Source organism: Arvicola amphibius, chromosome 8, assembly GCF_903992535.2.
Source record: "Arvicola amphibius chromosome 8, mArvAmp1.2, whole genome shotgun sequence".
Taxonomy (NCBI): Eukaryota; Metazoa; Chordata; class Mammalia; order Rodentia; family Cricetidae; genus Arvicola; species Arvicola amphibius.
The window spans coordinates 73,078,736-73,215,804 of record NC_052054.1 but is presented as its reverse complement, the minus strand read 5'-3'; the positions used below and the strand labels follow the sequence as shown (position 1 = coordinate 73,215,804).

The 137,069-nt window shown below is 52.2% G+C and overlaps 8 protein-coding genes and 1 pseudogene across 13 annotated transcripts in view; 4 read left to right on the top strand and 5 right to left on the bottom strand.

Moving 5' to 3' along the window:
- The window catches only part of Nkpd1 (NTPase KAP family P-loop domain containing 1), a 5,969-nt gene extending 5,747 nt beyond the window's left edge, over window positions 1-222 (bottom strand). Inside the window, exon 1 of the mRNA XM_038338418.1 lies at window positions 132-222. Within this exon, the coding sequence (XP_038194346.1) occupies window positions 132-222 (91 nt within the window). The remainder of the gene's footprint in view (window positions 1-131) is intronic.
- A 2,570-nt stretch (window positions 223-2,792) lies between these two features.
- Trappc6a (trafficking protein particle complex subunit 6A) lies at window positions 2,793-10,944 on the bottom strand. The gene is made up of 6 exons (XM_038339427.2): window positions 10,829-10,944; window positions 4,641-4,708; window positions 4,395-4,512; window positions 3,818-3,901; window positions 3,618-3,711; window positions 2,793-3,059 (listed from the first exon to the last, which is right to left on the bottom strand). The coding sequence occupies exons 1-6, from the start codon at window positions 10,910-10,912 to the stop codon at window positions 3,028-3,030; spliced, it is 480 nt and encodes a 159-aa protein (XP_038195355.1). The 5' UTR covers window positions 10,913-10,944; the 3' UTR covers window positions 2,793-3,027.
- Window positions 10,945-11,184: 240 nt separating this feature from the next.
- On the top strand, window positions 11,185-13,179 carry Bloc1s3 (biogenesis of lysosomal organelles complex 1 subunit 3). Of its 2 annotated transcripts, none has more exons than XM_038340021.1 (2): window positions 11,185-11,443; window positions 12,338-13,179. In XM_038340021.1, the coding sequence occupies exon 2, from the start codon at window positions 12,347-12,349 to the stop codon at window positions 12,935-12,937; it is 591 nt and encodes a 196-aa protein (XP_038195949.1). In that variant the 5' UTR covers window positions 11,185-11,443; window positions 12,338-12,346; the 3' UTR covers window positions 12,938-13,179. The 2 variants fall into 2 exon arrangements, with proteins under 2 accessions (XP_038195949.1, XP_038195948.1); XM_038340020.1 differs by having other exon boundaries at window positions 11,190-11,392.
- A 13,378-nt stretch (window positions 13,180-26,557) lies between these two features.
- On the bottom strand, window positions 26,558-57,935 carry Exoc3l2 (exocyst complex component 3 like 2). The gene is made up of 12 exons (XM_038340540.1): window positions 57,741-57,935; window positions 51,310-51,845; window positions 46,881-47,472; window positions 42,761-42,872; window positions 40,450-40,551; window positions 40,245-40,345; window positions 39,534-39,644; window positions 36,517-36,652; window positions 32,507-32,629; window positions 31,944-32,099; window positions 29,705-29,826; window positions 26,558-28,107 (listed from the first exon to the last, which is right to left on the bottom strand). Exons 2-12 carry the CDS (start codon window positions 51,827-51,829, stop codon window positions 27,816-27,818), a joined length of 2,367 nt encoding a protein of 788 aa, XP_038196468.1. The 5' UTR covers window positions 51,830-51,845; window positions 57,741-57,935; the 3' UTR covers window positions 26,558-27,815.
- Window positions 57,936-60,554: 2,619 nt separating this feature from the next.
- LOC119822101 lies at window positions 60,555-60,707 on the top strand (annotated as a pseudogene).
- Window positions 60,708-62,842: 2,135 nt separating this feature from the next.
- Mark4 (microtubule affinity regulating kinase 4) lies at window positions 62,843-93,555 on the top strand. 2 transcript variants are annotated; one of them, XM_038340043.1, is made up of 18 exons: window positions 62,843-63,153; window positions 69,653-69,853; window positions 72,431-72,484; window positions 72,634-72,682; window positions 73,192-73,257; window positions 73,445-73,515; window positions 74,838-74,894; window positions 76,393-76,629; window positions 81,146-81,265; window positions 81,634-81,733; window positions 83,582-83,691; window positions 83,788-83,947; window positions 85,524-85,741; window positions 87,677-87,780; window positions 89,449-89,727; window positions 89,869-89,948; window positions 90,901-90,945; window positions 92,269-92,469. In XM_038340043.1, exons 1-18 carry the CDS (start codon window positions 63,103-63,105, stop codon window positions 92,331-92,333), a joined length of 2,067 nt encoding a protein of 688 aa, XP_038195971.1. In that variant the 5' UTR covers window positions 62,843-63,102; the 3' UTR covers window positions 92,334-92,469. The 2 variants fall into 2 exon arrangements, with proteins under 2 accessions (XP_038195971.1, XP_038195970.1); XM_038340042.1 differs by lacking the exon at window positions 89,869-89,948 and having other exon boundaries at window positions 92,269-93,555.
- Window positions 93,556-96,395: 2,840 nt separating this feature from the next.
- Ckm (creatine kinase, M-type) lies at window positions 96,396-103,090 on the bottom strand. The gene is made up of 7 exons (XM_038340078.1): window positions 102,898-103,090; window positions 102,271-102,425; window positions 101,712-101,844; window positions 100,196-100,367; window positions 98,735-98,858; window positions 97,385-97,574; window positions 96,396-96,574 (listed from the first exon to the last, which is right to left on the bottom strand). Exons 1-7 carry the CDS (start codon window positions 103,088-103,090, stop codon window positions 96,396-96,398), a joined length of 1,146 nt encoding a protein of 381 aa, XP_038196006.1.
- A 12,778-nt stretch (window positions 103,091-115,868) lies between these two features.
- Window positions 115,869-120,562, top strand: Klc3 (kinesin light chain 3). Of its 2 annotated transcripts, none has more exons than XM_038339417.1 (12): window positions 115,869-116,126; window positions 116,928-117,158; window positions 117,652-117,721; window positions 118,050-118,269; window positions 118,557-118,644; window positions 118,725-118,826; window positions 119,134-119,307; window positions 119,620-119,710; window positions 119,790-119,830; window positions 119,914-120,020; window positions 120,145-120,208; window positions 120,375-120,562. In XM_038339417.1, the coding sequence occupies exons 1-12, from the start codon at window positions 115,869-115,871 to the stop codon at window positions 120,444-120,446; spliced, it is 1,518 nt and encodes a 505-aa protein (XP_038195345.1). In that variant the 3' UTR covers window positions 120,447-120,562. The 2 variants fall into 2 exon arrangements, with proteins under 2 accessions (XP_038195345.1, XP_038195344.1); XM_038339416.1 differs by having other exon boundaries at window positions 120,145-120,213; window positions 120,371-120,562.
- Ercc2 (ERCC excision repair 2, TFIIH core complex helicase subunit) lies at window positions 119,402-133,993 on the bottom strand. 3 transcript variants are annotated; one of them, XM_038339413.1, is made up of 24 exons: window positions 133,968-133,993; window positions 133,645-133,744; window positions 129,857-129,934; window positions 129,718-129,780; window positions 129,483-129,596; window positions 128,394-128,510; window positions 128,190-128,306; window positions 127,729-127,852; window positions 127,539-127,635; window positions 127,314-127,447; window positions 127,074-127,242; window positions 126,473-126,591; window positions 124,794-124,863; window positions 124,651-124,720; window positions 124,468-124,569; window positions 123,360-123,423; window positions 122,860-122,981; window positions 121,830-121,922; window positions 121,674-121,746; window positions 121,455-121,525; window positions 121,219-121,362; window positions 120,958-121,101; window positions 120,598-120,727; window positions 119,402-120,275 (listed from the first exon to the last, which is right to left on the bottom strand). In XM_038339413.1, exons 1-23 carry the CDS (start codon window positions 133,970-133,972, stop codon window positions 120,635-120,637), a joined length of 2,283 nt encoding a protein of 760 aa, XP_038195341.1. In that variant the 5' UTR covers window positions 133,973-133,993; the 3' UTR covers window positions 119,402-120,275; window positions 120,598-120,634. The 3 variants fall into 3 exon arrangements, with proteins under 3 accessions (XP_038195341.1, XP_038195342.1, XP_038195340.1); XM_038339414.1 differs by having other exon boundaries at window positions 119,402-120,138; XM_038339412.1 differs by having other exon boundaries at window positions 119,402-120,727.
- Between the last annotated feature and the right edge of the window lie 3,076 nt (window positions 133,994-137,069).

Here is a 137,069-nt window from a genome sequence, read left to right as displayed (position 1 = left end):
GTGCCACAACCATTGGCTCTTGTGGCTTTTCTCCCTGGAGCCTGTTTCTGCGGGTGCACATAAATTTAGCACCCACCCACCCCACCCACCTCTCTTGCCGCAGCTCCACCCCCTCAAGACTGAACTCGTACCTTTTTGGTGCCCCGAGTCAGGATCCAAAAAGTATTGCTCATTGGGGGTCCGGCCACTTTTGGTGAAGTGGACATTGCAGTTCTTCTGCATGGCGGGCCGTGACGTCAGTGGCCGGGTCCTAGATGGAAGGGTCAGTGATCAGCTTGGTGGGGTCCCTGGCCTAGTCTAAGATGACTCCTTGCGACCTTGGACAGGCAAGAGGCACAGTTCAGGTTTGGGGTAGGGGGGCTTCTCTGGGTCACTGGAGTGGGCACTGAAGGGAGAAGCTGGCATGGCCCCATGAAGGAAAGCCAATGGCCAGATGATGAGGGGTTACTGTGGAGCCAGGTAGGGAGTACAGAGCTTGGGGCGTGGAAGGGGGGGGCACTATAGGAGGCTGATGCAGCCTGGTCTGGGGAGCCACCAAGCAGAGCCAGAAAATTTCTAAAATCTAAGAGTAGGGAACTGCCCGGCATGGTAGCACACACCTCACCTTTAATCCCAGCACTCAGGAAACAGAGGCAGGGGATCTCTGAGTTTGAGGTCAGGAAGAGCTACATAGCGAGACCTTCTCTCACAAAACAAAAGCAAGCATAATAAATGTGGGAACTAAACACAGGGATGGAGAGAAGGGACGTCTGTGGCAAAGAGAAACTGGTTCCTTCTGAGGAGACTCAGGCAGTGGGGTGGGGGCGAGCAGCGTGTTAAGAGGTTCAGAGGAGTCAGAGATGAGCTGGGGAGATACTGTCTGGCCCAGGGCAATGGGAACCTGGGTAATTAGGGTTGGGGATCAGACCAGCGGTTCAGCCCACCACCTCATGCTCCCCCATCCCAGTCAGGGCTCCCAGTACCTACCTGGTGGTGGCCCCGCGGCCCCAGCTCCCTGCCGTGGCCACACGCAGGCCTAGCTGGAGCCCAGTGGCGCCCGCTCGGCCGGTTCTCCGGCGTGTGTCCCCGCCCTTTGGGCAGGCGCCTGACCTGCTGCTCTCTAGTACTGGGTACCTTGGACTGGATGAACCCAGGAAGGGGTGGAGAGCAATCCTCCCACCAGGTTTCTGCGCACCTCTGCTGGGAGGGAGGAGGCAGAAAGAATTCCACGTCTGTGGCACAGCTGTGTGACCACCGTGGGTCAGTGACTTCATCTCTCTGGGCCTCGGCTTCCTCATTGATGAATAGGCCAGACTGGCACCTGTTTCTTGAGGTTGTCAAAGGGATGAGTCCATCCAGCCCGGGGCTGGCCCTTAGGGCTAGCACCAGCTGACCCATTTACCAGGCGCGGCTCTGGATGCTTCGCATAGAACCCTGGCAACAGCACACACAGGGAGCGGCTCCCGAACCTGGTCACTCGGTAGCCCCTTTATCATCACAGCCCACAGAAGTCGTGTCCACTTCACAGATGAGAAACCTGAGGCCCAGAGATACAAAGCCTCTTCCTTGCCCCGGACCACACAGAGTGGGGAACTGAAAGGAAGTGCCGACTTCCAGGGTTCTGCCCTGTGCTTGGTCGGGCCAGGGTGGTGCTGGGAAAAGGGCGCTCCATACTGTGGCATTCTTTCCCTGCATCACCGGGGGCCTGGGTGGCCACGCTGCCTCCTGCTGTCGAGGCCAGGCTACTTTCTTCCCACTGTGAAGTTCCTTCAAGCCCCTTCTTTGGGGAATGTCCTCTGGCCCACCTGGGAGGCAGAGATGTATCTAGAGGGGAACCGTGGAGTGCCAGTCCTGCCCACTAGGCTGCGTAGCAAGGAAAGGGCAGAAATTCAAGGCTGCTGGACCTAGGGAGGGGACTAGGGTGGGGCCGACCAGGCAGGGGGTCATGTATGCAACCTGTGATACTAACACTTTAGTTGTAGGGAACTGGAGAGAGGGGCAGGCCGGGGAACATAGGGGACATCTGGACCTCTCTAGAGGTGGATGCCCCAACCACAGGGACCCAGCTGAGCCTGGTGACACTTATCAGACGTTGCTTGGGAGGCTGAGGCAGGAGGACCATCCATGAGTTCAAGGTCAACCTGAGTTGCTAGCTAGACCTTGTCTTGTTATCTTATTGTATGACTGTTTTGTTTGTGTGGGTACCTGGTGCCCACAGTTGTCAGAACAGTGCATTTCACATCCTGTGGAAGTAGAGTTATAGATGGTTGTGAGTCACTGTGTGGGTGCTAGGAATCAAAGCCCAAGCTCTCCGCAAAAGCAACAAGCACTTTTAGCCTCTGAACCTTCTGTCCTGTCCAGCCCAGAGAGACCTTGTCTGGGGGTTGGGGATTGGAGCGATCAAAAGCTCAGTAATTAATGCATACTGCCCTTGCAGCGGACTGGATTTGGCAGACATACACATAATTAATGCATACTGCCCTTGCAGCGGACTAGATTCGGCAGACATACACATAATTAAAAACTAATAAAGACCCATTGGCCCTTGTTCCTTCCCCTGCAGGTTGCAGTCCCTGAGCCTGGGTACCTACCCACACAGCAGTGGGCAGCAGAGCCCAGGCTCAAGTCCAAGTGCAGCCTCAGATGCTACAAATACAACCAGAAGAAGGTGGCAGGGTGCGGCTGCATGCACCGTGTCCTGCTGGGCCGGGGGCAGTCCCCGATGTGTTCATTGGCAGAGCTGGTGAGCTGGGCCAGGTGTTCAGGGTGGGGGTGGGAGCAGAGGGACTTGTGACAGCCACTGCACAGGTCTGTTTCCGTGTAAAGAACCTTTATTGAACACTTGTCATGTGGGTGATGCCCCAGTGTCCTCCATGTCCATTCTGAAGTCATGGGACCGTCCTGCCCCTCGGGGCCCTCCGGCTCCTTCCATTCCCTCGTCTGAAGCACATGATGAGCTTAGAGCCTGTGAGCTCCAGCTACAAGACCACCTGCAGAGGTGACCGCTGAGACAGGGCCACGGTGCCACCATCTTGTGGGCTGGGGTCCTCAGGACTTCTGAATCACCACCTGGAACTTACCTGGAAGGGAAGAGCCAATTTTAACTGGGGCTGGGACAGGAAGCCTGTCAGCAGGCTGGCTGCTCACCTGCACCAGCAGCCTGGGGAGCCCTGGAGTAAGTGGGTTATTGGGGACTGCCCCCACCCAACTGGCCCAAATCCTAGACCAAGAGGGAGCCTAGGGACAGGTGACTGAACATGTAGGAGGTAGGAGGGCTGGCCTGAGCTCATGACATGTCTGCTCATTCATCCCAGGTCCCCACAATGGTGAGGAGCGGGACTCAGGCCCAGCAGTGCTCTATGGGTTAAGATAAGAGCAGGTGGGCAGTAGGTTTCCACACTTCACGGTCATCAGGGGACCTGGCCAGGTTTCCTAAGATGCCCCACTGCTACATCTCCTTAGAGGCACCCCAGGGTGGCAGGCTGGGTACATGGGTATGTTCACGTTAGCTGTCTCTGGGCCTCAAATTCCCTGTCAGGTGTGATTTGGTACTCTGGTTCCCCTTCCCAACACTGAGGGACCAGGGATGGGGAAGCCCCAAAGCCTACACCACATTTGAGGGCTCCCGAGTGACTTACAGGCAGGCAGGGCAGCCACAGAGGCGGTGACTAGGCTCTGGAAGCCCAGCGTATGGAGGGCGCCACACAGGAGGCCGCAGGTGAAGGCCAGGAACTAGGATGGGGGACACAGACCACTGTGGGAGGAGGGGACACCAGGCCCCGCGCCCAGAGGCCTAGCAGGGGTGGGCAGATGGGCATTTCCTGTATTCCCCTAGTACCTTGGGAGCTTCCTCTAGATACTGTGACCCCGAGCCCATGGTGATGAGGAGGGGGAAGCTGTTGTCCTGCAGCACGTAGGTCCCCTGGCGACAGAAAAGAGACAGAAGGGAGAGAAGACCCAAGGAACGGACCCAAGGACCCCAGCACCCAATCCTTCAGCGCTGCTGGGGGCCTGGGCACCCTGCTGGACACGTGGTTTCGTAGGAAGCAGTCGCTGTCTGGCAGGAGTGCTGGAAGCTGAAGCCCTGGCCCATGAAACAGTGGCAGGGAATGGGCACAGTGTGGGCGTTCGATGGGGACTACCACAAGCCTGGGACAAGAATCATCATGTTGAGGCCACTAGCTAGCTCACTCCTGACAGGCAGGTTGAAGTTGCAGAAATAGCCCTGCCACCTGACTGCAGCCCTGGCTTCCCTTTGGGGCTCCAAGGTGAAGGTGTAGATGATTATGGAGAATCTATGGTTCTTGCTTCCCAAGTCCCCAGTGGGCCCACTGGGAGGTTTCCTTGTGGGTTTCCACTGCCCCCAACCTGGAGGCCAGGTGCTGGCACTGAGCCAGGCCAGTTCACACACCCACCTGGTGGTTGGTTCGGAGTCCATCCATGTGCTTTTGGAACATGGCTGCCCACAGGTCTTTGCATAGGAACTTGAGGGCATCCAGCTCCTCTTTAAAGGCCAGTGACTCCCGGGGCAGCCTGGGGAAGGATGTTGAATGGAGCCAGGCCATCTGGTTCCCCACCCTAGGTCTTCCAGCTGAAACCCCAACATCAGGTCTGCCCACCATCCCAGGCAGAAAAGGAAGGCAGGCGGAGCTGGCTCTCACCTCTCACCCAGAGCCTGGCCCACGCGGAAGCCCAGGCCCTCCAGGACCGACAGGCTCTTCTTCTTTCCCTAGAAGGTCAAGAAAGGGAGGTTCAGGAAGACACTGTGCTGGTTTCTTCCCCAGCTTTCTCTCCCCTCGGCCTGGAAAGCTCAGCTTCTAGAGCCTTCTACCTGATTCCTGAAAGCTGTCCTGGTCTTCCGCCCAGGTGGAGTCTCTGAATCCAGCCCTCATCTGTCCCCAGCCCCATGTCATCCCTGAGGTTGGGGCCTAGCTGTCGAGTTCACCTAGGTTGTCAGTTGCTGGCACAAATACCCAACCAAAGAAGGGAAGAGAAGGGCTGAGCGGGCATGCTGTTCCAGGTGCTCATGGGAACGCTACTTGCATTCAACTTTGGGGAGCTAAGGCCGACTGCACTTCATAGGTGGAAACAGGCTCCAAAGAGTTAAGAGGCTGCCCTAGGCCCTCTGCAGACCAGACATCCGGGCTACTTGGAAGGCTGAGGGAGGAAGGTCACATGGTGCCTGAGCTAGAGAGTATTCAGGGTCAGAGTGGGCAACTTGGCCAAACCCTATATCGAGAAAAAATTTCAAGGCACCTGTGGTGAGGTACTCCTATAGTCCCCAAACTTGGGTAACAGAGGTGGGAAGACCAGAAGCATGAGGGTCATTCTCAACCACAGCAAGCTGAAACCAGCCTGGGCTACATGAGGTCCTGTCTCACACAGTTACAGGAAAAGGTTGGAGGTGTGGCTCAGCAGTAAGGTATGCCTGAGACCTTGTATTCGATTATACCTCAACACGCCACAATCAAGGGGCTAGCTCAATGCAGGGGGGCCTGGGTGAAAGCACCTACATTTCAAATCAAGGTGTTAGCCAGGCATGGCAGTACGATCTCTGACCCTAGCACTTGGGAGGCTGAGGCAAAAGAATCACAAACTCGAGGCTAGCTGTGGCTACATACTGAGAGACCCTGTCTCAAACGCTACCCCCTTGGATGTGATAGTACACACCTTTAATCCCAGAACTCCAGAGACAGAGGCAGGTGGATCTTTGTGAATTCAGGGCCAGCCTGCTCCACATAGTGAGTTCCGGGACAGCCAGAGCTACATAATAGATCTTATCTCAACACCAAGATATAAAGATAAAAACAAATGAAACATCAAAGCCAGCAAGACAGCTCAGTGGTAAAGTGCCAGCCAAGCCTCAAGACCCCAGTTACATTCTGGGGTCTCACATGGAAGGGCAGAACTGACCACCCAGAGTTGTCCAGGTGTGGTAGCACACACCTTTAGTCCCAGTACTCCGGAGGCAGAGGCAGGAGGATCTCTGAGTTCGAGGCCAGCCTGGTCTACAAGAACTAGTTCCAGGACAGCTAGACAGCTAGCGCTGTTATAAAGAAAAACCCCGTCTCAAAAAAACAAAAACAAACAAACAAACAAATATATGAAGTTTGTATTTCCAGAACAAAAGGACCAGACACCAATAAACAAGTAGCCCAGGTGACCCAGCCTCTCAGCGCCTCTGTTGCAGTTTCCTCAGAACTCTACATCCAGAACAGCTTCAGAGCTGCTGGCTGAGAGGGTCCAGCCTCACAGACTGTCCACCCAAACTTCAGAGAAGCCTGCACCTTCCCATCACTCCAAGACTGGACAACAGCTAGCTCTCCCAGGACTTGACCATTATCCCAATTTTCTCAGGGTCCCCTAAAGACGCCGTCACCCCAGACAACAGGAAACAGTGTAGAGAGCATGATGCCCATATTCCCAAGAAGTGGGGTGGGTGGGTTTTGATTATTTGGTGGGTTATGGATGTTTGTCATTGTTTAGGGGGTTGGTTACAAGTTATTATTGGTCAGGAAAAAAGCTGAACAAAGGAGATTAGATTCAGGGATCCAGATCTGAAAAGGGAGGAGGGATATAGAAATGATAGGATAAGAGAGTAGATTATCGAACTGAATCTGCTTTCTTTTCTTTTTTTTCCTTTTGGTTTCTTTGAGACAAAAATGGTCCTGATTGTCCTAGAACTCACTCTGTAGACCAGGCTGGCCTTGAACTCACAGAGATCTGCCTGCCTCTGCCTCCCAAGTGCTGGGATTACAGGTGTGAGCCACCACCGCCCAGCTGAATCTACTTTCAAACTAAAAAACCAACTACTAGTCTCAAATATTTTACATTGGTATGGAGTTTTGTACACTGATACAAATTTAAGGTTATTATTGTTATACTGTACATGTTTCTATTCCTTAAGATATTTTTGTTTAATGATACAAATTTTAGGTCATTTTTGTTATACTGTTTATATGCTCTAACTTTTGTTTAAGATGTTTTTGTATATTGATATGTATTTAAGGTTATTTTTGTTATATGTATATGTGCTGCTACTCTTGTTTAACATATTGTACCTATGGAGCTCATTTAAAAATGCAATGTAAAGTTCTAGTCCTTAAAAACTGGTATTATAATGCCAGGCAGTGGTGGCATATGCTATTAATCCCAGCATTTGGGAGGCAGAGGCAGGTGGATCTGTGAGTTCAAGGCCAGCCTGGTCTATAAAATGAGTTCCAGCACAGCCAGGGCAAGAGAAACCCTGTCTCAAAAAAGCAAAAAACAAAAAATGAAAACAACAACAAAAAGCTATTATTAGAAGCCATTTAGGGTAATTAAAAACACAGGTTAGTAGTTAATCATCTGTAACAATTAAACTTGTAGTTATGTTAGGTATGTTAAGATCACAGAGAGATATATTTTAGATAGACAGTCTTCAAACATTTCAAAGACCTACAAAATATGGCATTTAAAATATTTTAATGACATAGGCTTTTCATGACAATGAGACACATCTCCTGACAACACCAACTTACTTCAAAAAAGGATGACGGGCATTGAAGAACCTCCATATGGAGTTTGATTTCATTTGTGGGAAAGTTAGTCACTGGGCAAGAAACTGCCCTTGCCTTAACTGTTGACAGTATGCTGTCCAAACTGGAAAAGCAGAATACAAAAGACAGCAGCTGCCAAACTTTGCCAGACAGTGTAGGGCAGTCCTTCCTTCAAAAATTCCTGCTTCACAGAAATCTAGGCCTGTAGGCAAAAGATGAATACCCCGGTGTTCCAGAGGAACTTTCAGTGACTGTCTAGGCAGTCAGATTCTCTGTCATTTCTTTTTTTTTTTTTTTAAAGATTTATTATGTATACAATATACCTCTGTGCCAGAAGAGGGCACCAGACCTCATTACAGATGGTTATGAGCCATTATGTGGTTGCTGGGAATTGAACTCAGGACCTCTGGAAGAACAGCCAGTGTTCTTAACCTCTGAGCCATCTCTCCAGCCCTCTCTGTCATTTCTATAGTTTTGAAAATTGCTTGCTCTGCACTTCTTGTTTACTTGGGTAATAGTATATCCTTCCCAGGTCTCTAATGGGTATTAAAGACTAGATTGGAAACGCAGAAAACTTACATAAGAGGTATAAAGTGTTTAAGGTTGAGAAACATATAAGTTTAAATTGTTTACCTAAAAAATATTTTGAAATCTAAAAAGATTGTTTCATGATGGAAAAGTTTTGATAGAAATGTTTAGGTATAAACTTTAAATTAATCAAGGTAAGATAAAGTATTTTCTCAAATATGCCAGATACAAATGGACTGAACTTTGTGAATGTAATTCTTACCTGATAATTATTCTTATTGTGTATAATTTTACAATTTTATGTTGGAGTTAAAACCGTTCCTTTTTATTTAGACAAAAGGGGGTAAATGGTATGGGATATGTGTACACTGTGTGATGATGCATTGCTGTGATGGGCTTAATAGAGAGCTAGAATATAGACTATAGGAGGTACAGGCAGGACTTCCAGACAGAGACAGGAAGTAGGAGATAACTGAGGTACAGAGGAGACATGAAGGGAAGGAAGAAAGCAGAACAGGCTATACACAACATATCGTAGATTAATAGAAATGGGTTAATTTAAGTGATAAGAGCTAGTTAAAAACAAGCCTAAGCTAAGGCAGGCTTTCATAATTAGCAAGTCTCCATGTCATATTTGTGAGAGGAGCTGACAGCCCAAAGAAAACTCTGAGTACAGTGAGACAACAGAAAGCAGGGGAAGGCCAGGGAGGTGTGCAGAGAAGCCCCCACCACAGCAGCGCTTCCAAAGGCTCTTTGTCTCTTATTATCCTGGGGGAGATAAAGCAGGGACTCTATTGCCTATGAACAGACCAGAGCCCAGCCAGTCAGTGTGTTTTTAGGGCTGTCCCCCCTGACCACATGATCATGGGTAGAAGGAATAGGGGGTGTAATACACAGAGAGGATGCTGGGAGAGATGTCACCAGTATTGGGATAAATGACACACAGTACAAAGCAAAGAGCAGCTGGGTCAGGCAGATTATCTATCCACAGATAAATTCTGGAGCTGAGGGATTGAGTTTTTGGTTTTGGCTGTTCACAGAGCCTGTGCAGCTTCCAAAACATGGTCCTTCTTTCAAAGTCCCAATCATGAAAATAAAAACAAGTTGTCTGCCTCAGGTGCTGTTCTAGGACCTGAATATTTAACATCCACAGATAAACTGCAAAAGTCCTTCTGATAAAATGGAGTGTTTGCAATAACCCACATACTCCTCCACAGACCTTGCTTTATTTTGTTGTGCTGAGGATAAAACCTAGACTCTCACTGGGGATTTCTAGGCAGGAGCTCTACCACTGAGCCATACCCCAGCCCCTCACTGGGGGATTCTAGGCAGGGGCTCTACCACTGACCCACACCCCAGCCCCTCACTGGGGGATTCTAGGCAGGGGCTCTACCACTGAGCCATACCCTTAGCCCCTCACTGGAGGATTCTAGGCAGAGGCTCTACCACTAAGCCATAACCCCAGCCTTCTTATAGACTGCAAATTTCTTCTATATGATTATAATACTAAATGATTATAATGCTAATACACTGTCACTGCCATCTAGTTACATCATACTGTTTAGGGAATTAGAAAAAAATTTCAGACAATCATTACAGACATAATTAAGAATAATCTATGCCTCACATCCTAGTACTTGGGAAGTGTAGGCAGGAGGATCATGTGTTTGAGACTAGAATAGATTCCAGGTGCAGCCCCCTGGGAAGCAGAGGCCAGGAGAATCACACGGGGAGCACAGCGCGCAAACCAGACACAGAAGGGCCCGCATTTGATCCAGAGGTGCTTTTCCCAAGTCAGAGAAGGAAAAGAGTTGTTTGGAGCCTGCACACCTGCACACCTATAATCCCAGCACTTTCCAGCCAGAGTGGCTTCATCAGAAGCCAGCCTGGATTAGACAGTGAAAACCTGCCTCACGACCACATACTCAGGAGATGGGGGGGGGGGGGGGAGCGTCAGGGAAGAAAAGAGAGAAAATAATAATGCAGGGGCAGAGCAGTCTCTACTGCAGGCCTTGACCTCCAATACCGAAGGATCCAGAGGAGGCCATGACAGCTGCCATGTAGCTTAAAGTCAGGGAAGTTCCTGAGCCCTGCTGCTCAGGCCTCACTCCCACCAACTCTATTATCCCAGCTGTGGAACCCCAGCGGCAGTAGTAGGAGCCTCTAGAAGAGGGCCCGGCAAGCTCACATTTCTGCGGACTCGGGAAAAGCTATTTGTAAACCTTTTATTTGAGAGTCAAGGTGACACAGAGCAGTCTTTTCATGGCCCAGATGGAAGGGTCAGGCTGACCTGCCTGATGGGGTGGAAGACCCAGGAAAATGGGAGTGTGACACCCAGGACAGCTCAAAGGAACACGTAAGTGATAGGAACTATTATGGGTTACAATACTTCAGTGACCCCAGCAACACCCTCCACATCACTGGGTGGGGTCTTTACTCACTACTGGAGCCAATCCCTACTAAAAGACCCACTGTGTGCTGTGGGTCACCCGGGGCACACAGGCAGCAGGGTCAGATAAGACGGGGTACGGCTAGGGTGCATCTTCTAAGGAGAAAACGGAAGGATAGGGAGATTAAGATGTTGAGTTGCACACTGGGTGGCGAGGCGAGTCCTCATCCGTCCCTAGTCTACAGCCAATTACCCTAAATACCAACGGCTCTCCAGGACCAGGCCCCGAACTGAGCCCCTGTCCCGAGTCATCTCACGCCACCTCAGCAATGACCGGCCAGGAGGGCTCGATCGCACCGAGAAGTCACCCCCGAGGCCACGGTGTGCCGCTCACCCCTGAGCCAGGGTCTGGGTCCCGGGCCCACAGCTCCGCCACCATCTCGGTGTGCAGAAACTCGAACAGCACCGCGTCCGCCATGCACCGCCTCGCGCCCCACGCTCCCAGACAACGCTTCCGGCTCCCATTGGGCAGCTCAGGAGGTAGAGCCGCTCTGATTGGTGCACTGATATAGCCACGCCTCCTCCGCAGGCGCAGAGCCCGCTGAAGACGCGGAAGCGAGGGGGCGGGTGCATCGAGCCCCTTCTTGGGCCTCCCACGTTAACCTCTTCCGCCCTTACTTCGCTTCTCTCGTTGTTTCCGGGTCTTCGGACATTCCCATTGGCTGAGTTTCTGACTCAAGTGACTTTCCCAGTTTAAAAACAAAAAACAAACAAACAACAACAAAAAAAATTCAAGTGTCCTACAGAATTTTCCAAAATATTAAAAAATACGACACGAAAACGACTTGTCTAACCGCTTTCCTATTGGCCGGAGCTTGACTCATGTGACTCCACACGGAAAAACCGCCTCACTTCCGCCCGGCGGCGAATCCCTCGGGTTCGGAGCTTCGGAGACCTGGTATGGCCGTCTGGGACCGTGGTGTCGGTGTCTCCCGTTAGTGTCCCCCGCGTGAGTGTCCCCGCGTGAGTGTCCCCCGTGTGAGTGTCCTCGCGTGACTCCCGTGAGTGTTCCCGCGTTAGTGTCCCTGCGTGAATGTCCCTCTCCACGTTAGTGTCCCCCGTGAGTGTCCTCCGCGTGAGTGTCCCCCGTGAGTGTCTCCCCGTTAGCGTCCCCCGTTAGTGTCCCCGCGTTAGTGTTCCCCGTGTTAGCGTCCCCCCGTTAGTGTCATCCGTGTTAGCGTGTCCCCCTTCCCCCCCGTTAGTGTCCCCTCGAGCGGTCGTGCTTTCCGCGTCCGCCTTGGCGTCTGTGTTGGCTGCGAGCTGGCCAGGAGGACAGTGGAGGATGTGGTCTGTGCTGGAGGACTCTGGGAATTCTTGGTTACAAAGCTTTTTGTGAAAATTATTTTGTATTACACTGAGACAGGGTCTCTCTGTGTAGTTCTGGATGGCCTGGGACTATTGTAGACCAGGCTGGCCTCGAACACACAGAGACCTGCCTCTGCCTCCCGAGCGCTGGGATTACAGGCGTTATTATTATTTTATAGTTACTTTGTGTGTGTGTGTGTGTGTGTGTGTGTGTGTGTGTGTGCGCGCACGCGCGCGCAGTGGTCGCTGGACTACTTGAGAGGTCTCAGTTCTTGAGCCTTCCACCATGTCCATCCTGGGGGCGGGGAGGAGGGAGTCAAACTCACAAGCGTTTTACCCCTCGCTGACCCATTTAGTTCCAAAGCTTTGCTTGGCCGGTCCTCGGTTTCCCCAGTGTACATACGAATGATACTGAGATGCAGAATTCCAACCCATGTGTACACCAGAGGAACCTGAGGCTGAGCCTGAACTGGCTGGGGGGTGACGGTGGAGGGGCTGGTACTTCGGACCTCACGTCCCCGCGCTCCTCTTCTCCAAGCTCCGCGCCATGGCATCGTCCCAGGGTCGGCGGCGGAGGCCAGGGACGGTGGTACCTGGGGAAGCGGTGGAGACCGACTCGGAGCTGTCTGCGTCCTCGTCGGAGGAGGAGGAGCTATACCTGGGTCCCTCGGGCCCGACTCGCGGACGCCCCACGGGACTCCGCGTGGTCGGAGAGGCAGCGGAGACCGACTCGGAACCGGAGCCCGAGCCCACGGAGGCGCCGGGAGACCTACCCCCACTCGTGGTGCAGCGCGAGGCAGAGGAGACCTGGGGCACCGAGGAGACCCCGGCCGTGGCGCCTGCGCGCTCGCTCCTGCAGCTCCGGCTGGCGGATAGCCAGGCGCGCCTGGACCACGACGTGGCGGCCGCGGTGAGCGGCGTGTACCGCCGTGCGGGCCGCGATGTGGCCGCCCTGGCCGGGAGGCTGGCGGCTGCTCAGGCCACGGGGTTGGCGGCCGCCCACAGCGTGCGCCTGGCTCGCGGGGACCTCTGTGCGCTTGCCGAGCGCCTGGACATCGTGGCTGGCTGTCGCCTGCTGCCGGACATACGAGGGGTACCAGGCATCGAGCCCGAGCAGGACCCAGGACCGAGAGCTTAGGCAGACTCGCTGTCATCCCCCTCACGCGCACACACACCTGACTCTGCCCTTGATCCCGGATCACCACGGTCCCCAATGCCTCGGAGCCGTTGGTTTATGCCAAAAGAAGCCAAGTCCTGCATCATTGATTTGTCCCGATTTTATTTATTCTTAGCACAATTCTGGGATCCCCACCCCCAAAACTGGGTTCAGGTTTTGTGGACATCAACTCTGGTCTATTTCCTAAATCAAGCTTTACTCGTGGGCTTTGATTTCTTTTGTGATACCTCCCTGGGTCTAGGCTTGTGTGGAAGGGGCTCCCTCTAGTTTGCATGCCTAAATGGTGGCCACTCCTGACCCAAGGAGACCTTTCTACACACCCCACATACCCCTGCAGGACCCAAGCTGGGCCTATGTAGGTAGGTAGTAACCCTTAATCCTCTTCTGACACCCATCAGGCCCTTTGGTCTGGGGCAGCGCCCCCTGGTGTTTTGACAGCTATATGACATGACTCCACACGGTAAAAACCTACCGCTCACTGTGTTGGTTTCTGGATGCTAAAGGGACATGGGTTGCTGACCTCGCTGGGCACTGAGGACAACAGTTTCGTTTTTGCTTCTTTGGGTCTTGACTTTACTCTCTTGGCTCTATTCACATTCTCTCCCTTTGTCTTATTGCCTGGTCCTCCTTGTCCCAGTCCCAAGCTGACTCCTAAGATGGGGAGGTGGGAGAGAAATTCTCTGACTGACAAGGCATTTCCCCATGAAGTCACTTCCGCTGTCTCCCTTCTGACCAAGGGTGAGTGGGATGTGATTTCTCCAGAGAAGGGTCTCAGAGGCACCTGCCTGGCCTGTTTAAGGTGAAGCCGGGGCCTGGAGAGCTCGTGGAGCAGACCTCGATGGCAGCTCACAGCCAGCTGCCGCTTCAGCTCCAGTTTATCCAAGCCACCTGCACTCGGTGCACGTGCACACGCGCGCGCGCGCGCGCGCGCACGCACACACACACACACACACACACCCCTCATGGTAAAGCATTCAGAAGATCAGAGCCAGGAATGGAGAGATGGCTCAGTGGTTGAGAACACTGACTTCTCTTTCAGAGGATTGGGCTTCAATTCTCAGCACCCACATGGCAGCTCACAATCGTCTATAACTCCAGTTCCAGGGGATCCGGCACCCTCCTAGAGGCAAACATGCAGGCAAAACACCAATGTACTTAATATTTTAAAAAACAAGATAGAAAAGAAAATTGGGGCCCTTCATTTTTGTCTTGATAATATATTTAGTACATTAAATTAATTCACTTATTTTTAGGGTTGCCTGTGTTAGAGTACAATATAGCAGTCCCTGTCCGGTAGGAGAAACATTAATATAATTGTCTATAAATAGGTTTCAGGGATTGGTTTATTTTTTTTTTATTTTTTTGGCACTGTGAGCAGAATCATAAAGAATGGCATGCACTTTGGGGAAGTGTGAGCTCCAGGTGGCCTGGTCTTGGAAGAGGGTGATCACATGGCCTCCCCAGGGAAGTGAGGTGATGATCCCAGAGGTAGGTAAAATGGGGTGGCCCCAGAACAGCACATGCAAAGGTCCTGGACCGCAAGACAGCATGATCTCCTTAGCTTTGTATTGCTCTGACAAACTTTCCCTAAAAACCAACTTCTGAAGAGGACAGGTTATGGGCTGGGGAGATGGCACATAGGGTAAGGTGATTACCACGGGCCGATGATGAGACTGAACCTAAGAACCCATAGTGGGAGGGAGCCAGCCTCTGAAACGTGCCCTCTGCCTCCACACACATGCTGTGTGTAGCACATATGTGTCTAAACCCATGCATTGCACATACACAAATACGTTTTTCAAAGGAAAATTTACTTATTAAAAAAATTGTTTGTTTTTTACTTTTTCAAGACAGGGTTTCTCTGTGTAGCCCTGGCTGTCCTGAAACTCACTCTATAGACCAGCTTTTGGAGCCTGTCCTGGAACTAGCTCTTGTAGACCAGGCTGGCCTCGAACTCAGAGATCCGCCTGCCTCTGTCTCCTGAGTGCTGGGATTAAAGGTGTGCACTTCCACCACACAGCTGTATTTATCTTTAGGTGTGTGTGTGTGTGTGTGTGTGTGTGTGTGTGTGTGTGTGTGTGTATCCGGGTGAAGGGTAACGGTGCCGTGGAAACCAGAAGAGGCATCGGGTTCCCTAAAACTGGAGTCACAGGGGTTGTGAGTTGCCGTGTGGGTGCCGAGTCCTCTGCTGCAGCAGCTGGTGCTCCTAGCCCCTGAGCCATCTTGCTAGCCTCGGCTGTCCACTCCTACCATCCTCTTAATACAACTTGAAGTTATTTGCTGTGGCAGTAAGACAAGAGAAAGAAATACTCGGAGCAATCAGTGTACAGGTTTGGGGTAGTAGGTCAGTTCTACCTTCACCACCACCATCCCTCACATTCACTCCCTCCACCATGACACTGTCTGCTCAGAGCCCCCCCTCCCACGACCTCACTCGGTAAATGTGATCTCTCTGTGCCATTTCTACCCCCTTTTCCCCCAGCAAGCAGTGCTCCTGACCTCAGGCCCCAACTCAGTCTTACCCTGGAGATCTCTGTTCTCAATTACCTGTGGGACTTTGTTCCTCACCTCTGGTCTTTTCTCCATCTTTGCTTGCTTGTTTGTTTTTGTTTCTCAAGACAGAGTTTCTCTGTGTAGCCACGGCTGTCCTGGAACTCACTCTTAACCAGGTTGGTCTTGAACTCAGAGATCAGCCTGCCTCTTAAGTGTGAGTGCTGGGATTAAAGGCGTGTGCCACCAGGCAGTAACACCCTGTGTCTTAACGAGGAGTCTCTGACCTTATATGAAAGGAAACTTGGGGGATGGGATGAGACTGTAGTTCAGTGGTATTGTGTTTGCTTAGAGTCTGGACAGCCTTGGGTTCAACTCCTAGTACCACTACACTCTGCTCCATAGGCAGCATTTTTTTTTCTTTTTTTTTTTTTTTTTTCGAGACAGGGTTTCCCTGTAGTTTCTAGAGCCTGTCCTGGAACTAGCTCTTGTAGACCAGGCTGGCCTCGAACTCAGAGATCCGCCTGCCTCTGCCTCCCGAGTGCTGGGATTAAAGGCGTGTGCCACCACCGCCCAGCCCCACTCTGCTCCAAAAGAAAGAAAGAAGCATCCATTTAGTGGCGCACGCCGCCTTTAATCCCAGCACTCAGGAGGCAGAGGCAGGGGAATCTCTGTGAGTTAGAGGCCAACCTGGTCTACAGAGTGAGTTCCAGGAAATCCAGAGAAACAGAGAAACCCTGTCTCGAAACCCACCCCCAAAAAAAAGAAAGAGGAAGAAAGGGAGGGAGGAAGACCGCCACAGCTGGGCTTCTTAACCTTTGGCTTCCTCCACAGAAGGAGGGGCGGGAAGGGCATGAGACCCTCTCCTGAGTGTCCAGCCACTCCTCCCAAGCAGCTGTTTGCAGTTCTGCCCTAACTGCACCTGTGTCAGGGAGGGCACAAACCTGCAGGCTGGGAAGGACTAGGGAGGGGCTCCATCCTCATAGCCACCGGGAAGCCATTATCCCCCTGTGTGCAGACCTTCCTGTGGGGCGGCTCCTGCACATAACCCCTCACCCTTGCTCTGTAACTAAGCCTAAAAAACTCTCTGGCTCCTATAAGTGGAGACTTTTTCATTTCCCGGCCACCCAGACCCAAATAATCACGCAAAAACTGTATCAATTATAACACTGTTTGATCAACAGCTCAGGTGTATTCCTAGCTACCTCTTATATCTTAAATTAACCCATTTCTATAAATCTGTGTATCACCACGAGGCTGTGGTTTACCAGTAAGATTCTGGAGTCTTTCTCCTTTAGTAGCTACATGGTGTCTCCCTGGCTCCACCTTCTTTCCTCTTCTATCTCTGCTTGGATTTCCTGCCAGGCTATATTCTGCCCTGCCATAACCCAAAGTAGCTTCTTTATTAATTGATAATAATAAAACATTCACAGCATACAGAGGGGAATCCCATATCATCTTCCCCTTTCTGTCTAAATAAAAAGGAAGGTTTTAGCTTTAACATAGTAAAATTACATATAACAAAGCAGGTATCAAGCAAGAATTACAGTTATAATATTTCTTTGTAAATCTAAAGTTTCATACCTGATTTATCTTTTATCATAACTAAAGAAACTATAACTATCTTTAACTCCACCAAAGACCTTAGAAGGATATAATATTACCTAAGTAAACAGGAAGAGCATTGTAAGCAACTTCCAAAACTCAAGAATTGACAGAGACGTCTCACTGCCTGAACAGTCACCCAAAGTTCTTCTGTAACATTGGGCATCCATCTTCGGCCTTCAGGCCCATAGTATCCAGCAAACTTTTCCATGAAACAAGAAATTTGAAAGACTCTTTCGCCTATATTGGCAGTTTGTCAGTCACTTTCTTCTTATCCTGCAGAAGGTCTGGCAGTTTCTTCCGTGAACCAGGAATCCTAAAGGACCATCTAGTCTTTTGGAAAGTTCAGCAGTAATTTTTCTGCAGGTTCTGCATGTCCAGTTTATACAGCATACCATCAAGCAGTCCAGGCAAGAGCAGTTTCTTGCCCAAATGGCTGTCCTTGTCACATTGAAGACAAATTCCATAACAGGTTTCTTTGATGCCCATCAACCTCTCTGAAATAACCGATGCTGCCAGAAGCAGACATGTCTCACTGTTGAGAAAAGTCTAAATTCTTAAAACTTTTTAAATGCCATATTCTGTAGGTCTTTGAAGATTAACTAACTGAATTATATCTTTGCATATCTAGAAAACCTAACTAACGTGACTATAAGTTTGACTGTTATAAATGACTATCTATTAATCTGAATTTTAAATTATATGTTACGTTTTTAAATGAACTGTATAAGCATAATACCTTAAACAAGGGTAGAAATATACATATGACAAAATTGATCTTAAATTTGTATCAATAAACCAAAGTCCATACCAATGTAGAAGGTTCCCTAAGGTAAACTTTGGTGGAATGGTGTCCCTTGGACTCTGGGGGCGGGGTGGACATTGTGTAGTCTCCCCAGGGAAGGAATCTGAGCAGGGGGTTGACACAGGCATGCCCTCCTCAGTCTGCGGATTAGTGGTGTTATTATCAGTTGTTACTACTATTCTTGAGACAGTCTCTCAACAAGCCTGGAGTCCAGGGTTTTAGCTGGACTGGGTAGACTGGGAGCCCTGGGGATCCCCTCTCCCTAAACCTGGACAAGGCTGGAGGGCAGTCAGCCCCTTGGTCCCCTGGCTCTGTGCCCCACAGAGCTTTGACTATCAGAGCATGCAGCCATGCCTAGCCATCTTTGTTTTTGAGACGGTCTCTCACTGAACCTGGAGCTTGTTGTTTTGGTTAGACCAACTGGTCATCCAGTCCCTGGGGTTTTTCTGTTTCTGTCCCCAGCACCAGGGTTACAGGCATGCATTGCTACACCCAGACTTAGCTGGGTGCTGGGGACCTGAACTCAGGTACTCAGGTCTACATGCTGAGGCATCTTTCCGGTCCACTTACTAAAGGAATCTTTTTCCTTTTTTTTTTTTTCCCTCGAGACAGGGTTTCTCTGTGTGTAACAGCCCTGGATATCCTGGAACTCGCTCTGTAGACCAGGCTGGCCTTGAACTCACAGACATTTGCCTGCCTCTGCCTTCCAAATGCTAGGATTAAAGACATGCGCTATCACCGCCCGGTTTGTTAAAAGAAATTTAACATAGACTTTAACATGAAGGTGAGAGGAAAAGCCAAGCAGGACATGCACGTGGGTCCTCCTGAAACCTGTGGCTGATTGTCACCTTGACAGAGCCTGGGGTCACCCAGGAGACTCCTGCGCCTGTGGGGATTATCTTAATTTCCCCACCTGAAGCAGGAAGCCCTGCCCACTATGGGTGGCACGATCCCAGGGACAGAAAGGGGCCTGAGTGACAGCTTGGCTCCTTTTCTGCCTCCTGTTGTGGATGCAGCTTGACCAATGACCTCCAACCCTCACCACCTCGATTTCCCTCCATGATGAACTGCACCCCCAAACCACGGCCAGGATAAACCCTTTATCTTTCTATCACAGCCACAGGAAGAGGGACTAGACAGCTGCCCCATACTGTGTGTCTTATTTATTATGTTTATGTTGTCTCCCTTCACTAGCACAAATAAGCTCCATGGAGAGGGGTGGTGGGGATTTGTTTTGCTTTGAGACCGGGTCCTGTATGCCACTATGTAGCCTAAGGTGACTTTGAATGCCCTGTGGCGCCCAACCAGCCATCAACTCTCAGCAGTCCTTTTCCCTCCACCTCCCAAGTTCTGGAATATAGGCCTGAGCCACGCTCCAGGAGGCGGGGAAAAACTAGGGTGCTCATTTGGTCAAGAGCAGAGGCGAGGGGGGTTGAGAAAATGGTTCAGTGGCTAAGAGCACCGGCCTTGGAAGCATGCAAACATGGGTTTCAATCCCCAGCCCACGTGTAAAAAGCCAGGCATAGCTGCACGTGCTTGTAACCCCAGCGCTGGGCGTGGGAAAGACAGTGGATCCAGAGAGCTTGCTAGCCAGTTGAGCAGAAAAGGCAAGCTTCGGGTTCCATGGGACCCTGTCTCAGCACAGTAAGGCAAAGGGCGGTGACGGGGTGTGTGTGTGTGGGGGGGTTGAGGGGTGGGGTGGGAGTGACAGAAGAGGACACCCAGTTACCTACTCTGGCATCCACATGTGCACATATGGGTACACACACACACACACACACACACACACACACACAGAGGCTGGGGGTTAGACAGTGTCTCCAACCAGGATCTGGCTGGGTCCAAGTTGGAAGAGAACCAACCAACAGGCAGAATCTGTAATTGGTGGAGGCAGGGCTGTAGCTGCTGCTAGGGGATTGGCAGGGATGGGGGCAGGGGTGGGGCTGAGGGCCTGACACCCGCCCCCTTCTATCTCTTCTCCAGAGCAAGAGCACAAAGTACATGCCAACTTCACCTGATACATGGAGATGTATGTACCTATCAGAGGCCCTGGGATGTCCTCACGGCAGCCCCATGCCAGTCTCCCGCGTGAGCACAGTGTCTCTGAGCCAGTCTTTGCTGGATGTCTGGAGAGACCCAGCACAATGAACACTGTATACATGGCCTGCAGATTCTAAGGGTGATTAAGCCAGTGCCCATTTACACTATCCTTAAAGTGGGAGTCTGTTCCCTGCCATCTGGTCGTCTCTCTGGCTCTCTGCCGCCCTCTGTTGGAAATCCTAAGAAGATGAGATGTTGTTGGCTGTGGGAATTCCCTGAAACAGTAACAAACTACTGCCCTGAGTGACACGTTCCACACAATATGCCACCCAACACCTGTCTACCTTGAGCGTGGTTCTGACTCTTCATATTCTCTGGTTCCAATTTTTCAAAGACTACTTTTCTGGGCTGGCGAGAGCGGGCAGTACTGCCACCTAGAGCTTATGGATGATTCACATTTTTATTTGATGTTTTGTGGGGAGGGGCAGGGGCTCATGTATCCTAGGCTACCCAGAAAACTCCCTGGGGATAACTTTGAGCTCCCGTTTTCTGTGACTATAGACCTGTACCAATGCTTCAAACTGTTTTTTACATTTTTGTTACATCATATATTTGGTCTTTCTTTCTTTCTTTCTTTCTTTCTTTCTTTCTTTCTTTCTTTCTTTCTTTCTTTTTCCTATTTTCTTTTTGGTATTCAAAACAGAGTTACTTTGTGTAACAGCCCTGTCCTAGAACTCACTATGTAGACCAGGCTGGCCTTGAACTCACTATGTAGACCAGGCTGGCCTCAAACTCAGATCACCTTCTGTCCCTACCTCTGAATCTCTGAATGCTGAGATTAGAGGTGTTCACAACCACAACGTTTTTTTTTTTTTTTTTTTTTTTGGTTTTTCGAGACAGGGTTTCTCTGCAGCTTTTTTAGAGCCTGGCCTGGAGCTAGCTCTTGTAGACCAGGCTGGTCTCGAACTCACAGAGATCCGCCTGCCTCTGCCTCCCGAGTGCTGGGATTAAAGGCGTGCGCCACCACCGCCCGGCTAACCACAACGTTTTATTTAGCTTTTTTTTAAAAAATATTTTCTAGCCGGGCGGTGGTGGCGCACGCCTTTAATCCCAGCACTCGGGAGGCAGAGGCAGGTGGATCTCTGAGTTTGAGGCCAGCCTGGTCTACAAGAGCTAGTTCCAGGACAGGCTCTAGAAACTACAGGGAAACCCTGTCTCGAAAAACAAAACAAAAAAAAATATTTTCTGTGTGGGTGTTTTGCCTGTGTGTATGTATGTATTTATTCAGTGTGCGTGCCTGGTGCCTAAGGAGGCCAGAAGAGGACATCAGATTTCTTGAGACCGGAGTTACAGATGGTTGTGAGCCACTATGTTGGTGCTGAGAACCAAACCTGGGTCTGGAAAAGCTGCCAGGGTTCTTAACTGCTGAGCCACCTCTCCAGCTGCAGGGGCGAATCTATTCTAAACATAGTTCGCTGAGCACACCTGCCTGTTTTTAAAAAGATTTAGCGTGTGTGTATATGTATGTGTATGCGTGTGTATGTAAGTGTATGCATGCATGTGCGTGTGTATGTATGTGTTTGTATGTATGTATGTGTGTGTATGCATGTATGTGTGTATATGTATGTATGTGTATGAATGTATGTGTGTGCGTGTGTGTGTAGCCTCAGAGGCAAGAAGAGGGTGTCAGACATGGTGGTGCTGGTGTTACATGTGACTTTGCTGGTGTGATGACTGATGTGGGTCTTGGAAACTGAACTCTGATCCTCCGGAAGAGTAACAAGCAGGCTTACCCTGGAACCAGCTCTGCAGTCCCCACTTGCACGCCTGTAGTTTTAAATTACATACATCTTTTTTCTTGTATGTGTGTGGGCACATGTGCTGCGACCTGCACAGAGTGGTCAGAGGACTACCAGTGGCAGTCAGCTCTCTCATTCCGTCACATGGGTCCCCAGACTGAAGTCAGGTCACCTGGCTTGGTTTGGCAGCAAGCTCCTGTACCTGCTGAGCCCTCACACTGGTCCTCACGTAGGCTTTGTGATGATTCCGCTGTATTTTCACCTGGCTCATACCTGTGGCTCTTTTTAAAAACAAGCTGTGTGGCTGGGTAGTGGTGACACACACCTTTAATCCAAGCACTCGGGAGACAGAGGCAGGAAGATCTCTGTGAGTTCGAGGCCAGCCTGGTCTACAGAGGGCGTTCTAGGACAGCCAGAGCTACACAGAGAAACCCTGTCTCAAACAACAAGCAAACAAAGGAATCGGTGTGTGTGCTTGTGTGAGTGTGTGCATTCATATATGTGTGTGTGTGTGTGCAGGCACACATGTGCCACAGTGCCTGTGTAGAAGTCAGAGGACAGCCTTGGGTCCTTGCCTTCTACCTTGTTTGAGACAGTCTCTGGTTCACTGTTGCCTACACCAGGCTAGTTACCCAAACCCAGTCTTACAGCTGTCCTCCAGTGCCCGGCTTTATGGGTGATTCACCCACTGGGGCCTTAGTTCTGACATTCTAGAAGCTCTTCTCCATCTATGACTCCTCAGAGACGACCCGCAGTGGACACAGCACTGATTCACACAGGGCATAGGGACCTCAGGAAATTGAGGCCACAGTCTGCATGCTCAGGATCTGTCCCTCTCTAGTGTGCACCTCCCGCTTTCCCCTGCCTCAGCCCAGCCACGAGTGCTGGGGAGATGGTCCAGCATCGCCATTCCCCTGCCTCTGCCCCGAGTGCTGGGGAGATGGTCCAGCACCACCATACCAGGTGCGCGTTTCTTGGTGAATAGTTAATGTCATGCGAGAGAAACTTAATTCCAAGACTGAAGACTGGCTTATGTTTCTCCCTGTGGAAATCCACATTCCCAGCTAGTAGCTCTTCCTCTGGCCCCAGGCCTTCCTGCGACATTCCATCAGCTGTCACTGCAGATATGTTCCTGAACTTTGGTATGTCTGAATATCCTATTTTGTCTCCTGCTTCAAAAAAAAATTTTTTTAATTGGGTCATCCAGATGGTTCAGTCAGAAAAGCCTCCTGCCAGATCTGAGCTGGCCCTCTGGATCCCACAAGGTGGATTAGAGAACCAGACTCTTGTCCTCTGACCTCCACATGTGCTGTGGCACAGACATGTTTGTGTGAGTGTGTGCACACACACAGACACACACAAATAAATAAGCAAATAACTAACACAAATATTTAAAGGGTAGGGTTGGAAGGCTGGGTCAAAAGGCAAGTTGTGGCTATTGTTTATAAGATTGAAATATCACAAAGTATTTTCTCGGACCACAGCGGAAATCAAAATCAAGTGGATATCTCAAAACACCACAAGTATTTGGAAAGTAAATAGCCCAGAGGTCAAAAAGGAAGCTAAAAAAATAGAAATTATATAAAACCAAAATGAGAAAGAAAATAGGAATGGGGCGGTAGTGAGAGGGGCTGGGTGGATAAAAGCATTTGCAGCCAAACCTGATGCTCAGAGTTAGCTTCCAGGAACCCATGTGCCGAAAGGAGACACATAATAAATAAATAAATGTAAAAAGAAAGAGAGAAAAGAACCAGGCTTTGAGGTGCATGGTTATAATCCCCGTGGAAAGCTGAGGCAGGGGGTGAGAAGTTCAAGACCAGCCTCAGCTGAGTACGGAACACCAATGGACGAGTCTATGTGCAGCGTATAGCTAAGCTTACAGACCTGGAGGGTGGAGCATCTCCTCCTTCCGTGTGAGCTCTGGGGCACCGTGAGCAAACATCAGGGACTGTCTTTAGGGTTCTGCTGGTAGGGACGATGACATACCCACCTCCTCACAAACAGGGAGTTCAGGGAATATTCTAGATCAGAACAGAAAGGTCGCTTCCAATTTTTTTAAATATGTATTTGTTTGTTTACTTATCTAGTGCATGCATACACATGCAAGTGTTTCTAAAATCTCTTCCGTTGGGGAGCTGGAAACAACGTCCACTTCCTCCCAAGGTCCCCATGACAAACTGAGGCTTATTCACCAAGGAATATTTGTTAGATTTCCTCATAGAGCAGGGATGAGGGGCCACAGGCAGCAGCCACACCGGAAGGTCTGCACCCAGCAGGGATGACGAACCCCGCCCCCCACCATGTCCCCACTCCATTCCAGCCAGATGCCACATGCATTTAGGGTAGAATTATAGTCAGATGGCTGGGAGAGGTTGCTAGACACTCAGGGCAGGGCCCCGTTAACCTGTCTTCTGCAAGAAGGCAAATAGTCAGCAGATCCAGCTGTGGGATGTTTTGTGTCTGCCCAGCTCAGCTCCTGAATATGGCAGTAGTTTGGTTTGTTAGATGCTCCAACAGATGGAACAACTGGTAAGGGCTCTCTCCTGTCGTGTGATTTCCGAGGATCAAACTCAGGTCGTAAAAACTTGGTGCTAGTGCCATACTCTAATTCCATACACAAAATTCCTTGGGGGCTACAGCAAACCCCACTGTACCCTTTGCCCATTGGTGTGTTGTGATTCCTCCAAAAATCTTGATGTTATGCAAGTGCTCTACCACCGAGCCACACCCCATCCCCTCACTGGGGGATTCTAGGCAGGGGCCCTACCACTGGGCCACACCCCAGCCCCTCACTGGGGAATTTGAGGTATAGCTACTAAAATACACCCTTGACTTGCTTCTTTGAGATGAGAAGCCACGTACCCCAAGCTGGCCTTCAACTCCAGCCTCTCATCTCAGCTTCTGGCATCTTGCCTTTGGACCCTGGCACCAGTTTGTGGTGACCCCAAATCCCGTCACAAAGTCTTCCCTCTTCTATCCCTGCTCCTGGCAGTGGTTGGCTCATCTGAGTGAAAACCCACTCTGTACCCAGCTTCATCGGGTCCCATCTCTGCCTGTGCCATCTTCAAGGCTGATCTGAATTGCATCTGACACCAAGGCTTGGTCTCTCTTTATTTGCTTTATGTATTTGGCCAGTATGCATGTACGTGTACCGCATGCGTGCCTGCTGTCTGGAGGTTAGAAGGTGGCATCAGGTCCCCTGGAACTGGAGTTACACACAGTTTGAGCCACCATGTGGGTGCTGGGAACTGAACCCAGGTCTTCTGGAAGTGCAACAATTTCTCTTGACTGCCAAGCCATCTTTCCAGCCACGTTTGATTCATTCATTCATTTATAATTACATATCTGTTTGTGGGTAAGTGTGTAAGTGAGTGTATAAGTCAGTCTGGGTGTCTGAGGATGCCAGAGGCACCGAATCTCCCTGAGCTGGGATTACAGGTAGAGAGCTGCCCAATGTACGGGAACTAAGCTCCCATCTGGAAGTGTCGCAAAGGCCTTTAACCCCCAGCCTTCTCCCCAGCCCCCACCCTTTTACTGATTTGAGACAAGGTCTAGCTTTGTAGCCCAGGCTGACTTGGAATTCATGTAGATCAGGTTGGCCTCCAATCATGATCCTCCTGCAGCAACATCCCAAACTGAGTATTAAGCACATGTCACTGTGCCCACTGCTGGGTTGTCATGCCTCTTATTGACAAATGGCTCTGCACGGCCCATCTATGCACCCCAGTGTCAGCCACTGGACATTTAGGTGGTTTAAACTGAGTGCTGTGTCCCAGGTGTCATACAAAGCTGGGCTTACCAGACGGTGGCTGCTGAGTTTCAGGCCAGCCACGGGTACATAGAGAGCTGTCTCAAAACAACAACAACAACAAGAACATAATAATAAACCACTGGGCGGTATGGCACACGCCTTTAGTCCCAGCACTCAGGGAGGCAGAGGCAGGTGGATCTCTGTGAGTTCGAGGCCAGCCTGGTCTACAGAGTGAGTTCCAGGACAGCCAGATATACACAGAGAAACCCTATATGAACAGCAACAACAAAACAAAAATAAAAACAAAACAACAACAACAACAAAACCCCAGGGCAGTTCATGTCCATAATCCCAGCACTCGGAAGCCTGAGACAGGAGAACTGAGAGTTAGGCTAGTTTAGACTATAGGCGGGATCTTGTCTCAAAGTAGCCAGGCATGGTGGCATACACTTTTTTGTTTTGTTTTGTTTTTTTTTTTTCGAGACAGGGTTTCTCTGTAGCTTTGGAGCCTGTCCTGGAACTAGCTCTTGTAGACCAGGCTGGTCTCGAACTTACAGAGATCCACCTGCCTCTGCCTCCCGAGTGCTGGGATTAAAGGCGTGCGCCACCGCCGCCCGGCGGTGGCATACACTTTTAAACCACTTGGGAGGCACAGGCAGGTGGATCTCTGTGAGTTTAAGGCCAGCCAGGGTTACATAGTAAGACCTTAACCTAAAAGAGCAGTAGGAGTCTACATTCTGTTTGTTATATTTGTGCATGTGTGCATGCATGTGCGTGTGTGTGTGTGTGTATGTTTTCTCTACCATGTGTGTCCAGGGGCTCAAACTCAGTCTGTTAAGCTTGGTGGCAGGCACCTAGACCCACTAAGCCATCACACTAAACCCACCCCATGCTGTGGGATGTGATCTTGAGATGCAGCCCAGTCTGGGCTTGTTGTTGTTGTTGTTTTGTTTTTATTTTTGTTTTGTTGTTTTTTTTTTCCTCAGAACCCAGTCTGCTAGGATCACCGTCCTGCTGTCAGCGAGCATGAAGACAAGGAAGGCTGCGTTTGAACGATGGGCTAGCAAGTCAGAAAATGACGAAATACCACACACAGATCAAATAGATGTGTAATTGTGCAAGCGGTCACCAACGCAAGACTGCCCCAGTCAGTTCCCCTCTCCTGAACGTCAATGACATTGAGGTGTCACTTTCAGAAGGTCAAGGAAGGAGGAGGGACATCCTCTGGGCCTCTTACGGAGGCCTGGGCAGAAAGAAGTTAAGCAATTTCCCAGGAGAGACAGGAAGTACAGCCCAGAGACTAACAGCTTCCCTTCTGAAGCACACAGCCGGGAGGCTCTCAAAGTCTAGAGCCCCCATGTTGTTGCCAATGTCCAGACGTGCGTGAGGTTCCAACCCCGGCCCCTGTGCTGACCCCTGGCTGCCTCCTCTTTCTGACTTCTCAGGGAAAAAAAAATAAAATAAAACCCAAGCCAGGAAGCATCCATCACAAGCTGTCCAGCTGAGGCCGGAGGGGCAGAGGTCAGCAGGGAGATGACCTCAAGGATTCTGTGGGGAACGGGATCCGGCTGGGCTCCAGCCTGAGAGGCTGGAAACTTCCCACCCTGAGACTTTTCCTGCATCAACCCAGGAGGGCGCCCTGGATGCCGCCGGCCCAACCCCCCAGCTCCTTCCTCTCTGGACCAGGTTCCCCCACTAAGCATGGACAGGGAGGGCCGTGCCAAGGTGGCAACCGCAAAACCAGAACGACGGCAGACACTGTGATAAATAAACTAGCGGTGTCTGGTTCAGAGCGGTCAAGCGGCTGCCTCAGAGCCACACGGAGCAAGGACTCAGTATCAACCGGCAACTGGGCAGTGTCTGGCCTTCTACGGCTTCTGTCCATGTTCACTGTCCTCCCTAGGAGTTGGACCCCAGCCCTGGTGGCCTTGGGTGTGCGCAAAGAGTGCTTGGCCCTGGGCCCTGTCTTCCCTCCCCTGCACTTGGGACTCAGCCCTTCCTAGTGTTAAATAGAAACCTCTTTATTCTAAGTATCTACCGTTCCTTAGTACGTTGGATTGGGGCCAGACCTTGAGGTGAGGGGAAAGGAGGTGGGGCGGGGATATTTGTGTAGAGCCTTCTAGAAGGCTCTCCGCCATGCTGGGCTATGGGGGAGGAGGGTGCTGGGAATGACCTCGGCAGCCTTGGGGAACTCTTCACTCATCCTGGCCTCTGTTTTCCTTCTAGAGGGGACACTCCGGGCTGGGTGGGAGATCTAAGGCACCTGCCATCTCGGAGGTCTGCGTCTCAGGCAAGGAGTCACGTGGAAGGGAGGAGGGTATCTCCGCAGCAACGTGGGCACCAGAAGCCTCAGCGTTGGGCTCTGGCTCTAACTGACGATGGAGGACGAGGCCGCAGGGGCAGACAAGCCAGACTGGGCCTGGCCATCCGGGAGAGAGGGAGGCGCCCCAAGAAGAGAGGGAGGCCGAGGCAGAAGGATGAGCGGGGCACCGGAATGTCAGCAAAGAAGGCGCGGTCCCGAGATGGTGATAGGGTACCACCTTCAGATAGTTCCAGGTCCCGGGCCACCGCCAGAATCTCCTGGCGGGCAGCTGTGTTCCGAAGTCCTCTGATGTCCAGGAGGGCTGCCACATGCTTCCGCCTGGCGAGAGGAACACAGAGATACTTACTGGAGTGTCCTGGGATCCTGACAGGTACCCAGCCCATCGGTGCACCCTCATTTCCTTGTGCCATCTCTTGTTCCAATCTCCTGCAGCCACTTCCAAATTTTCCATGTAGAATCTTCCAGAACTCTCACCTCCAAGCTCAGTAGTAAAGTCTTTTTGCCCAACGTCTGTAATCCCATTAATTTAGCTTTCATTCTTCACTCTAATTTACCTCAGAAGTCTCCTCTTTAAAAGACTTTTTACAGGAATGGAAACTGAAGCAAGAATCTCACACCTGGAGGGGTTTAAGCAGGGGCTCTATCACTGAGTCACACCCCAGTCTCTCACTGGGGGATTCTAGGTAGGGGCTCTACCTCTGAACCGCATCTCTAGCCTACTTTTTAAGTTTTATTTTTAGATAGCATTTCATCAAATTGTCCAGGTTTGCCTTCACCTTCTGATGCTCTCCTCCCAGTCTCCTGAGTAGCTCGGTTTACACAGCTGTGCTGCGATGTTCTGACTGGCTCAGGTGGACTCACTTTGTGGACACCGCAGTTACCCTAGTTCCTTCATCTCACTCAGTCTAGGAGGTTCACTCTGTTACATCCCCACCCTCTTTCTGTAGGTTTGGAAACTTCCCCACCACGGACAGCCAAACCTCAAGTCACTGTCTCTTCATGTAGATCATTCCAGAACTTTCATCTCCCAGAATGCTCACTTCACTAACATATTCCCCAAGTGGGGCACCTCCGAAAACTCCGTAGCAGGGCTACAATTCATGCTCAAGTCATCTTTGAGTTCAAAACTCTCTTCTGTAAGCCCCCATCCTAAATCTGAGCTGTCGTCTCAACTCCACCTCACTGAGCCAAAACAAACCTCCTAAACTGGTAGGATAGATAGCACCTGTGAACCCAGCCGTGAGGCAGGAGGATTGCCACACATTGGAAAAACCAACCCCAGGCTGCCTCAAAACAAGCCCTAATTAGGTCTGGCAAGGTGTCTCAAGGCACCTGCTGCCAAGCCTGAAGGCTGGAGTTCCATTCTCACTCTGCAGACCAGGCTGGTCTCGAAAACAAGAGATCCCCCTAATCTCTGCCTTCAGAGCGCTGGGACTAAAAGCGTGAGCCACCACACCCGGCTGGACTGTCCTAGATAACGATGACGATGACGGGGTAATTCCTGCAACCAGTCCACAAATAGGGTTTTACCATTCCTGGGCAGCAGACAAGGAGAATGAGACTCAAGGAAGGTCCCATCAAAAGGAAGTTGGCCCACCTAGATTCGGACGTGCCCGTTGCTGTCCCCTGAGTGTGCACCCGCATGCCCGTGTGTGTCCCCCGTGTCCCCGGCGGTTCCCTGCATAGCCAGCCCTTCCTGCCGCCGGGCGGCCTGCGCCCCCCTTGCCCTGGGCTTCCTGTGGCCGCTTGTTTGTTTGCGAGCACTGGTGGCGGCCGAAGGAGGGAAATCGTATTAAGAATGCCCTGGTTCCAGCAGGAAACGGCCGTCAGACACGCTCGCCGCCACCCTGCCTTGGCGCGGGCCAGGAAACGCTGGGACGGATGCCAAGGAGACCCGGGCCTGGCGGCATCTCACCTGATGTCTGGGTAGTCGCGCACCAGCACCCCGACCTCCACCTGGATGCTCGGAGTGTCCTCCAACTGCAGGATCTCTGCCAAATGCGGCACCACCTGGTCGAGCCAGGAAGCCTGGGATTCCTGCGGGGACAAGGGCTCCAGGGTCACCCAATGCAAACACCTAGTACCCTGTTCGTGCTGAGCCCTGCCTAGGCTCTTCCCCACGTGTAAAAGGGCTCGGAAGGCAGACTCTGGCCAGCGGTTAGCTAGAACCTTTGCTTATATGAATCTGGGGTTGGGTAACATGATTTAAAACCTGCCAGTTGGCCGGGCAGTGGTGGCGCATGCCTTTAAATCCAGCACTTAGGAGGCAGCGGCAGGCGGATCTCTGTGAGTTCGAGTCCAACCTGGTTTACAGAGCAAGTTTCAGGACAGCCAGTGCTACACAAAGAAACCTTGTCTTGAAAAACCAAACCAAACAAACAAATGAACAAATAAACAAACAAAATAAAATAAAAACCCTGCCAGCCAGAGTGGCACAGTCCTTTAATCCCAGCACTTGAGAGGCAGAGGCATGAATATCTTTGTGAGTTCAAGTCCAGCTTGATCTACACTCCCAGACAGTCAGGGTTACATAGAGAAATCTGCCTCAAAACAAAAAGACCTAACCTATTCCATCCAGGTTTGGTGGCAAATGCCTATAATTCCAGCATGTGGGATGCAGAGGCAGGAGGGTCTGGAGTTCAAAGTCATCTTCAGCCATAAGGAGTTTGAGGCCAGTCTCAGTTGCAGGAGACCTTATCTCCAAAAACAACCAACCAACAATAACAACAAGGAAACACCAGCACTAGGTGGAGGGTGTGTGGTGTGTGTGGGGTGGGTGGTGTGTGTGGTGTGTATGGTGTGTGTGGTATGTGTGGTGTGTGTGGTGTGGGTGGTGTGTGTGGTGTGTGTGGTGTGTGTGGTGTGTGTGGTGTGGGTGGTGTGTGTGGTGTGTGTGGTGTGTGTGGTGGGGTGGTGTGTGTGGTGGGTGGTGTGGGTGGTGTGTGTGGTGTGTGTGGTGTGGGTGGTGTGTGTGGTATGTGTGGTGTGGGTGGTGTGGGTAGTGTGGGTAGTGTGTGTGGTGTGGGTGGATTGGGGCTGTATAACCAGAGGCCATCTCGAGAGACAGGATCAAGTAGGTACAGATGTGTGTTAAACTGCGGCCCTGTATCAACTCCTTATGGGGGAAGGGAGCACAAACTAGAACTATTCCAAGTGGGGGTTGAGGGCCAGCGTATGCAAGGCTCTGGGTTGCAGCTTAGACACTGTCACCCAAAGGGAAGAGTGCAAAAATGTTACCATATAGAGAACACTGCACAATGTCCCCAGCGAGCACTCCTCTGTCCTCTTTCCTAGGACTGCCTGCAAGCCCACAAAAATTATCTTGAAAATGTTTCAATAAATGAAACTAAACACAAACTCCCAAGGACACAGGCAGTGGCTGTGGAGTTCCTGGGCCCCTCTCCCAGTCCCCCCACTACAACTGCAGACACCTAAGATTTGCGACTTCAAATTCTTGGCTTTGGTGACACTTGAATTCAGAGGTGTTTTGTTTTATTTTTTGAGACAAGGTCTCACTGAATAGCCTTGGCTGACCTGGGTGACCTCTAAATCATGACCCTCCTGGCTCATCCTTCACAGTGTTGTTATGACAGGGTTCATACCCAGTATCTTTTCTTTAAGAACATATCTTAGCCAGGCATAGTAGCTGCACACCTTTAATGCCAGCACTCAGGAGGCAGAGGCAGGAAGAGCTCTGTGAGTTTGAGGCAAATTTGGTTTACATAGCAAATTCCAGGGCATCCAGGAGTGCATAGAGAGACCATCTCAAAAATAAAACAAAACAAAAATTATTTTCTATGGAGAGGTGTTCTTTCTGCACCGTGTGGATGCCTGGAGCCCCAGAAGCCAGAATATAGTGTTGGATGAGCTACAGGCGATTGAGAGCTGCGGTGTGGGTGCTGGGAATAAAGTAACCAGGGCCCTTAACCCTAAACCATCTCTCCAGTCCCCCCCTTTTGGGGTGTTTTTCTGGCCATAAATTTGCAGTCCTCCTGCCTCAGCCTCCCTAATGCTGGGTGGCAGGTGTGCACCATCATGAACCCGGTTTCTGTTGAGGGTCCCTTTCCCAGAGCCTCCCCTCATCCTGCTTTGGGAGCCAAGCAGCCCCACCCCCACTCCGCGCCTCGGTTTCCCCAACGCAGCCTGGCACTCACCAGCCTCCGAAACAGCCGCTGCAGCTGCGCTGCATCCTCACGGAGCCTCCCGGCCACTCGACTGCGGGTCCTCGCAGAGCGACACCGCAGGCGCCCGCGCAGCAGTGGCCGCACGTACTCCACGAGCGCCCGGCGGTGCAGTTCGGCCACCAGCACCTGGGGACAGCGAGAGACCGGGACGCTGTCTTTATGCTCCAACCCAGCAGGTTCATGAGGAACCCCGGTTCCACGCTCTGCGTACCCAGACAGAACACTCATGACATCCGCTGGGAACCCACCCATTCTCACGGAGTGCCCAGCTCCTCTATAGTCAGGCCGTCTCCGGGTCCCCTTATCCTATCAGAGCCTTAATCAGATATGACACACACCATTCTCCCTAAAGCATGCCCCACCCCAGGCTCCCCCACAGTTTCCCTTGCAGAGGACCCCACCGGTCCCTGCTCCTTAGTTTCCAGGGGGCACGTCTCCCATTTGCGGCCCCCAGATATTCGAGGTGCCACCAGAAAACCGACACCCCACTTGGTAGGGTCTCACCCAGAAGGGGAGCATTCGGGTCAACACACCTGGTAAGGCTCATCCTGCATTCTACGCAGGGCCAGGGCCTGGGCGCCGAGTGTGCCCACGATGCCATCCAGAGCCTCAGAGCTGCTCAGCCACTTCCTGCGCATCAGTTTGTTGAAGTGCGGCTGGGTAGGACAGTGTGGAAGGGCGGGTTACAGCCTCCTCCCCCACCCTCCCACACCTCTCCTAGGCAAAACTTCTTATCCTTTTGACCACAGTGCATGGCTAGCCTTGAACTCTTGATCTCCTGGCCTCCACCTCCCAAATACTGGGATTACAGGTGAGTGACGCCACTCCGGGCTAGGAACACTTCACTTCCACTCTCCCCAAGGGAAGAACAAAGGCTGTGTGGTGATTGCGGACATATTAGTGAGGAGCCTTGTTGCCTTGCTGGGACTTAGAGCCAGCCAGCACAGTGTCAAAAATGGCTTCCTGGAGAGGAAAATTCATGCTCAGAGGACGTGAGACAGGCTAGTGAAGAGGGGGACGAAGTGCCCTGAAAGGTGCGGGATTCGGATAGCCACGAGCTTGTGAGAACCCGGATGGAGTTCGACTTGGCTAGAGACTCCATTTGAATTATTTTCAGGGAAGCTTGTGAGACACCAGATGGAGATCAACGTGGCTAGAGACACCATTTGCACCATTTTCAGGGATCAGTGCAAAATGAAAACCAGGAACCCATAGCTGGATGTGGAGGCACACGCCTTTAATCCCAGCACTCTGGAAGGATCTCTGAATTCTAGGCCACCAGCCTGGTCTACACAGGGAGTTCCAGATACAGGAAAACTGTTTCAAAACAACAAAAATTGGGGACCCTCCTTCAAAAAACAGGACTGTCAGAGCTGTGTTTCTTATCGTTATCATCATCACCGTTGTGCTGGGTTTTTGGGGGTTTTTTGGCTTTTTTTTTTTTTTTTTGGTTTTTGAGACAGGGTTTCTCTGTGTTGCTTTGGAGCTTGTCCTGGAACTAGCTCTTGTAGACCAGGCTGGCCTTGAACTCACAGAGATCTGCCTCCCGAGTGCTGGGATTAAAGGCGTGAATCATTACTGCCTGGCATGTGCTGGTTTTTTGAGACAGGGTTTCTCTGTGTAGCTCCAGCTCTCTGGAATTCCCTCTGTAGATCAGGATGGCCTCAATTCAGAGATCCACCTGCCTCCGCCTTTCAAGTGCTGGGATTACAGGTGTGCGCCACCACGTCAGGCTTTATCATCATTATCATCAGTTCAATTGCTCTGTCACTGAATAATAGTCTAATCATTTTCAGACAGTCTCGTGTACCTCAGGCTAGACTCCAACTTTATGTAGCCGAGGATAACCCTGAATTTCTGATCCTCCTGCCTCCATCTCCCGAGGTCACAGGCAGATACTACTATTTCACTTTCTATGTTTAATTTTGGAACAAGGTCTTATTGTGCAGCTCAGGCTAGTCTCCATCTTGGGATGCTCCTATCTCAGCTTCTCAAGTCTCCAGACTGTGAAATTGTGCTGACTGAGACTTTGAAGAAAGCGACCAGAGAGAATTAGGCCTCGCTCGCCTCTAGTGAGTGTATGCTGCGAGCCGTGTGATCCCCTGGTGGCTATTCTCGGTGTGTGATAGAGAGACCCTTAATGGTTGTGTCTGGTCCATTGGGCAGGGCTAGAGCGAACAAGGTCTCTTGGGATGTGAAGAGGGTCAGCTTTCCCTTGGCAGCAACAAGGGTCTCGTGGGAGGTTGTAAGTAGGGAAGGGAGAGGGTCAGGTTCCCCCCTGCTTGGCATACACCAGCATTTGTGTATGCACCCCCCCACATACACACACACATACATATACACACATGTAGATACATACACACAGATGTACACACATGCACATACATACACTCACACAGTCACACATACTTAAACACACATATATACACACATACATATACATGCATGCAGATACATACACTCACACATGCACATACATACACTCACACAGTCACACATACTTAAACACACATATATACATGCATACATAAACATGCATGCAGATACATACACTCACACATCACTTATATATACGCATACAAATTCACACACACATATACACACACACACACACACATGTACATATATATAGGCACACACACACACAGTTACCAGTATTGAGCACAATACTACCAGGGTACAGACTGAATATTCATGGCAGCTCTGACTCTGTGAATCTCCCTTTCAGCTGTCCCTCCTCTATGGCCCCATGACAGTTGTTCCTCCCAAACTCCTTCCCTTCCTTGCTCATCTACCAGCTTTCTCAGACCTTCCTATGCCTCTAACTGTGCATCTCAAAACCACAGGCTTCTCTGGGCATGGAGACTCATGACTGGAAGCCTGGTATTGGGAAGGGTGAACCAGGAGGTCTTGGGAATTTGAGGCCAACCTGGACCACATAGTGAGTACTAGCTAGCCAGAGCTACAGAGACCCTGTCCCAACACTCCCCCCACCACCTTTAATCAGTGATAGAGCCCCTGCCTAGTGTGGGAGGTGCTGGGTTTGGTCCCCAGCTCCTTAAAGGGACAGGAAAGCAAAGCTCTGGCACATCTGGCTGCAGTAAGTGCTTTGGGAGAGGAAGCAACAGGGAATCAGTGCTAGAATTCTCCAGGACCCCTACTCTTCCTCCTCCTGCAACAGATGTGGGTAGCGCTCCCCTGGATATGTTGACTCTGAACTCCTAGGCTCAAGGGATCCTCCTTCCTCAGCGCTCCTGAGCTGGAGTTGCAGGTATGAGCTGGTACACCCAGCAGTCTGGGTCCTGAGCTGGAGTTGCAGGTATGAGCTGGTACACCCAGCAGTCTGGGTCCAGTCATCGTCCTGCTGTATTTTATTTTATTTTTATCGAGACTGGTTCTCACTCTGTAACTCCAGCTGCCCCAGAACTCACTGTGCAGACCTGCCTGGCCTCAGACTGCCTCCAGAATGCTGGGATTAAGGCCATCTGCCACCACAGCTGGCGGGCCAAAGGTACTATGTTTTTAAAATATTTAAATTATTGATTTTTATTTTATGTGCACATTTGGCTGTGTGAGGGTGTCAGATTGCCTGGGATTGGAAAGCCACCATGTGGGTGCTGGAAATTGAACCTGGGTCCTTCTGAAGAGCAGCCAGTGCACTTAACCACTGAGCCATCTCTCCAGTCCTAGGGACTGTATTTTAAGAGGAATAATCAGGGAACAGCTCCCTAAGAATGAAAGAAGCTGGGCAGCGGTGGTGCAAACTAATCTCAGCACTAGGGAAGCAGAGGTAGGTGGATCTCTGTGAGTTCGAGGCCAGCCTGGTCTACAGAGTAAGTTCTAGAACAGTCAGAACTACACAGAGAAACTGTGTCTTGAAAAATCAAAATAAACAAGTAAACAAATAAATAAAAAGATTTGAAAGAAGGGAGGAGGGCAAGCCACGGAGCTACAGGAGGAGGAGCATCTGAGCAGAGAGAACCACAAGGCCCAGGGCCAGAGGCAGGAAAACATTAAGGAGCAGGTGTTACCATGTGAGTGGAAAGGAGACTCGGAGGTGGGAGGATATGAGGTCTTAGAATAGCTGACTAGGGGGCCTGGGGCATAGCGAGGCTTCTGGCTTTTTCTATCGAGGATCTGGGAGTCTAGGATGAATTCTGAGCATAGAAAGAGTATGTACACTGCTACTGAATGGCTCTTTGCCTCCCCGTGGTCCACAACACAGGACCTAACCCACTTATTACCTCACCCCTTCACGACATTTAAAGAGGCTCTGGGCCATAAAGAGGCATGACTTCGGGGGACCTCAGTAGGGAAAGTACTACATAAGCCCTCTCTTGCTGGCAGCTCTGCCCGTTCCATTCAGCCACATCCTCCCACCTCTTCCTTCCTATGCCCTCCTTTCCCCTGTAAACAGTTCCAACATGGCATCACCCCCAGCCCTCCCTGTTCCCCGAACACTGAATCACGGGTTAAAAGGAACTGTGGGGTGTGGGGGGCAATGCCAATCCATCCTGGAACTGCTCCACCCCCTCGCACTCACCTGTAGTTCCTGGAATAAGAGTTCAGCAAGGACACGATGGCAGAGTCGGGTCACACGGTCCAAAGCGATGGCTGAAGCTTCCCGGGCCGGCTCACTTTCAGGGGGCCCCACCCTGGCCAGTCGCTCAGCCAGAGACCTGTGGGGATTAACAGGGCTCAGAGTCCAACCTTCCAGCATCTGGGTGCTCCTGCCAGAACCAGAAGGGTTTGGGGTAGCAGGTCTATGATCCCAGTGATGGAGGAAGCTGAGGCAGCGGGGACATAAAGTTGAAAGCCAGCCTGGGCTGCAGAGTGACTTTAAGACTCGCTTGAGCCGGGCGGTGGTGGCGCACGCCTTTAATCCTAGCACTCGGGAGGCAGAGGCAGGCGGATCTCTGAGTTCGAGGCCAGCCTGGTCTACAAGAGCTAGTTCCAGGACAGGCTCTAGAAACTACAGGGAAACCCTGTCTCGAAAAACCAAAAAAAAAAAAAAAAAAAAAAAAAAAAAAAAAAAAAAAAAAAAAAAGACTCGCTTGAATGGGGCTGGAGAGGTGGCTCAGTGGTTAAAAGGACCCAGGTTCAGATCCCAGCACCCACAAGCCAGCTCACAACCATCCATAACTCCATAGGACCTCACACCCTCTTCTGATCTCTGAGAGGATTGTATTCATGTACAAACAAGCACACATGCGCATGCACACACACGGAGAATAAAATAAATCTTTTTAAAAAGACAGAAAGAGAGCAGGGCAGTGGTGGCGCACGCCTTTAATCCCAGCACTCAGAAGCAGAGGCAGGTGGATCTCTGCGTTCAAGTCCAGCCTGGTCTACAGAGTGAGTTCCAGGACAGCCAGGGCTACACCGAGAAACCCTATCTCAGAAACAAACAAACAAAAGACTAAAAGTCCATCCAGTTCAAGGATAAAACTCTGCCTAGCCTGTTAGGTCTTGAATTAAATCGCCCTCAATGGAACAACAGAAAAGGACTTTAAATCCAGACACTGTCAGAACACAGGTCAAGAATAGAGCCCTGTGGAGAGAATCCTGCGAGCTTGTGAGAAAACCCTAAGAAGCCAAGACAAGAGTTTGTGACCCGAGTTTCTTCAGAAACCATGGAATCGCTCCTGCTTCCGTGCTCTTCCCAGGCTTAGGGGTTAGGAGAGAGTCTGTTTCAGATCAGTCGTCGCCATGGCTACTGATATTTGTTTATATGTCTCTACAGAAAAATTCGCTTTTGTTGCATGCGGCTTGTCTGCCATGCGTGGCTTGTCCTTGCGATTTGGACACTTTACACATGACTCCTCTTACCACTCAGAGTACAGACTGTCTGATGCTCTGAATAAAGTCGGCTATTCCCACCTCATTCTTCAGCTCCACTCTCCCAGGTCCCTACCATCTCTAGACCTGAGTGTCTCTGTGTAACCCTGGCTGGCCTAGCACTTGCTTTGTAGACCAGGCTGGCCTAGAACTCAGGAATCCGCCTGCCTCTGTCTCCCGAGTGCTGGGATTAAAGGTGTGCAGCTATCTTTTTGAGTGCGTTGGTAACTGTTCAAATACCTGTCAGAGTATATGCAGATAATACTAATGGTATTGGTTTCTCCCAAATGGCCAGAACATGGTGGTAAGGAGGATCATTATCACCATTATTTATTATTTCATTTATGAGGGCGTGCCTGCCATAGTGCACGTGTGGAGGTCAGAGGACACTGGTCAGTTCTCGCCTTCCACCATGTGGGCCCCAGGGATGAAACTCAGGACGTCAGGTTTGGCTGCAATCTATTTACACCACTCCTCATTGAATCCCCAATTTTATAAAAGCCACCTAAGGGGTGCAGCTTGATGGTAGTGTAGAAAGCAGGCTGGAGGTGCTGGGTTTCATCCCACCAGCAGCAATAAATCAACAAAGCCGTTTAGCCTGAACTCCCAGCACGCAGGAGGCAGGCACAGGAGGATCAGAAATTTAAGTTTGTTTTCAGGGATACGTGAGACCCTGTGCTAAAAGCCCAATCAATAAGTGAAATTTTAAAACTTATATGTGGCCTGGCATTGTGGCATACCCCTTTAATCCCAACACTCTGGAGATGGAGGAGAGTGGACCTCTGTGAGTTCAAAGCCTGCCTGGTCTATGTCTACACTGTAAATTCCAGAACAGTCAGAGCTATAGAGAAACCCTGTCTCAAAAAGTAAATGCAATTTAAAGTAAGTTAATAAAAAGAAAGTTTCCTTTGTATGCACATGAGGGGGCCACAGGAAAAATCATGGGCTGTGGAATGTTCCTTTACACTGTGTGAATATATGTTGCTGTGATTGGTTTAATAAACAAACTGACTGGCCAATAGCTGAACAGGGTAAAGTTAGACAGGAAAGTCAAATTGAAAATGCTGGAAAAGAGAATGGTGAAGTCTGGGGTTGCCAGCCAGACGCCGAGGGTCAGGAGATGAATGTGTCATGTTAATAAAAGTGGCAGAGCATAAATAAGGAATACCAGTTAACTTAAAATGTAAGTGCTAGTTAGTAATAAGCCTGAGCTATTGGCCAAGCATTTGTAATTAATACAAGCCTCTGTGGGGTAATTTGAATGCAGCTCCTGGGATGGAAAAACTCCATCTACAGTTAGGTGTCATCATCCGTTGTTTAATATTATTTTTAAAAATGTGTTATGGGTGTTTGACTGCAGGTATATCACTGTACCACCTTTGTGTCTGTAGCCCTTGGAGGCCAGAGAGGGCATCAGATCCGTTGGAGCTGGAACTACACACAGTTGTGAGCCTGATAAAATGGGTGCTGGCAATCGAAGAACAACGAGTGTTCTTAACCTCTGTGCCGTCTCTCCAGCCCTCTGTTTCTCCAATTCGAACACATCAATATTCCCCTTATATAGATGGATGCTGCAGTCCGGACATCCCTCAGATCCGATGCCTCTGAAGTTGCTCGTCTGTGCTCCCAGCCCCTAAGCTCAGTGACACCCACCCAGAGACGTACTTGCTCAGTTCAGCTGTCACCCAAGCCTCCCACACACTGTCCCCATGGTGTTCTCACCTCAGGGGGGGCCCACAGTTGACCAGCGAGATAGTCCTACTGATGTAGGTTTCAGAGGGCAGTTCTCGGATCCCTGGGTTCTCGTGGAACCGCTCCACTCGCTGCTGAAAGCTGACAGGAGAGGGGACAATGGGTACAATGCATGGCACATGCTGCTGGGTCAGAATCCCGTGGCAGACACTCAGCCTGCCAATTAAAGCATCTCCTGGCATCTCTGATGCTCCTTTTCTTATTTGCAATAACCCAACCCAAGTGCTGGAGGTTGAACCCAAAACTCTTAGGTGTTAGGTAATCCTTCCAGGACTGAGCCACACCCCAATCCCTCACTGGGGAATTCTAGGCAGGGGCTCTACCACTGAGCCACACTCAGCCCCTCACTGGGGGATTCTAGGCAGGTCTTCTACTGGTGAGCCACACTTCCAGGATTATTGTTGTCTTTCTTTTCTTTTTAAAGATAAATTTTATTTCAAATTATTCATATGCACGTGTCTCTGTGCGTGCTGGTGCCTGGGGAGACCATAGACATTGCATCCCCCTGGAGCTGGCATTATGGTCATACGCCATCCATCTCACATGGGTACTGGGGTTGAACTTAAGTTCTCTGGGGCACACTTCCCCAGTCCTCCTCTGCCTTTCACCCCAACTGTCTCCATGTGAACCAGATCCCAGCGGCCAGCCCCCTCAGACCCACCCTCTCCCTGTGTCCCTTACCTCTGCAGGAACTCTGCCAGCCCTCCCAGGCAGCAGTGCGCCATCCTCTCCACAAACTCCTGACTGATGCGGGGTGCTCTCTCTGTGTGCTCTTCCAGAAGCTGTGTGGACCAGGAGGAGGCACAGAGACACAGTGGGGGGGGGGGGTTGGTCCCCCTTCCTCCCTCCCCTCCCACGCCCCAGGCTATCCCCTTCCTCCCGTTACCTCGCAGACGTCTTGGGCCAGGTTGCTGGGCCTGTAGTCCAAGCTGCCCCACTGTTCCTCGTCTTCCTGCAGCACTTGAAGGAGAGCTGCTCGGGTCTGAGTCTGCGGCAGGGTGGTGGACCAGCAGAAGTCAGGGCAGCTGGGGCCTGACTATCCTCTCATCACCATCTAAGCACCTTCACCAAGAAGTTCTGGGCTCACCTCACAAATCCCACGGTCAAGGAGATACTTGGAACCTCCCCAGCCCACCCCTGCCTCCTCCTTTCCTGCCTGTGGTCTAGGACTTAATATTAAAACCATGTGGATTTTTTTTAAAGATATAGATAAGGCAGTCGGTGGTGGCACACACCTTTAATCTCAGCACTTGGAAGGAAGAGGCAGGCAGATCTCTGTGAGTTCGAGACCAGCCTGGTCTAGAGTTGCAGGACAGTGAGGGCTACACAGAGAAACCTTGACAGAGAGAGAGAGAGAGAGAGAGAGAGAGAGAAAGAGGGGAAAGAGGAGAGATTGGTGTTGATTTGTATTTAAGAAATTTATGTTTGCTTTATTTTATTTATTATGTGGTGTGTGTGTGTGTGTGAGAGAGAGAGAGAGAGAGAGAGAGAGAGAGAGAGAGAGAGAGAGAGAGAGAGAGAGAAAGAGGGGAAAGAGGAGAGATTGGTGTTGATTTGTATTTAAGAAATTTATGTTTGCTTTATTTTATTTATTATGTGGTGTGTGTGTGTGTGTGTGTGTGTGTGTGTGTGTGTGTGTGTGTGTGAGAGAGAGAGAGAGAGAGAGAGAGAGAGAGAGAGAGAATGTAGGTGCCCAGAGAAGCCAGAAGAAGGTGTCAGATTCCCCCTGGAGCTGGAATTACAGGTGGCTATGGGCTGCCTGATATGGGTGCTAGAAACTGAACTTGAGTTTCACTTAGGTGCTGAACCATCTCTCCAGCCCCAAAACCATAATTGTGTGTGTGTTTGTGTGTATACATACATACATACATACATCACATATATAAACATCTATTATTTTTTTCGTTTTTTTTTCCAGATAGGGTTTCTCTGTGTAGCCCTGGCTGTCCTGGAACTCCCTCTGTAGACCAGGCTGGCCTTGAACTCAGAGATCTATGTGCCTCTGCTTCCTGAGTGCAGGAACTGGAGGAGTGCTCCACCACAGCTGACTACACTTTGTATTTTTAAGCTTTTTCTCACAGCCGAGGGTTTAGAAGGTGTCCATGTTACTGTTTGAGGGTGGAAGGCTCTCCTACTGGGTTCTGCTGAACAATTCGTTTACAGCACTCACATTTGGGCTAGGAAAGTAACTCAGTGACAGAACTGTGACCTCACAAGAGCAAGGCTCTGGACCCCTCGTGGCACCGTACACAGGAGGAGACACATGGTGGTCGAGCTCCTGCCTAGAATCCCCCAGTGAGGGGCTGGGGTGTGGCTCAGTGCTAGAGCACTTTCAAAAGGCCCCTGTTCCATCCCAGGGGCACAAAAGGAATTTTTGAGGTTTGCCTATCTGATTCACTAGTGTCTTCAATTGAGTAAGTGAGTGTAGCTTTACATGTGTGGTTCCATGTACATTGAGGTAAGATCTATCATTAACCACTTGTTTCTGAGACAGAATCCCACTATTCAGCCTTGGCTGGCCTGGAACTCCGCATGTAGACCAGGCTGGACTCATCTGCCTGCCTCTGCCTCCCAAAGCCATGATGAAAAGGTGTCGCCACCTGTCTTGGCCATCCCCTGCTTCTCTTCTCAGCTGTGCGAGCATATTGTCAAGATGCCTACATGCCTGGGTGCTGTGAGTATTGGGGTCTTGCAGTGAGACTCTGGGACCGGGGTCTGAACCTCTCAATCCTTTGTGTGTTGGGGGAGTGCTTAGGAGGTGACATAAAATGTAGACGTGATCAAGAATGGTGCTGCAGGCAGTGATCTCGGCGCTGGGGAGACCGAGGCAAGAGGATCATGAATCCTAGAGTGAGACTGTGTCAAAAAAAATTCTAAGAAGAGAGAGACAGAGACAGAGAGACAGAGAGAGGAGGAGGAGGAGAAGGAGGAGGAGGAGGAGAAGGAAGAGAAGAAGAAGAGGAAGAGGAAGAGGAAGAGGAGGAGGAGGAGGAGGAGGAGGAAGGGAAGAAGGGAAGAAAAGAGGTAAAGGAAGAAAAAAGAAGGTCTTCTGTGGATTTGCGTGTCAATGGCCTTTGGACGGAACTCAGGTTACCACAAGGAAAGGAAAATGGAAGCTGAGTTGGGGAGGGGAATCTGCCAAGCCCCTTGTGACCTCCAGAGTTCGTCCCCACCCGAAGTGGCCAAGTCCTAGGTACCTTCACATCTGTGACACATTCATCTTCCAAACCACGCAGGGTGCCAGCAGAAAGGAGGGGCCCCAGCTCCCCGTTCTCCAAGGCGACCATGTCTACCAAGCCCAGGATCTCCCTGGGGTGGGGAAATAAGAGACAGAAGGTCTGTGAGAGATGGGGCTGAGCTCTGGGGCCCTTCCACGTGTCCCCACAGTCTCGGTGTCGGCGACCCTAGGCCACTCCCTTCCTCTCTCGGGCTGCCTTTCTCATCTTTCAAAGGAAGTGTTTAGAATTATGTTTCCCTTGGCTCCAGTACTCTGAGTCAGCTCTCCTGATGGATGGTGTCCGGGCAAGACTTAGCTGTCAAGTTCAGGCTTGACGAGCGGACTTGAGCTTCACGGGCAGAGGCTCCCTTGGGCCTCTAACTTTGGGAGCTTCACCTCACCTGGTTGGGGGTGCTTTCCAACTTAGCTGCGCACGTGCCCCTTTCAGGTGAGGCTGACATCCTCACCATCACCCACCCTGCACCTTCCATCACCCACCCTCACCAGATTTTTCTCGTGGGATCTGCTTGGTCAGAAATACCATCTTCCTCTGATTCAGACTTAGCCCATGTCTTATCTCTTCCAGAAGCTTTCCAGACCCATATCCTGCCGCTACCTGTCATGGGTAGTCTGAGACCTCCCCAACATGAATTCAAAGGGCTCTGCCTTCCTTTTCTTTTGATGACAGCATTCTGACCTTTTAAATATTTTTTTAGGGACTAGGCAGCTCAGGCTAGCCTGGAGCTCACTGTATAGCCCAGGCTCACTTTGAGCTCCTGATCTTCCTGCTTCAGCCTTCCAGCTGCTTGAGAGCACAGATGCATGTGACTGGGCACCCGCGTCCTCATTTGGTACATCCCTTCGTTCTCTGATGTGTGGTTTGTAGATGGCTAACTTCTTTCTTCCCAGGGAAGAACAATGGAGTTATCCCCATATCACACCCTTCAATCCCCCCACAAGTATAGTCCATTTGGGGATTCAGAGGCTCCACAGCTGTAAGATTCCAGAATTGGAAGGAAGGGCCCGTGGCGCTGAGGTTCCCAAAACTGTATCAGAACTCAGCGATCAGCAGTGTGGGGACAGTTAGGGTCAACAGTGACAAAGTCCAGTGACCAAAAGGGAGTGGAACAAAAGTTTAGGCTCCTTAGCACTAACTCACTAGGCTGGAAGAGTTATAAACCTACCAAGCCTTAAAAGATATATGAGCCAGGCAGTGGTGGCACATGCTTTTATTCCCAGCAGAGACAGGCGAATGTATCTCTGTGAGTTCGAGGCCAACCTGGTATATATATATATATATATATATATATATATATATATATATATATATAGTTCCAGGACAGTCAAGGCTACACAGAGAGACCCTGTCTTAGAAACAAACAAACAAAAACAAAAAATAAACCGGGCGGTGGTGGCGCACGCCTTTAATCCCAGCACTCGGGAGGCAGAGGCAGGCGGATCTCTGAGTTCGAGGCCAGCCTGGTCTACAAGAGCTAGTTCCAGGACAGGCTCTAGAAACTACAGGGAAACCCTGTCTCGAAAAACCAAAAAAAAAAAAAAAAACCAAAAAAAAAAATCTGGGGGTTGGAGAGATAGTTAAACTGCGAAGAGCACTGGCTGCTCTTGCAGAGGACCTGGGTTCAGTTCCCAGCACCCACATGGTGGCTCACCGGATCCACCCCCTTCCACCTGTGGCTGCTGTTGGCACCGGCACAAAGATACACATGCGCAAGCACACGTGCAAACACACATAGATGAAGAATTTAAATCTTCGTAAAATATCTGCCCAGCTGGGCAGTGGGCGCACGCCTTTAATCCCAGTACGTGGGAGGCAGAAGCAGGCAAATCTCTGTGAGTTCAAGGCCAGTTCCAGGACAGGTTTCAAAGCTACAGAGAAACCCTGTCTCAAGACAAAACAAAACAAAACAAAACAAAACAAAACAAAACAAAAATCTACCCAGCAGGCTTGTCTCACTAGATACTTGGGAGGTTGAAAGGGGAAAATTGGAAGTTCATGGCTTGCCTGATGTACAGAGTGAGTTCAAATCCAGTCTGGGGTTCAGACTAAGACCCCGTCTCAACGTGAAAAGATAAGGGGGCTGAGGCTGTAGCTCAGTGCAGACTGCTTGTCTAGTACGTGAAAGCATGCAAGACCAGGGGTTTAATTCCCAGAACAGAGAGACAGACAGAGACAGAGACAGAGACAGAGAGCTACTAGTTTTGTCTGTTTATTTTATTTTGTTTTGAGACCAGGTTTTCTTGTGTAGCCCTGGCTATCCTGGAACTTGTTCTGTAGGCCAGGCTGGCCTCAGACTCACAGAGATCCACCTGCTTCTGCCTCACGAGTACTGGGATTAAAGGTGTGCACCACCACTGCCTGGCAAGAGAGCTGCTATTTTTTAGACCATTACATGTAGCATGATCAAAAGGGGCAGGCGTGCCATATGCATGCGGAGGCCAGAAGACATCTTTGCGGAGTCTGTTCTCTCCTTCCTCCCTAACACGGGCTCTAGGGTTCCACCTCACATTGCCAGGCTTGCACAACAACTATTTTTACCCCTGAGACGCCTCACTGCTCCCTCCCAATTTTATTTTATTTATTTTGAGACAGGGTCTTTCTATATAGCCCTGGCTGTCCTATGTAGACCAGGCTGTTCTGGAACTCACAGAATCCACCTACCTCTACCTTCCTAGTATAGGAATACAGGTATGGGCTATCACACCTGCTGCCTTCTGGAATTCTCTCAGACTGAAGGTCAGTGCGACAGAGATCCACGTTGCTAACGTCCTGGGACTGGAAGGGTGGACAGCTCATCCCTCTCCAGAAGGTCCACAGCACTGAGCTACTAGGACCGCTGTGGATTAAACAGTGCTGAGAACTCAGATGGTGTTCTAGGCCTGGAAGGACCGCAGTGTTACGATTTGAAGTCCCCAAGAGGCAAGCCACTAAGGCATAGGGACTTACTATGGACAGTGCTAATGGCCCTGGCCTGGGGGTGATGGGCTCAAGTGGAAGGAATGAGTAAGGGCCAGTATGAGGACCCCACGGCCATCAGTGTTGAGTTTACAGAGGTTCTGGGACTGGAACAATCAACAAAGCCGGTGCAGGGACGGACACGAGTGATCTAAGGGTCAACGTCATAGACGGTCCCACATTTGCTAGGGTCTAATATGATGATGCGGTAGTGTGCACCTCTAATCCCAGCACTACAGACATCCTACTTGGCTTTAATTGCCAACTCAACAAAAACCAATCTAAGAGAGAATCCTCAACTAAGGAACCCCTCAGATGAGTCCATGGGGAAATGCCATAGAAGGGTGCAGCCCACTGTGGGTGACCCCATCCCCTGGGCAGGGGATCCTGAGCCGTATAAAGAAGCTAGCTGAGATACCTGCCAGCCAGCCAGCCAGCAGCACGCGCCCATGGTTTCTACTGCGTTTCCGTGGCTGTGAGTTCCTTGGTCCTAGGTCACTCTCTGTGTGTGGAACAGCTAGCCAGACTGCCGTCAAGTTCTGCTTAAGTTCCTGCCCTGATGTCCCTTGGTGAGAGACAGTGAGGACTGTGACCTCACTAAATGAGTCCTTTCCTCCCATAAACTGCTTTTGGTCAGAGTGTATTTTTTTATCACAACGAAAAGGAATGAAAGAATAAGGGACGCAGAGGAGGATCGGAAGGAGAGCTTTGCAAAGTGTCAATACTGCAGATGACGAAATTTATCTGAGGCTTGATTATTGTTAATTGGTGGGAAAGAAAGAAGAGGAGGAGGAGCTGGAGCGATGGCTCAGCGGTTAAGAGCGCTTGCTGCATTTTTTTGAGGAGGATCTGAGTTTGGTTTCCAGCATTCACACTGGGCAATTTACACCAGCCTGTTACTCCAACTCTAGGGAGAAACAGTGCTTCTTTCTGGTCTCTTTCAGGCACCCGTATGCCTGTGCACATACATATATGCACAGATACGCATGCCTATAAGTAAAAAAAAATTTTTTTAAAGGAAAAAAGTTCAAGTTAGCCTGGGCTACATGAGCCCTTCCCCTAAATCCAATAACTCAAAAAGGTGTCTGGGGTAAGGTGTGTACGGCCCGGGGCGTCCCAGGCTCACCTGGGGTACACCTGATGGTGCCAGTGGAGCAGGGCGTAGCGATCAGCGAGCGGGAGCCTGCGGCGTGCGGCCGCCCCGAGCCACTCGGCCAGGGCCTCGTGGTAGCCGCGCAGGTACACGGCGCCGGCGCGCAGCCCCGCGGGGTAGGCGGGCGCCAGACGACCGCGCACGGCGGCCACGTCTTCCAGCAGGCGCGCGCGCAGCGCCTCCAGCTGCCCCGCCAGCGCCCCGCGCGAGCCCGGCGCCGCCGCCTCCTCCAGCCGCTCCCGCGCCGCGCTCGCCACCGCCTCGGCCCAGCGCGCGCGCAGCTTGCGGGCTGACCCGGGGCCGCGCCGCGCGTCCGCCGCCTCCTCCTGCTGCAGCACGCGGCCCAGCTGAGCCACCGCGCCCGCGCCGGGCCCCGGGGCCGCCAGCGACTCGCGCACCAGCGCCCAGAGCTCGCGCTGCAGCGCCTCGTACAGCAGCGCCACATCCCGCGCGCGCCGCCCCGCGCCCGCCTCGGCCTCCGCCGGCGCCTCCGCCTCCAGCTCCAGGATGTGCTCGTCCGCCCGTGCCAGCTCGCGCTTCTGGATCAGACCCAGGATCTCCAGCACTGTGGAGGGGTTTGGGTGGGGGAGAAAAGGGAGTGTCAGGAAGTGGGGCAGGTGACCCAGGACACGCAAAATCAGAGAGTGGAGAGATGAGGAGAAAGAGCGCAGGACACCAAAACTGAAAGGTGAAGCATGTGGAGAGGGTGTCAGAGCTCGGGACGTGGCCACTAGTTCCACCCAAAATGAGAGAGTGAGTGTGATTGTCAACCCTGGTGACACGCCCTTCACACCAGCTGTTGCACTCAACAGAGAGCAGCCTGGGCTACAGAGAGAGACCTTGTCACAAAACAAAAAGAAAACAACAAAGTGAGATGGCACTGTGGCAAAGGTGCCTGCTGCCAAGTTTGATGACCCGAGTTCCATCCCAGGACCCACATTTCCTGGAAAGTGTTCTCTGTCCTCCATCTATGCATGTGCGCACAAGAGGGGTGGGGTGGGGTGGGGGGAGACAGAGAGAACAGAGAGACAGAGAGAGAAGAAAAAGGAATGGGGCTGCCTGCAATCCCAGCAGGAGGATAAAGAGTTCAAGGTCTTGGGGCCGAAGATCTGGTCCCCTCTTCTGGCCTCCTCAGGCACACGTGTGGTGCACAGAAATACATGCAAAGCACATACACATAAAATAATAAACTAATTTTAAAAAGAGTTCAAGGTCTACCTAGGCTACATAGCAAGTTTAAGCCATTTCTGAGATACATGAGTCTCTGTCTCAAAAAAAAAAAAAAAAAGTCAGTAATAAGTCCCCAGAAAGGACCAAGACGAGGGAAGGAATTGGGGAAGTAGAGGTTGAGAGGGAAGATGAAGGGCTGGGGCCAGGAGCTTTGGAGAGGATCCTCCCTATGGAGCAGAGGCCACAAGGACAGCAGGTGACACAGAGAAGCTGGGTGTGTGGTCTCATATCGGTCATCCTCCCACTTGGGAGGCTGAGGCAGGAGGATTGCCTTAGACCCCAGGCTGTCCCGGGCTATGTTCTGAGCTTCATGCTAGGCTGAGTGACAGACACAGAGAGGAATGTGATGAGGGAGGAAGCAAGAGATGAGAGGGTTCGGGGAAGGAGCTGGGGGAGAACAGTTAGAGACGCAGCCAAGGATGGACCAGCTCGCCCAAGTACAAGGTTAGCAAGAGAAAACAGTGGGATTGGAGGGAAGGGGCTGGGACAGAGAGGAGGGTCTGATTGCGACTTGTGGGGTTGAGAGATGTGCTCAGACCCAGGTAAGTAACTGATGGAGAGAGAGCCATGGAGGGGAGCAAGGGGCAGGCTGGTTAGGGGTCTGTGGGGGTAGGATGGCTATGATGGTAAGGCCACACTCTACAAAGGTGGGACCCACTGTGTAAAGGGGAGTCATTGGTTTGAGAGGCTTTAAGTAGAGGCCAAAGGGGAGGAGGGTCCCGTTGGCCAAGAGTTACCCTCAACACCTCCCCCCGCCCCCCCCCCCGCCGTTTCCTCCCTGGCAGAGAAGCTATTTCCTGAGCAGCGCTATTTCTGCCCATCCGTTTCCAGAAGGCGGGGGCTCCAGTCACCCCCTCCTCACCTCTCTGCAGTGCCCTCCCAGTCCCCAGGGAGCCGGGGCTGAAATAGCCTCTGTCCAGGATGTGGAGGGCATCAGAGGACAGGAGAGGCTCCAGGAAGGTCCCCCCGACCATGCATGAAGTAGGGGGTGGGGCTGAAGCTAAGAGAGGGTGGCACAGGGCTGGGGAGGAGGACGGAGTTTGGGGGAGGCTGGGAAAAAGACAGAGCAAGGCAGAGGGCATTTTAGCATCTGAGTGAGCTTGGCACTATGATTTGCAGACTGAACAAGAAAGCCAGGCACAATGAGGCAGACATAGCCTACCTACCAGGGCAAAAGAAACCTAAAGTTAAGACTACTTTGGGCTACTTTAGAGACCTTGTCTCAAACTGAGGGAGAAAAAAAAGAGAGAGAGAGCCAAGTTTGGTAGCACATGCCTGTAATCCTAGGACAGAGGCAGAGGCAGAAGGATTGCCCTAGAGGTGGAAGCCAGTCTCATTCACGCAGATCTACAGATCGAGCCAGGGCTATAAAGTGAGACCTTCTCAAAAACCATACAGAGCCTGGAGAGACCACTGGAAGAGCAGAGGACCCAGGTCCAGTTCCCAGCACCCACATGGTGGCTCACAATGGTCTAACTCCCTCCCCAGGGTATCCAGTGCCCCCTTCTGACCTCTAGGGCATTGCATACACACAGTGCACATACATGCACACAAGCTCATAAACTAACAATAATAAAAACAAAAAATTCCCAAATACAAAATGGTAGAAAGCCATGGGTTCAATCCCCTTCCCCACACACACAAAAAAGGAAAAGAATTGAATTTGTCTGTTTATGTTTTGGGTTGTAAGCCTCACCTTTAATGGTTGAGCCATCTCTCCAGACCTTATTTATCCATTTTTATTGTTTATAGGTGTGCACATGATGGGGCAGGGAGCAAGCACACATGCGCTGCTGCATGTGTGGAGGTCCTATGACAGCTTTGTGGGGCTGCTTCTCCCTTTCATCTTTCCCTGGGTTCCAGAGACAGAGTTCTGATTTCCAGGCTTTCCCAGCTAAGCTGCCTTACAGGCCCAGGCATCAAGAACATGATGGCAGCTCAGGAAGAGAGGGACACAGAGGAAGCATGGGACGTGACTTGGGGATGGGGTTGAGGATGAGGATGGGTTGGCTGTGTCCCCTCAACCAAGCTGTGACTTCTAGTCTTCCAGTATTACTAATGTGACCTCAGTTAGAAATACGATCTTCCCAGACATCATGGGCACAGCTCCTAAGCCAAAGGCTGGTGTTCTTAAGAACAGAAAACGGGGGGGGGGGGGGGGGGGGTAAGGATAGGGCTCAGCAGGTAAAGGCACTGGCTACCAAGCCTGACAAACTGAATTTGGTCCTCCGGATCCACACTGTGGGAGGAGAGAATTGACTCTTGCAAGTTATTGTCAGTCACACACACACACACACACACACACGCACACGCACACGCACGCACATGCGCACACGCACGCATACGCACACACGCGCGCGCGCACACGCACACACACAGAGACAGAGGGGAACGAGAGGAGAGACAGGGACAATTCCACACAAGGATGAAAGATTTCCCGCAGCCAGCCAGAGCTGGGAAGAGGCATCGGAGGGTCCCCTGCAGGTCGCCTGTTGGGTGCATCCTGGAACCAATTATCTCTACTCTCTATGGTGGCCATAGGAAGTAACCCAGGTACTACAGGACTAGGGGTGAGCATCTGGGGCGGGTGTTTTTGAAAAGCAAGCCTGAACATGACATTGAAGCTGGAGGTGGAGGGAGGAGGTGAGGCTCAGAAAGGAATGGGTGGGAATGACGCTGTGCAGCCTGAGCTAGGGCTGGGGTGGGGGGTGGGGTGAAGCTCAGGGCCAGGTGGTCTTAGGCTGGGGAGGAAAAGGGGCTGGAGGCTGGGGAAGGGGAAAACGGGGCCTTACAGAGTTCAGAAACATGGAACATGCTAGCTGGGCTTTCATTTGGTGTCAGACATGGACACGAGAAGATGAAAATGGCCTTTCGGTCGTTAGCATTCAGTGTGTGTGTGTGTGTGTGTGTACAGTTATTTGGGTTCCAAGGATTCAATTCGCGTCGACAGGCTTGTGCAGCAAGCACCTTAACAAACTGAGCCATCTTGCTGACCCAAATACGGACTTTTGGAGGGAAGGGTGATTGGACGTGGGCTGTGTGACTCGAGCCGGTGTCACAGACGAAGGCTGACATGAGATTAGGTAGAAAGAAGGAGGACCCCACCCCCAAGGGTTGATGGATGCAGCAGTGAGCCCCCTAGGTCAGCATCAATAGGTCCCCACTCACTCACCAGACAGTGGTTCCTTCATCTTTGGGGGCTCCGGGACTTTGGGTGGGGGCTCAGGGGCCGCCTCACCTGCAGGTACCACTCTCTCTGCCAAGGATGCCCGTCGGGGCTTGGGCCCACGACCGAGTCTCAGGAAAGCCAGTCTTCGAGCGGCTTCTCCAGTTGGCTCCTCATCGCCGTGGGTTCGGAACCCCTGAAGCCGGGTCAGGAGGCCAAAATCGGCTGAGCTCCTTCTTATGCCTGGTGTCAGCACACGGCCCAAGAAAGAGCGGCCTTGCCCATCCCCGGGGCTGCCTGCCCGCCGGCCCGAGGTCCAGCCCAGTCGGAAATGGGCCAGACCAGCCAGCTTCTCCAGCGTGGCCCGCCGGCCACACGACGTCCCATTGGGCAGTGTCCCCGGGTCCCGGGCTTCTTCTTCCAGCGCTGGAGCGTCTTCAAAGGGGTTGCGAGAGGACCGCAGGGGCAGGGTCCCTGCCCGTGGCACCTTAGGGTCTCCCACCCCCAGACTCTTCAGGATTGGCATTTTGACAGGCTGGCACCTGCAGAAAAATAATGACCAAAGTGATGTGGGTGACGGTGTCTGTCCTGTGTGCTGAGGGCTTTGATTAGAAGGTGCCAGGCACAGGTCTGGACACTTAGAGGTTACAAGCCTGGCATTCTCGCACCCCCTTAATACCAGCATATGAGGCTGAGCAAGAGAATCGAGAATACTAGGCAAGCCAGGAATTCCTAAGGGCAACTGATCTCAAAACACTGAAGACAAAGCCAGGTGTGGCTGTGACCCTTGGCACTGAGCACTGGGGAGGTGGGGGCAGGAGGAACAGGAGTTCAAAGCCTTTCATGGCTACACTGAGGTTTTAGGGCAGCTTGAACTAAACCACATGAAACTCTCCCCGTGCCACACATACCTCTCTTTCTTGCTCTCTCTCACATACACACATATACACACTCTCTTACACACATGCATATATACACTCTCGTACACACACACACACACACACACACACCTCTGTCTGTCTCTCTCTTTCTGTCACAAACACCTTTCTCATTCACACTGCCTTTCTCTCTCACACACACACATATACACTCTCTTACACACACACATTCACATGCGCACGCGCACACACACACAAAGCTGATGATATTAAGACAAAAGGGATGAATGTGGTGACACAGCCCTATAATCCCAGCACTCTAGAGACAGAAACAGGAGGATCGACACCTGTGCAGCAACATGGTCATAGGGAGCTGCAGGCCAGCAAGACTAGATGAAAAAAAAAAAAAACCAAACAGACAAACAGCAACTAGGAGCAAAATAAAACAAAAACTGTAATGGGGGTGTGGCTCAGTGGTAGAGCCCCTGCCTAGAACCCCCCAGTGAGGGGCTGGGGTGTGGCCCAGTGGTAGAGCCCCTGCCCAGCTTGCACAAGGCTCTGGGTATGATACTCAACACTGCCAAAAACCAAGAAACTTAGTGGGTCTTGGGATCCACTCTTTGCAGACTGTGGGGATACTGTGACACTTAGGCCAGAGCCACCCTCTCAGGGCTTGCACTCTTCTGAGTCCTGTCCGTCTCTATGTCTCCATCTCTGGTCCTTTGTCCCTCCCTGTACCCCCCTTACAACTGGAAACTATGACAACTTCTCTGCCCCAGACTCAGGTTTTTTTGTTTTTGTTTTTTTTTGGGGGGGGGTTGTTTGTTTGTTTTCAGACAGAAGTACAGGCTGATCCAAGACTTGTTACATAGCTTAGGATGGCCTCAAACTTGAGGTGATCCTCCTGCCTCAATCTTCTATGTATGTATGACTACAGCCACCACACCAAGCTTATTTTAATTTTTGAGGCAGAAATCATGTAGTGTAGGTTGGCCTTGAACTCCCGATCCTCTTGCCTCCACTTCTGGGATAACAGTATTGCACCACCATGCCCTCTCAGCTTCTTGGCAATTGTAGCTCAGCTTTAAAGACTTCCACATAGCATAAACCTGATCCTTCCTCTCCAGAACCTTCCATAGCTCCCCAGTGCCATTGGTACGACGTTCAGGTCCCTCATCAGAGCCCTGGGGTCTGCGGACTGGGCTGCACACCTCCTTGGAGCTAATAAATCCCCTGGTTCCTCTTCTCTGGGCTGTGTCTCCAGGTCTCCCCACATGGAGCCAGGTCTCCATGCTTTGGATCTCAGTTCCAAGGCTGCCCCCTCCAGGAAGTCCTCCTGATCCTTTGGTCTCTTGACCTATGGTTCCCTGTATGGTTGTCCCTGTCTGGGGACAGGTCTGCATCTGGACTGAGAGCCTGGGGCGGGCAGGGCTGGGTTTGTGTCCGTCACTCCTGTGTCCCTGGCTCAGAGCATGGGTCAGGCACTTTGGAATGGGTGCTAACAGGAAGCAAAGGAAGGAAGGAGGCAGACAGTTCATTCCTTGGGGGGGAGGAGGTCATGAGGAGCGGGCCACACAGGACCTGAACTCTGTGACAAGGGACTTGGGCTGTTTCCCAAGGGAAACATTGTGATCTTACCTTGTTGTCAGCATTGTGCCCAGAACTCAGGGCCTGGTGGGTAAGGCCCCTGCTCCACCACTGAGTTATACCTCAGCCCTGGATTTTCATTCTAACTCGATCCATATTGTGTATGTGTGTGTGTGTGTGTGTGTGTGTGTGTGTGTGTGTGTACGCGGTCACTGGAATGTCACAGCGCGTATGAGGTAGCCAGTTTCTCTTTCTAGTGCAGGCCCAGGGATCCATCTCAGGTCCTCAGCCTTGGCCACAAGCGCCTTTGCCCACTGAGATTTCTCAAGGGCCCCTTGTTTCTTTTCTTTTCCTTTCCTTTCTTTCTTTCTTTCTTTCTTTCTTTCTTTCTTTCTTTCTTTCTTTCTTTCTTTCTTTCTTTTTTTTTTTTTTTTTTTAAAATGCAGCCTTCAAAGTCAGCAAGATGGTAGAGACAGATAAATCTCTGTGAATTTGAGGCCAGCCTGGTTTATTTAGAGGTCTATATAGTTCTAGCCAACCAGAACCTCATTGTATAGACTGTATCCAAAATAGATAGATAGATAGATAGATAGATAGATAGATAGATAGATAGATAGATAGATAGATAGATAGATAGGATAATGCAGCTTCCCAGGGCAAAGGATGCAACTCAACAGCAGAGCTCTTTCCTCGTACACATTTGTCCCTGGAGCCCATCCCCAGCACCACTAAAAACAAAAAACAAAACAAACAAACAAACAAAAACCCCAACCAAATAAATTAAATGATGAAGTGCTTCAAACATTTAGAAAATAATAAAAACAAAATTACTTGTCCCGCGTGATAACTCTGAGCTCAGGCCTTGAGTTCAAAGCCAACCTGAGCCACATAGTGAGTTCCAAGATAGCCTGGAATGCAGAATGAGACCCTGTCTCATGAAACCATAAAAGTTGGAGGTGCAGAGTTGGCTCACTGGTCAAGAGCACTGACTGAGGTCCCGAGTTCGATTCCCAGCACCCACACAGCAACTCACAACCATCTGAAACTCCACCCCTGTTCCTATTCTGGCTTCTTCGGGCACCAGGCATGCAAGTGGTGTGTTGATTACATGTGGGCAGAACATAAAAACAGAAACGGCCTTGCAGCGTCTGTGTCTTGCAGCTCAGTGCTTCCCTTTCCTCTGCTTATGTGATGCACCCGTGATGTTTACTGACGTATAGCCGCACTGTCTGGTTCACTTGCTTTAAGGGCTGCATAATATTCCAGACAAAACTGGGTAAATAAACCACTGGATGCCTATTATATTATATATTATAAGGGCTGGACCCATAGCAAGTTTGTTCACTATAATATATTATATATTATAAGGGCCAGACCCATAGCGAGTTTGTTCATTATATTATATTATATTATATATTACATGGGCTGGGCCCATAGCGAGTTTGTTCACCATATTATATTATATATTATATGGGCTGGACCCATAGCGAGTTTGCAAAGGGAGACTGCAGAGCCATGCACCTTGGAGAGAGTCTGAGGCTAAAAGTGTCGGTTCTCGTGGTAGAATCTGCATTCTGACTCTCAACCTCCACTGTTTAGACACACCGTTTTCTAGACACACCGTTGTCAACCTCCCTCCACGGTCCCTATCCCTGAATGAGGCAGTCACCATAGCAACCCTTTGCTTTGGAGCCCCCACGGCGGTGTACAACCGATACACACTCCCCCATGGACACACACTATTCACACACCGATTTATTAGTCTTCCGTCTTGTGGAAGGCTCTGCATGCCTCACCCAAAAAATGGCTCCGGGGACCGGTGGGGTGGCTCAGTGGGTAGAGGCACTTGCCCCGGAGCCTGACAACCTAAGTCTGATGCCTCATCTCCATACAGTAGGAGAAAATGAACTACTAAAAGTGTCTTCTGACCTCTACATATGCACCGCGGCACATGAACGCCTGACACACATGCACACAAACCAACTATAATGAAAAAGTGGCTCCGTCCCTCCCAGTAACGGATCCAACGTCCTCCAAACTACCTCCAAGTCCTGTAATGACTGCTTCTCCCAACTGCACCTAGCAATGCCCAGACTTCATCTGCCACTAACTCCCTGGTACCCCTCAAACCATTCCCAGCACATTCCCAGCATTTCTAAACTTAAGCAGCATTTACCACAACCCCCCCACCTCTTTCCCCTTCCTGACTCCGACACCTCCCTCTGCAACCTGGCTCCGACATCCTGCCCCCTCCAACGCCCTCCGCTGCCTCCCGGTGCCCAGGCCCCTGACTCACTTCCGAGCCTCTCTCAAGCCCCCAGCCTCCGGGTTCTGCAGGATGTCTAGGCCACCAGCGTTTCCCTCTCCCAGCCCCTCCTCCTCTTCCTCACTGCCAGCCTTTCCCCAAACCCTCATCAGTAATCCTGACTCTGTCAAGCCCTCAGCATCGAGCTAGGTATGGTGGCACAGCAATCCCAGCACCTGTACCAGGAGGCTGGGGCGGGAGGACCACAATGCTTTTAACACCCTGGGTACAGACAAACCCACAAACCCGGTGTGGTAAGAGCATGCCTTTAATCTTGGCACGCGGGAGGTAGAGGCAGGAGGTCAATCTGAGGCACTTGAGATCAAAACATCAAAAGCCAAGGCAGGGGATGTGGCTCAGTGGTGCAGCCCACAGACGCCCAGGGCTTGCAGCTTCCACGAAACTCCAGATTCCCAAATCCAGCATAGGGGGGCACCGGCGGTGCAGGCCTGTTTTCCAGGCACTCAAAACACCGACGCCGAGGACCAGAGCATCAGGATCATTCTTGGACATATAGGAGTTTGAGGCCAACCTGGGCTACATGAGACGGGGAAAATACCTATCTATCTATCTATCTATCTATCCATCCATCTATCTCTCATCTACCTACCTACCTACCTATTTATTTATTTATTTATTTATTTGTTTGTTTATGTGTGTTTCTTGAGACACGGTTTCTCTGTGTCACCCTGGCTGTCTTGGAACTCACTCTGTAGACCAGGCTGGCCTCAAATTCACAGAGATCCACCAGCCTCTGCCTCCCGAGTGCTGGGATTAAATGCACCACAACTGCCCAGATGAAAAAATAGTGGTTGGTTTTTTTGTTGTTTTTTTTTTTGTTGTTTGTTTGTTTTAAAACATTTGGGAAGCGTTCCTTCCAGGCTAACTGTCCTAAAGCCTGACTCTCGCGGACAGCCACACTGCAGACCTTGATCCCAGCACCCGTGAGCAGCCTCCCTAGCTAATCATGGCCTTGCTTGCTCACTCTCTCTCTCTTTTTAATTTTATTTATTGATTCACTTATTTTGTGTGTGGAGGTGCACACGTGTCATGGTCTATATGTGGAGATCTCATGTAAATTTTGACAGTCAGCTCTCTCTGCCTTGTGGGTCTCTGAGGTGGAATCCAGTTCCTCACAGCAGTGAGCACCTCTAACCACTGAGAAGTCTTGCTAGCCCTGTCTTTTCTTTCTTTCTATTTATTTATTTATTCAGACAGTCTCGATCTATAATCCAAGCTGGTTGGAAGTCACTATGTAATCCAAACTGGCCAGCCTACTACCTCAGCTTCCTTAGTCCTGGGATTGCAGGTGTGTGCCTGTAGTCAGGTTTTCTGGGTGCTGCCACCCTCATCTTTTGGGAGGCAGCAAGCGCTGGACCCCCATCATGCTTCAGCCTCCCCATCAGAGTCTGTTAGACCAAACATCCCCTATCTCCGTCCTCCAAGAGCGGCCGCAGTCTCTACAAGTTCCTCCTCCCTCTCTGGAACCCAGAGCCCTCCAGGCCCGGCCTGTGCGCTGCCTTCTGCCTCTCCCCCAGCGGCCACCAAACTCAGCCTTCAGCCTCCCCCTGCCCATTGGACCTTCCTGCTTTCCAGTCCTGGGTTCTGATGGGGCCCCCATCCTTGGGAGAACCTGGGAGCGTGCATTTTCACCCCCAGACACTCACCTTCTGCTTTCTGTCCGTGCCTGTCCCTCTGTCCCCTCTTGCTGTCCAGTCTTCAGACTACTTGGGCCAAGACTGCTGAGAGCTTGGATCTGAGGAGGGGGGGCTTGGAGGAGGACAATTTCCTGTCAGGAAGCCCCTCCCTCTCTGGGGCCAGGGGCTGGAAGGCCCCATTATCTGTCTGTCCTCCTAGGCCAGGCTGTGGTTGGGCCCTGCTGTGACAAGGGCCACAACCCCTTGTCTCCACCCTTAGCCCCCCCCTCCCAGCTTTGCCGGAATCTTCCCGCCCTTCTGCCTGCTTTTCACGCCTCCCAAGGTAACAACACCATCCTGTGTACCCAGGGGTGACACCCCAAGCTGGACAGCAGCCCACAAATGAGCTCCAGAATAATGGAGCTGTGGATGGGGTCTCAAGGGAGCATATGTCCCTCCCCTCCACCCTCCCCACCCCGAGACAGAGTTTCTCTGTGTAACAGTCCTGGCTGTCCTGAAACTCGCTTGGTAGACCAGCTGGCCTCGAACTCACGGCAATCCACCTGCCTCTGCCTCCCAAGTGCTGGGATTAAAGGCGTGTGCTGCCACTGCCCAGCTTGCATGTGTTCCTCTTGTATTCCATAGTAAGGGACAGGACTCGGAGGAACCCCCGCTGGTCCCAGAGGCTGGGCCTGAGGACCTGGTGGGACAGCCCTGGTGCACTCTTAAAAATGTAGTTCTCTCTGGGTGGTGGTGGCACACACCCTTAATCCCAGAACTCAGAAGGAAGAGGCAGGCAGACATCTGTAAATTCAAGGCCAGCCTGGTCTACAAGAACTAGTTCCAGGACAGGCTCCAAAGCTACAGAGAAAAGAAAGAAAGAAAAAGAAAAAAAGTGTAGTTCTCTATGTGCAGGGTTCCATCCTTGTCCCCTGTCCCTGCTGTGGGCCAGTCTCCCAGAGACCTGGCATCTCTGTGCCACGTCCCACAGAGACAGGGTCACTATGTAGCCCAGGCTAGTCAGGAACTCAATACATAAACCAGGCTAGCCCCGAACTCCCAGAAATCCTGCTTCCCAAGTGCTGGAATTAATTGCATGTGCCACCCTGTCTGACCCTTCTTTGTGTGTTTGGTTGGGGTGAGGGTGCTGGAATCGAACTCAGGGCCCTGTACAAGCTGGTCGTGTGCTCTGCCATGAAACTGCTTCCCCGATTCATATCTGTCTTCTTTACAGATTCCCCGATTCGCCCAATCTAATGTGGATGCAGTGAATCTGATTTTTTTTTTCTGAGACAGGGTTTCTCTGTGTTGAGTCTGACTCTTTAAAAGAGTGTAATATTGACTGGCGGTGGTGGCTCACACCTTTAATCCTAAGCACCCCAGCCCTCCGGAGGCAGAGGCCAGCCTGGTCTACAGAGCCAGCTCCAGGACAGGCTCCAAAGCTGCAGAGAAAATCTGTCTCGAAAAACAAAACAAAACAAAAGTGTACTATTTATTTATTTTATGTGTATGAGTGACTCAGAAACATGCAATGTCCAACAGGCTAGAAGGAGACAGAGCCCCTGGAACTGAAGTTACAGCCGGTTGTCCCCACTGTGTGCCCACCACTGTGTGTGCTCTGAGACTTGAACCCAGGTCCTCTGCAAGAGCTGAGCCGTCTCTCCAGCCCCAAATTCACCCTTTGATGTCTTGCAATTTAGTGGGTCTGGTGCACTCACAGGGTGGCAGCAGAAGACGCCTGCATCTGAATCTCGGATATCTCCATCACTTTGAAGAGAACCCGCAGACTCTGACAGTCGTCCCTGCCTCTTCCCAAAGCCGCGGGGAACCAGGAATCCAGGGCTTGCGTTTCTCGGCGGCGGAGCTCCTTCTTTTGAACATTTCGTAGAAAACAAATTGTATGATGTGACCTTTGTGTCCTGCCCCTTTCACTAAATGTTACATTTTCAAACTTCGTCCACTCAGTCTGTGCGTCTAGGAGCTGATGGTGTGTAGGAAGGACGGAAAGTGGGGGCAGAGAGACAGACCCTGAGAGTGAGTAGGAAGACAACCACCTGCCCCCTGGTGGTGGATATTGGTACTGCAGCTGTCAGAGCTGGGCCCCGGAACGCTTTGGCTGGGGTGGTGTGGGGTGTGCCCTCTACCCTGGAGGGACTCCATTCTACCTTGAACAGTCTTTGGGGGGTCATAAGGCTCCTAGGAACCCACCCAGAGCTCCTCCCTTAACATTATCGAGCTCCCATTTTTATTTTTTTATTTTTATGTATTTATTTTGTTTTTTTTGAGACAGAATTTCTCTGTGTAGCCCTGCTTGTCCTTGAACTCACATTGTAGACCAGATTGGCCTCCAATTCACAGAGATCCACCTATCTCCACCTCTCGAGTGCTGGGATTAAAGGCAGGGTCATATTATATTGCCCAGGCTACCCTGGAATTCTCTGTGTGGACCAGGCTGCCCTTGAATTCATAGAATCCCTCCTAATTCAGTCTCCCAAGTGCTGGGATGCCAGACATGTGCTACAGCTTGAGTTGAAGCATTTTATTTATATATGCAGTTTGGTTTGTAGTGACACCTTGGCTGCATTATTATTGCTGAGACATCATCGCAGTTAAGAGACCAGGGTCCTGAGTTCAAATTCCTAGCACTTGGGAGACTGGGGCAGGAGGATTAAAAGTTGGAGGAGGGTTTGTGCTACATGGTGAGATCATGCACAAAAAGAAAAGTGTTTGTCTCACATATATAATTTCAGAATTCGGGAGACTGAGATGGGAGGATGGCCAGAAGTTCAAGGTCAGCCTGGGCTATGGTGTAGGACCCTGCCTCAAAACAAACAAACAAACAACCCACCTACCTGCCAGAGGAGTTGGTGTAATTGGTAAGGTGGATTTCATTTCTCAGGTGAGGTTTGCCTGGACATGCTGACACCTCAATTTCCCCAGTGTGGGAGTTGACTGCATAATTTGTGGTAGTGGAGGCTGTGTTCTAGCTCTCCTCTGTTCAAACAAAACCAAACCAATATCCCCAGCACTATAACTGGGTGTGGTGGCTCACCCCTTCCTGAGGTGAACCTCAGCCTCAGCACTCTCTGAGGTGGAGGCAGGAGGATCAAGAACAACCTCAGCCACTCAAGAGCATTCGCAAAATACATAAATGCATAGGGCTGGAGGGCTGGAGGGCTGGCTCAGGGTGAAGGCACTTGTCTTTAAGGCTGACTACCCAAGTTTAGTCCTGGGGACCCAGAGAGCGGGAGGAGACAAATGACTTCCAAAAGTTGTCCTCTGACCTCCACATGCACCCCCCAAAATTAATAAATTGTTCAATTTTAATAAAAAATAATCTCCACCCTGCCACTCACTGTTGCTTTAGGTCTTTTCCTTTCCTTTCTTTTCTACCTTATATATTTATTCTGTGTTGGGTGTTCTGCCTGCACTTAAGTTTGTGTGCAGTACCCATAGAGGCCAGAAGAGGGCATCAGGTTCCCTGTGACTGGAGTTACAGACAGTCAAGAGCTGACATGAGGGTGCTGGGAACTGAACCCAGGTCCTCTGCAAGAGCAGCCGGTGCTCTTAATTGCTGAGTCATCTTTCCAGCCCCCCCCACTTGAATATTAATATAATTCACTTACTTGCATGCTTGCATAATTTAATTTTTTAGTAATATTTGTGCTTAACAGCTAGTTCTGTAATAATTTCCAGTGGGCTAGCTCTAGCACTTCTGTCTCTTTCCCCCGCATTCTGTCTGACAGGACCTCACGTAGCTGAGGCTAGTCCCAAACTCACTGTGTAGTTGAGAGGATGTCCTGGAACTTCTGAACCTTCTAGGACACCACCATGCTTAGCAACATCTAATTTTCACAAAAGGAAACTGAGGCTCAGGAAGGCTTTCAAAGACAGTGGGGCAGAGATCTTCCCCCAGCGGCACCTGGCTCTGGACCAGGATTATGTCACCCCCCTTCCCTTCAGCCCACAACGCCCGTGCCCTCAGCATAGCTCTCACGGTCTTCGAACCGATCTATTTGCCCTGGCAGGCCTACACCTGTTTGGGCTTCCAGCCAGGGAGGTAAAAGAGGCTCCCGCCCCCTAATGTTCACACTTGGAAAGTGAAGCCTGGTTCGAAGCTCAGGGTGACTTTTTTTCCCCTGAGACAGGATCTTGCTGTGTAGTTTAGGCTGGTCTCAAACTCACAGCAATCTCCCAAATCTTGGGATGATAGACACACAGCCATCAATCACTCCTCTTCCTCTCTCTCTCTCTCTCTCTCTCTCTCTCTCTCTCTCTCTCTCTCTCTCTCTCTCTCTCCCTCTCTCTCATTCTTTATTCCTTTTCTCTGCAGCTCTAGACTCCTTGAGTTTCTCTGTCTCTTTCGTTTCCTCCCTTCGTCTTGGCGCTCTCTCTCTCTCTCTCTCTCCCCCTCCCTCCCCCCCTCCTCCCCTCTCTCTCCCTCTCCCTCTCTTTCTCTCTCTCTTCCTCTCTCTCTCTTTCTCTCTCTTCCTCTCTCCCTCGTTCTTTATTCCTTTTCTCTGCAGCTCTAGACTCCTTGAGTTTCTCTGTCTCTTTCGTTTCCTCCCTTCGTCTTGTCTCTCTCTCTCTCTCTCTCTCTCTCTCTCTCTCTCTCTCTCTCTCTCTCTCTCTCTCTCTCTCTCTCTCTCTCTCTCTCTCTCTCTCTCTCTCTCTCTCTCTCTCTCTCTCTCTCTCTGTCCCCCTTTCTGCCCTCAGTCCTTTTGTCTCTGTCCTTGGCTTCTCTCTGTCCCTCTTTGTGACTCTGCTTCTTCCCATCTCGTGTCTGTCCGTGTGTCCCTGTGTCTGTGTGTCTCTCCCATCTCTCAAAGTCTCCCTCTGCTCTCCTCCTCAGCACCTCTCGGCGCTTCTCTTGGCCGGTTACTCCCGGTTCTCCTGTGAGAACTTGCTGGAGAGTGGCGCGCCCAGACCTGCCTCCGCCCCCAGAACCCTCGAGCCAGCCCGGACCTGTACCTTTAAGAGCCGGCAGCGGGGGCGGGGTCTCCATGGGCCCCGCCCCTCCCGCCCCTCCCCCTGACGTCCCTTCCTCCCCGGCCCCTTAGTCGCCTCCCTCTGCCGCCGCCCCGGACCGGCTCCGCGCCCCCTCCCCGGCCCCCGCCCGTGCACCCTCCCGCTTGCCCGTCGCTCAGATGGCACCCCGAGGTCCCCTTGCACGGGGCCACTAGGACCCTCGGTGTCTCCTCCCCTCCCCCGTCCTACCCTCGCTCTCTCGCTTGCTCGCTCAGCGAGGACTCGGGCGTCCACGGCGCCCAGCTTTTTTGAGCTCGCGTCCCCAGGTCGGCTGGGGGGGGGAGGGGAAGAAGGGGACCCCAGGATCCCCACCCCCCCCACCCGGCCGCCCCTTGTCCCCTTCCCTCCTGGGACCCCAGAGAAGATGTCTTCGAGGACGGCGCTGGCCCCGGGCAACGATCGGAACTCGGACACGGTGAGTGGGGCCCAGCCCCCTGGGGAACCTTGCTTGGGTCCGGCCACGGAACCCCTCACCCCGCCGGGCCACCGGCCCCGCCGGTCCTTGTTTCCCTGCTCCGCAGCCCCCACCGACGTTTCCCATGACTTTGAGGCCTCTCTGTTCCCTCCTCCCCGCAGCCCCAGCCCAGCCCGACCCCTAGGGGCGCCCCTGTCTTTGGACCCTTCTCTTGTCCCTCTGCAGAGCGCTTCCGCCCGGTCTCTTCCCTCCAGGAAGCCCCCTCCCCTGCCGGCCGGAGCCCCTCCCTTCCCCGGCCGCCGTGTCTGTCCCCTCCTGGCTCGTCCGCAGCCTTGCTGGGCTCGACCCTTCCCGGCTCGGCACGTCCCCGGGTCCCCGAAGCGCAGCCCTTGCTCTCCCAACCCCCCCAACTTCCCAGCCAGGCCCGACCCGACCTGGCCCTGCTGTCCTCCCTGCCTCCTGCTTGTTGGGGTGCTGGCTCCCCCTGCCACCCCTAGTCAGTTCTCAGGAGCCGCCTCCCCCAGGAAGCCAAATGCCACCTGGGCCCTGCCTGGCTCCTTCAAGGTGTCTCGGCTCCCCCGCTTGGCCCTGCTCGGCCCGGCAGCCCTGTCCTTGGACCCTTGGCTCCCCTAGATGCGACCTAGACTCGGCTGGTTTTTCTACAGGAAGTCTTGGCGTCCGAGCTGCAGTCTAACATCCCGGGCTTGGGTTTCCAGGCCCTGGACCAGGCTGACTCCCGGCCGCCTCAGCTTGCAGGCAAGCTCCAGCCGAGTCTCCCAGCCTCACGACCCCTCCTCACCCGCTTCCATGCCTCCAGCTCACTGGAGCCCTCCCCCTTTCCTTATTAGGCTTTTCTCCTCCGCTTCCTGCCCCCAGGTCTGCACCCCTAGACTTTGGACTGGACCCCAGGCTCTAAGCCTTCCTCCCTGAGGTTGCTCTGTCCATGCCTTTGACTTCCTCATGCTGGACCCTTAGCCCCGACTTCTGGAAGTTTACTGAGCCCAGGGTGTCTGGTTCTGGGACTCTTGGCTGTTCCCTGTCTTCCATCCCAGGACTTCCTTCCCTCACAGCACGCCTCCCCTCCGCATTTCCCATAATTCATGACAGCTTTCCAGAGCCCTCAAAACCAACTCATCAATGCTTTCCCGCTGGGATGTGGGTTCCTCTGTCAACCTCTCACTGCCAGAGCCCAGTCAGACACTTGTTTTGAGTCAGGGTCTCATACTGTAGGCCTGGCTGTCCTGGAACTCACTCCTAGACCAGGCTGGCCTTGAACTCACAGAGATCCGCCTGCCTCTGCCTCCTGAGTACAAGTGTCTCTGATACCAGTCAGGAATACTTCCCTTTGTCCCTCTCCCCTATTGGCCCAAGTTTCAAGTTGGCGGTTTCAGCCAGCCCCACCCACCTTGGTTCCCCAGTCATTCCAGAGAGGTACTTGCTTCCCGGTTCTTGGGTTCAAATGCTGCCTCCACGGGCCAGGGCCAGTCTGCATTGTGTCTTCAGGCTCCTGGCTCCCCCCCCCCCCTGATTCCTGCCTTGGGAAGTGTATTGTGTTGGGGGGTGGGAGTAAGGACTTGAGTCCCGCAGTGAATTACCAGAGACATGTGGGTGAAGGCTGGTACATAGGCGGCGCTCACGGCTGTTGGCATGGCTGTGGATCTGAGTCAGGAGGCGGCGCGTTCTCAAACTCCAGCTGTCCTTAGTTGTCAGGGAAGCTCGTTGAGCCTGCTTCAGCCTCAGTTTCCCTGTCAGTGGGTTGATGGCGGCACCTCCCAGGCCAGGACTTCCTCACGTACCTTAATTATTCAAATAGACTCAGATTCACATCTCATTGCTGTGTGACCTCAGGCCAGTGACCTCACCTCCCTGAGCCTTGATTTCCAAATCTGTACGATAGCGGCCGGGCCTTCCTCTTTCCTGCATTCCTGAGATTGTTGGCACCTAGTGGGGGATACTTGAATGGGTGGTTCCGTCCCTGGTTCCATTCTGGAGGGATGACTTATGACTGTCTTGGCTGAAGTGACACCCATCTCTTTCTATAGTCTGATGTTACCTGGTGACTGTGGTGACAGCCACATATGGGCATACTCTTCTACCCCAAGTTCTAGGGCTCGCAGACCAGGGGCCAGTTTCCATATCTCCCTAGCAACACAGTGTTGGGGCACTGGGCCTTAGCCAGTTTTAGCTCCTGCCTCTGACCCCCGGCGGGTTTCCAGCTACTCTCTGGCAGGGGTCCCTGCAGCTTTCAATGGAATGCCTTCCTGTGTGTGAGGCCCCTGGCAACATCCAACAAGGATGCTTCTCCAGGCTGTTGGCTCAGCAGGGATCAGAGACCTTATCTTCCATCTCCACCACCCGCCTGCCCCTTGGAGGTGAGGGGGGGCTGAGAGCCACCTCTGGCGTCAGGGAGATCTGGGAGGCTCAGCACTCAGGAACCTGGAGCTCACCAGCCTGCTCACCCACTGGCCCTGTGCCCTTGAGCACGGCACTCTCCCTGCCTGAGCCTTAGGGAAGCTTGAGTCTGGGTTTGAGGGTGCTCATTGTGACTGGACCCACGGTGAAGCTGGGGTGCCAGTGGCATGAGCGGGGACGTGTGGAGGGCACCAGGGGTGGAATTCGGAACCACCTGGCCTGGGGTAGTCTTTTTTTTTTTTTTTTTTTTTACTGGAAGGGCCTCTGCCTACCACATCCACAGTACAGTGCTGAGGGTAATCAAGGGCTCTACCACCAAGCCACACCCCCAGTCTCCCCCCCCCCCAATTAACTGCTGAATTACCTCAGCTCTTTCACTATTCCTGAGGCAGGAGCTCCCTGAGTTGTCCAGGCTGGCCTTGAACTCAATACGTTGTTCAGACAGCTCTAGCATTTAAAATCTGATGGCTCTGCTTCCCTACTTTTGGAGATGACCAACAGACCTGGTGGGCATCGTCCTCTTGCCTGTTGTGAGGAAGATGGGTGACGGTGGCTGGCCCCTAGCCCATCCCAGCTGCTGTTGCTCCCTAGACTGTGAGCGCAGGAACCTTCCTCACTGGGCTCCGCTGGGGACTGAGTGTGGATGAGGTTCCTGTCTGCACAAGCCTTGACCAATGGAATCATCCTCCTGGTAAAAACCATGTTCCTAGGCATGGTGGAGTAACCAGTAAGCTCAGCTACTTGGGAAACCGAGGCAGGAGGATTTCAAGTCTGCGAGACCTTATCTCAAAATTAAGATTAAAATGAGAGTTGGAGGGAGGGATGGGGAGGTGGCTTGCATGGTAAAGTGCTTACTGGGCGAAAACGAGGACCTGAGTTCGGATTTCAGTACCCACGTAAAAGCCGGGCATGGCGGAACATGCCTGTCACCCCAGCACTGGGTGGGGGTTGGGGCATAGAGATGAGCTGAAACTAGGCACTTGCTGGCCAGCCAGTCAAGTCTCTAGACTCGATGAAGAAGGAGTGTTTCCTTTTGGGTCTATACCCAAAGGATGCTTAATCGTACCACAAGGACATGTGCTCAGCTATGTTCATAGCAGCATTGTTTGTCATAACCAGAACCTGGAAACAACCTAAATGCCCCTCAACTGAAAAATGAATAAGGAAAATGTGGTACATTTTCACAATGGAGTACTACACAGCAGAAAAAAATAATGATATCTTGAAATTTGCAGGCAAATGGATGGATCCAGAAAACATCATATTGAGTGTGGTAACCCAGACCCAGAAAGAAAAATATAATATGTATTCACTCATAAGTGGCTTTTAGACATAAAGCAAAGAAAAACAAGCCTACAATTCACAATCCCAGAGAACCTAGACAACAAAGAACACCCTAAGAGAGGCATACATGGATCTAATCTACATGGAAAGTATAAAAAGACAAGGTTTCCTGAGTAAATTGGGAGCGTGGGGATCATGGGAGAGGGTAGAAAGATAGGGGAGAGGTAGGGAGGGGAGGAAGAAAAATATATAGTTCAATAAAAACAGTTTTTTTTTTTTTTTTTAAAGAAGTGTTTCAAAAACTAGTGTGGAGAGTAACAGAGGAAGAGGCCCAAAGCTGACCTCTGACCTCCACAGGGGAGCACACCTGCACACAATACAACATACAAGAGAAGGGGTACTAGGGATATAATGCAACGATGGAGCCCCTGCCTAGAATCCCCCAGTGAGGGGCTGGGGTATGGCTCCATGGAGGAGCGCTTCTCTAGTACCTGAGAATGAGCCAAAGACAAGAACTGGTGTAGAAGTATGGGTCCGTGTAATGTAACACATGTAAAAAGATGTCACTTTGGCAAAATGACTGGGTTCAGATCCCCTCTCCAGGCCTCAGTTTCCCCTGACTGTAAAATGGGACGATGATTCATGGGCTGTCCATGCTTGTGAAATGCTGGTTGCTGCTGTAGGCCTGGCACAGCTTCCCTGCCAGAGGAGCCCAAGCTTCAGCTCTCTGGCTGTCCAGCCTTCTCCCTTCCTCCGTGTCCTGTGTCCTGTTTTCCTTCAGCTGTGAGGACAACACGGAGAGAGATCTGGCCAAGAAAGCAAGGCCCAGTCCCTGGAGGTTCCCAGTCAGGACAGGGCAGCTGGGCCCGAGCAGGTCACCTCATTGGAGAGGCTGGGGAGGGACAGAGGAGTTGATGGCGTGGGAGATGGCAGGGCAGGGCGCTCATCCCTCTCAGCCGGGGTGGTGGAGGGCAGTCAGGATGAAACAATGTTTCATAGAGAGGTGGGCAGAATGGAGAGTTCTGTTGTCTGCAGGAGAATCTGGGGCAGCAGGGATGGTGAACAGCCCCCACCCTGTCTCCCAGAAGCTCCCTGGATCTCACCCATTCCAAGTCGATTTCTCTCTTCACGTCCACATGTGGGATCATCAAGAGGGTCAATTAATTAGGTGCAAGCTGGGCTTGGTGGCACAGGCTGGTAATCCCTGCATTTGGGAGGCTGAGGCAGGAGGATTTGGAGCTCAGGGCTAGCCTGGGTTACAGGAGACCCTGTCTCAACTGCAACATAAAGTTCAACATGCATGTATTTCCAGCCCTTGGGAGGCAGAGGCAGGAGGATTGCTACATGTTTCAACCCAGCTTGGGATACAGAATGAGATCCAGTACCCAAAAAAAGAAAGGGGGGAGGGGGAATATGTCAATAAATAGGATACCACAAGAGATCAAACACTGTTGAAGTAGATGCATTCCAGTGAGTTTAAGGTCACCTCCATTGACTTGATAAGTTCAAGGCCAGCCTGCACTGCCTAAAGCCCTGTCTCAACAAAATCAAAGAAAAATGCAAAAATGTGTTGCTGGAGGGTTATTTGGTTGGCTTTAGGTTTGGTTTGTTTTGGTTTGGTTGTTCAAGACAGGGTTTCTCTGTGTAGCTTTGGAGCCTGTTCTGTAGGGCAGCCTGGCCCCAAATAGAGATCCACCTGCCTCTGCCTCCCAAGTGCTGGGATTTAAGGTGTGTGCCACCACCCTCCAGCTCATTGCTAGAGTTTTCAATGTAACATTTTCAAACCACGGAAAGCTGGGCATTGGGTAGTGTGGTGACCACCATAAAAATGTCCGGACGGTCAGCTGGGAATGAGGTAAGAACATGTTTGTGGGACGTAGAACTGAGGGGCTGGAAGGCCGGGTGTGGTGACTACGGGCCTGTAATCTCAGAACTTGATGGGCCAAGGCTGAGTATCAGGAATTCAAAGTCAGCCTTGGCTACATAGCAAGTTGGGGGGCAGCCTGACATACGTGAGACCCTCTCCCACCTTCCCCATTCTCCACCCCAAGGAAAATAGACTTGGGGCTGAGCCAGGGGTGTTGACGGATGAAGTGGGTGTTTGGGGTTTGTACCGGCCAGAAAGGGGGTGTTGTGTCTGGATGGAGGTCAATGTTCACTGGGGGTTGAGGTCAGCAGCGTTTTGAAGAATGTAGTCTGAGGATGCTGGTGGTCGCAGGAGTGTGAAGGGGAGGGTGGGGATCTTTAGAAGCTCCCATTTTGTGCACTGCTGGGCATAAAACCCTGAGCCTTGTGCTAGGGAACCAAGCACTCCACCCACCATTGAAATCCTTCCCCAGCACTTGGTTTTTCCTTAGACGAGGCCATGTGTAGCCCAGGGTGGTGGTTCATGATGGTCACCCCAGCCATTGAGTGGAGGCAGGCGGCTGGGATGGCAAGGCTACCCTCGGCTATATAACCACTTTAAAACCAGCCTGGGCTTCGGAAGAGCTTGCCTCAACAAAGCAAAGGAGTAGCTTGCTATGGAGGTAGCCCAGGCTAGCCTGGAACTCAGCCTGTAATCCAGAGTGTTAGACCCTAGGGCGTAATGCCTGCCAGGCAAGCTCTCCGCCATCCAAGCACAGCCCTACTGGAGACCTCTTTGTGGAAAAGGGGAGGCCCCAAGAGCATCGTTTTCCTATGACCCAAGTTTGCAAAGGGGCAGGAGGGCACACTGGCCAGAGCTCCAGAGAGCCACCCACCCTGGCACTCGGGTGCTATGTAGTGGGGTGGACTGGGATAACTCATGCTTCTCTACCCACAGCATGGCACCTTGGGCAGTGGCCGCTCCTCAGACAAAGGACCATCCTGGTCCAGCCGATCCCTGGGTGCCCGTTGCCGGAACTCTATTGCTTCCTGTCCCGAGGAACAACCCCATGTGGGCAACTACCGCCTGCTGAGGACCATTGGGAAGGGCAACTTCGCCAAAGTCAAGCTGGCCCGGCACATCCTGACGGGTCGGGAGGTGAGTGTGGGTGACCGAGGGACATAGGGCAGATGGCAGGGCAGGGGATTCAGGAGGTGTGAGGTCTGTGCTGGTCCTGCTTGTCCTTCGTACCGTAGAGAATTCCCCCGCGTGCTCTGATTTAAAGTTGGTTTTGTTTTGTTTGGAAACAGGGTCTCTCTGCATAGCCCTGGCTGCCCTGGAACTCCCTATAAACCAGGCCGGCCTTGAACTCATGGAGAGCTGAGAGCCACCAGCCTCTGCCTCCTGAGTGGTGGAACTAAATGCACGCTCCACTAGGCTGGGATTAAAAGTGTGCACCACCACTGCCCGGTTTAAAATTCTTTTTAATATTGTTTTTATTTTTCATTTTGTTTTTTGAGATAGGGTTTTTTCTATGTAGTCCTAGAACTTGTTGTGAGCTCGAAGATCTGCCTACCTCTGCCTCCTGAGTGCTGGAATTAAAGGCATGTGCTTGCCATGCCTGCCTTTTAATATTATTTTGAGTTTTGTGTGTGTGTGTGTGTGTGTGTGTGTGTGTGTGTGTGTGTGTGTGCGCGCGCGCGCACGCGCGCGCGCGCAAGCCCACAGTGTCCAAAGGGGGGGGCGTAAGATCTTCTGGAGCTGGAGCCACAGACCCTTATGAGCTTCCTGACATGGTGCTAGGACAGACATGGTCGTTTGGAGAGCAGTAAGTACTCTTAAGTACTGAGCTGTCCATCCAGCCCCAGCTTGCTCAGATTTTTCCAGAACAGCCCCAGTAGGAAAAGAGGGTTACAAGTTTCTTGCCTGCCTGCCTTTCTCTTTGGGTTTTGCATGTTTTTGTTGTCTTCTTTCTTTGTTGTATATATGTGTGTAAGAGGGAGGGACCAGACATGACATCAGGTATCTTTGCCCCTCACCTGTTTGCCTTGTGACAGGTTCTTTCACTAAAATGGGACAAGCTACTGGCATCCACTGTCCTGTTTCCCACTCCGTCCAATGCTGGAGTGTGAGGGGCTGGGGGTGTGGCTCAGTGGTAGAGCCCCTGCCTAGAATCCCCCAGTGAGGGGCTGGGGTGTGGCTCAGTGGTAGAGCCCCTGCCTAGAATCCCCCAGTGAGGGGCTGGGGTGTGGCTCAGTGGTAGAGCCCCTGCCTAGAATCCCCCAGTGAGGGGCTGGGGCGTGGCTCAGTCGCGGAGGAGTTGCTTGGCTTGTACAGGGCCTCAGGTTTGATGCCCAGGACCACATGAACAATACAACCCAGAACTCTTAAGAACCAGGCAGTGGTGCACACGCCTTTAATCCCAGCACTCAGGAGGCAGAGGCAGGCGGATCTCCATGAGTTGGAAGGCCAGCCTCATCTACAGAGTTCATTCCAGTTCATTGGGGCTTTTTAAGAAGCAAAGCAAATCCTAAGAAACAGACCAGCAGGCTGGTTGTCCGTGTAAATTCAAATTAAAACCCTTTTCTTTTTTGTGATAGGATTTTCTAGATTGACCAAGGCTTAAGTCAAAACTCCTTTTAGTTTTAATTTTATTTATCCGTTTTGTGAGTGCACATTTGTCCAGAGAGGTCTGAGGACACCCTTCAGGAATGCCTTCCCCCGCCCCTCCCCCACCTCTGAGAACAGGCTGAAGGAACTCATTCTCCCCCCCCACCCCAGGCTGTCAGGATCGGTGGAAATGCCTTTACCTGCTGAGCCCTCTGACCCCCTTCCCCCCAAGCATCTCAAACACAGTATTGGGGATGGAATCAGGAAAAAGCCTTAGTACCAGGCATGTGATGGCAGCGCTGGGCCCCTCCCAGGAAAGCCGAGTTCTTTGTCGTTCCACAATTTATTCCTGTGCTCCGTCACTTTCACACATGAAAGGAACCATATGATCGTCTCAATGCTGGCATGGAACGTGCCTGACAGAATTCTCAAAAATCCGTGTGTGAGAATCCCGCAAGGGCACGGGGCCCGCTCCCCGAGGCGCGAGCACAGGCTGTTCTCCATATGTGGGTGCAGACTCCATTCCAGAGGTTGCTTCCCCCCACCATTATATTTATTTTAAATTTAAATTTTTACTTTTTATTTATCTTTTTCCTTTTTTGAGACAGGGTCTCACTGTGTAGTCTTGGCTGGCCTAGAACTCACGGAGATTTCCCCCTGCCTCTGCCCTCCAAGTATTCCACCACACCTGATATAAAATTTATTTATTTACTTACTTATCTAAATTGTGTGTTGTTTGTGTTTCAAGAGTGCGGGGGTCCAAGGAGGTCAGAAGATGATGTTAGACCTTGTCACTAGAGTTACTGATGGTTGTGAGCACCAGGCGGGTGCTGGGAACTGAAGTCCACGGAGCCCTCTGCAGGAGCGGTCACTGTGCTGACCGCCTCTCCAGTCCCCCTGGCCTGGAACTTGCTATGTAGACCAGGCTGGTCCCTCCCTTGCCTCCACATTGTTGGCGTGATAGGCATGGACCACCATTCTCAGCTCCATTAAGACTTTAACATTCATTATTTCAGAAAATTTGAGATAATGTTGCATGCCTCTCGTGTAGCCCAGGCTGGCCCCAGATTTGCTGTGTGATCTGAGCCGGGGGATCTTGACTTTCCCACCTTCTTCCACCTCTAGGTCGCTATCAAGATCATTGATAAAACCCAGCTAAACCCCAGTAGCTTGCAGAAGGTGAGGCCCAGGGAAGGGAATGGGGCGGGAAACGTGCTGGTAGAGCTGTAGAGCTCAGACTTAGCGCAATTAACCGCGCCTGGGGGGGAAGGATCCCCAAAGCCACCACCCCTCACTACTGTCTGTTTTTCTTTTCTGGTCTTGCCCAGCTGTTCAGAGAAGTCCGAATCATGAAGGGACTCAACCACCCTAACATTGGTGAGGAGATGTCGGAGCTGGCCCAGAAGCTGGCCGTTGTGGGGCCTTGGGAAGGGAGAGTGGGACTGTAATAGAGACCCAGTCGCTGTGGCGCCGTCATTCCTGTGTGACTCCGGGCAAATGACCTAGCTTCTCTGAGCCTGTGTTTCGTCTTCTGGAGTACGGATCTATATCAGGGTCGTAATGACTGCACTAGACTCACACATTACATTCGGGTGTATGTGAACCGCCGTGTACAGTGTCATTAGGCAGAGGTGAACACACTTCAGCTCCCCTGGAGGTGGCACTGACCTGTGTTTACTGCTTAACTGCTGATTGCTGGCAACAGCTGAAACTGTCATGTAGAGAAAGGCAGGCTGAGCAGCATGGAAAACCTGGCCACAAGTAGGGAGCATGGAGGGTTCCGGGGGAGGGCGTGTGATGATTGGCAGGTGGCTGTGGGGTCTGTGGGGAGAACGGCCGCCCTTCCACTCTCACCTAACCCTGCCTGCTCCTCCTCCCCCTCCCAGTAAAGCTCTTCGAGGTGATAGAGACAGAGAAGACGCTGTACCTCGTGATGGAATATGCCAGCGCAGGTGAGGCCCCGCCCCCACGCCCTGCTCCCACACCCCTGCACCCCACACCCTGCTCTCACCCCTGCATCTCACACCCTGCTCTCACCCCTGCACCCCACACCCTGCTCTCACAGACCCTCTGTACCCCCACACTCTACCCTCATGCCATCTTGCTCCAGCCTTAACCCCTCTTCCCCCTCATCTGCAGGAGAAGTGTTTGACTACCTCGTGTCGCACGGCCGCATGAAGGAGAAGGAGGCCAGGGCCAAGTTCCGACAGGTAAGACAAGGCACCACCCACCCCAGCTCCTGGGAAGAAGGTCTGAGTGAGGACCGAGTAGGGCACTCTGCAGATGCCTGTGCGCAGGGGTGGAGTGTGCAGGGGCTCAGGTGTGAGGAAGCTGTTGGGGACACAGGGATGCTAGTGATGAGTGTGGGTATACAGGTGTGTGGATTGGAGGCCTGGGGTGAGGGCGGAAGGGTGGGGAAAGTGCCAGAATATGGATGGCTGAGCTGGGGTGTCCCAGCACTCAGGATGGGGGTCAGGAGCTCAAGGTCATCCTCAGCCAGTCAGCTTGAGGCTAGCCTGGGGTGCGTGAGACCCTATCACGAAAGAAAGGCTGGGGAGCTGGCTCAGCAGATGCAGCACTGCTGAGCAAGCCACAGACCAGAGTTTGGCTCCCTGACACCCGTGGGGTGGCCAGGATGGGTGGGCAGGGTAGCTAACCTCCATCCCAGCGCTCAGGAGACAGCCGGGCTCACTGTGGCTGGGGAACTGCACTAGCTTGATTGGCAAGCTCTGGGTTCAGCCAGAGAGACACCTTTGCCCAGTAAATCGAGGAAGACCCCCATGTCCACCTCTGGTCTCCACACGCATGCACACATGCACTCACATGTGTGTGAGCGTGCAGAGACACACACACACAATCTCATAGAAGACACAGAAAGGTCTGTGGGCCCTTTATGAGGTGCGTGTGTGTGGGTGTGTGATAGCTGCGTGCGTTGGAGGGCAGGGTGGGAGCGGGGCTTCAGGGCAGCAGGACCTGCAGGTGCTGTGTTGGGTGTGTCATGCAGTGCCCTGGTGTGGAAGATTCCATGAAGGGCACAAGTCGGGGTGTGGACATTGGTGGTTGGGAGTGTGTATGGAGGGAGAGGACACACCAGAAGTCAGGTGACTGGGTGTGCAGTGTGCGGCCCGGGTGAGAGGATGCGCAGATGTGAGGGACAGATTCAGGGTGCAGAGATTCAGTACAGGTGTGAGACATACATGCATGTCAGCCTGTGTGGCCCGTGAGTGCAGCGTGAGAGCACCCTTTGTATAGGGTAGGACCTCCTTTAGGGGCCGCCTTTTTGGGGTGAGTTGGGCCCACACACCTGTTTCCGACAGAGGCACTTGGGGAGTTTCCAGACATGGCCTAGTCCCATAGACGTGTGTGTGTGTGCATGTGCACGTGCGATCTGACTGAATTTTAGGTGTCAGGTGCTGGAGTTTCCCTGGGCCTCCTGTTCTTTGAGCCTGACTGAGGCCCCAGGGGGGTGTACCGGGTGTGGCGGTCAGCCGCGGTGGTGGCTTCACGCGCTGCCGACTGTCTTCTACCACAGATCGTGTCTGCCGTGCACTACTGTCACCAGAAGAACATTGTACACAGGGATCTGAAGGTAAGCCCCTCCCGCCGTGACCAGGCACCCCAGCCCTGCCAGCCATGCCTCACGCTCCCCGGCTGCCACCCAGTACCCAGGGTTCTTTCCCAGGCCTTTGTGAGGTGGGAGGACTGGGACCAAGTGTCCTGGGCTGGTCTCGGAAGGGCGGGTGAGATAAGGTATCAGTATTCAGCCTTCGGGGCCTTGAGGTGCCTCTGACATTGTTCCTTCTTCTGTCCACTGGCATCTGTGAGAACTTGCCTATCAGGCCCAGGTCAATTCCACAGGGTCTGGGAGCTTAGGGTGACAGAGGCCACAGCACCAGCACCAGGGCATGGGAAAGCGACCCCTAGGGCCCAGCCCAGCCTCCTGCTGCAGCCAAGCCTGGCAGCCTCTCTGGCTTTTCCTCAGACTCCCAATCAAAGAACACAGAAATCTAAGACCTGATAGTTTGGTAGACTCCATGCAAGCCGGTCTGGGTCACCCTTCGTCAGCACCTACCATGTGCTGGGCTGGGCACTAAGGGCTTTAAAGACAAAAACTCTGAAGTCTGAAGACCAGACTGTTTCAGAGCCCTGGGGGAGGGTCCAGAGGTGGCTTAGTGGATAAAGATGCTGTTCCCCCCCATCAATCCCCAGGGACTCACGTGGTGGGAGGAGAGAGAACTGACCCTGCAGTTAACCTTTGACCTCCATAGGTCATGTGCACCTTCCATCCCACTCCCCAGTCATGTGCATACAATAATAATAATAATCAAAAAAAACAACACCAGAAACCCTGGGGCTAGCCTAGTATGGTGCACGCCTGTAAGCCTGTAATCCCAGACCACAGTGGGCAAAAGGGGATCAACAGAGTTTAAGGCCAGCCTCAACTCAACTGTCTCAAAATAGCTTTAAAAAAAAAAAACCCTCTGGGGGAAGTTGGGTGTGGTGGATCTCTAGCCTGGACTATGTAGTGAGGTCAAAGCCACCTTGAACCACATAGACCCTGTCTCAACAACAAAAAAAGGAAGCCTCATTGGGGACATTTAAGTAGTCTTCAAAGACATGAAGCCCACTGTGGAATGGCTTTGGATACTTGTTCTGTCTGAGACTAGATGCTTGCTCTGTGAGGCAGACACTTTGCCGTCATCACCTGCTAGGTTGATGGAGATAATTAATCTGGAGGTTGCTCGCCACCTAGTGGAGGAGACTGGAATTGACCAGAGTGTTTTCCCAGGTCCTGCTGGTGGCTGCCTCATCCAAGGCCATCAGAACTAAGGTGAAGGCTGGACTGTGGTGCCTCAGATGTCAGGAAAGAAAATGTGACCAGGCTGCGGGCACAGCTCAGGCTGAAGAGCGCTAACCTAGCGTTGCCAGAACCACAGGCTGTATTAACAAGTGCACATACACTGTATGTGGTGACTCAGCCTGTAATCCCAGCCTTGGGGAGTCAGAGGCAGGAGCAGGGCCAGTTAGGTCAGCCAGGCTCATAGTGAACCTCTGTCTTGATCCGCTGGCCTCCTCTTCCCTGTCAGGCTGAGAACCTGTTGCTGGATGCCGAGGCCAACATCAAAATCGCCGACTTTGGCTTCAGCAATGAGTTCACGCTGGGGTCGAAGCTGGACACGTTCTGTGGGAGCCCCCCGTATGCCGCCCCAGAGCTGTTCCAGGGCAAGAAGTATGATGGGCCAGAGGTGGACATCTGGAGCCTGGGCGTCATCCTCTACACGCTGGTCAGCGGCTCCCTGCCCTTCGATGGGCACAACCTTAAGGTGCCAGGGACAGGGCGGGCAGGGGCAGGGGTGACTTGGGTGCCTACAGGCCAGCCCTTGGGACCAGTGATATTGGGGCTCAAGCTGTGAGCTGCTCAGCTGGTAGGTTTGGGTTCTAGTCTTGACCAGCTCTGGGGACAAACAGATCATTAGAAACTCCTGGGTCATGCCCCATTTAAGGCTTTTCAGATCTACTCTGTGAGAGAGGCAGAAACATGGCAGGAAGAGTGCGTCTCAAAAGCAGTGACAGAGGTCAGAGCATGTTTCATTTCTGTGCAATGCCCAGAACAGGGAAGTCCATATAAAGTGGAGGCAGAGTGGTAGATGCCTAAGGTCAGGGTGGGAGAGGAGAAAGCAGCTAAAGGGCTCGGAGATTTGCTGTATATAGGATGGAACTGAGGGTCAAGTACTTTACTCCTGAGCCACGCCCCAGAACCTCACTGGGGGATTCTAGGCAGGGGCTCTACCCCTGAGCCACGCCCCAGCCCCTCACTGGGGGATTCTAGGCAGGGGCCCTACCACTAAGCCACTTTCATAGGGCTTCTTTTTTTTTTATTTTTTATTTATTTTATTATGTAAAGAATATTCTGTCTGTGTGTATGCCTGCAGGCCAGAAGAGGGCACCAGACTCCTTTACAGATGGTTGTGAGCCACCATGTGGTTGCTGGGAATTGAACTCAGGACCTTTGGAAGAGCAGGCAATGCTCTTAACCTCTGAGCCATCTCTCCAGCCCGATAGGGCTTCTTTTAAAGTGATTAAAAAAATACTCTGAAATTATTAGTGGTAATGATTTTGTGCTCAGCAGACATACTACAACTCCTCAGAGTTGTGCTTTTAGGAATGGTTTTTGTTGTAACATTGTATTGAATGGGATATACCTGTCATTCTAGCCCCAAAAAGGCTGGCCTGCATCTTAGTGACACTGTCTCAACAGAAGTCAAAGGGGGCTGAGGCTGTAGCCCGTTCAGGAAACCCTGGGTTGCTCCCTCAGCACCACAAAAACAAAAAACAAAAAAAAAAGGTGCACAAAAAGATTTCATCTTAGTTTACTGGACATTTCTACAGTGGATCTCGGCAGAAACAAATGAGGAAAATAGAAAATCTTTATCAGTTGCTGTCCGGTTCTAGGGAGGAACCCAGAACCCAGATAACTGGAAGTTACTGGAACTGTGTGTGGCGGGGGGGTCATCAGATTGATTTGAAGCTTTTTTTTTTTTTTTTTTTTTTTGGCCCCCTTTGAAGTTTTGCTTTGAAACATTGCCAAGACACAGAAAAGCTGCAAGGAGAGAATAGAGACGGCCAGTACTTTTCAGGAGGTCCATGCTGGCTGACATCCAGCTGAGAGCTGCTGCTGTCACTGCATACGCACGTAGCCATGTCATTATTGATGGCCTGCTGGACAGTTCATTGTAGACACTGTGTCCCTCTGTCCTTAAAGGCTGAGACAGTTATCTCCTCAGACTAGGGACATTTTCCTGTGGCTGGTCACACAGGAAACGCAACATTGAAACAGTGCTGACCCTCATCCTACCAGCCACGCCCAGCCCTCACTGGGGGATTCTAGGCAGGAGCTCTACCACTGAGCCACACCCCAGTCCCTCACTGGGGATTCTAGGCAGGGGCTCTACCACTGAGCCACACCCCAGTCCCTCACTGGGGATTCTAGGCAGGGGCTCTACCACTGAGCCACACCCCAGCCCCTCACTTGGGGAGTCTAGGCAGGGGCTCTACCACTGAGCCACACCCCAGCCCTTCACTGGGGAGTCTAGGCAGGGGCTCTACCACTGAGCCACACCCCAGCCCTTCACTGGGGAGTCTAGGCGGGGGATCTACCACTGAGCCACACCCCTAACCCCTCTCTGGGGCACTAAGTGATCAGACTTGTGACTGCCTTCAGGTCAGTGATTTTCAGAGTGTCCCTCTGTCTGGATGGTCTTTTTTTTTTTTTTTTTTTTTTTTTTTTTTTTTTTTTGGTTTTTCGAGACAGGGTTTCTCTGTGGCTTTGGAGCCTGTCCTGGAACTAGCTCTTGTAGACCAGGCCGGTCTCAAACTCACAGAAATCCGCCTGCCTCTGCCTCCCGAGTGCTGGGATTAAAGGCGTGCGCCACCATCTCCCGGCTTGTCTGGATGGTCTTATGTCCCCTGGTGAGTAGTTCTGGAGGAATTCCTCAGCAGCTCCCTGTGTCAGGGAGGATTGGCCACTGCAGGAGAGCGTGTGGGCAGGAACTGTTTTTAACTTTTTGTCCCAGCATAAAGAGCTGAGCCCTTTGTCCCTCGGTCAGCCCCTCCTTTCGTCCAAGTCTTTGTAACCGCAGCCGTCCCTCACCCTTGTTGAGGCAAAGCTGCAGTGTGCTGGAGGTCCCGGAGCACAGAGAAGCTGCAGTGTACTGGAGGTCCGGAGCACAGAGCGGCTCCTGGAGCGGAATAATCTTTGGGAAGTTCAAATATAAAGCCAAGACCTTTTCAGAGGCTCGGGCTAACAGCTCAGCTGCCCCAGGCCCTTTTCATGCCCTGTTATGTTTGCTCACATTTGTGTGGGTGCCAACAGAGGCCAGAGGTGGGTGTTAGATCCCCTGGAACTAGAGTCACCAAAAGGAAGGTATGAACTGCCCCGTGTGGGTTCTAGGAACCAAACGCTGCAAAAGCGTCAATGACCATCAGCCACCAAACCCACCTCCAGTCCTGCGGATGCCGTGGAGATCTAGCTCAGTTTTCTTCCACGCTGCTCTGTGAGGCTGCATCTCTTAGTCATACATGGAGCTTTCTAATGTGGCTGCCCTCGCTGGCTCACTTGCTCTGGCCACCCAATCTCTGTCTTCAAGGCTAGATGAACAGGCGTCCGCCATGTGCAGCTGGCGTTTTGGTGGGATTTAGGGATTGGAATCCCTGTCCGCACAGATGCTGACAAGCTCTTGGCCACTGAACCATCTTCATGGCTCTGACATGTTCTTTATGAATCCCTCAGGCAAGTCCTTGTCTGGGGAATTAACAGTGTTCCCTTGAGGCCTGGGGAGGTGGCCCAGAGGCTGAGAGCACTCGCTGCTCTCCTAGAGAACCCAAGTTGTATTTCCAGAACCAAGGAAGAGCTAACATCCTCTTCTGGCTGCTGTGGGCACTGCACACACATACCCAGATAAACACAGACACAGATGGATCTCTGTAAGATCGAGGTCTACAAAGCAATTTCCAGAACTGGTTCCATAACTATTGAGAAACCCTGTCTCTAAAAAACCAAAAAGAAAAACAAAAATCAAAACAAACCAAAAACCAAATAAAAGAGTATCCCTTTGAATGTGGTGGATTGGGATGTTTGGGGGACTGGGGCAGGAGGGTTGTGAGTTCATGGCTAGCCTTATCTATAAAATAAGATTCTTTTTCCCAAACCCCAAAATAAATGGACATTAACAGTATGGCTGTGTGGGAGACAGGTACTAGGTGAGCGCAGTCGGGGATCCCTTCCCATTGTAAGCCTGGTCTTCACATGATGCTCCCTCTATGACTGAGCCTCTACCTTTTTTGACTGAGTACTTGCCTAACTCACGGGAAGCCCTAAGTTCAATTCCCACCACTGCATCAATGGAATGTGGTTCCTTATGCCTGTAACCCCAGCTCTCCAGAGATAGGATCATCCTTGCCTATACAATAGGTTTGATGCCAGCCTGGACTGCATGAGATTCTGTCTCCAGAATCTGAAGGAGGAAAAAGAAAATTAGACTAAAGGCTGGGTATAGTGAAACATTCAATTCCAGTGCTTGGGAGACAGCCAGAGCTATATAGCAAAACCCTGTCTTGAGTTTTTTGAGACAGGGTGTTTATCTCTGTAACCCCCGTGGCTGTCCTGGAACTTACTCTGTAGACCAAGCCGACCTTGAACTCACAGAGATCCTCCTGCCTCTGTTTAAAGATTAAAGGCACCACCACTGCCCTGCTTCAAAAAAAAGTTTTTAATAAAAAAATTCAACCTAGAAACTGCTCAGGGCCTGGGGATGCGGCTCAGCTGACTGCCTGTCAAGGTGCACAGCGCCGCATAAGCTGGACATGGCGCCTCACCTGTGGCCCCGCTTTCTCGAGGTGGGGGGAAACTCAGAAGTGCAGGGTTGTCCTTGATTAAACAGCAAGTTCGAGGCTTGCTCTGTGAGACCCCATCTTGAAGTTGGGGAGGACTTTTAGATTCCTGCCTTTCAAGTGCCCCCATCTCACAGATGAGAGAGTGTAGCCAGGAGAGTGGAGCTAAGCGTCCCTTACTGTTTGGGCTAGAACTTCTTCCAGAGGTCTGGGCATGAGGGTGGGGAGCAGGCGGTTTGCTGAGGTGGGATGAGGTAGAGTGGGGGATGAGGGATGAGCCTTGTCTGCAGAGGTGAGCTGAGGTGATGTGGGGGGCTGAGGGGTGAGCCCTTTCTGCAGAGGTGAGGTGGGGAGGGGGTTGAACCCTGTCTGCAGAGGTGAGGTGAGGTGGGGCGGGTATAGGGCCTGTGTACAGAGGTTAGCATGCCTTTTCCTGTCCTGTCCTCCCAGGAGCTGCGGGAGCGTGTCCTCAGAGGAAAGTACCGAGTCCCCTTTTACATGTCTACAGACTGCGAGAGCATTCTGCGGAGATTTCTGGTGCTGAACCCCGCAAAACGCTGTACTTTAGAGGTGAGCCCCAGCCCCACGCCCTCTGGGCCCTTCCCGTCTCCTGATCCCTATGGCTCCATCTATCCTGCCTGGGGCTGGGCCCCAGCTCTAAGGGGAGAGAGACAGCAGAGAGGAGGCCCTTGGGCGGGTCCCCACCATGTCAGTAATTAAGCTAATGAACTCCTAGGATGATTACAGGGTTCTGGGGACCCAGATGATGTGGAGGAGGGTGGTAGGGAAGACTTGGGGGTGGGGGGTGGAATAGCTGGCTAAGCCTCAACAAGCCCTAGTTTGGAGATGATAGACTCTGTGGGGAGTCCCACTTGGAAGATGGGAAGCCTTATGTCACATTTCTGGTCCCTTCTGACACCGATCTTCCTTGCCCTCAGCAAATCATGAAAGACAAATGGATCAACATTGGCTATGAGGGTGAGGAGCTGAAGCCATACACGGAGCCTGAGGAGGACTTCGGAGACACCAAAAGAATCGGTGAGCGTCAAGGAAGCAGGTTCCACCAGCTCGGGCGCAGTGCCGCAGAGCCAAGGCTGCCATCGCCGCCTCTCTTGCTGGGCAGCGTCTTGCCACAGCACATCACTGAGCGAGGGACAGCAGTTGAGGGATGTATCATTCCTGCAGCATGTTCACGCTGTGTAACCCCTCTCTGTACGTCTAGTCCTTATCTAGGAAATGGCAGCGTTCACACAAGTCAGCTCAGCGCTGAACATATAGGGGAGGGAGTTGATCTACATACATGCTCACGTCAGTGCTGATGCCTGGCATGTAATGCTGATGCCTGGCATGATGGGGCTTTGACTGTAAAGGTCAGAAAACAAATTGCTGAGGCTGGAGAGATGGCTCAGCAGATAAGAGCACTGACTGCTCTTCCAGAGGACCCAGGTTCAATTCCCAGCACTCACGTTTCAGTGGATCCAATGCTTTCTTCTAGCCTAGGGCACCAAGCATTAAAGTGTACACAGATATACATACAGACACAGCATCCATACGCATAAAATAAGTAGGTAAATACATAAAAAATTAAGCCACTTATAACCCAGCATGGTGGTGTGTGCCTGTAATCCAAATACTTGGGTCATCCTTAACTATGTAACAACCTGAAGGCCAGCCTGCTGCATGACCTGAGATCCTGGATGGATGGATAGATAGATAGATAGATAGATAGATAGATAGATAGATAGATAGATAGATAGATAGATAGATAGATTGATGATAGATAGAAAGAGATGATAGATAGATATCTAGATAGATAGATTGATTGATTGATAGATGATAGATAGATAGAGAGATAGATAGATAGATAGATAGATAGATAGATAGATAGATAGATAGATAGATAGATGTATGGATGGATGATAGATAGATGGATGGATAGATAGATAGATGATAGATGGATGAGGAAGATAGATAGTAGATAGGCAGGTAGATAGGTGATAGATAGATGAATGGGAAGATAGATATAGATCAAGAACCTTCTGTTCCATTGCTGAAGAAATGGGAAATGGCTCACAGGTTAAGAGCACTGACTGAGCCAGGCGGTGGTGGCGCATGCCTTTAATCCCAGCACTCGGGAGGCAGAGGCAGGCGGATCTGTGAGTTCAAGGCCAGCCTGGTCTACAAGAGCTAGCTCCAGGACAGGCTCTAGAAACTACAGGGAAACCCTGTCTCGAAAAACCAAAAAAAAAAAAAGAGCACTGACTGATCTTCCAAAGGACCTGGGTTTAATTCCCAGTACCCACATGGCAGCTCACAGCTGTCTATAACCATAAGATCTGACACCCTCACACAGCTACATTCAGGCAGAGCACCAATGCACATAAAATAAGAATAAATAAAAAAAAAAAAAGAAATGGACCACCATAGGAGCATGACCACATAGTCAGCTTTTATGATTGCAACCCATAGAAAATACCACTGTAATACTAATACTTTAAGGTTGGGGGCGTGGCTCAGTGGGAGAGCACCTGCCTAGGATCCCTCAGTGAGGGGCTAGGGGCGTGGCTCAGTGGAAGAGCACCTATCATATGACTGTTTTGAAGCTATTAGTGTGGTCTAGTGGTTTTGATTTGTCAAAACTTGGTGGTGTGCACGTATTGACCTAACCATTGTGTCTTTGTGGTTTGAACAATGACCTGGGTCACACACCTACTCTGGGTATGAACGGGCGGGGGTTAGCAAATTGGACCCATTAAGGAAGGAATATTCTTCCCAAAAATTCCTATGCCACTGGAAGAGGGGAGAGGAGCAGACACTGTTGAGAGACAGGGGTGGAAGGGATGGCCTGGGGAAGGAGACTGACTCTTCTCTCCGTCCATCTCCCAGAGGTGATGGTGGGTATGGGCTACACACGGGAAGAAATCAAAGAGGCCTTGACCAGCCAGAAGTACAACGAGGTGACCGCCACCTACCTCCTGCTGGGCAGGAAGACTGAGGTCAGAGGTCGTGGGGCCTCAGGCCTGGGGTGGAGGGACTCGGGGTCCGACAGCTCGGACAGAGGGCTGAGGTGTCGTTTGTGTTTTCTCTTGTAGGAGGGTGGGGACCGGGGTGCCCCAGGGCTGGCCCTGGCACGGGTGCGGGCGCCCAGCGACACCACCAACGGGACAAGTTCCAGCAAAGGCAGCAGCCACAACAAAGGGCAGCGAGCTTCGTCCTCCACCTACCACCGCCAACGCCGGCACAGTGACTTCTGTGAGTGCCCCCCGCCCTGGAAGTCCAGCCCAGCCTGGACTGTCAATCACAAGCAGCTACAGATGCCGGAAAAATAGATTTTTGTGAGGAGTTGTGAATCTCACTAGATAATCCTGGACAGCCTCAAATTCACTATCCCTCCTGCCTCAGCCTTCCAGGTAGTGGGATGACAAGTGGGCTACGTCACCCCGCTCAAGAGGGGAAGAATGCTAGGTGCCATGTGGGTGCTGGGAATCAAACCTGGGCCGTCTGAGATCCTGCCTCACAAACATGGGTCCGGAGGTGGGCTCAGAAAAGGCTGGCATCTTAGAAAAGCATGCTGACCCAAGCAACTGATAATATCTTTCTTGCCTCCTTGTTTTCCTGAGTTTGTCTTCATCTCACCTTATCTTTTCCTTGTTCTCTTACATAGTACCATCCAAATGGGAGCCTAGCCCATTAATCAGAGACAGAGCTTTGAGAAGAGTTCAGTTAGAGGGCAGAGAAGTGGCTCACAGGTTAAAAGCATTAGCTGCTCTACCAGAGGTCCTGAGTTCAATTCCCAGCACCCACATGGTGGCTCACATAATGAGATCTGGCGCCCTCTTCTGGCTTGCATGCATACATGCAGGCAGAACACTATGCATAATAAACAAGGGTTTTTTGTTTGTTTGTTTGTTAAGTCTAGTGGGGGTGGGCGCTCTGTAGCTGGACCACAGAACATTTTCACACTGCACTGCCGAGAGCTTGCCTTCTTGTCTCTCCACACTGATGTGTTGCGTGGCCGTCCATGGAAATCTGAAACTTATTTTCTTTGCTGTGAGAAAAGTATCCTCGGGAAAGCAGTCTAAGGTAGAAAGGGTGTATTTAGCTCAGGGTTACAATCTGTCCTGGTGGGAATATCACAGCTGCAGGAGCCCAGAGCAGTGACTGCGGGCGTGGGTGTTAGTGCTCAGCACACTTCTTCAGCTCTTACACAATTCAGTACCCAGCGTGGGGCCTGGGGCCACCAAGTGGGCGGGGTTTCCCATCCTAATTAATGTAATGACCTCACAGTCAGACAGACAGACACACACACAGATACACACACTCATACATACACGCACATTGACACTTCCACAGGCTAACTAATCTAGACTGTCCCTGGCAAGACTCCCCAATTGGTTCTAGACTGTTGACACCGTCGCTGTTACCAACAATTTACTTTTTGAAATAAGGTCTCACTATGTAGCCGTGGTCAGCCTGGAGCTCCCTGTGCAGAGCTGACTGAGCAGAATGACCTGAAACTCACAGAGATCTGCTTGAGAACGACAGTGATGTCAAAATACTTCACCATTAGCAACTGTAGCCAGCTGGGCAGTGGTGGCGCACACCTTTAATCCCAGCACTTAAGGAAGAAGCAAGAGGATCTCTGAGTTCCAGGACAGCCGGGGATACACAGAGAAACCTTGCCTTGAAAAAAACCTGCCCCCCCCCCAAGGAAAACAAAAGAAAGTGCAACTATTATGAAGTGTTCCCTCTTGTGTCTCTGGGGACCCCCTAGGATCCCCTCTTGTGTCTCTGACCTCAGCTCTAACCGATCCCCTCCCTGCACCAGGTGGCCCGTCCCCTGCCCCGCTGCACCCGAAGCGCAGCCCAACCAGCACCGGGGAGACGGAGCTCAAAGAAGAGCGGCTGCCGGGTCGGAAAGCCAGCTGCAGTGCAGCCGGGAGCGGGAGTCGGGGGCTGCCGCCCTCCAGCCCCATGGTCAGCAGTGCCCACAACCCCAACAAGGCCGAGATTCCTGAGCGACGGAAGGACAGCACGAGTACCCCTGTGAGTGACGGGCCCCGACCCCCTCCTACTCTGTGATCTTCGCTAACGTGTGTGTATGCACCACACACAAATGACACTACCTATGTACAGCGCTCACTCACCCTTCCCTCCTACACACACACACACACACACACACACACACACACACACACGCCCCTTACCACAGAAGTCATTCCTCAAGCCAAGCACAGGGCATTCCTATAATACCAGCACTCAGTAGTCTGAAGCAGAAGAATTGTGGGTTCCATGCCAGCCTGGGCTAGAGAAATCTGTCTCAGAAAAGAAAAAATATATAAATATGAAAAGAATAAGGAGCCAGGCCGTGATGGTGCACATCTTTAATCCTAGCACTTGGGAGGCAGAGGCAGGAGGATCTCCGATTTCAAGGCCAGTCTGGTCTAGACAGGCTCCAAAGCTACAGAAAAACCCTGTCTTGTAGAGGGGTGTGGGTAGTTAATCTCAGGGTTGAGGGCATAGTTCAGGGCAGAGCACATCCCTACAGTACCAAAATAAGCCAGAAGAGGGCGCCTGACACCCAACTCACACACACCCCAACACACACACAAACTGGAATTAACTCGCAATTGTGAGCCACTGGAAGTGGCTGCTGGAATCAAACTCAGGTCCTCTAGAGGAGCAGCAAATGCCTTTAACCACTGAGCCACCTCTCCAACCCCTGCAGTTCCAACTTTAGGCAAGTCTAGCTAAGGGTACTAGATGGCAAGGCTGGTCTGCAGCCATCTGGAGTGTGCAGGGAGCCTGCTGCTCTCTGCGGTGGAGGGGAGGGGGGGGTGCACACCCGAGCTGGCACTGACAGCTGCCAATGGAACTCTACCTCAAGGGATCTGTGGGGAAGTAGGGGATGTTTAAAGCAGGTGACAAGCCCACAGGAGTCCCCGGGAAGGGTGGAAGGAGAATGGAAGCCTAGCTCAGCCAGTAGCTGCTTGCTTACCCAGAGGGCAGCTGCAACCACTCACCCCACACCTGGGAGGGAGGCAGGGGGATCAGAAGTCCATTCTCAGCTACAAAGTTTAAGCCCAACCTGGGATACATGAAACCATCCCACAAAAAGGAGACCGAAGAGATGGTTCAGTGGTTATGAGCACTGGCTGCTCTTGCGGAGGACCGGGGTTGGATTCCCAGCACCTACTTGGTTATTCACAATCATCTGTAACTCCAGTTCCAGGGAATCTGATGCCCCCTTCTGGTTTCTTGAGGTCACTGCATGCAGGTGGTGTACAGACATATGCAGGCAAAACAGTAGTACACGTAAAATAAAAATAAATTATTAGGGCCAGGCACACACCTTTAATCCCAGCACTCAGGAGACAAAGACAGGTGGATCTCTGAGTTTGAGACCAGCCTGGTCTACAAGAGCTAGTTCCAGGACAGGCTCTAAAGCTGCAGAGAAACCCTGTCTCAAAAAACAAAAAAAAAAAAAAGAAAGAAGGCACACACCTTTAATCCCAGCACTCGAGAGGCTGAGGCAGGTGGATCTCTGTGAGTTCGAGGACAACCTGGTCTACAAGAGCTAGCTCCGGGACAGACTTCAAAGCCATTGAGAAACCCTGTCCCAAAAGACCAAAAAAAAAAAAAAATTTAAACAGAAATATCAGGCTGAAAAGATGATTCAAGTGGTTAAGAGCACTGGCTGATCTTTCAGAAAGCCTGGGTACAATTCCCAGCATTTACATGGTAACTAACAGCTCTTTGTAGCTCGGGTCCCAGGAGATCCAGCGCCTTCTTTTGGCCTCTTTGAGAACTAGGCACACACCTGGTACATAAGCATCCATGCAGGCAAAACACTGTATACATGAAATAATAAAAATAAATCTTTGCAAGGAAAAGAAGTGTGTCGTGGCAGAATGCAGCAAGGTGGTGGAGGCTGGGAGGCGTCTTCTCACCCTTCACCCCCTCTTGGTATGCTCTCCACAGAACAACCTCCCCCCCAGCATGATGACCCGCAGAAACACCTATGTGTGCGCAGAGCGACCAGGGGCTGAGCGCCCATCCTTGTTGCCAAATGGCAAAGAAAACAGGTATGTGAGACAGAGCCTCCGGACACGAAAGGGACCATAGGAAGAGGGTGGGTATGTCCAGCGGCATCCCCCTGCCCTTTATGGGCAGATCTCGGTGCTGTGAATGTAGGCCACCCTGTCCTCAGCCATGAGCCTGGGAACCAGGTGGAGTTTTTAAATAGGAAGTGATTGCTTGCACGCACACGCATGCATGCGTGCACGCCATGATACCACACACCTGAAAGGACCAGAGTTCAGGGTCAACCTTGGTTACATAACTAGTTCAGTGAGTACTGGAGGACTGTTTAAGTTGGTTAGCGCTTGCCTGACTTGCCCAAAGCCTTCGATCTGACGCCTGTCCTACACCAGGGGAGGTACCACGTGCTTATAACCCCTGCTCTGGCTAGGTGAAGGCAGGAGGATCAGCAGTTTAAGGCCAACCTGGGCTACGTCTCAACATAAAAAGAAAGAGGGCTAGAGAGATGGTCCGTGGTTAAGAGCGCTGGCTGCTCTCGCAGAGGTCCCAGTTTTAACTCTTAGCGCTCACAGGTGACTCATCATGTAACTCAGTTCCAGGACATACAATGTCCTCTTCTGGCCTCTGCAGGCACCAGGCACACATGCAGGCAAAGCGCCCATGCACATTTAAAAAAAAAAAAAAAAGTTTTGAAGGAAAGGGAAAAGCGAGGAAGCATGAATTGGCTGCACTCAGACCAGACATTTAACTCCCAGCTACCAAGCTTTGGGCACTGTCTTCACTGGTACCCAGTGCATTCTGGGATGTAACTGGATGCATGTGTGTTATGATTTGTGGATGTCAGTGTGAGCCTGGGGGTGCTCAGCGCTGGGTTAACGGGGACATTGCAAGTTTCTCTTCTCTAAATGGGACTGGCACTAACTGCTCGCAGGTCCCACAATCCTTTACCCAGGGTATGGATGACATTTAATGACAAGGAGATTATTTGGTAGTTACTAAATTAAAAAAAAAATACCAATCAAGGGGGTTCGTCAAGTAGCGGCTCTCTGGGTGGCCTGACCGTGGCTAGAAACTGGGTAGGTCCTAATCCCTCCATTTTGCAGCAGAGAAGAAAAGAGGCAGGGAGAAGTTAAGTTCCTTGTCTAAAGTGGCTCAGCCAGTGAGTCCTTACTTGTGATCAGCCTGAGATGTGACTTCCAGGTTATGACAAGGAACAGGACTAAGCTCCAGAGAAAGCCATGGCTTCAAAATGATTTCTGAGACAGAATCCAAGAACAGGCTCTCCTTAACCTGCCCGTGTCCCTGTGGGCCCCTGCTCAGGGTTGAGGTCTGTGCCAAGTGCCAGTCTCCCAGCAGCGTCTTTGAGGGCATGGTCCGGAAGCAGCTAGCAACCTACTGGGTGGAGGCCAGTCACATGACTCCTCCTGGTAGCACTGAGTGCTGGAAGCTAGTCTCCAGGAGACTTCATGTGTATGACTCCTGCTAGCCCTAAGTGTTTGGATGCTAAGAGAGAAGCGGGCAGGTGGATTCTAGGGAAGCACAGTAGCCTCTGAGATCTGGGCTGAGCTTGGGGGTCGCGGGGAGCGAACGCATTGGAGGTCTGGTGTTAACAGTTCTGGAAGCTAAGCAGAGTCGGTCTGGTTAGAACTAGGATGGGAGAATCTGGAGGGTGAATTTAGACCCCGCCCTGATGTGTCATTCTCTGCCCACAGCTCCGGTACCTCACGGGTGCCTCCTGCCTCTCCCTCCAGTCACAGCCTGGCTCCCCCATCGGGAGAGCGGAGCCGCCTGGCTCGGGGCTCCACCATCCGTAGCACCTTCCACGGGGGCCAGGTCCGAGACCGGAGGGCAGGGGGCGGGAGTGGCGGGGGTGTGCAGAATGGACCCCCAGCCTCACCCACGCTGGCCCATGAGGCCTCACCCCTACCCTCCGGGCGGCCTCGCCCCACCACCAACCTCTTCACCAAGCTGACCTCCAAACTGACCCGAAGGTGAGCTGCCCCGGATGTGGGGTGTTGGCGTGGGCGGGGTGGAGGGGTGGGGCCTAACCTGTCTTTTCTGCTTTGCCTCCTGCCTCTGACCTCTTGGTCGTCTGCTCCTCCTGCCACCCCTTCCACCCCCTTACCCCGCAGGGTTACCCTTGATCCCTCTAAACGACAGAACTCTAACCGCTGTGTCTCGGGCGCCTCTCTGCCCCAGGGATCCAAAATCAGTAAGTCCTGCTCTGCTCTGGCTCCCCCTCTCTGTCTGTATGGTTGCCTGAGTGTGTGTGGGACCTTGGGAGGAGCCCTGTGGGTGGAAGCCGGGTACAGGGTCTGTATGTAGGATTTGTGGAGTGGCAAAAAACACAGTGTTGCCAACAGAGGGGCGTGGCAGGTATCAGCTCTGCTGAGCAACCTAGACCGAGCCTTTTAGCTTCTCTCTGACCTCTTCTGCAACACGAAGCTAGTGACCACAGAAACTATTTCCAAGGGTGGTTGAGCGGACTCAGAAAGGACATCACTCAGACAGCCACTGTCCTTTTGTGTTTCTGTTACCCATTGATACCTACTGTGTGCTCACATGGCTGGAAAATGTGAAACATCTCCACTGTGACAGAGCCACCCTTCTAATAGAGGACGGAAGTTAGTGAGAGTTCTGACAGGAAAAGACCCGTAGTCTCAGCTCTAGAGAGGCTGAGGCAGGAAGATCCCAGGTTCAAGGCCAGCCAGGATATAGAAAGGGATTATGTCTGAAAATTTAAAAAAAAAAAATATAGAGAGCTGATGGGGTGTTTGAGGAAGAGAAAGACATGATTTAGCTGTGAATCTCCTGTGTAGAATCCCCCAGTGAGGGGCTGGAGTGTGGCTCAGTGGTAGAGAGCTCTTTAAGGAACATGTCTGTCATTTGAACATCTGTGTGTGACTGTGTGAGTGTGTCTATATATTTTTCTGTGTAGGTGTGTGTCTGCCTGCCCCTTTTTTTTATCTTTCAAATCCTTCAGTATTTCTCCAACCTGCACTAACCATTTACGTGTGGACCCCACTCTAGATGGAAGGGATCAAACCCAGACTACAGCTCTCGCCTGAGCTGCAGCAGGGGCTGCCTAGAGTCTGGTGGCAGTGGGGAGGGGGAGGGGCTGCTCATGTCCAGATGTACATTCTGTCTCTTCCCTCCTCCACTAGGGTCGCAGACGAACCTGAGAGAATCGGGGGACCTGAGGTCACAAGGTGAGTGCATCCCCACCCTGCCTGTGTGCACACACCCTTTCTGAGGCCCCATCTCATGCTCTAAACGCCAACTTGCTGGAATATTCTGGGACCCCTCCACCTGTGCTGAGACTCACTTCCGCCGCATCATGTCTCCACACCTTCCCGTAGTTGTCAGTATTTTGAGCCCTGTCCCACCTGCAGCCTAATGTCCCTCCAATATTGGCACCTCTTATCTGTTACCCGCATCTTCAATCCACTGCCTACAGCATGTAGGCAGATCCAGTCATGGAATAGCTAAGTGTCTGTGGAGGCCCAGCCTTTCCCATTTACCTCCACTGGGTTGTGCCGTTCTAGGACAAAAGAAGCCACAGTGTCTGTAAAAACAAATAGATATCACTGTGTCGTAGTACAGTGTTATATCCGTACTGGCTGTAGTCACACAGGTCTGGCGATCCCAGCACCTTGGGGACTGAGGCAGGAGGAGTGCAATTTCAAAACCTGCCAAGGCTACAAAGAGCTCAAGGCCAGCCTTGAACTAATTAGTAAGAGCCTGTCTCAAAATTTGGGGGTTGGGAGCTGGGGTGTAGCTTATTGGTAGAGCCCCTGCCTAGAATCCCCCAGTGAGGGCCTTCAGGTATAGCTCAATGGTGATTGCTCACCTGGCCTACCAAACTCCAGCCCTACAATGAGGAAAAAATTAATTTGTGTGTATATTCCAATAAAACTTTATTTACAAACGCAGGCAGTGCTACAGTTTACTGCGCCCTGCTTAGTTTGACACACCACCGGTTCAGAATCCACCAGGCTATCTCATTGGCTGGGTGTAGGTGACGGGTCTATCTCTGAGCTGATGCCTGTGGCCAGAAGCGTGCAGAGCTCTCATTTGCCTGCTTTGGTCATATGCGCATGCCTGGCATGCACTTTATTAACCAGAACATTGACTATCCCAAACCAAAGAGAGGTGAGAGGCCCCTGAGACCTGTGAGCTACCAGGATGCCATGCCATGGCTCAGACTGCGGCCAGCATGGGCTACACAGTGAGATCCTGTCTCAAAAAAAAATTTGTATGTGTGTGTGCATACATATATATACATACACATACATAGCCAGGCATGGTGGCACATTGCGTTAATCTCAGCACTTTGGGAGGCAGAAGCAGGCAGATGGATCTCTGTGAGTTTGAGGCTAACCTGGTCTCTAGAATGAATTTTACCCTTTTTGCCCCAGCTGCAAGGGAGGCTGGGACATGCAATACAATCTTCAGTAGCACTTCTGTGTCCTTGTGTGGGTGGGGATGCATGACCCTTCTGCCTTGTCTGATCCCTCCTGTCCCCTCCTCAGTTGCCATTTACCTTGGGATAAAGCGGAAACCGCCCCCAGGCTGCTCCGATTCCCCTGGAGTGTGAAGCTGACCAGCTCTCGTCCTCCTGAGGCCCTAATGGCTGCCCTGCGACAAGCCACCGCAGCTGCCCGCTGCCGATGCCGTCAACCGCAGCCGTTCCTGTTGGCCTGCCTGCACGGGGGTGCGGGCGGGCCCGAGCCCCTGTCCCATTTCGAAGTAGAGGTGTGCCAGCTGCCCCGGCCCGGCCTCAGGGGCGTCCTCTTCCGCCGAGTGGCAGGCACCGCCCTGGCCTTCCGCACCCTCGTCACCCGCATCTCCAACGACCTCGAACTCTGAGCCGCCACCACCACCGCCGCCGCCGCCGCCATCACAGCCTGGGTCCCTTCCTCTTTTTCTGGTCCCTTTTACTTCTCCAAGAGGAAAGGGGGACAGAGGAGAGGGTGCCCCGTATCTTGACCTCAGTTTCCTCGGATTGTAGTGGACGCGGGGACATGTGACATGATGGAATAAGGCTCGGCAGGGGGACTGCACCTTCCTGGGGCCTCTCGGTGCCCCACCCCATCTTGCTCTGCTGCAGGGAGCTTGAGGAGACTCTGGGGACAGGAGTGATAAGGGAAACTGAGGAAATTATCCCATTCAGGGAGACCTGCCAGGCATAATGATGAGACAGAACTTGGGGGTGCAGGGAGTGAGGGGGTCACAGGCAGAACCTTTCCCCTCCCTCCCCTTTATGCTCTAACCCCCTTCCTGCCCCAGGCTGGCGCGGGGCACTTTGTACAAATCCCTGTATATACTCCTGTCCCTCTGCAGAGGTCTCTCGGGGAGCTGCCACTGTCACCTCTGGTTTTTAAGTTATTGCCCCCTCACCCCCTGTCAGCTCCTCATTTGCAGCCTGTTACCCAATAATTAGTAGGAGAGTCCCTCTCGTTCCCAAAGCCCTCCCTGGCCGACCTGGGGTTTTCCTTCCCGGCCCTTGGCCTGCAGGTGAGCCAGGGAGCTGGGGACTTGACCCCAACCTGTGGTTCTGCTTGCTGAGCCTTGGTTATCTCATCTGCAGGATGGGAACAGTGGGGTTGGAGGTTCAAGGATGACTACGGAAGAGGCACAACAGAACTCAGCCTCTCCCCATGAGGCCCCAGCGTTCTGTCAAATCCTCCTCTTGGCCACTTGCTCCTCTCTGCCATATTACACTGGACTCAAAACCTCTTCCTATTCAGTAATACATGTATTCAATAAATACTCAATGACTGGTGCCGACTCCACGCTAGGCCCAGTTCTGGACACGAGTACGGAGCCTGTCTGTGGGGGAGGGGCTAGAGGTGACCAGAATCCTGGACAGCCCAGAGGAAAAAGGAGGGTTTTGGAAAAAATTCTGTGAGTTGTAGCTGAGGCTCAGTTGGTACAGTGCCTGCCTAGTGGGATCCCAGATTCCATCCCTATTCTACAAAAATCACTTGTGTTGACAGTGGTGGCACATGGCTTTAATCCCAGTGCTCCGGAGGCACAGGCAAGCCTGGTCTGCAGAGAGTCCCAGGACAGCCAAAGGTACACAGAGAAACCCTGTCTGAAGAAACAAATCCATGTGTGTCTGGCCTGTAATCCCAGCATGTAGGAGGTAGAGGCAGGATAAGGGCCAGCCTGAGGTACAAGAAACAACCCACAAAAAAATGCGTTCGCAGAAACCTGCCGGTGATGAGTAGTTGAGCAGCCTTTGGTTTTGCCCTGGGTCCCTGAACTAAGCCCTCGTCAGTTGTCCAATCTGTCGAAGTAGTAGTGGTCGGCTTTTGACATTTGAAAGTATCAGGCTCATCTCACTATGTAGCCCAGGCTAGCCTTTCACTTACGGATGGTATCTTACGTGGGGACAGCCCTAGCCGTTCCTTCATGGGACCTGAATCCCCAAAGGGGCCTGACTGGGATTCTTTTTTTCAAGGGCACTAGGGAGCCATAGCATGGCAAGAGGCTGCGTGCTGGGTGGGTCAGTGGGCAAAGCAGACACGTGACTAAATTCTCTGAGTCTTGGTCTTCAATAATGTATGAGTGCTGGGCAGTGGTGGCACATGCCTTTAATCCTCAGCTTAGCAGCAGAGGTCCAGGGCTTTCTGTCCTCTGACATCACAGAATGTCAGAGAGAGGGGAGGTGACAAGGACAGCTTTCCAGATACTAGACCTTCCTGAGCAACACCATCCCTGTTTTGAAAACCTCTCTGCTGGTCCCAGCTCCACTCAGCCATTATTATTTCATTGGTTTTTCGAGACAAGGTTTCTCTGTGTAACAGCCTGACTGCCCTGGAACTCCCTCTGTAGACCAGGCTGGCCTCAAACTCATAGAGATCCACCTGCCTCTGCCTCCTGAGTGCTGGGGTTAAAGGCGTGCACTACTACCGCCTGACAAGCCATCTTTAAGACGTGGTCTTGTTTGTCTCTGACTGCCGTTGGACTTTTGAAAATCCTTCTGCCTCAGCCTTCCAAGTGCTGGGGTTACAGGGAGCAGCTTCTGTGCCTACCTCTAAGCTTCTGAACGTGTGTCCTCCTGTTTTGAGATAGTCTCTGTGACAACTCAGATGTGGTTACAGATACTTGCTGCAGTGCCCAGCTTTTGGGTCGTTTTCTGCAGGATCTCATGTGGCCCACACTGATCTCAGACTCTTTGTAGCTAAGGCTGGCTTTGAACTTCTGATCCTCTTGCCTCCAGCTCCCAAATTCTGGAATCATAGGTATAGGGCACTCACTATGTAGACCAGGCTACCCTCAAACTCACAGAGATCCTGCTGTATCTACCTTCTAACTGCTGGACTTAAGGGGTGCACTGCCATGTCTGGCAATAACGGACTTCTGTTACCTACCCCTCTCAGTTCAAACACTCACCCTCCCATTTGCCCTCTGGCTCTTTTTCTTGGACCAAAAACCCCAGCCCAAAGGACTTCCTAGTGAAGGTCCAACCCACACCCTCCACCTGAAAGCAGAAACTCTGCCAATGACGTGTATCCGAGGTGGGAGTGGCTGAGCGTGGAGGGTAAGTGACTAAGGTCACTTTGGTAGAGCATTTGCCTGGCGTTCAAGAAGCCCTGGATTAGGTTCCCAGCATGGGTGTAGTGGTGCAAACCTGATCTCTGTGAGTTCAAGACTAGCCTGGTCTACAGAGCAAGTTCCAGGACAACCATGACTATGTAAAGAGACCTTGTCTCAAAAACAAAAACAAACAAAAAAAAAAAAAAAAAAGTTCAAGGTTCTTGGGTCTATAATGAGTTGGAAGCCAACCTGGACTACATAAGACCCTGACCTTGAAGGATCATCAACCACAGATGGAAATTGTGGAGGGTTTTTTCATTTATTCCACCTGGTATATTATTCATGTGTATGAGAACGCCTTTGTCAAGACTTAGTTTGGGGAGTTGGTTATCTCCTTCCATCTTGATATGGGTGCTAGGATCAAACTCCCATCATCAGGCTAGTGCAGCCAGGAGTTTTCACCTGGCGAGCTGCCTCCTCTGACTGCCAGCTAAGCTGGTTGTGGTGGGTCTGCCATCATCTCAGGATCCAGAAGACTGAGGCAGGTTAGTGCAAGCTTGAGGCCAGGCTGGGCTACATGTCACGTGCACACCACACACACACACACACACACACACACAGCCAAACCTGGTGGTGCACTCCTCTAACCCCAGAACTTTGAAAAGTGGAAGCAGGAAGATTAGAATTCAAGGCTCTCCTCAGCCACACAGGGAATTGGAGGTCAACCTGGAGTGCAAGAGAGCCTATCTCAAAACAGCAACAACAAAAACCTGGCAGCTAGAGAGGGCCGAAGACAGAACAGACAGGAAACCAGTGAGATGCATATAAGGGAAGCCACGGTGGCTAGATGCCGAAGTTCCCGCTCCCTCTCCCTCAGTAGCTGTCACACTCAATGCTAAGGCCACCACGGACTTTTATTAAAGGCGGGGCGTGGGGGAAGCAGCCAGCGCTCCAGACGAGCTCGGGAGCGCCCCGGTGGAGCTCCAGCTGGTGGGCGGGGCTCCGGAGAGATGAGTTGTCATTGGCCAGAACCCAGAAGACAGAGCCCACTGATTGGACTTCCGGGGAGGCGGGGCTCCAGCGGCTGCCGCTGGCTGGTGAGCTGGCACGGTGCCTACTTCTGTGCAGGAATCATGTCGTCGATGGACTGGCCCTTTTCCAGCTTCTTCTCCATCTCCACCATAAGTTTTACGCCATCCACCACCAGCTGCACCTGTTCAACCTCGGATGAGCCCAACCGATCGGCGTTGGAGATGTCAAACACGGCTCCCACGGCAGCCGTGTCCACGCCACCTGCGCGGAAGCAGAGGCCACGGAGGCATGAACAGAGAGCAGGCGTGCAAGGACTCCCTTGTGCCCAGCTGCAAACGCTTCGGGAATTCGTTGTACTCAGATCACCGGCTCTCAATACTGGGAACCACATACCTGGGTTTGATGGTGAGGTCCTCGCTCAACCATCCAGCGTGAATTATATATAGTACAGGCCAGAGAAATTGCAGTGTGGGTATAGATGCTTGCTGCCAAGCCTGGACTCATACGGTGGTCTACCGAGAAAACTGACCCCCCCAAAGTTGTCCTCTGACCTCCACACACGTGTCGTGAAATGGGATTGCCCGCTCTCACACAGAATAAATTTAATTTTAAAAACATGCCGGGCATGGCAAGGATACTGCGTGCCTTTAAATCTCAGCACTCAGAAGGCAGAAGCAGGAGGATCTCTGAGTTCGAGGCCAGCCTGGTCTACAGAGCGAGTTTCAGATACCACCGTTCCAAGGTGAGACTGTGTCACCGTGTGTGTGTGTGTGTGTGTGTGTGTGAGAGAGAGAGAGAGAGAGAGAGAGAGAGAGAGAGAGAGAGAGAGAGAGAGAGAGAGAGAGAGAGAGAGAGAGAAAGAGAGAGAGAGAATATGATATGATGGTTAATAGTGGCTACCTCTGGTCCAATTACCTCACTCCATTTAGTGATTGAGAATTAGAGGCTCCAAGGGTAGGGTCAGGGACGTATGTAAAAGGCACATCAAATAGCTTGGACCCCGGAACTTGCAGGGTGCCCTCTCCTCAGGAAAGAGCCCTCCCTCCCCAGATGCCTCAGGGCCGGGCGCACCTGTGCCGCGCTTTTGCAGACGCAGGCGGGTGAGGATCTCCTCAAACTTGGCGTGCTTGCTCAGGTTCGCCAACTTCACGTGCACGCCTCCGCGCAGCCCGGTGCCCAGGTTGGAGGGGCAGGTGAGCACGTAGCCCAGGTGCTCATTCCACATGAAGGGGTGACCAGCCTTCTTGAAGATCTCTTCAATCTGAGGAGGGGAAAGGGCAACAAGGGTTAGGCTCCAAATGCAGCCTGCCCCGGGTTTCGGAGGGACCAGGTGTTAGGATATAGGTAGGGGTGGGGTTCCCCAGGGGCGGGAATGGAGAACCTGGAGGAGCTCTGGAGAGAGGCCTATGGCAGAGATGGGGGCGGGCTTCAGACCCTCGGCATGGGGACGGGGTTTAGATTGGGTAGGGGGGGGCTTCGAAAATGGGTGAGGTGGCTCTGGGAGGTGGGACTCAGGTTAGGGCTGGGGTTAGAATGTTGGCAGGATGGGTTGGGGTGTCTGAATGTGGGGAAGGGTTGGGACCTTCTTGGGGAGATGGGTAGGGTGGAATCAGAAAGAGCAGAGCTTGCTCTGTGTGTGTGTGTGTGTGTGTGTGTGTGTGTGTGTGTGTGTGTGTGTGTTTGCACGGGCGCGCATGGGTGTATCCATGTGTGTCTGCCTGTGTGTATGTGTGTGTATGACTGTGTTGTGCATGTGTATCTACGTATATGTATACATGTGTGCGCGCATGCGTGTATGTATGTGTATGCATGCAGGTGCGTATATGCGTGCATGTGTCTAGGGATGTGTATATACGTGTGTTCGTGTGTGTATGCATGTATGTGTCTATATATGTGTATATACATGTGTGTGTTTATGTGTGTGCACATGTGCATGTCCATGTGTATGTGTGTACGTGTGCATGTCCATGTGTATGTGTGTACGTGTGTATGTATATAAGAGGCGGAGATGGGGGGGCTGAAGAGATAGCTCAGAGGTTAAGAACACTGGCTGCTCTTCCAGAGGTCCTTAGTTCAATTCCTAGCAACCACATGGTGGCTCACAGCCATCTCTCATGAGATCTGGTGCCCTCTTCTGGCACCCAGGCATACACGGAGACAGAATGTTGTATACATAATAAATAAATAAAATACACGTTGTGATTTAAAAAATAAATAAGTAAAAAAAAAAAAAAGAAAAAGAGGCAGAGATTGAAAAATGAGTAGCGAAAAGCCGGGGGGGTCTTGGTATATGTGGAAGGAGAGGAGTCTTGGGCACTGGGCTTGGTGGTTGGGAAGGGCCGGTCTGGGTCTAAGAAGGGGCGTGGCTTTACAAAATGAGTGTTGTGGTCAGGGTGCAGTCACATCTGGGTATCTACCCACCTTCTGCAGGCCCACGCAGAAGCGGCGGAAAACCTCCTTCATGTTGCCTCCCTTCTCCATGGAGATCACGCGGAGGTGGTCCTCCTCGTTCACCCACACCAGGAAGCTTTTGTTGTCGTTGTGCCTAAGAAGGGGCAACCCAAGGCCTAGAAGTCAGCAGGAGCGCCATAGCCCAGGAAAGTAAATGAGTTCATTTGTCCAAACACAGTCTTTTTCTTTGGGCATGGGGGGACGTGGATGAGGTAGGTACATCGGGTTTGCAATCACACATCTACAAAACTTCAGTCTTAGCTTGACTCCTCACTTCCCGGCACCAGGCTGTTATCTTAGCACCCAAAAGGCTGAGGTGGGAAGAGCTGGAGTGTGAGGCCAGCGTGGTGGCGATGTACCTCCTGTGACCACAGGTCATATCGAAAATGTTTATCCATTCCGGTTCCAAGCTTTGGATCCCAGGATTCTGATATTTCAACTGTCTTCAGTTTTTTGAAATTATTATTAATGTAATAATTTGACTCGGTATAATTTTTTATTCAGAAAGGGGGTGTTGGTGTGAAGCCCAGGCTGCCCTTGAACTGGTTGCTAATCCTCCTGCCTCAGTCTCTGCAGTGTGGTGATTACAGGCATGCGTCACCAAGCCTGGTTTTATTATTATTAAAACTAAATTTTCATACATGTATTTTGTTGTACAATGGATTTTTGTAAACATGATCCTTGTTCCAGAATGGTTTCTGCCATCAAGTGATCCTCCTGCCTCAGGCTGCTGGAGTAAGTGTTGCTACAGGTGTGTGTGGTCATACACCTAGTAAAGGAACTGAGATTTCAGCCGAGAGAGTGGTTCAAGTATGAACATTTTGTTTTCTTTGTCATACTGAGGATTAACCCTGGGCCCTATGCATCCAGCCAGATGCCCTGCCACTGAGCCACATCTCCAGTCCCACACGGGGGGAGGGGCACGGGCTCTACCACTGAGTCAAGCCCTCAGCCCCTCACTGGGGGATTCTAGGCAGGGGCTCTACCACTGAGCCACACCCCACTCCAACTCTTTTCAGGTTTTCGTTTTATTTTGTTTTAATTATATTTTTCAAGAAAGGATTTCTCTGTGTAGACCAGTCTGGCCTTGACCTCGCAGAGATCTGCCAGGTCCTGCCTCTGGAGTGCTGGGGTTAAAGGTGTGCACCACCATCGACTTCTTTTCAGTGTTTATTTTGAGGCCCATTCTGGCTTCACACTCCCTGTAGTTTTGCCAGCCCCGAACTTGGAACCTCCCACCTAGACCTCCCAGGGGCTGGAATGAGAGGCCTATGCACTAGGCCTGGCTAACATCAGTTCCTCACTGGGCTTCTTTGGTCCAAGGTTTGTAAACTATGCCACCTGACCAGGGATGGACAGGCTTGGAAGGCAAGGTCATGGTCTCATCCGACAGAGAAGGGTCAGAGGGCTGGAAAGAGAGGGGGGACTCACCAGATGCCACGGGCGTCAGGCCAGTCCCGGGCCATGCCTGAGGCCAGCAGCAGAGGGGACACAGGCTTGTCAAACAGGAAGTGATCATCAATGAGCTGCTGCTGTTCCTGCTCCGTCATGCCCTTCAGAGGGTAGTACTTGCCCTTGAACTCGCCCGTCAGGCTGTTGAGAGCTGAGGGGCCGCAGGAGAACAATAGACATCCTCGCTTCAGCTGGGGTGCCCAGGCTGGGGGGCCCCACACTGCTACCCCTGATACCCTGGGCCTGGGCATCAAAGAGGTCTCCAAACAACTACATTCACGTCTAAACCCAAACACATGTCCTGTTCCAAGAATTCATGGGCCTCCCCCCTTGTCTGCCCATGTCCCCTGTATGCCCATGTCCCCCCATATGCCCATGTCTCCCCGTATGCCCATGTCCCAAAGATAAACTGACACTCCAACCCTGCCTACTTGCAAGAGAGCATGACTCCTCCTGGATGATTCCTGGACTGGCTTTTAATGTTTTTGTTTCTGAGCCTTGGCCTCACCGTATAGCCTAAACTGACCTCAAACTCACTGTGTGTGACTTAATCACAAAGGGCCACTGTAAGAATGGCCACTATAGAGCTGGGAAGCAGAGGCAGGTGATTCTCTGTAAGTTTGAGGCCAGCCTGATCTACGTAGTGAGATCCATAGCCAGGACTGTAGAGAGACCCCACCTCAAAAAAAATGCCATTGTAGAAATTACACCTGTGCCAGCTACGGGCACACACTTGTAATCCCAGTATTTGGGAAGGCAGAGGCAGGAGGATCACTAGTTGGAGACCTGCCTCGGCTACACAAAGAATCTTTGTCTCAATGAAACAAGAGATATTTGCACTACTACAAACATTTGGTATTGTTTGTTTTGATTTCTTGGTTTTGTTTTTTGGATTTTTGTTTGGTTGATTGGGTTTTTTTTGTTTTGTTTTGTTTTTCAAGGCAGGGTTTCTCTGTGAAACAGCCCTGGCTGTCATCCTGGAACTCACTCTTTAGACCAGGATGGCCTTAAACTCACAGAGATCCTCCTGCCTCTGCCTCGGAGCGCTAGGATCAAAGGAATGTACTACTGCCCGGCCTAATTTCTTGTTTTTGAAGCAGAGTCTCACTATGAATTTGCGGTAATCCTAGTGCCTCAGCCTTCCAAGTACTGGGATTACAAGTATAGGGTGCCAGGCCCAGGTCAACTAACAGGAGCAACCCTCTGAGGGTTCTCTACCACACTTGCCAGATTCGTGGCCTTGCCACCTCGCCCATGTTGAGAAATCTCAGCCGGAGCAATGTTTGCTGAATTAATGAATCAATGAGCGAATGAGCTATGAGTGAACACTGAGCGTGAAGAGCCTGAGGTAGCTGAGTGAGTGCAGGATTTCCCAGACTGCCTCGGTGCGAGATGCCTCCAAACCTGGAGCACAGATAATGCAGTCAGCCTTCTAGACAAGGCCAGCTCTAGCGGAACCTGAACCAGAGCTGGGTGCAGCTGTTGGGGGCCTCACCTTCCACAGACAGCTTTTCCACGGCTCGGCGCTCTCCGCGGGAGCAGTGTGGAGGCAGCGTGTAGCCCTTGATGCTGCGGCCAGTGCGCACGCGGCTGCTCAGCACGTAGTTGGGGTCCAGGTCGTCTCCGCCCTGGGGGAGCGCTGGGGTGTCAGGGAAGGCATACCTGGCCAGCCCTGGTCTCCCCAAGAACCTCGTGGGGCTCTCACTCCAGATTCTCCATGAGTCTCACTGCAAACCGTCCAAGGTATCCCCAATCCTCCCGGGTGTCTCCCATGTCCTCCAGGGTCTCTCCACTTCCTTCTGGGTCTGCCCTAGCTGCTCTAGGGTCACCCCAGGTCCTCTTAGGTCTCCCCTAGATTCTCCCAGGTCCCCAAGTTGGCACTGAGCTCCTTCCTGCACCCCACCCCGCCCAGCTTCACTGCCCACTCCCCACACCTGCCCTCAGGTCGTTCCGAGTACCAGTTCCCCGGAAGCCTGCTAATCTGTCTGTCCCTCCCTCTATCTCTACTTTTCTCCCCATCTCTGTGCTAACCCTGCTCCTTGGGGGCCACTGACCTTGAGGTTCTCATGATTGAGGTCAGTCTTATGCTTGTCTGTGGGTTTGTAGCCACCATGGCGGTCCTGGATGATGGGGTCAAACAGGTCCTTGAAGACTGTGTAGGACTCCTCATCACCGGCCACACAGCCCACCGTCATGATGAAAGGGTGACCTGCGGGGTGGGGCTGAGGTCAGCATCGGAAATTTAAGCTTGTAGGTGTCCAATATGGGAAAAAGAGCCATTTCAGGGGCCAGGTAAATGGGGCCAAAGTTAGAACTCCTTGGAGTCCCCGAATCCTAGCGTCTCAGCTCAAAATGTTGAGAAGCTCACACAATCCATTTCCACAGAGGATCCAGTAACAGACTTGAAGGACCCACACATGGGCAGGGACTGCAGCTCAGCAGTAGAGCCCCTGCCTAGAATCCCCCAGTGAGGGGCTGGGGCATGGTTCAGTGGTAGAGCCCCTGCTTAGAATCCCCAGTGAGGGGCTGGGGTGTGGCTCAGTGATAAAATAGATACCTAGCATACAGGAAGGAAGTCCTAGATTTCATTAGAAGGAAGGGAGGTAGGAGGGATCCCAGACTCCCTGGGATAAGCAGGTGACCTCCAGCCCTCTGGTCTGTCTGTCCCACTGTAGGCTCACCTGGATTGTCCACCCCAGTCTGGATGACATCGTCCAGAGTGAAGCCGGAAGGGGTCTCCTTATCTCGAAGCTTCTTGTAGAGGTCAGGGGTCAGCACCTTGGCCATGTGGTTGTTGTGCTTGCTGAGGTCGGGGTATTCCTCCTCAGGCTTGTAGTTCAGCTTGAACTTGTTGTGAGTGTTGCCGAAGGGCATGGTGGCGGCTTGTGGGACCCTGCGCGGGCAGGTAGGCAGAGGGGATGTGAGCTCAGGCTGAGGAACCCAGCTGCTGGGCTCGAGGCAGGAGTTCCCTCTCTGAGAACCCAGCCTAAGTTGCCTAATATGACCAAATGCTGGCTGTGTGACCTTGCTAGGGACCTAGTCTCTCTAGCTGGGGAAGAGGGTGGCACACTTTGTCTGCAGCCAGAGAAGTACAGGGAGAGACACAGAGGACCTAGGCACTGGGGCGCAGCTGGCAGAGTGCTTGCCCAGAATGCATAACCGGATGTAGTGGCTCGTGCCTATAATCCCAGTGGTTAGAGGATCAGGAGTTCAAGGTCATCCTCAGCTACTTAGAGAGTTGGAGGCGTGCCTGAACTACAGGAGAGTCTGTCTCAATCCAGAGAGACTGAATATAAGCTTTGGCTGGGCACGATGGCCCATGGCTGTAATTCCAAGACTCTGGAGCCGAGGCAGGAGAATTGCAGTGAGTTCAGGGGCAGTTGGGCTACAGAGTGAGACCCTGCCTTTAAATAAATAAAAATTAATAAGTAAAATGAATAATAAGAGTAAAGGATCTGGAATCAGATGGCCTGGGTTTGAATCACAGCTCTGCTATTTACAAGCGGTGTGACTTTGAGCAACTTGTTTGATGTCTCTGTTTACTTATCTATAAAGCAGAGGCTATGACAGTGTTTACCTCTATGGCGGGATTAAGGACAGGTAAAGCACCCGAGCCAGTGCCTGGCATGTAACACGCATTATTTTATTTAGTTATTGTTCTCAGTTGTGTGGCGGTTTTAATGAAACCAGCCCCCACATGCTCACGTTTGAATGCTTGGTAGCCACTTGGTGGAACTATTTAGGAAGGATTGGGAGGTGTGGCCTTGTTGGTGGATGCTTGTCACTGGGGATGGGCTTTGAGGTTTGAAAAGTCCACCCCATCTCTGCCTTTGATTGTGGATAAAGATGTCAGTTCTCATTAGTTCTCCAGTACCATGCATGCCTGCCAGCTGGCATGCTCTCTACCATGATGGTCATGGACTCTGACCCTCTGGTACTGTGTGAGCCCTAAATGAATGTTTTCTTTAAGTTGCTTTGGTGGTGTGTGGTGTTTTGTTGCAGAGATTGAAAATCAATGCCAACAAGCTCCATGTGAGGACCAGGCGGAGATTATATGTGCACACTTGAGGAGGGATAAAGGCTCTGTTGAGTTACCCAAACCAAATCAGTCCAGGTAAGGGCATAAGAAAGGGTTCAGGAGGCTCCTGGGTGCTGGGAGTAAAGGCATGCAGGACTCTGCTGGGCACCAGCTTTCTTCTTTGGTTTTTTGTTAAGGGGTATGGACTCTGGTATTTGGACTGGGTCCTGAAGCTTACAAGATAAACAGGATAAACGGGAGCCGCCTCTCCAGTGCCATTATTTTTAGTCTATTGCTATTATTTTATTTTATTGCTTTTATTGACCAGATCCCTGCAGTTCTGACAATGGGGGACATCAAAGCTGGAAGGCAGGGGTGATGACAGGCCCAGTTGGGAGAAGAAGGTGGGGCAGGACAGAGACCCAAGCCCTTGCCCCTGGTGCTCTGCAGCTATTTTTAGATGCTCCCCAACCCCCACTGCCACCTGCCCCTCTGCTCATGCGGACTCGCCTTGCACTAAGTCAGCATAGAGACAGGTGGGCTGGAGTGGCCAGGAGGATACACAGCCAGGCCCTAGGGCTCAAGGACACCCTGGGCTTCCATCCCAGACCTCTCCCTTCAGAGGATGCCCTCCCCAGCATGTCAGGGACACCCCAGGAGACACTGAGGCAAGAGACAGAAGGAGAAAGCGCCCCATAGTTCCCAAACATAACCCATCACAGACTCCCTAAGATCACAAGGTAAACCGAGTCATGTAGTCACACCCTCAAGATCCCAGAGACAGGCAGCCAGAGGGACCTGATCAGGAGAGCCAGGGTCAGGAGAGCCAGGGACTGTGAAGCGAGATAGCTCATCACAGGACACTGAGAATTTGAATCTGATCCCCGGACACACAGGGTGGGAGGAGAGACTCGATTCTCCAAAATTGTCCTCTGACCTCTGTCACAGGTGCATTGGGACCCGTTCCCCGAACCCCCACACAAAATACATGTAGTAATTCTTAAAACTTAACAACCAAAGCGAGAGAGAGTCAGGGACGATGAGACACAAGGGCACAGGGACAAAACACAGACCCATGACAAAGTTAAAGGGCCACTGACAGGTCACCTGCCTCCTTTGCTGATTAATTCTGCTCAGCACTAGTCCCAGACTTCCCTGCCTTGCAAGCAGGGACCCTTGGCAGCTGTTGAGACATCGGTGGCCCAGACATTTGGCCCCACAACTTGTGTTGCAGAATTCGCAAGCATAGCACTACAGGGTAAGTGGACCCTTGGGTTCCCCACCCCCAATCCCAACCCTAACGACTCCCCCCCCCCACCAGGCCCTACCTGACTGGGTGGCTTGGGAGAGGCTGTCTCTGTCGTGGAGGGAATGCTGACCCGGGGGCAGAGCCTGCAGCCCCTGGGTTATATAGAGGAGCCTGCAGGGTGTCATTGGTCAGGAGGGGTTGTCCCCAGGGAGGAGCCCCTGAGGGCAGCTGAGCTCTCAGCTCATTGCCCGGGCACTGTGCCCACCCCGAACCCAGGCGTGCTGTGTGCCCAGCCCCATGGCCTTGTATGGGCTGCCCCAGGGGCTGGCCTGTTCACTGGTTCCCAGACCAAGTGCTGAGTCGAGCTGGCGGGGGACAGCTGGCCCCCCGCCGGGAACATGGAACAGTAATACTTTGGGTGCCCCAGGCACGTAGAAACCCTGGCCCCCAAGCCTGTTGTAGCCTGCCTCAGGCCCTGTAGCCTTGACAGCAATCGGCACCCTCCCTTGGGCCTCATTGCTTCTGAGAGTCAGCAGCTAGGAGAAGCATTTCATTTTGGTTTTGTTTGTGTTTTTGAACTGGGGTGTTATTCTGTAGCCAAGGCTACCCTGGAACCCACTCTAATGTCCAGGCTGACTTTAGACTTGTGGTAATCCTCCTGCGCCTCGGCCTCCCAAGTAGGATTACTTTGGTATTTATTTATTTTGACTTTTTGAGGCAGGGTCTTACTATGTGGCCCAGTCTGGCTTTGCACTCGTGACAATCCCCCTGCCTCAGGCTCCCAAGCATTGGGATTCCATGTGTGTGTCATTTTTTGCAGTCATGGACCTCATATGTGCCAGGCAAGCTCTGTTCCTCGGAGCCGCACCTCTATCCTGCAGTACCTAGGGGGAGTTTTGTAGTGAGAGCCAAGGGCCCCCAGACTCTGGGGACGACACAGGAGAGGCCTGTGGTCATCCAGCTGCAGAGAGAGCAATGGCCATGGCCAAAGTTCTAGAACCAGGCGCAGTTTTACCCCGGGGGCCTGAGCTAGCCGCTCCCACCACTGTGGAACTGACAGGGAAAGAAGCAGAAGCAGAGAGTCTACTCTATTGGAGCCAAGGCAAACCTGGGGCTGAGGGATGTAGTGGCCACCCTCGGCCTGCCCCTTATCCTGATCCACTGGGGACAGGGTTATTTTTAGAGAGAGCTTCTCCACAGTGTCTACAGAGTCCAAGGCCCAGGCACTGGGATGGGGGGGGGCCCAGGCAGCAGGTGTTGGGGGGGCCACCACGTGCCCGGGTTAATTATAGCCAGGCATCTCGGGTGTCCCCAGGCCTTGCCTCCATACATGGGCAACCTAGACCCCTGGAGGCTGCTCCATCCCCCGGGGAAAGGCAGGCTGGGTGGTCCCTGAGCCATGGAGGGCAGACTGGAGCAGGACATAGTATGACAGGAGCCTTTTCCACCTCAGCTGTGACCAAGGACCTCAGCGACTGAGCAGGGGACACGTGGAAGTGGGGCCAATACTGAGGAAGCTTCTGGGAGGCACCAGGATTGCAGGGACTGGACCTCTTTCTTCAGGATTGCCTCAGACTCCTTCTTTGGATTCCTGCTTGGTGGCTAGCATGGTTTCACCCCCATCCTTCCCCATTTCTGGCCTGACTAGCAAGGGTAGCCTGCTCTTAGGGGCAGAGAAGAGAAAAAGTACTTAAAATGTACTTGGGGTTCAAACTCTGGCCCTGGCACCCCGTGTTCCTTGCCAGTCGTGGTAGATGGGCAAAGGCTGGAAGAACTAACAGAAGCTAGGTTTCAAGAGTTTGAGGCCAGCTCCGTCTACAGAGCGAGTTTCAGGACAGCCTGGGATACACAGAGAAACCCTGTCTCAAACAAAACAAAACAAACAAACAAACAAACAAACCGTAAGTTTTTTGAACACTTACTGGGAAAACAGAGGGTACATGGTGTGAACTCCCAACCTCCTGACTGGTACAGACAGATCAATAGACTTTTGAAGGGTAACAAATAACAGTGCTGTTTCAGATGAGGTAAGTCAAGGCAGGGCCTCGGAGGAGGAAATGTGACATCTGATGTGGAAAGTCAGGTATGCAGGGAGGGAGTTGAGGGAAGAGCAGGTGCCAAGGTCCTGAGGTAGGAGCACTGAGGGAGACAGGAATGGACACCTTCGGGGAAGGGACTGCTGGGAAGAGTCTCTGCGTGTCTATTTGCACCTGCTGGGAGCCGGTGAAGGCTGTAGGCAGAGAGGTGGGCTCTGGCCGTCTCACACACTCCAGGCCCCTGAAGACCCCTTACGGGACATTCAACTTTTTAATTGTTTGTTTGCTTGTTTTTCGAGACAGGGTTTCTCTATAGCTTTGGGGACTGTCCTGGAACTAGCTCTTGTAGACCAGGCTGGCCTCAAACTCACAGATCCTCCTGCCTCTGCCTTCCAAGGGCTGGGATTAAAGTTGTGCACCACCACTTCCTGGCGACATTTTTTTAATTAAAAAAATTACATGCGTCTGTTCGTTTGTTTGTCTCTGAGGGCTAGTGGGGAGGGACGCCGTGGAAGTCGGAGGACAGTTCCTGGGAGTCCGTTCCTTCTTTTGCTCTGTGGATCCTGGGAACTGAACTCAGGTTGTCAAGTTTGGCTGCAAGTGCCTCTACTGCTGAGCCATCTTGCCAGCTTTCAGCATTCTTTTTGGCTACATGTAAATTTCTACATTGGGAGGTCAGGGGGTGGGCCTGGGGATATCCTGGGATTCTATGTCACCTGTCTTTTGAGATGCTCTGAGTGTTTACATGGTAACTCAGTCAACACTCTCACCGGCAAAGCCCAGAGAGGTTAAGCAACCAGCCCAAAGGCAAACAACTAGGAAGGGGTAGAACTGCCGATCAGAGGGACACAGGATGTCCCAGAGGGTGGAGAGCTTTGGTGAAAATGATGTCCTGGCCTCTCCGTATCATCAGGCTGTGTCCCTAATCCTTAGTCCTTCACAACTGGTCATGTCCTCCCTCCCTGTGTTAGGGCCTGAGGGTTAGTGGGTGGAACTGGGATTGGTCAGGAACTGGAAGTTTTTTTGTTGTTGTTGTTTTGTTTTGTTTTGTTTTTTTTTTTTTTTTTTGGTTTTTCGAGACAGGGTTTCCCTGTAGTTTCTAGAGCCTGTCCTGGAACTAGCTCTAGTAGACCAGGCTGGCCTCGAACGCCTATGCCTCCCGAATGCTGGGATTAAAGGCGTGCGCCACCACCGCCCGGCCTAGGAACTGGAAGTTTTGAGAAGGTTGGGGGCCCATGCTGTCCTGACCCCACAGAGACTGTCCTGCCTCAGTTTCCAGAGCAATACCGCCATAGACAGGAGCCACCACACTGTATTTTGTTTGTTAGCAGTTTTGAGGTCTTGCTACCGTGTAGCCCAGGCTAGCTTAGAACTCGCAGACAGTCATCCTATCTCAGTCTCCTAGTTGCTGGGATTACAGACATGAATGACCTTCTCATCTTCACATGACCCTGGCCAGGGAGCCCACCTTGGGGTATGGCTGTGTGATCGTGAGTCACCCAGCCTCTCTGTGCCTCATCTTTACAGTGGAGAGAGTGAACGGAAGCAATCTGCACAGAGGATTTGGCACAGGCCCTTGTTTGGGTGTGCAGCTGGGACCAGGGCCGCCCTAACAATGCCTTCCTGGAGGTTTGCTTCTAATCTTTATCTCCTGTAATCCTCCGATGCTGCATTTGTGCGGGTAAGGAAACAGGTCATGTGGAGAGAAGGCAGCCAGATTAGGATGTGGACACAAATCTACCCAACCCGATTTGTGGGGGAGTCAGTTCTCTCCTTCCGCCAGATGGGTCCCAGGGATCAAACTCAGGCAAACCCCTTTAGTCGCTGAGCCATTTCTCCTGCCCCATCCAGGTTTTTTTTTTTTTTTTTTTTTTTTTTTTTTTTTTTTTTTTTGGAGAAGCTGCTTACAACAGCCTCCGAAAAGCAGGTTTCCTCTCTGGGTCTGGTTCTGTAAACCAGGAACGGGAGACCAGAGATGGGGTGTATGCCAGCAGATGATGCTTCTGGGGTCTGCATCTACTTCATGTTGACCGTGGGACAGATCCATTGTTAGTGTCTGGAGACCAAACGGACGGGGTGGAGCTTAGCTGCCTCTTCAGTCCTGAGCCCTGGAAATAACTAGAAGAAACGTTACAAGATGAGTTTGGATTGATGCCAATTACACTCAGGTTTCAGGACGTTGCCCTGCGTTCCGTACTCACAGTTTCAATGTGACAGACACCTGTCCCCGGAGTGTGTAGGGGTGAAAACGCTGGAGCCCACGAGGCTGCGAGTCCCAGGATGGGGTTCGCAGAGGGCTTCCTGGGGGAGAACCCTTTGGCCTGGGCTCCGGCGGATGCGCTCACCGTGGGCTGCTCCGTGGACATGCAGCGCCATCTGGCGGCATTATCGCGCACTGCAGGTCCTTTCGTGACGGTTCTAACCCGATGGGTTCAGTCACCCTGCAAATATGGGCACCTAAGTCGTGTCAATGCAGTCTTGACCTTGAGAAAAACAAAAGAGAGACAGGCGCCTGTTGTCGAGTATTATAGACTCAGGAACCAACATTAAAGGATTCTTAGCTGCTGGACCCTGAGAAGTCCATGGGGGCATGAGCTTGCATTCCCAACTCTGCAGGAGGCTGAGGCAGGAGGATTGTGGATTTGAGCTCAGCCTGAGATTTATAGACTCTGTGGCCCCAAATAAAACAAAGATAACTTAGGGTATAGTGGCTGTAATCCCTGCACCAAGGGAACCAAGGCAGGAGGATGGCCATGACTGTGAGGCCCAACTGGGATACATAGTGAGACCAATCAAGGGGCGTGATTGAAAATAAAATTAAAAATTGCAGGGTGGCGCTGGCGCGCGCCTTTAATGCCAGCACTTGGGAAGCAGAGGCAGGAAGATCTCTGTGAGTTCGAGGCCATCCTGGTCTACAGAGTGAGTTCCAGGACAGCCAGGGCTATGCAGAGAAACCCTGCCTCAATAAACAAAGAAACAAAACAAAACAAACAAGAACCTCTGTGTGTCTGCATGTATGCACAAATGCCCGTGTGTGCGTGCACGTGTTCCGTGAATGTGGAGCTCAGAGAACAACTTCCGGGAGTCGGTTTTTTTCTTGCCCCATGTGGGTCTTGGAGATGAACACCAGGTTGTCGAGCATGGCAGCCAGGGCCTTTACCAAGTTCTGAGGTTGTAATTATGAAAACAATATTTTTGGAGATTCTATCTTTATTGGGTGTTTTGCCGGCACGTCTGTGCATCATATGTGTACTATGCCTGTGGAGGCCCTGGAAGAGGTTGGAACTTGAGTCACTGATGGCTTGCTTTGAGCCGTCATGAGGGTGCTGGGAATCGAGCATGGATCCTCTGCCTGCCAGAGCAACAAGTGCTCTCGCCTGCTGAGCCATCTCTCCAACTCTTCAAATTTATAAATAAATTACATTTTTATGTATTTATTTCGTATGCGTGCATGTACGATTGTACACATGTGGAAGTCAAAAGACAACTTCTGGGTCGCCTTCCACCCTGAGGGTCCCAGGGATCGAACTCAGTTTCTCAGGCTTTGTGGCAAGAACCTATACCGCCAGAGCCCGCTCGCAGTCCCCAAATAAAGTTTTGAAAAGTGCTGTTTCTCAGTGTGCGGCGGCGGCGGGCGTGACCAGCGCACCTGTGTGGGCGTGGCCTCTTCCTGGCCTTCCCTCCCGAAGAGTCGCCGGGCGGGAGCAGCGGTGTTTCCGTGCAGCGAGGCGGTTCGGATTTGCAGCCGCCAGGTGGGTGCGAGGGGTCGGCGGCAGCCGCTGCGGGGTCCCTGAGGGGGTCGCGGGGATGGAGAGGGTGCTGCGGGCCTGGCGTCGGGGATGAGCTTCGGGGTCCCTGAGGGCCCCTCCCCGCCCCGACCAGCCGGCTAGGAAAACAGCTGGGGGCGGGGCGGGGCCTTGTGACGCGGAGTCGGGTTTGGGGTCCCCGCAGCCGCGGGGAGGAGCTGGCCGGGCTGTCGGAGGGTCGCCGGGCTGTCAGAGGGTCTCCGGCTGCAGCCTGCGAGTGCAAGCCATGCATGGTAAGGGACCCTCCGCGGCGTGTGCAAAAGAGTGTGTCAGGCAGGTATGGCGCACTGGAGAAACTGAGGCAGAAGGAGCGGAGTTGGAGGCCAGTCTGGGCTAGGTCATGAGGCCCTTTCTGAAGAGTGAGAGAAGGACAGATTGTGGGTACCAGTGTCAAAGAGAGAGAGGAAAAAGAAAAGGAAAGAGAGCCAGCGAGATGGCTCCGCGGTTAAAGGTGCTTGACTTCTTGAGTTTGATCCCCAGGATTCACAAGGTGGGAGGAAAGAACTGACTCCCTCAAGTTGCAAGTTGTCCTCTGACGTTCTCTGACGTTCCATGCACATCTGTACACACAAAAAGCATACAAAGGAAAAAAAGTGTTAAAGACCAGGCATCATGATGCTCACAAGGCAACCGAATCCCAGACGTTGTCTTTTGACTTTAATCGTAACAGTTAAAGCAGAGACTGGTGGATCTCTGGGTTGAAGGCCAACCTGGGCTACACAGTCAATCCCAGGCCAGCGGGGCTGCATAGAGAGACCCTGGCTATACATATACACATAAATATTTTTTGTTGTTGTTGTTGTTTGAGACAGGGTTTCTCTGCATAGCCCTGGCTGACCTAGAACTCTCTTTAACCCAAGTGCTGGGGTTAAAGCCGCATGCCACCACTGCCCAAATTATATATAATTTTTTAATAAGGAAGAGAGTCAGATTGTGGGTACAAGTGTAAAAGGGAGATGAGCTACTGCCATCCGATGATGGGGACAGACGGAGTGAATGTGGGTGACCCTGATTGTTTGTCTGTCCTATGTGTGTTAGGTGTGGACTGTACACACTCCTTAGCGTGTGAGACTGTGATGCTGGGTCCATGGTCAGCTCTGTACTTGTGGCTGATTTATGCGTGTGGCAGCGAGTGAATCTCTCATGGTGATGGATCAAAGTGTTGCGTGGTGGTGGGGAATGGAGTGTGTGGAATTGTGTCAGGGATATGTGACTGTGTGGGGTTTGCATAGGTGGTGTGTGCATGCGTGTGCATGCTGCTGCCTGCTTTATGGACCAGCAGGAGTACAGCCAGAAGCTCACTTGTGGCTGTGGAGTGTGTGTGTGTGTGTGTGTGTGTGTGTGTGTGGCCAAGATGCTCCTCTGTGGGGTAATGGCCATGGAAGGCTGGCCGTGGTTATCACTGGGCTGGCTCTGCACTTGTGTTAAGACCGTCTGTGGTGCTCCTGGGAGTACTGGGGACAGTCCGAGTGGCAGATGGCTGTGGCTAAGCTGTGGCTGTCCCTGTGGTTGTTGTGTGGGTATCTGACTGTGGTGTGGGGGAGGCTGCATCTGGGCCTTCAGACTCAGCTGGGTTTGAGAATGTGCCATGGGATGGGAAGCTTGACACTGGCCATGCTGGGGGCCACAGAGACTGACCACTTCTGTGGCTTTCAAGGATGAACCTACATTGATTCCACACACACCTGCGATATCTTTTGTTTGTTTCGGTTTTTCAAGACAGGGTTTCTTTGTGTAGCCCTGGCTGTCCTGGAAGTAGCTCTGTAGACCAGGCTGCCTCGAACTTTTAGAATTAGGATTTTGATATTAAATCCTTTGAAAATGACACCCACTGAGTAGAAACTGTACTTTATGTTTAAAGTCTGGTCTCTCTTTCTGGGCGATTTCTGCAGCATGAGCTGCTTGCGAGGCTGAGACGTGGAAAAGGCTGTTTTCGGCAGCTCCAGGATCACCAGAGGAGACTGGGGTCAGGGTGCGGACTGTGTGTCAGAGGATTATCTCTTTTAAAATTATATTCATGGGGCTGGAGAGATGGCTCAGCGGTTAAGAGCATTGCCTGCTCTTCCAAAGGTCCTGAGTTCAATTCCCAGCAACCACATGGTGGCTCACAGCCATCTGTAATGGGGTCTGGTGCCCTCTTCTGGCCTGCAGACATACACACAGACACAGAATATTGTATACATAATAAATAAATATTTTAAAAAATTATACTCATTAATCCAGTGGTGGTGGCGCAGGCCTTTAATCCCAGTACTCGGGAGGCAGTGGCAGGAGGATCTCTGTGAGTTTGAGGCCAACTGGTCTACAGAGCGAGTTCCAGGACAGTCAGAACTTGAGCCACACCTCTCATCTTAGCTGTTGTGGTGAAGGCAGGATTGCTTCCAGCATGAGGCCAGCCTGAGTACTTTTGGTAATTTTGAGGACATCTTGAGCCACCTGAGACCCTGTATAAAAACAGAACCCTAGATTGGTGCTGTCTGCCTGTAACCAGCACTTGGGAGGTGAAGGCAGGAAAGTTTAGCCAAAGATGGCTTTGAACCCTTGACCTTCTATCTCTGGAGAGCCCAGATCTCAGGTCTGTAACACATGCCCGTCCGTCAACTTTTTTTTCCCTTTTGGAACAAGGGATGGAAGCCAGGGCCTTGGCTATGCTTGGCTAGCATCCACCTTTTCTTTTAAGACTTATTTTTATTTTATGTACATGAGTATTTTTCTGCATGCATGCATGTGTACCATATGTCCAAATGTATGCAGTGCCCATGGAGGCGAGAAGAGGGTGAGATCCGCTGTACAGGTTGGGAGCCACTGTATGCCTTATGGGTGCAGGACCTCTGCAAGAGCAACAAGGGCTCATAACCACTGAGCCATCTCTCTAGTTTTTCTTTCTTTTCTTAAGATTTTATTTATTTCATGTATATAAATGTTCTGGCTGCATGTTTGCATTTATGACAGAAGCAGGCATCAGAGCCCACTAGAGATGGTTGTGAGCCACCATGTGGGTGATAGGAATTGAACTCAGGACGTCTGGAAGAGTAGCCAGTGATCTTAACCAATGAGCCACGTCTCCAATTCCTAGTTTTTACTTTTTAACCGAGTTCATGAGTTCTCAGCCTACGATCCCTCAGCCTCTAGTGCCAGACTTACATGTGTATGCTGCCATGCCTGACTCTGAGCTATGTTCCGAAAAGGAGAAAGTGTGGTGTGTTTTCTGAGAGGGGAATGTATATTGTGCTGTATTTCTGTCCCGTTGTTTCTTTTCTTATGTTGTCTTTCTAATGAGGTAATACATGGTGGCGTGTTTGTTTAGAGAGGGCGTGGGGGCGTGCGAACAGGGAGCATGCATTGAGCTGTGTCTGAGATGGGAGTCTGTCTGCCATTGTGTCTTTAAGAAGGACCTGGGATGGGACTCAGTTGATTAGAATGCTTGCCTAGCTTGCCCTCCCTGGGTGTGCATAGAATCCCCAGGACCCCATACGTGGAGTGTGATGGTTCATGTTGTTTAAGGTCGTCTTCAATTATATAGCAAGGTCAAGACCAGTCTGGGCACATAAGACCCAACCTTAAAAAATTAAAAAAAAAAAAAAAGGCAAGGTGTGGTGGCATATCCCTCTAATCCTGGCCTCTGGAGACAAGGAAGGGTGGGTTTCTGTGAGTTCTAGCCTAGTCTGGGGTACATAGTGAGACTGGGTCTAAAAAATGATAATTAAATAAATATGGATAAGAAAGAGTTTTGTGTTTGCTGAGGTGTGTTTGAGTAGTGTGTGTCTGTGAGATTCACTGTCTCTGCCACTGACTCGGTTTCCGGCATATAAACACACAAAATGCCACTTGGCGGACCCTCACTCCTTAACCAGCCGAGGTGTCACATGGCCACTGCCATCAGTGAGGCATGGCATAGGTGTGTCTCATCCACCCCTGGGCTGTGGAGCTTGGCAGCTGTGGTTGGGACCCTGGTCCTGGTCCCTCAAGGTCTTGCCAAGCTCAGGAGCCAACTTTCAGGTCCCTCTTAGACACCCCACCCCATCCTACCTCCAGGCTTCTCTGCTTTCAGGGCTCCATCCTTCATCCCTCCCCTCTACCCCCCCCTCAGTGGCCTGACTGGTTCCTGACAAAAACACCCTAAGAATGAGCTCACCAGGAGCCTGCCGCCTCCACATGCCCCGCCTTCCAGCCTGGCAGAGGTGGCGCCTCCGGTCCCAGGGTGCTTAGCAGGCTGGGAGCTCTGAGCTAGGGTGTCTGGGGACCTGGGTGGGGGGCCGGGCCAGGTGAGCGGAGTGAGGCGGGGTGGAGGGGGCACTGGGAACCAGCTGTTAGTATTCTCAGCTAATTAGGCACAGTTTACAGTTGTCCTCAGGGTAGAGCCCTGGGTTTGCAAAGGTAGAGGAGAATGTTCCCCGACGAAGACTGCCTGGGATGGAGAGGGCTCAGGGGCAGGGAGCTAGCCAGGATGGCTGGGCAGGGGGATGGCTGGAACGAAGAGAAGCTGTGAGTCTGTGTGGCTCAGACCGTGACTCCCTCAACCTCACCGCCCCCAGGAGCAGCCATGTCTGTGCAGGTGACAGCCCCCGGAAGCACAGGGCTGGGCCCAGAGCGCCTGAACCCCGAGGAACTGGTGCGGCAGACGAGACAGGTAGTACAGGGGCTGGAGGCCCTGCGGGCCGAGCACTACAGTCTAGCTGGGCACTTGGCGGAGGCTCTGGCTGGACCGGGCCCTGTGGCTGGAGGAGAACTGCTGGAGGAGAAGCAACAGGTCGTGAACCACTCGCTGGAGGCCATTGAGCTGGGGCTGGGCGAGGCCCAGGTATGTGGGACCACGAGAGGGAGGACCAGGGATGAGGGGGGTGTGGGTGTGTGTGTGTGTCATGGTGGGGAGGCTCAGGAGGTCCAGGGATGAGAAGTGTCTGTCTGTCTGTCTGTCTCTCTGTCTCTGTCTCTGTCTCTCTCTCTCTCTCTCTCTCTCTCTCTCTCTCTCTCTCTCTCTCTCTCTCTCTCTCTCTCTCTCTCTCTCTCTCTCTATGTGTATATAGGGTCAGACCTGGTTGGGGAGGCCCAGGGATGAGGGATCATAATGCAGGGGAGTAAGTATAGGTAGTAGAGGTCTGGAGGAGCCAGGCCTGGAAGGCCCTCCTCTGCAGGTCAGATTGCTTCCCTGACAAGCATTAGGAATGAGATTTTAGTGTGTGCCATATGTGGTTCTCCTGGAGAACTTGGTCCTGGAGGGAGTTTGGGGTTTCCATTATGAATGGAACCCTGAGTTTCACTCATGGTAGGCAGGGGCTCTACCACTGAGCCAGGCCCCAGCCCCTCACTGGGAGATTCTAGGCAGGGGCTCTACCACTGAACTATACCCTGTTATTTACAGATGACTTTTAGGCAGGCGCTAGGTTAAATAGATGAAACAGGAATTAACCCTATGCATAATTTGATTGAAATCAGGGGGTGCTGGAAAACTCCTATTATCAGAGCCACACTGGACTGTCTTCAGAATCTGGGGGACCTGTGTAGAATGAGTGTGTCTGGCCTGATGTAGAGCCGGGCCTGGGGCTGGGGCTGTACAGGGATGCACCTGGCACCCTCTCCTCATGGACCCAATGCTTCGCAGGTGCTGCTGGCCCTGTCCGCACATGTGGGTGTGCTAGAGGCTGAGAAGCAGAGGCTGCGGGCGCAGGCGCGGAGGCTAGCCCAGGAGAACACCTGGCTTCGAGAGGAGCTGGAGGAGACACAGAGACGACTGCGGGCCAGTGAGGAGGCTGTAGCGCAGCTGGAGGAGGAGAAGAGCCACCTCCAGTTCCTGGGCCAGCTGCGGCAGTATGACCCACCCGAGGAGAGCCAGGTACCAGGGGTGGGTGAGGAGGGGTACACAGCCCTTCCCAGAACCCCTGGAGACCCTCAGGCCTTTCTTAGTACCCCATAACCCTTCACGTACATGTGGGATCCCCAAATCCACACACCCTTTTGAACTTCCAAAGTCCCCTCAATGCTTCCATAAGATCCTGTGTCTTCCCCAGCTCAACTGTAATCTCTAAGACTCCTGGCCCACACCTGTCAAACTCAGAGCTAGTGTGGCTGAGGCTGGAGGGAGGAGGTTATGAGTTTGAGGTCAGCCTGGGCTACATAGTGAGACTCTTATAAAGCCTGGCATGGTGGCACACCTTTAATCCAAGCACTCTGGAGGCAGAGGCAGGTGCGTCGCTTTGAGTTCAAGGTCAGCCTGGTCTACAGTGAGCCCCTGTCCTAGACAACAGAGCTACACAGGCAGGCCTGAAGTAGCTTCAGGGCACTGACACTTGCTGTTCTGGGAACTAACTCTTTCCTCTTCCCCACAGAGGCCCGAGTCCCCCCCTCGCAGAGACAGCCTGGCTTCTCTGTTCCCCAGTGAAGAGGAGGAAAGGAAAGGTGGGTGTGTGGGAGCCCTGGGCACAATATCAGAGGGTAGTCACCCAGGACTACAGGCTAAACCTGGGGCGGGAGCCTTGACCTAAGGGATGCCAAGGCCTCTGAGCAGGGCATGGGGAGAGGAGGGCAGGGAAGATGAAGCAGATGGCTCTGGTTAGCAGGAAGGTTGGAAGCTGGGAAGTTAGGCAGGTTCAGTTCTGGCACCTAACATCCCACCAGCCGGTTAGATTCCTGTAATCCCCACATCTTGCACAAGGCCCTAGTGCAAGAGGTGGCTGTGGGGTGCAGGCTGAGGCTGCTGTGGGGGATTCCACACCACCTCCCCCAGGTCCCGAAGCAGCTGGAGCTGCAGCCGCGCAACAGGGCGGTTATGAGATCCCAGCTCGCCTGCGGACCCTGCACAACCTGGTGATCCAGTATGCTGGCCAGGGCCGCTACGAGGTGGCAGTACCACTATGTCGTCAGGCCTTGGAGGACCTGGAGCGGAGCTCGGGCCACTGCCACCCTGACGTGGCCACCATGCTTAACATCCTGGCACTGGTATACAGGTGAAGGTTGTGTGGTTGGAGGGGCCCCATCTGCGGTGGTGGGGTACACTGACGATCCTCTGACAAGGCATCTGGGTGGGAACAGAAAGGGGAAGGGAACAGAGATCCGGACAGGTGGCGAGTCTGGGACGTGAGACCGATGCGTGGCAGAAGTGGCAGTGTGGGAACCCGTGCTCAAGGCCTGGGACATGTGGGAAGATGAGGAGTCCCTGAAAGATGCCAGGCAGTCCTGGCTCAGTCCAGCTGGTGACCCCAACTTAACCCAGCCTTCAATTCCTGTTCTGCAGGGACCAGAACAAGTACAAGGAGGCCACGGACCTTCTTCATGACGCCCTACAAATCCGGGAGCAGACACTAGGGCCTGAACACCCTGCGGTGAGCAGCAATTCAGGGAGGGAAGGCTGGGGGGGGCGGGCTGCATGGGCCCTCTGCCTTGGCTAACTCTCCCCCTGCAGGTGGCCGCCACCCTCAACAACCTGGCTGTCCTCTATGGGAAACGCGGACGTTACCGGGAGGCAGAGCCCCTGTGCCAGCGTGCCCTGGAGATCCGTGAGAAGGTGCTGCACCCAGCCCTTTGCCCTGTCACTGGTTCCACAAGCCATAACCCTTGGTGCACCATGCATTTGGTAGCAATTTCTCCCATTTGAGCCCAGAGTACCCAATCTGTCACCCTGATGAGTTTAAGTGCCATCCTGACTTTGACCTCCTGACCCACCGCATACTCTAGGCTGATTTGTTACACTCAGCACCCCATGATCTCTGACATGGCTAATTCCCACCTGCCATGTTAACCTGTGGCCCTGGTGTGACTGTGGCATCTCATGGGCCACCCTATTTGACGGATAAGGTTTGTGTGCATCCCAGGTCCTCGGTGCCGACCACCCTGATGTGGCCAAGCAGCTCAACAACCTGGCCTTGCTCTGCCAGAACCAGGGCAAGTTCCAGGATGTGGAGCGGCACTACGCGCGGGCCCTGAGCATCTACGAGGCCCTGGGGGGGCCGCATGACCCCAACGTGGCCAAGACCAAGAACAACCTGGTGAGGCATCAGTGGGCCCTGTCCAGGGGCACTGTGGGTGGGGGACCTCATACTGCTGCAGATCCTCAGTACAGAAAAACAGGAGAAACCCAGCTCACAGGAGCCCGTGTCAGGCTTTATTGTCATAGCAGATGCCCCTAACACTTCACGCACTGAGGTAGGAGGACCAAGGCACAGGGTGGAGCAGGGAGGGTTCTGGTATGGTGTCTGCTCTCTAGTCAGCTGAGGCAGGATGCTGGGGAAGGCGGGCAGGTCTGAGAAGTTCCCAGGCCTAAGCAAGATGCCCACGCCCTGCCCCTGCCCTCCCCGCAGGCCTCAGCCTACCTGAAACAGAACAAGTACCAGCAGGCAGAGGAGCTGTACAAGGAGATCCTCAGCCAGGAGGCCCTGCCTGCCCCACTTGGTGAGCCCACCCCACTGCTCCTGCCTACCCTCCTGCGTGGCGCTTGTTACCCCACGAACCATGTCCCTCTGTTCCACAGGTGCCCCCCATGCAGGCACAGCAGGTGAAGCACAGCAGCAGGTATGCAGGCTCCACCCTGGGTCCTTGTGGGCCTGGTCTGGGTGGGCCCACCATGTCCCCACACGTCACTGTGTCCTCCCCAGGTCCTGCGCAGAAGCAGCTCCTTCTCCAAGTTCCGAGAGTCCATCCGGCGGGGTAGTGAGAAGCTGGTTTCCCGACTCCGAGGGGAGGGCTTGGCAGGGGCTGCAGGGTGAGTGCTGGGTGAGGTCAGCAGCCTGTCAACCTTCCGTGGTGCCTGTCTGTGACTCTGTGACTCTGTCAGCCAAGGCCCTGCAGTCCTTCCTGACTCGCTCCTGTCTTCTCGTCCTCTGAAGGATGAAGAGAGCCATGTCACTCAACATGCTGAACGTGGATGGTCCCAGGGCTGCCAGGACACAGGTGAGGGCCAGTGATGGAGTAGGGTGCCGCGGCAGGCTCAACCAAACAGGAAAGGTGGGGCTCCCTCCTGGAGACTCAAGATAGGGGGGAGTGAGTGGGTAGGGGTATGACATGGCCCCAGTGTCAACTGGAAAGGAACTCTGACCACTCCTGTGCCTGCCTCCAGCTCTCAACCCGGCACTTGAGTGAGGCCTCTCGGACCCTCAGCGCCAGCACCCAGGACTTGAGCCCGCGCTAAGTGGACTGGCTGCAGTGGCCACAGCTGCTCAGGAATCAGGGAAGGGCAGGCCGGTGGTTATCTGGTGCCCTGCCTTGGTGGCACCTGTGGATCGGGACCCTGCTATCCTCCCGTAATTAAAGGCTGTACACTGGTCTGGTCCTTCCAGCACCTCCTGCGGAGCCACGGCGTCACCCACAGTCCTGTGCTCAGAGCTGCTGCGCGATCTGTTCGATCCGCTGCAGCGTCTCCTCTGACTGCAGCTGCTCCAGACTCAGCAGTGACAGGCCCAGCTGATCTTCCTGGAGGGATGGGGTAAAGGACAGGCGTCAAACCGCACTTATCAACATGACCCTGGTGCCCGGTGACTGGAGTGAGTGCATGGCCACACTGGAAGAGGCACTAGGGCTCTCTCATCAGTGTCCCCAGGCTGTCCACTCCCTTTCTTCCTGGCTATGGGGACGCTGAGGTGACTAGGAAAAACACGTGCACCTGGGAGGGAGGGAGAAGAGGCACGGGGCCAAGGGCTCACCCTGTGGAAGGGCTGTGCCATCTGCCGCAGGAAGTACTTGGCGACCTGCACACCCTCGTCCACCGTCAGGTTGAGGTTGGAGTCAGTCAGGTGCTCCTGGATCCATCGAGGCAGCTTCCCACGCTTGTCGGCCCGAGCAAACCGCTGTGAGGAGGGAGGGGACAGCAAACCCAGGTTGGAATCCAGGCTGCCCACCACCCTTTCCCTGTGATGAAGTGGGACTGGGTAGGCTGGGGTGCTCAGAAGTGCCCTGAGCTCCACCTTGTCAGCAAAGACCATGAGACCGTAGTCTGTCTTGCCCCTGATGGCACGACCCACACACTGGGCTGCATGGCGCATGGCATCAAAGGTGAGAAAGTCATTCTCACGGATCTGGAACTGGTCCCGCAGGTACTCTAGTCGGGCCTGGGGGATGAGGGAGTAAGTAGTCTAAGATAGGGAGCTAGCCTTTCCCATGTACGATGCCCCCCTCCTGACTCCACTGCTCCCCAACTCACCTTGAGAATTCGGCTCTGGGTGTAGACATAGGGGACTCCAAACATGATGACAGCCCGCCCATAGTGATGCACTAGGGGCAGGACAGCAGGGTTACAGTGCATCCTGGGCTGGTGCTTAGGGTTGCCCCCGCGGTGTGGAAAGGGGACAGGACAGGAACCTCTGCATGCTCGGTGTTCCCCCAAGGGAGCAGCCATGGTAGGGTGGGCAGGACCACTCACCAAAGTCGATCCCTTCTGACACTTTGCCCCGAGCCACTGAGAGCAGAATGGCCCCACGGCCATTTTCACATGCCTAGGGAAGTGGAGGCAGGCACCTCAGCCCCTTCCCATTCACCTGCTGGCAGCTGGCATGCCCTGCCTGTCCCAGGCACCCACCTCCTGGTACTTCTCCAGGGCCACACTGGTCTCCGCCCCATCCTGGGTCTCAATGAAGAGCAGCTTGTTTCTCTGGATGTTCTCAAGGATGCCCTGGGGTGACAGGGAGGTCAGGCCACAGGGTCAAGCATCCTGTTTCAGCCCACTGCTGTGGCTTCCCATGGAGATCCCTCTCTGGGGCCCCAGCTGTCCAACGTCTTTGGCAGCCTGAAGTGGGGAGCTGATCACCAACCAAGAAGGTGGACACAGGGTCCAGAGCGGCCAGTGGAGGTAGAAGGCCTGCCCGTGATCCAGGCAGGACCAACCAAGGTTTTCCTGAAAGTTCAGATCCGTCACTGCAATGCTAAAGGACTGAGGCAAAAGTCAGGCTGCCCAGGACAGGACACAGGGTCCAGAGCACCAGTCAAGTTACCCGTGCATCTCAGTGAGAGAGCTCTTTATGAAAAATACACCTCCACCCTACCTCACTGAGTTCAGAAGATGAGTCTAAGGTGCCTCTGAGTACAGTTAAGAACCTGCAGCCTCAAGATCCCGGGCCATTAAATCTCTGTTTTCTGCAGTATTAGGGATCGACTGCACCAGCGGCCCACACACTTGCTTTCCCGCTGAGCTAAACGCAAGCCACACCCACAGTCTACAGTGCCTGTTCAAACCTAGGCCTGAGAGCGGGGCTCAATGCAGTCACAAGACAGAAGGCCAACAGGCCCTGTACCCCTGGGGGACCAGAACTCCCACGGCCTCATCCACACACTTAGGAGAGCTCCTGGATAGGAGTTCTGCTCCAGCCTAAGTTCCCAGAGACCCTGCCCCTCACCCACGGGCACCAGGCCTACTTAGTCTGCAGCATATGTGCCCCAGAGGTGGGGTGGGTGGCCCCTCTGGTGGAGGGAAGCACTGAAGACCCTGTAGGCTTCTGGTGGAAATGGGTGGGGTGCTGGTAGCACAACTGTCCTGTCCTGTGCCACGTGTCACCTGCCCCACAGCAAGAGCAAAGCTGAGGGTTTGGGCAGTGGTGGCGAGGCGCACCCACCTGCTCATACCAGGAGGCCACAGTGCTTTCCATGTACTGGTAGCTAGTAAAGAAGGCTACAATGCCATCGGGGACCACAGCAGACATCTCCAGCAGCAGGTTGCCATAGTTGCGGATTACAGCTAGGGAGAGGGGGATGGAGTGAATCCTCTCCAGGTGCCCACTGAGGCTACTCACCTATATCCTCAACTCCTCCTCCCAAGCCTATTAGAGGGCTGTCTGCCACCCCTGAGGTTCATCAAGGCCATATGACAAGTCACAGCACAAGAAACCTGTAGGAGTGGCTGTGTTTCTTCCAGTGCCTAATGTCCCAAGGGCCCTGTGCTGTGTTGAGGCTCAGTAATGTGCCTGGTGGTGCAGAGACCCAGGGGAAGCCCAACCCAGTGGGCCTGCTGAGGATAGGAAGAAGGTCTGTGTTAGCCACAGAGGCTGGGGTCCTGGTATGGCAGCACTCCTCGCCCACCTAAGACCTACCCCAACCAAGCCCACAGGCGACTCACCAATATCTTCCCTGGTCTCAAATTTGGAGCTGATGGCCACCTGGTCATTACCACGGCCAATGATCTGGAGAGTCAGGGTGAAGGCGATGTGACACACGCAACAGCCAAACGCCCCCTTTTTGGTGTCTCATGTAGCCCAGGCTGGCCTTTAGACTAGGAGCCTCACTGAGGCTACCCATCCTCCCAAGCCCATGAAGGCTGTGCCCCAACCTAAGTTCTGTGTAACCAAGGTGATCCTGAACTCCTGGTCCTCCTGCCCACTTCCCAAGATCACAGGCTGGCTTCACCACACCTATATGTACTGCTGGGCATGGACCCCAAGGCCTGCTGTGTGCAAGGCAAGCACTGTATGAAACAAGGCCTGGGCTCAGGAAAGGCTTATGCAGACAGTGGATTAGATGACCCTAAGCCTATGGTTGCTTCTGCCTGGCCAAATGCCTGGAGCTCAGCTACGAGTTACTGACCTACAGCCACACAGCAACAAGCCCCAGGGCTTGTTTCTAAGCAAGGCCTTAGGTAGTTCCAGAACACAGGTCACCACAGCACACACCCACTGGCAACCCTCCCCAGTCCACCATGACAATGATGGTGGCCAGAGGGAATGTTCCCAAAAGCCCACAGCTCTAAAAACAGCTGCCTAACCCTGCGCCGAGAGAGGAGGCCTGCGGACAGCCTCGTCCTCCTGGGTGGCCCTCCACACAGTTCGTACTCTGCAAGCATGCAATCAGGTCACACACACCTTGCATAAGGGTTAAAGTGCCTGATTCTGTGCCAGGCAGCACCCCAGTCACACTTGGCTGCATGTGGCGCACGTACTGTGGGGTGAACATGCCTAGCACCTTACAGGGCTCTAAACTCCAAGGCAGAGGCCAGGAGGTGAGAGGACACAGCTCTGCCCCAGGCTTCAGAGAGGCGCATTACCCAAGTCACAGCCGGATGACACATGGTCAACTCACCCTGACCAGGATGATGACCCAGCACCTGCACTGCCCAGTGTATACTTTGCGTGAGTGCCTAAGCACTACGGCCCAGGTTGCTGGGAAGGAGCCTCCCAGGCTCCACTAAGCCCCAGCTGAGCAGCTGCCCCCCACCTGTCTCACCCACTCACCATTGGGCAGAGGCAGACTCGGGCCAGCGTCATGGTGAAGGTTGCCATTGTGACAGGGTGGAAGTCCAGGATCTTGGGGTAGATGTCCAGTGGGGACAGTGTCTACAACAGACAGCAAGGGAGACCTCAGCAGGATGGGGCAGGGACCAGGACCCCCATGGAGCAACAGCACGGAGTCCTTACCCCGGAGGTGATGATGACAGATTGGAAGCGTTCAAACACAGGCTTGATGGCCAAGGAGGCGTCCATACAACTGTGGGACAACACAGCAGTCACATAGGGCAGAGGGCGGGGGCCTGTCCCATCCACACAGGGTAGCATCTCACCTGAAGTGCAGGATGGGGTTGGTGATGGTGGGGGTCCTGTCGTCAAAGGGCTCAATGATAATGGTAAAGCCTGGTAGAGAAGGAGGCTGGTAAGCCTTGCTGTGGTCACCCTGGACGCTCACCATCCAAGTGCAGAAGCAGGCACCAGAGTGCACAACAGCCGCAGCTTGCCCACTCCTCTGCATGGCCAGACCATGACTGGGCTGTGCCAATGCTCAGGTATGGAAGCAGGACGAGCCAGGGCTTCCCTGCAATTCCTGCAGGGAGGTCAGGACCACCCTTTCCCAGGTAGCTCTGCACCCCCGCCTCGCCCATCCCTGCTCCCCACAAAGCAGCCAGAAAGACACCGTGGAACCTCAAGTCCCTCCTCCCATAACCAAAATTTGCCTGTGGACTCTGCAGTGCACCCTTGCTCCCAGCTGCTATGTCAGCTCCATCCCCCAGGGCCCACTTGGTCATTTGAGTCCTTGCTCCAGAGGCCAGTGCTACTGCTCCTTCCAGCACTGCCACACTTCCTAGTATCTCCTTCTGGACCGATCTTTGCTCGTAGCCCCCAGGCTCTGTGTGTATGTGTGGTGGGGGGAGAGCGGGGGTGGATGGGAGCATGGATGGTGGAGCGGTGGCTCTGGTAGACCCTACTGTTTCCACAGGGCCGGGCCCTTTGTTAACTGAACAAATGATCACATTCACAGATTGTTTCACTTGGCAAGAAATGATCAGGTCCTGTGTCACCTTGTGCTGAGGACACAGCAGTAACCAACACAGCCTCAGTCTCACCCACAAGGGCTCCCCTTCCACTGGGGAGACAGCTAACCAGAAACTCAGCTGGGACAGAGGAAGAGGCAGGCCCAGCAAGGGGTGGGGTGGTGGTGATTTTCTGAGAGCTAAAGGACTCGGGGAGATGAGGAGGGCACAGGGAAGGAGGCTTCAAGAGAGAATGTGGAGTATCAGTAGATGGGGGCAGGGAGAACAGCGAAGGCTAAGAGAAGGGGCTCAGTGAGGGCTGAAAGCAGAAGAAAGCAGACAGCTGCCAATAGCCCTGAGGTGGTGCTGATGGCAGGGTATCCTTCCGAGGCTGGCCCAGCTGCAGGATGCCAGCTGACCTGGTTTCCTGGCTACGGTAGTAATCCCCAGGGATAAGCTTAAAAACTCTAAAGCTGGGAGCAGGGCGGCACATGGACACCCAAGCAAAAGCCTCCAGAATGTCCCCCTCTGGCTGGGAGGTGGTGACGCATGCCTTTAATCCCCCAAAACATACAAGCAAACAAAAAAACTAAAAAATAAAAGAACAGGATGCCCCCCTCTGCCTCTGTGGATGAGCTTACACCCCTTCCCTCAAGGTCTTCATGCCCAGCACCACGCTTCTACACCCTGGCCTCTTCCCACAGCTCCCCTAAGCCTCCCTTTCCTGTCCCCAGCCTCTATGGCTCCCCCTCTCTACTAGAGGAACCTTGAAAACAACCTCACCAAGTACATCCCTTGCCCAGAGCCTGCCGTGGCTCCCAGCGCCCTCATCACACACGAAGGCTCCTCACCCAGCTGAAGGGGAGCTGACCCCACAGCACCCTCTGGCCCGTGTCACACCACTGCCGACTCGCCTTCTCTACTCTGCAGTGAGGAGGAGCCTCTGGACATGTGGATCTGAACAGGGAGGGCCCAGCAGAGGCAAGGGGGCTTACCCTTGGCATAAGTGCTGACAAGAGTGGCAAAGTTAGCAAGGAGTGTGAGCGGGGAGAAGTCGGCCAGGTCAGCAATCTCCAAGGTGTGCAGCAGGGACCGCAGGCGCTCAGCACAGAACCTGAGAAGCGATGGGGTCGGAGAGGGAAATCACCTGTTTCCCTGGGCACCTGAGCATTGTTTGTGGCCAGCCTGTCCCCACACTGTGCAAGACACCCAGAGCTACCACTCCAGGATGGCACACAAAACTACCACGTGCGCAGGTTCACTGCCTGTATGCAAATTCTTGTCAAGCAAGACCCATGGCCAATAGTCACTCCGCTTCTGTCCTGCCACACTCCTCAGCCAGTATCATGGACCCCCACACTCAAAGACAAACAGCCGCACACACTTTCCCAGGCTCACAGAGACTGTTACTCCTCCACCCCCCCCCCACACACACACACAGGGATACACGGCTGCAACAGCACCAGGTAGTCCTGCAGTGTTCACTGCCAAGAATAACTGACCTTAGGGCTCCATAGACCCCCTCAACACCCAGCTCTGACCTAACCCCCTATCACCAGTGCATGGTCTGGACTTATGGTCCCACTGCAGGCCCACCTGAGGGGCTTGCGCTGGATGCACACGCGCTGGGCCAGGCCGCTCAGAAAGGCAGGTGGACTCTCCTGCACCACATGCTGCACACGTAGCCGCCACTTGACATACTCCAGCAGCCGCCGCAGGAAGCCCAGGAAGTGCTCAGCAGTGCGGATGGAGCCTGGCACCGCCTCTGCAGAGACACTGAGTCAGCTGGTACAGGAAGGGGGTATGAGGGGCGGAGGTGGGTGGGTCATGGCTCACCCTGCAGCACCTCGTCGGGCAGCACAGGGTTGGCTAGGTGGGCATCTGTCTCCCGTGCTGCACTGGCCTCCCGCAGCCCCTCCACCAGGCGCCGGTACTCGTCCCGCAGCCGCTGCTCATCTGTCTCCTTGATCCTGATGGGGACATGGACAGGAGCTGGAGTGGGGCAGGTGTCTAGGGTCACTAAGGCAGACACAGCATACAGAGCAGAAGCAGAGCGGGCACCTGAGCACGGTCTTCTGCAGGGTGTCTAAGTTGCTCTGGCAGCGGTCCAGAGTTCTGCGGGTGAGATTGACACTCATGGAATCAATGCAGACATTGTCTAGAGAGGAAAGCATAGAGAGTTGGGCTCAGCCAGGCTTGGGGGCGGGGCAGAGGGGCTGCCACTGTCTGCACACCCTGGCACTCTCCTCACCGATGTTGTGGGCTTCATCGAAGACCACAACGGCCTTGCGAGCCAGCTCTTTGGACACCAGGTCCGCAATCTTGGGGTCCAAGAGATAGTGGTAGCTGTAAACCACCACGTTGGCATGCAGGATCTGAGCACATGGAGGGAAAGGTTGCCCTGGGCCTTGCTGCTCCCACCCACCCCTCCATACCACTCCTTCCCAGATTCACAGAAGTGACCCGACACAGCAGATGGATGGACAGATAGACAGGATCACCCAGACAAGGCATAAACAGAGGAAGTAGGATGGAGACAGATGGCCCAGGACAACAGACGCAAGCAAACAGATGGGCTGACAGACAGGCAGGCACAGTGCCCATGTCTATGACCCCGACATCTGAGAACCCGAGGTAGATTATTCCAAGTTTGAGGCCAGCCTGGGCTACAAATGAGATCCTGTCTCTGAACAGAACAAAACAACTCTTCACCGAGTATCGAGCCAGGAAGTAGGGGCACCAGCCCTGCCGCTGCCCTAGGGCCTTCAGGTCATCCAGGTTGTAGATGCCTGCAGAGAGGGGCACCTGACGTCCATGGGTGTCAAATTCCTGGGGCAAGGCCAGAGGATGGCAGGGTCAGGACCAACTGCTGTTCAGCAAGTCTCTACCCTCCCTGGCCCGGGCCCTTCCCTGTACCTCATAGAAGCGGCAGTGAGGCAGGCTGGCATCCTGCTGGTATTGGGCACGCACGTACGAGGCTGTGAGGCTGTGGCACTTGCCATCCACGTCCTTCCCAAAGCGCAGTGGTGTCACCTGAGGGTTCCGGGGACAACTTACAACAGAGTCAGGAGAAAAGTCATGCCAGTTATGCCAACCTGGTCCTCCAAACTCGGACACCTGGAGTAGCATGTCAACTGGGCTTTCTGGGCAACTAGACCTGACCCACTATTAGTTAAACACACTTCCTGCAGAAATGTCAGAGTGGGACCACTGCTAAGACTCAAAACTGCCCCAGAGCTGGGCATGGCAATCCCAGTTACTAAGACAGCTGAAGCAGGAGGACTGCATACTCAGGGAGCCTGGGTACAAAACAAGGGCCGATCTCACAATAAAATGTGAAAGGTAGCTGGGAGCATAGCTCAATGGTAGGCAGCGGGCAGAGCACACACAAAGCCCTAGGGGCAATCCATAGCACCAAATAACCAGAGGGCCAGCTGGACGGCTCAGTGGGCCTGACAACCTGATTTCAATCCTGGGATCCACAGTGAAGAGAACAGATTCGCACAAGTTGTCCTCTGAGCTCCATACACATACCCCCACTTCCCAGCACGCACACACATGCACACATACACACACAATATGTATATGTGTGTGTGTGTGTGTGTGTATTAAAAAATAAAATCCTAAAAATCCTAAGTTTCTCTAGAAATCAAGCTAGACAGGGCTGGAGAGATGGCTCAGAGGTTAAGGGCACTGGATGCTCTTCCAGAGGTCTGAGTTCAATTGTCACCAACCACACAGTGGCTCACAACCATTTGTAATTAACTTATGCTTCATGTATACAAAAATCCCAATACTTCGATTAAGCTCCCAAAGACTCTGACCTGTCCCATAGGTCCAATGTGAAATTCTGGATGTGACACTCAAGCAGTTGCTGAGCTTAAACGAGCCAGGACATAACAACTGAAAGAGGTGCTCCACTGGTGGCTACCTCACACTGGCAAAGGGTTTTCTCTGGGGCTTGGACTGGGGAGCCCAGGGATGAGGGCGAGGCCCGGGTCTCACCTCGGGATGAATGCACAGGTTCTTTCTTGAGCTCAGAGCCAGTCCTAAGAACGGCAGCTTCTCCCCCTCCTGCTGCTCATAGAAACTGAGCAGCTTGCGAAGCTCTTCTATGACCTGCTTAGACGATGGGAACACTGGGTGGGGACCTCAGGACAAGCATAAGCCCCTGTCCAGCAGGCCAGTGAGGGCAGCAACTGGGAGGGGAAAGAGCATGGGGTTCGTCCACACTGCCCACCTTCTCAATCTCTGGCACAGTCCGTGAGCAGTAGATAAGTTTGGTCACCTCCAGTGGAAAAGCCTGTGGGTGACAATTGGCTCAGCCCCATGCAGCCCTTCCCCGCTCCCCAATCCGGACACTCAAAACAGTCACTTACCCTCTGGTAAGCCACTATCAGCGCCAGCAGGGATACTGTCTTCCCAGTGCCTGAAGGCATCTCCAGGACGCCATGACCCTGAAAGTTGGGCGCAAAAGAAACAAGACACAGGCTATCAGTACCCCAGGGACATAAACTGTGGGAACCTCCCTGACACACTACTACCTGGGATCACAACATACACAATGGTGGAACTGCCATCAGAGTCCCAAGAAAAGCGGGCTTTGGCTCTGCTTCTCCTTTTGCTGGAGTTTATTTTTCATTCTTAATTTTCACCCCAAGAATTGCTATGTAGCCTTGGCTAGTCTAGTACTTGCTATGCACCTCCGGCTGGTTTCAAACTCTTGGCAATCCTCCTACCTCCACTCCTGTGTAGTGGGATTAAAGGCTGAGCCCTATTTCCCTGTCCTTGCTGAGCAACAGAAGGTAAGAACCTTCACCTCTCTGGGTCACAGCACCCTTGCTTCTAAGCAGCTCCAGAGCTCTTACTTGGAGCAAGATTGTGAGGACTGCTGGGCAGGGGTGGCGCACTTCTTTATAACCCGCCACTAGGGAGACAGGGGCAGCTGCATCTCTGTGAGTTCCAGGCCAGCCTGGTTTCCAGATTAAGTTCCAGGACAGTCAGAGATGTTACACAGAGAAACTGTGTATCAAAAAAAAAAAAAAAAAAAAAAAAAAAAAAAAAAAAAAAAGAAAAAAGAAAGGGCTAATAGAATTGTGGGTCAGAAAGATGGCTTAGCAGGTAAAGGCACCTGTGGTCAAGCCTGATCCCGAGTTCAGGACCTACACGGAAGGAAAGAACCAACTGCCTCTCAGAAGTTGTCCTCTGACCTCCTCATGCATACTGTAGCATGGATACACACACTCTAAATAAATAAGTATAATTAAAAAAAAATTTAAAGAAAGTTTGTGGGGAGCTGGAGAGATGGCTCAGAAATTAAGAGCATTCCTGACCTCCTCAGTACAGGAGGTCCTGAGTTCAATTCCCAGCAACCACATGGTGGCTGACAACCATCTGTAATGAGATATGGTGCCCTCTTCTGGCCTGCAGGCATACATGGAGGCTGAACACTGTGAACATAATAAATAAATCTTTAAAAAAAAGTTTGTGGGCTGGAGAGATGGCTCAGAGGTTAAGAACACTAACTGCTCTTCAGAAGGTCCTGAGTTCAACTCCCAGCAACCACATGGTGGCTCACACCCATCTGTAATGAGATCTGGTGCCCAGGACACTATACATTTAATAAATAATAAATAAGGAAGGGAGGGAGGGAGGGAGGGAGGGAGGGAGGGAGGGAGGGAGGGAGGGAGGGAGGGAGGAAAGAAAAGAAAAGAAAAGAGAAAAGATGCTTGTGTTCAGGGTTGTGGAGATAGCTCAGTACGTAAAGGTGGTTGTCACTAAGCCAGACAGCCTGCATCTGATCCCCAGAACCGACACAAAAGTGGGAAGAAGAGACAACCGAGTCCACAAGGTTGTCCTCTGATCTCCACATACCGAGCCCCTTCCCTCCACTACCATGACTGCAAACACACCAAACAGCCTCCGTGAAAGCCTGTCACCCAAGCTACCCAGGAACCTAAGGCAGAGGGACTGCTAAGATCAGTATCAGCCAGGGCTACAGAGCTAACCTGGGCAATTTAGTGATGTCCTGTCTCATACAAAAAGGAAAGAGAGGGCTAGGATGTAGCTCGAGCTGAGGGTACTTTGCCTAGCATGTTGCTTCAATTCCCAGCAAACACACGCCAAGGAAACAAAAAGGGGCAGCAGTTAAGAGCACTGGCTGCTCTTCCAGGCAGAGCACTGTATTCACGATAAATAAATCTCTTAAAAAACAAACAAACAAACAAACAAATCACCCTGAGTTGGAAACTGCTGCCTTTCATGTGTGAATTGGCACAATCCTCACAACCTAGGAAGGCAATCACCAGCTCCATCTTAAACATGTGTGTATGTGTGTATGTGTATGCAGGCTGCCGGATCCCCTGAGGCTGAAATCACAGCTGGTTGTGTGAGTGGCGGTCACGGGCATGGGTAATGGAACTGGGTCCTCTAGAAGGGCAGCAAGTCTTCTTAAGCACTGAGCCGCCTCTCCAGTGCCTCCTCATCAGGCATGTTCTCATATACCCCAGGATGATCTCCAACACATCAGTTTTTTCTTCCTCTTCCTCAAAGCAGGGCCCTAAGGTAGGAGGGCTGCTACATTCAGTGTCAACGTGGGCTGTGGAGTAAGTCTGGGCAAGTTAGTGAGGTCCTGTCGCATAACAGAAAGGAAAGAGAGGACTCTGGTGTAGTTGGAGATGCAGGCCCAGCACGCTAGTTCAATTTTTTTCTACGGAACAGGTTCTCTCTATGTAGCCCAGGCTGTAGACACAGGGCTCCTACTGTCTCTGCTCTGGAGTGCTATAATTAAAGGCAAGCCCCACCATGCCTGGTCCCCAACACACCATTGTACCAGAGAATAAGTTTTGATCCCCTTGCCTCCATGTTCTGAGTGCTAGGATTACAGGCTTAGTTTTACACTGTGCTGGAAATGAAACCAGGGCCTGTGTGCATGGACCAACCAAACTGCATCTCTAGTGCCCCTCCCTAGAGAAGCACAGCCATCATTGACAGGGGTCGAAACTGTAGCAAGAGCTTAAATGATGTGACCAAGAATGCACAGCTAGAAGACCATGGATCCTGGTTTCCAAACCAAGCTGACAAAAAAAGAAGTCCCTGTATCCACAAGACCGGGACTACTCAGCCTTGATTCTACTATCAGATCTGTTATTACAATAATTAGCTGTGTGTGTACATGATGTATGTTTGTGGGTAACTAGGTCAAGGTCATAGGACAACTAACTTTGTGGAGATGGTTTTCTCCCTCCACTTTTTCCTGGTCCCTGGGATCACCTCCTAAGTCATCACACGGGTCCCTACTATTTATATTTTTAAAGGTCTTATTAAAGCCAGGCGGTGGTGGTGCATGCCTTTAATCCCAACACTCGGGAGGCAGAGGCAGGTAGATCTTTGTGAGTTCGAGGCCAACCTGGTCTACAAGAGCTAGTTCCAGGATAGGCTCCAAAGCTACAGAAGCCCTGTCTCTAAAAACCATAAAACCATAGATAGATAGATAGATAGATAGATAGATTGATTGATAAATAAGTCTTATTATATAGCCCTGGCTAGCCTGGAACTCACCCAGACAGACTGCAAATTCCCACTGAGTCTCCTGCCTCAGCTTCCTCTGGGCTAGGGTTACAGGCATGTATCATCTCATGCCGAGTTAACTCAGTGTTGAGATTCGAGTATGCTAGGAGGCAAACATTCTACCAACTGAGCTACAACCCTCCCTCCCCAAATTACCTAGCTATTTTTGGAAGCAGAGTCTCTCTATACGTAGCCCTGGCTAGTTTGGAACTCACTATGAAAGCCAGGCTGGCCTTCAAACTCGGGTTAGTTCTGATTTCTCAGCCTCCCCGCTGCTGGGATCACAAACATACGCCGCCACATTCCGTTTATGTGGTGCCGGGATAAAATCCTGAGCTTTATCTGTGATGCTACTAGACAGGCAAGAGCCCTACCAGCTGAGCTACAGTCCCAGCCCTATTATTTATTTTTGTTCTTGACACAGGGTCTCACTATGCAGCCCAGGCTGACCTCATTCATAACTCGCAGCGATGCTCCAGCCTGGGCTTCACAGCGTGCTGGGACTGCAGGTCTGGGCCAACATGCCCGGCCCCCGACCAGGACGTTAGCTAGAGAGCCGCGGGCGTGCAAAGGAGAGCACCGGGGCTCCGCCACCCACCTTGGCGTCCAGAGTGCGCTTCAGCTCCAGCATGTAGGAGAACTGCTCCGGGTAGATGTAGTCGTACGGGAAGTAGACCAGCAGCCCGTCCACGTTGAGCCTGGCGGCGGCGAAGCGTCGGTGCCCGGTGTTCTCGGGCCGCCCCGGCCTCCGTGCCGCCCGCCCGCCCCCGCGGCGTCTCCCCGCCACGGACCCCGAAGCCACCCGGGCCGGTCTCCGCAGCCTCTCCGTGCCGCGCCCCGGCCCCGGCCCCGGCGACGCCCACCGGCCGCCCCATCGCCCACCGCAGCGAGGACCGCTATCCCCGAACCCCCGCTCCTCACTTCATGGCGACTTGCCCCGGCGTCCACTCGCCCGCCTCATGAATATTCAACGAGGGGGCGTGAGCTTAGAGCGCCACCTTTCTCGCGATGCTATTGGCTGAGCCTGCCGTCACTCCGCCAATCGGAAGATTGACGCCTGCGCATGGAGGCGAAAGGGCGGGCCCCGGGGAGAGGCGGTGCCCGAGGCATCGCCGAGGATCGCCGACGACTGGGAACAGAACGTGGAAGAGAGCCGAGAGAATCGATCCAGCTCCTTGACGTTAGCTCTTCCAGATTCTGTCCTGGTTGTCAAAGTAGTGAACAGAGTTTAGGGGAGAATAACAGAGAAACAGGAGGCTTTTCGGATTCTTCAGTTACAGTGGTTTAGTTGTACCAGACAAGCACGGATTTATAAAATCCGTGTCCAGACTTAACGCAAGAAATCTAAAAACAGCCTCTCCCATGTGTTTGAGCCTCTACTCTAGCCAGACTCTATTATGTGTTTTTTAAAAGTTCATTAAGGGGCGCGGGGAGGGGGAATCACTCAGCGGTTAAGATCACTTTCTGATCTCGAGAGGACTCCCAAGATCCGTTAGGTCCCCAGCACCCTCATCAGGCAGTTTACAATCCCCTGTCAACGTTTACAATCCCCTGTCAACGCTGGCTCCAGGGTAATACCTCTGGCTCCTGAGCATACACCTGCATTTAGGCGCAAATACGCTCTCTAGAGGCAGAGACAGAAAAATCATCCTTGGCTACTTAGTTCAAGGCTAGCCTAAACTGTATGAGAATACATGTTTCAAAAAGAAAAATCCAAAAACCAACCAACCACCAACAATAAATACTTACATAACAAGAAAGCACTTTAGCAACTGAGCTGTCTCCCTCAGTGCCTCCTTTTAATCACGGTTTGTTATTTATTTATTTTGGTTTTTCAAGACAGGGTTTCTCTGTAGCCCTGGCAGTCCTGATACCTGGCTGACCTCGAACTCAGAGATCCATTAGCTTCTGCCTCCTGAGTCTGGGATTAAAGGTGTGCGCCACCACCACCCGGCACTTTTTAGATCTTTATTGTGTGGGTATGTGTGTGAGGGAGAGCATGTGAAGGTGCACGTGTGGAGGGGAGAGGAAGTCTGCAGAAGTTAGTTCAGTACTTTCCTTCTCCCATGTGAGGGACTTAAACTCAGGTCAAAAGGCAAGAGCCATCTCCCAAGCCCCCACCTCCACCCCGTCCCACGTCCCACCCTCTTTTGAGACAGTCTCAGTATGTAGCCAAGGCTGGCCTGGAGCTCACTGTGTAGCCAAGGCTAGTAGTCTCTGTCTTGTGACTCGCCAACATTAGATTCCTAAGGACTGGAAGGACAGGTGGACAACGCTGTCTGTTATTTCTCCACCCTGGAGAGCTGGTTCACTTGATCTCCACACCAAGTCGCTCAGACCCCTTGCTCAAATGTCACCTCATTTTGTTCTTTTTTTTTTTTGACACTGGGACTCTACTTAGTTCTGACTGTCCTGGAACTCACTCTGTAGATTAGACTGGGCTTGAACTCAAGAGATCCATTTGCCCTGCCTCCCTAGTGCTGAGATTTATGTGTGTGCTATAATGCCTAGCTATTTTTCTTTCTAAGAATTTTATTTTATGTGTATGAGTGTTTTGCCTGCATGCGTATCAAATGAATACCTGGTGTCCTCAGAGGGCAGAAGAAGGAATCAGATCCCCTGGTATTGGAGCAATGGATGGTTATGAGCCACTATGTGGGTGCTGGAAACCAAACCCAGGTCCTCTGCAAGAGCAACAGTGTTCTCAACCACTGAGCCATCCCTCCAGCTACTTTCTTTCCTTTTAAATTACATTCTATTTCTTTATGAGCTACATGGGCATGTGCTGTGGCTGTCAGAGAACAACTTACAGGAACAACTTACAGGAAGCTTCTTTTCTTCTACCATGAAGATCCTGGGACGTGAACTCAGAGTTTTATTTTTTATTTTTATTATTTTTTAATTTATTTATTATGCATACAATATTCTGTCTGTGTGTATGTCTGCAGGCCAGGAGAGGGCAGCAGACCTCATTTACAGATGGTTGTGAGCCACCATCTGGTTGTCGGAAATTGAACTCAGGACCTTTGGAAGAGCAGGCAATGCTCTTAACCACTGAGCCATGTCTCCAGCCCTGAACTCAGAGTTTTAGAAGTGGTAAATGCATTGACCCGCTGAGTCATCTCGTCAGATTGCAGTTGTCTTTTTTGTTTGTTTGTTTGTTTGTTTTAGAGACAGGGTTTCTCCCTGAAGCTTTGGAGCCTGTCCTGGAACTTGCCCTGTAGACCAGGCTGGCTTCAAACTCACAGAGATCTGCCTGCCTCTGCCTCCCAAGTGCTGGAATTAAAGATGTACGCCACCACCGTCCAAGTCCCCAAATGAAACACATCCTTTGCACACACACTGGCGGCAGTCAGTGAAGAAACTTGTCTCTTGATTTGAGATTTCACAGTTCTTGATCATGGATGAAACCACTTGTGGGACAGTCGAGCCCAGGCAAACTCTAACGGGTCAGCGATGGGCAGCCGCTTAGTTACACATACTTCTGGCCCTCTCAACTCAAACCTCTCATTAGGATCCTGAAGATGACGCCGGGCAGCGGTGGCGCACGCCTTTAATCCCAGCACTCGGGAGGCAGAGGCAGGCGGATCTCTGTGAGTTCGAGACCAGCCTGGTCTACAAGAGCTAGTTCCAGGACAGGCTCCAAAGCTACAGAGAAACCCTGTCTCGAAAAACCAAAAAAAAAAAAAAAAAAAAAAAAGAAAGAAAAAAAAAAGGATCCTGAAGATGGACTTGGAGGAAAGTGCACCAGACCTTTTCATTTTTCTTTATTTCCCTTCTGAACATCTTGACTCATTGGGCCCTTCTCATTTGTTCTACTTCCTAGTGTGTTCAGAAGATTAAAATGCTTTTCTTTGCTAAGAAATTAACGAACTTGGGCTGGAGAGATGGCTCAGAGGTTAAGAGAGAGCACTGACTGCTGTTCCACAGGTCCTGAGTTCAATTCCCAGCACCCACATGGTGGCTCACAGCCATCTGTAATGAGATCTGGTGCCCTCTTCTGGCATGCAAGCATACATGGAA

Excerpts from the sequence above, each read along its gene's own strand:
- Trappc6a (XM_038339427.2), bottom strand. The coding sequence starts at position 10,912 with ATGGCGGACGCGGTGCTGTTCGAGTTTCTGCACACCGAGATGGTGGCG. Across the intron at positions 4,709-10,828 it reads ACCCAGACCCTGGCTCAGGG|GGAAAGAAGAAGAGCCTGTC; the intron begins GTGAGCGGCACA and ends TTGACCTTCTAG. Across the intron at positions 3,060-3,617 it reads TGTGGCTGCCCTGCCTGCCT|GTAAGTTCCAGGTGGTGATT; the intron begins GTAAGTCACTCG and ends CTTCCCTTCCAG.
- Bloc1s3 (XM_038340021.1), top strand. The coding sequence starts at position 12,347 with ATGGCATCGTCCCAGGGTCGGCGGCGGAGGCCAGGGACGGTGGTACCT.
- Exoc3l2 (XM_038340540.1), bottom strand. The coding sequence starts at position 51,829 with ATGCCAATCCTGAAGAGTCTGGGGGTGGGAGACCCTAAGGTGCCACGG. Across the intron at positions 40,552-42,760 it reads AATGTGTCACAGATGTGAAG|ACTCAGACCCGAGCAGCTCT; the intron begins GTACCTAGGACT and ends ACCCTGCCGCAG. Across the intron at positions 40,346-40,449 it reads TGGCCCAAGACGTCTGCGAG|CTTCTGGAAGAGCACACAGA; the intron begins GTAACGGGAGGA and ends TGGTCCACACAG.
- Mark4 (XM_038340042.1), top strand. The coding sequence starts at position 63,103 with ATGTCTTCGAGGACGGCGCTGGCCCCGGGCAACGATCGGAACTCGGAC. Across the intron at positions 63,154-69,652 it reads ACGATCGGAACTCGGACACG|CATGGCACCTTGGGCAGTGG; the intron begins GTGAGTGGGGCC and ends CTCTACCCACAG. Across the intron at positions 73,516-74,837 it reads CCAGGGCCAAGTTCCGACAG|ATCGTGTCTGCCGTGCACTA; the intron begins GTAAGACAAGGC and ends CTTCTACCACAG.
- Ckm (XM_038340078.1), bottom strand. The coding sequence starts at position 103,090 with ATGCCCTTCGGCAACACTCACAACAAGTTCAAGCTGAACTACAAGCCT. Across the intron at positions 101,845-102,270 it reads TCAATCATGAGAACCTCAAG|GGCGGAGACGACCTGGACCC; the intron begins GTCAGTGGCCCC and ends GCGCTCCCCCAG. Across the intron at positions 96,575-97,384 it reads TCTGCAAAAGCGCGGCACAG|GTGGCGTGGACACGGCTGCC; the intron begins GTGCGCCCGGCC and ends GCTTCCGCGCAG.
- Klc3 (XM_038339416.1), top strand. The coding sequence starts at position 115,869 with ATGTCTGTGCAGGTGACAGCCCCCGGAAGCACAGGGCTGGGCCCAGAG. Across the intron at positions 118,270-118,556 it reads ATCCTGGCACTGGTATACAG|GGACCAGAACAAGTACAAGG; the intron begins GTGAAGGTTGTG and ends CCTGTTCTGCAG. Across the intron at positions 119,831-119,913 it reads CAGGTGAAGCACAGCAGCAG|GTCCTGCGCAGAAGCAGCTC; the intron begins GTATGCAGGCTC and ends TGTCCTCCCCAG.
- Ercc2 (XM_038339412.1), bottom strand. Across the intron at positions 129,597-129,717 it reads CTGTGCCAGAGATTGAGAAG|GTCATAGAAGAGCTTCGCAA; the intron begins GTGGGCAGTGTG and ends TCGTCTAAGCAG. Across the intron at positions 128,511-129,482 it reads ACCTGTGCATTCATCCCGAG|GTGACACCACTGCGCTTTGG; the intron begins GTGAGACCCGGG and ends CGGAACCCTCAG.